Here is a 144,179-nt window from a genome sequence, read left to right as displayed (position 1 = left end):
CCAAATGAAAGAACAAGAGAACTCTATGAAAGATGGGAAAAATAAAATGCAGCTAAGCAAATTTTCAGAGGTAGAGTTCAGAACCACGATATTGAAAAAGGTCAACAGCATGAGTAAAGACATCAGCACCATGAGTAAAGATATAGAAACATTGAAAACCAACCAAGTGGAAATAAAGAATGATATAGCACAAATAAAGAACACATTGGAAGGACTAACCAGCAGAGTAGAGGAAGCTGAGGACGATCTGTGAATTAGAAGACAGGGTAGAAACAAATCAACCAATGAGAAAACCAAAAGGAGAAAACACTTAAGTAACAGAAAGACAGCTTAAGAAAACTGCAGGACAACTGGAAACTCAATAACATTCGCATCATTGGAGTCCCCGAAGAGGAAGAAAATGGGCAAGGCTTAGAGAATATATTTGCAGAAATAGTGACAAAATAATTTCCTAACTTGGTGAAGGAAGATGGCATTCAAGTTCAAGCAGCACAGAGAGCCTCAAGTAAGAAGAACCCAAACAAGCCCACACCAAGACACATAGTAATTAAAAATGCCCAAAATTAAAGACAAAGAGAGAATCCTAAAGGCAGCAAGAGATAACCAACAGGTTATCTACAAAGGAAAACCCATAAGGCTCTAGAAGTGGGGTAACTGGGTCAAATGGCAGTTCAATTTTTAATTTTTTGAGGTAACACCACACTGTTTTTCAAAGTGGCTGCACCAGTCTGCATTCCCACCAGCAATGTACTGGAGTCCCCTTGTCTCCACACCCTCGCCAACACTTTTGTTTGATGATTTGTTAATGGTGGCCATTCTGACAGGTGTGAGGTGATACCTCATTTTTATTTTAATTTGCATCTCTCTGATGATTAGTAATGTTGAGCATTGCTTCATATGTCTCTTAACCATTTGTATGACAAGTTTGGAGAGGTGTCTATTTAGTTCCTCTGCCCATTTTTAAAAATTTTTTTCCCTGTTTGTTTGTTTTTGTCTTCCTTCTGTTGAGTTGTATGAGCACTCCGTATATATTGCAAATTAACCACTTACCTGATATGTCATTGGTAGTTATGCTCTCCCATACAGTGGGTTGCCTTTCCATTTGATGATTGTATCTTTTGCTGTATAGAAGCTTTTGAGTTTGATGTAGTCCCATGTGTTCATTTTCTCCTTTGTTTCTGTTGCCTTAGTTGACATATCAGTAAAAATTCTGCTGCATATGATGTCTGAAATTATGTTACCTACATTTTCTCCTAGGATTTTTATGGATTCATGGGTCACATTTAAGTGTTTTATCCATTTTGAGTTTATTCTTGTGTATGGTGTAAGTTGATGGTCTAGTTTCATTTTTTTTTTTTTTTACATGTAGCTGTCCAATTTTCCCAACACCATTTATTACAGAGAGTTTCTTTACTCCACTATATGTTTTTGCCACCTTTGTCAAATATTAATTGGGTCAATTGCCTTGGGTTTATTTCTGGGTTCTCTGTTCTGTTCCACTGGTCTATATGCCTGTACCAGGCTGTTTTGAATACAGTGGCTTTGTAGTATAAACTGAAATCTGATAATGTGATCCCTCCAACTTTGATCTTCTTTTTCAAGATTGCTGTGGCTATTCAAGGTCATTTTGGTCCATATGAACTTTTGAAGTATTTGTTCTATTTCTGTGAAGTACGTCATTGGTATTTTGAAGGGAATTGCATTGAATGTATAGATTGCTTTGAGTAGTATGGACATTTTAATGATGTTAATTCTTCCAATCCATGAACAGGGTATGTGCTTCCACTTTTTTATATCTTCCTCTATTTCTTTTTTCAATGACCTGTAGTTTTCTGCGAATAGGTTCTTTATTTCTTAGGTTAAGTCTATGCCTAGGTATCTTAATTTATTTGCCACGATGGTAAAATAGATTTTTTTTTTTTTTACTTTCTCTTTCTGTTAGTTCATCATTGGTGTGTAAGAATTCCATCGATTTCTTGACATTAATTTTGTATCCTGCTACATTGCCAAATTCATTTATTGGTCTAGTAAATTTTTGATGGAGTCTTTGGGGTTTTCTATATAGTATCATGTCAACTGCGAATAATGACAGTTTAACTTTCTCCTTTCAAATTTGGATTACTTTTATTTTTTTCTTCCTGTCTGATTGTTGTGGCTAAGACTTCCAGTACTGTGTTGAATAAGAATGGTGAAAGTGGGCATCCTTGTCTTGTTCCAGTTCTTAAGAAAAACACTTAGTTTTTGCCCATTGAGTATGATCTTGGCAGTAGGTCTTTCACATATGGCCTTTATTATGATGGGATATGACCCCTCTTTTCCCAGATTGTTGAGCATTTGTATCAGAAATGGGTGCTGGATTTTGTCAAATGTTTTTTCAGCATCTATTGACATGATCTTATGATTTTTATCTTTCATTTTTTTATGTGGTGTATCACAATTATCGATATGTGAATATTGTACCAGCCTTGCATCCCTGGGATGAATCCCACTTGGTCGTGGTGAATAATTTTTATGATGTTTTGATGGCTTCGATTTGCTGGTATTTTGTTCAGTATTTTGGCACCCAGATTCATCATAGATAAGGCCTGTAGTTTTGTTTGTAGTGTCTTTTTCAGGTTTTTGAATTAGAATTATGCTGGCCTCATTAAATGAGTTTGGAAGTCTTCCTTCTTCTTGAATTTTTTGAAGTAGTTTAAGGAGAATAGATATTAGTTCTTCTTTGAATTTTTGGTAAAATACCCCCCATGAAGCTGTCTGGGCCTGGGCTTTTGTTTGCTGGTAGAGTCTTGATTACATCTTCAATTTCTTTTCTTGTTATTGATCTGTTCAAATTTTCTATCTCTTCCCATTTCAGTTTTTGGAGACTATGTGTATCTAGAAATTTGTCCATTTCCCTTAGACTGTGAATTTGTTGCTACATAATTGTTCATAATATTTTTTTAACAATCCTTTGTATTTCTGTGGTGTCAGTTATTATTTCTTCTCTTTCATTTCTGTTTTTTTTTGTTTGTTTGTTTTTTGTTTGTTTTGGGGTTGTCTCTCTGTGTTTCATGGGGAGTCTAGCTAAGGGTCCATCAATCTTGTTTATCTTTTCAAAGAACCAACTCTTTGTTTCATTGATCCTTTGAATTGTATTTTTGGTCTCTATGTCATTTATTTCTGCTCTTATCTTTACTATTTCCTCCCTTCTGCTTGCTCTGGGTTTTTCTGTTGTTGTTGTTTGCGTTCTAATTCTTTAAGTTCTGAGGTTAGATAGTTAATTGGAAATTTTTCTTGTTTCTTGACGTAGGCCTGTTCTTCTATGAACTTTCCTTTTAGAACTGCTTTTTCTGCATCCCAAAGATTTTGTGTTGTTGTGTGTTCATTTTCATTGGTTTACAGGAATTTTTTAATTTCTTCCTTTGTTTCCATAGTAACCCATTCATTATTCAATAAGATGCTATTTAGCCTCCATATTTTCAAATGTCTTTCCATGTTCTTGTTGAAACTGATTTCTAGTTTCATGCCATTGTGATCTGAGAAGATGCTTGATAAGATTTCAATCTTCTTGAACTTGTAGAGACTTAGTTTGTGACTTATCATGTGGTCTATCTCTGCGAATGTTTCGTGTACTTGAGAAGAATGTGAATTCTGCAGTTTTGTGGTGTAATTCTCTGTAGAAATCTATGAAATCCATATGTTCTAGTGCTTCATTGAGAGTCTGTGTTTCCTTGTCAATTTTTTGACTATATAATCTATCCAGTGATGGCAGCATGGTGTTGAAGTCCACTTCTAAGATTATATTGCTGTCAATTTCTACTTTGAAGTCCTCCAGAAGATTTTTAATATATGTTGGTGCTCCTATGGTGGATGTTTATATGTTTATCAAGGTTATATCTTCCTGTTGGATAGATCTTTTCAGTATTACGTAGTGTCCTTCTTTGTCTCTAGTTTTGGTCTTTATTTTGAAATCCACTTTATCAGATATGAGTATTGCTACCCCAGGTGTTTTTTGCTTGAAAGATTTTTTTGTATCCCTTCAGTTTCAACCTATGTGAGTTTTTTGTTGTGAGGTGGGTCTCTTGTAAACAACATATATATGAATCATGCTTTGTTATCCAGTCATCTACTCTGTGTCTTTTTATCAGAGCATTCAAACCTTTCACATTTAAGGTGATAATTGATATGTACTTATTTATTGTCATTTTTGTATAGTGTGGTTATATTCTTTTCCTGTTTCTTCTTCTTTTTTTTTATTTTTTTTTATTTTTTTTAATTTTTTTTATGCTTTGCCTGAATTCTTTTTTTTTTTTTTTTTTATTATTTATTTATTTATTTATTTATTTTTTTGTTACAGATATTTTACCTTTTTACCCCATTGGCACCCCCCACCCCACCTCCCCTCCACCCTGTCCCCGGCTTAGTTGTCCATGTCCATTGGTCATGCATACATGCATATAAGTTCTGTGGTTTATCTCTTCCCACCCCCCCACCCCCCATCCCCTCTTCTGAGGGATGTCAGTCTGTGCCCTACTTCCATGTGTCTGGGTCTACTGTATTCCTCAGACTGTTATGTTCATTATATTTCGTATATAAGTGAGATCATGTGGTATTTGTCTTTTTCTGCTTGGCTTCTTTCACTTAGGATAATACTTTCCAGGTCCCTCCATGTCGTCTCAAAGGATAAGAGATCTTTCTTTCTTCCCGCTGCATAGTACTCCATTGTGTATATGTACCACAGCTTTTTGATCCATTCGTCTACTGGTGGACACTTGGGCTGTTTCCAGATCTTAGCTATTGTAAATAGTGCTGCTATGAACATGGGGGTACATATATTCTTCCTGATTGGTGTTTCAGGCTTCTTAGGGTATATTCCCAGCAGTGGGATCACTGGGTCAAATGGAAGTTCAATTTTTAATTTTTTGAGGTAGCACCATATTGTTTTCCATAGCGGCTGCACCAGTCTGCATTCCCACCAGCAGTGTATTAGAGTTCCCTTTTCTCTACACCCTCGCCAACACTTGTTGTTTGATGATTTGTTGATGGCGGCCATTCTGACAGGTGTGAGGTGATACCTCATTGTTGTTTTAGTTTGCATCTCTCTGATGATTAGTGATGTTGAGCATTTCTTCATATGTCTCTTGGCCATTTGTATGTCCTGTTTGGAGAGGTGTCTATTCAGCTCCTCCACCCATTTTTTAATTGGGTTCTTTGTCTTCCTTTTGTGGAGTTGTATGAGCTCTCTGTATATATTGGAAATTAACCCCTTATCTGATACATCATTGGCAATGATGTTCTCCCATACAGTGGGTTGCCTTTCCATTTTGATGATCGTTTCTTTTGCTGTGCAGAAGCTTTTTAGTTTGATGTAGTCCCATGTGTTCATTTTCTCCTTTATTTCTGCTGCCTTAGGTGATGTATCAGTGAAAATTCTGCTCCGTATGATGTACGAAATTTTGTTGCCTACATTTTCTTCTAGAATTTTTATGGATTCACGGGTCACATTTAAGTCTTTTATCCATTTTGAGTTTATTTTTGTGTATGGTGTAAGTTGATGGTCGAGTTTCATTTTTTTGCATGTAGCTGTCCAATTTTCCCAACACCATTTATTAAAGAGGCTGTCTTTACTCCACTGTATGCTCTTGCCACCTTTGTCAAATATTAATTGAGCGTATTGCCTTGGGTCCATTTCTGGGTTTTCAGTTCTGTTCCACTGGTCTATATGCCTGTTCTTGTGCCAGTACCAGGCTGTTTTGGTTACAGTCGCTTTGTAGTATAACCTGATATCTGGTAATGTGATCCCTCCAACTTTGTTCTTCTTTTTCAAGATTGCTGTGGCTATTCGGGGTCTTTTTTGGTTCCATAAGAACTTTTGAAGTATTTGTTCTAGTTCTATGAAATATGTCGTTGGTATTTTGATGGGGATTGCATTGAATCTATAGATTGCTTTGGGTAGTATGGACATTTTAATTATGTTAATTCTTCCAATCCATGAACAGGGTATGTTCTTCCACTTTTTTATATCTTCCTCTATTTCTTTTTTCAATGACCTGTAGTTTTCTGCAAATAGGTCCTTTACTTCTTTGGTTAAGTTTATTCCTAGGTATCGTAATTTTTTTTGGAGCGATGGTAAATGGGATTGTTTTTTCAGTTTCTCTTTCTGTGAGTTCATCATTGATGTACAAGAATACTGTCGATTTCTTGACGTTAATTTTGTATCCTGCTACTTTGCCAAATTCATTTATTAAGTCTAATAGATTTTTGATGGAGTCTTTAGGGTTTTCTATGTACAATATCATGTCATCTGCAAATAATGACAGTTTCACTTCCTCCTTTCCAATTTCGATCCCTTTTATTTTTTCTTCATGTCTGATTGCTGTGGCTAAGACTTCCAGTACAATGTTAAACAAGAGTGGCGAAAGTGGACATCCCTGTCTTGTTCCTGTTCTTAATGGAAATGTTTTTAGTTTCTGTCCATTGAGTATGATGTTGGCTGTAGGTCTTTCATATATGGCTTTTATTATGTCGAGATATGATCCCTCTATTCCTACATTGTTGAGCGTTTTTATCAGAAATGGATGCTGGATTTTGTCGAATGCTTTTTCAGCATCTATTGATATGATCATGTGGTTTTTATTCTTCATTTTGTTTATGTGGTGTATCACGTTTATTGATTTGCGAATATTGTACCAGCCTTGCATCCCTGGAATGAATCCCACTTGGTCATGGTGAATAATTTTTTTGATGTATTTCTGGATCCGATTTGCTAGTATTTTGTTCAGGATTTTGGCGTCTATGTTCATCAGGGATATTGGCCTGTAGTTTTCTTTCTTCGTAGTGTCTTTTTTCTGGTTTTGGAATTAGAATTATGCTGGCCTCATAGAACGTGTTTGGAAGTCTTCCTTCTTCTTGAATTTTTTGAAATAGTTTGAGGAGAATGGGTGTTAGTTCTTTTTTGAATGTTCGGTAAAACTCCCCCGTGAAACCATCTGGGCCTGGGCTTTTGTTTTCTGGGAGAGTCTTGATTACCTCTTCAATTTCCTTAGTTGTTATTGGTCTGTTCAAGTTTTCTATCTCTTCCGGGAATAGTTTTCGGAGACTGTGTGTTTCTAGAAATTTGTCCATTTCGCTGAGATTGTCGAATTTGTTGCCATATAGTTGTTCATAGTAGTTATTAACGATCTTTTGCATTTCCGTGGTGTTGGTTGTTACTTCTCCTCTTTCATTTCTGATTTTGTGTATTTGGGTTCTCTCTCTTTGTTTCTTGGTGAGTCTAGCTAAGGGTCCATCTATCTTGTTTATCTTTTCGAAAAACCAGCTCTTTGTTTCATTGATCCTTTGAATTGTTTTTTTGGTCTCTATGTCATTTATTTCTGCTCTGATCTTTACTATTTCCTTCCTTCTACTTGCTCTGGGGTTTTCTTTTTGTTTGCTTTCTAATTCTTTAAGTTGTGAGGTTAGACAGTCAATTAGAAATTTTTCTTGTTTTTTGAGGTAGGCCTGTAGTGCTATGAACTTCCCTCTCAGAACTGCTTTCCCTGCATCCCATAGATTTTGTGTTGTTGTGTATTCATTTTCATTGGTTTCCAGGAAGTTTTTAATTTCTTCCTTGATCTCCTCGGTGACCCATTCATTGTTTAATAACATGCTATTTAGCCTCCATGTGTTGAAATGTCTTTGCATGTTCTTTGTGCAATTGATTTCTAGTTTCATGCCATTGTGATCTGAGAAGATGCTTGATATGATCTCAATCTTCTTGAACTTGTAGAGATTTAGTTTGTGTCCTATCATCTGGTCTATCTTTGAGAATGTCCCATGTGCACTTGAGAAGAATGTGTATTCTGTAGTTTTGGGGTGTAATTCTCTGTAGATATCTATTAAATCCATTTGGTCTAGTGCTTCATTTAGAGTCTCTGTTTCCTTGCTAATTTTTTGCCTAGAGGATCTATCCAGTGCTGTCAACGGGGTGTTGAAGTCCCCTGCTATGATTGTATTGTTGTCGCTTTCTCCTTGGAAGTCCTCCAGAAGATTTTAAATATATTTTGGTGCTCCTATATTGGGTGCATATATGTTTATCAAGGTTATATCTTCCTGTTGGATAGATCCTTTCAATATTATGTAGTGGCCGTCTTTGTCTCTAGTTATGGTCTTCATTTTGAAATCTATTTTATCAGATATGAGAATTGCAACCCCAGCTTTTTTTTGCTTTCCATTTGCTTGGAAAATTTTTTTCCATCCCTTCACTTTCAACCTATGTGAGTCTTTTGTTGAGAGGTGGGTCTCTTGTTAACAACATATGGATGAGTCATGCTTTCTTATCCAATCAGCTACTCTGTGTCTCTTTATGGGAGCATTCAATCCATTTATGTTTAATGTGATAATTGATATGTACTTATTTATTGCCATTTTTGTTTAGTGGGGTTCTATTTTTCTTCCCATTTCTACTGCTAATTACAGCAGTCCTTTTAACATTTCTTTCAGTGCTGGTTTGGTGCTAATGTATTCCCTTAGCTTTTTTTTTCTGGGAAGCTCTTTATTTGATCTTCTATTTTGAACGATAGCCTTGCTGGGTAGAGTAGTCTTGGATTCAGATTCTTGTTTTTCATGACTTTGATTACTTCATGCCATTCTCTTCTGGCCTGTAGTGTTTCTTGTGAGAAGTCAGCTGAGAGCCTTATGGGGTTCCCTTTGTAGGTAACCTGTTGCTTATCTCTTGCTGCTTTTAGGATTCTCTCTTTGTCTTTAATTTGTGGCATTTTAATTACTATGTGTCTTGGTGTGGGCCTGTTTGGGTTCTTCTTACTTGGGACTCTCTGTGCTTCTTGAACTTGAATGCCTTCCTCCTTCACCAAATTAGGGAAGTTTTCTCTCACTATTTTTTTGAATATATTCTCTATCCCTTGCTCCTTTTCTTCTTCTTCGGGGACTCCTATGATGCGAATATTATTACGTTTCCAGTTGTCCCATAGTTCTCTTAAGCTGTCTTCCTGTTTTTTAATAGTTTTTTCCTTTTGTTTTTCTGATTGGTTGATTTTTTCTACCCTGTCTTCTAATTCACTGATCCGGTCCTCAGCTTCCCCTACTCTGCTTTTTAAACCTTCCAATGTGTTTTTCATTTCGGATATGTCATTTTTTATCTCTTCTTGTTGGTTTTTAATTTCCATTTGGCTTATTTTCAGTGTCTCTATGTCCTTACTCATGCTGTTCAGCTTCCTCAAGATCATGGCTCTGAATTCTAGCTCTGTTAACATGCCTAATTGCTCCACATTGATCTCATCTTCGGTGGAGGTGTCTTGCTCTTTCATTTGGCTTCTGTTTCTGTGTTTCACCATTTTGGCTATCACTGTGGGCTTTGGAGCCTGTCAAGTTCTCCCTGTGGGTGTTGGTGTTCTGCTGTTTGTGGGTCCCTCTCCTGTGTTTAGATGAGCGAGGGAGGACCCACGTTGAACACCACTGTCAAGTCTTACTTTCCTGGTTAAAGTTGCCAGCCCAGGAAAGGTACTGTTATCCTCTAGCTTTTTGCCTGGAGGCTAGCAGTCTAGGTTACTTGATGAGTTTTGGGTTGTCAGTTGATTGAAAAACTCCCTCTGGTGCTCAGCCAAGGGGCTTTCACGAGGGTGGGGCAGATGCTGGTTGTTAGTGAGCCTCAATTAACACTTCAATGGCCCACAGGGTGGGGTTGGATCTCCGAGGGAGGGGCTGCTGCCTCTCCCCAGAGCCCTGGGAAGGAGCAATGTGGCCACCGTCCTGAGTAGCTGCACTCAGCCAAAGCTCTGAGCGCCCTCCAAACCCCGAGTGTCCCGACACAGTTCCAGTCCAGTCTGCCCTCCCTCCGCCGGAGCCCAAGGTGAGTGGCTGTGGCTGTTTCAGCCTCTGTCCTGGCTGCGCTGTGGAGCCGCCTGGGAGTGTAACCCGCGGGCGCCGCTTACAGCTAAGGCTGCTGCCGAGCTGCCGACCGTGGGCTCCCAGCCCTGTCTCGCGCCTTCGCAATCCTACCGCGATGAAGTCAGTGTCCCGCGTTGTATGGTCCTCGCAAGCTGCTTTTCTGTTGGTTTTTCCCGTCGATTTGTCTGTGTTGTAGTTGTAATTCCAGTTTGGTTCTGGGAGATGGTCTGTGTAGCTCCGTTCACTCCGCCGCCATTTTTCGGTCTCTGTTTCTTCTTCTAATTACAGCAGTCCTTTTTGCATATCTTGCAGTGCTGCTTTGGTGTTAATATATTCCCTTAGCCTTCTTTTTGTCTGGGAAGCTCTTTATTTGACCTTGTATTTTGAATAGTAGCCTTGCTGGGTAGAGTAGTGTTGGATTGAGATCCTTGTTTTTCATGACCTTGATTACTTCATGCCACTCCCTTCTGGTCTGTACTGTTTCTGTTGAGAAGTCAGCTGAGAGTCTTATGGGGTTTCCTTTGTAGGTCACTTGTTCCTTAACTTTTGCTGCCTTTAGAATTCTCTCTTTGTCTTTAATTTTTGGCATTTTCATTACTATTTATCTTGGTGTGGACCTGTTTGGGTTCTTCTTACTTGGGGCTATCTGTGCTTCTTGAAATTGAATATCTTCATCCTTCACCAAGTTAGGACTGTTTTTTGTTACTATTTCTTCAAATATATTCTCCAACCTTGGCCACTTTCTTCCACTTAAGGGACTCCTATGATGCAAATGTTATTACGCTTCCAGTTGTCCCACAGTTCTTTTTAGCTGTCTTCCTGTTTTTGACGTGTTTTTTTCCTTTTGGTTTTCTGATATGTTGATTTTTTCTACCCTGTCCTCTAATTCACTGGTCCGGTCCTCAGCTTCTTCTACTCTGCTCATTAGTCCTTCCAATGTGTTCTTTATTTTTGCTATGTCATTCTTCATTTCCACTTGGTTGGTTTTCAATGTTTCTATATCTACTCATTGTGCTGATGACCTTACTCATGCTGTTGAACTATGTTAATACTGTGGCTCTGAACTCTATCTCTGATAATTTCCTTAACTGCATTTCATTTATCTCATCTTCAATAGAGTTCTCTTGTTCTTTCATTTGGGATTCTTTTCTTTGTTTTACCATTTTGGCTATCTCAGTGGGTTTAGGAGCCTGCCAAATTTTCCCTGTGGGTGTTGTTGTTCTTCTGTTTGTGGCTCCCTCTACTGGATTTGGATGAGCCTGGGTGAGCCCACCTTAACCACTAATATCAGGTCTTTCTTCCCAGGGTAGATTTGCAATGCCAGGAAAGGTTCGGTTATCCTCTAGCTTTTTCCTGGATTCTAGTAGTGTCATTTACTCAGTGCCTTGGAATGTTTCCCTGGTGTTCTGCCTAAGGATTTTCAGAGAATGGGATTGATGCTGGTTGTTAATGAGCCTCAATTTGCATTTCTTTGTCTCACCTGGGAAACACTGAATCTCCAGGGGCTGGCAGGGCTGCTGCTTTTCTCCTCAACTCGGGTAAGGAGCCCATTGGCCACGTTCCTTTGTTCCCACAACTGAGCAAGAACTCTGGATGCCCTACAAATACTTGTTGTCCCCACAGAGTTCCAGCACTGTCTGCCTTCCCCATAGTAACCCCAACATTGTGGAGTGGGCTTAGTCTTTATTCCCCAAGCTTGCTGGTCACAGCTAAGTCTACTGCTGTCCGTGGGTTCCTAGTCCGCCACCCTCTCATGCCTCTGCAGTTCCTACCAATGTCCCTGGTTATATTGTCCTGTCCTGCTGCTTTTCTGTTGCTTTTTTTTTTTTTTTTTTTTTTTTTAAGATTTGTCTTTATTTTAGTTGTAATTCCCATTTGGTCCTGAGAGATTCTCTGTGTAGCTTCCATTCACTCCGCCTCCATTTTCACATCCTCTAAGCCTATCTTGTTCACAGCTGGATTGCACAGGCCTCTCTGGTGCCCCCACCCCCTGCAGGTCCCAGGATCACACAATCCCTTTGGGGACCTGTCTCTATGACTGTGTTATGGGTTCAGGGTCACACAGGCCTCTCTGATTCTTCAGCACCCTGCAGGTATTGTGGCTACCTGGATAGTGCAGTCCCTGCTTGGTCGTGCAGGCCTCTCTGGTGCTTCAGCACTCCACAGGTCCTTCGGGTAACTAGATCACACAGTTCCTGCTGGGTCACACAGGCCTCTCTCATGCTTCAGTACCCCACAAGTTCCATGGGTAATTGGATTTCACAGTCCCTGCTGGGTTGCACAGGCCTCTCTGGTGCCCAAGTACACTGCAGTTCCTGTGAGTGGCCAGCTGGATTGCACAAGTGCCCTGGGGCTCCAGCTTCTTACTGCTCTTCTGGGCTACTGGGTTGCACAGGCTTCTATGGTGCCCCAGCACCCCACAGGACCCATGAGAAGCTGGATTGCACCAGTCCCTCTAAGGGCTTCATCTTCCTACTGCTTTTGTGAGCTGCTGGACCGTACAGGCCTCTGTGGAGCCCCAGGTCCCATCTCTGTTTGCTAGGGAGTGCTGCTTCCCCTTGGGGCTCAACTCTGGCTTAGCATTTGCTGTAGTTTTGGGGGATGGGTCTCAGCTGTTGATCTGTGCTTCTTTTGCCAGGGGATGGATGTCTGCTCCCCAGCCTCTGTTGCTGGGATATATCTTGACTCTGATCGAGCTGCTAATATGGGCGATGGTGCTGGGCTCCCGGCTCTTTGTGGCTTCTGCAACCGGCACCTTGGGAACTTCACTTCTGTGCATTGCTCTGTGTTGACAGAGTGTCCACTGGTCCACTGGTGCCAGGTGTGCTGGTGGGCTCATGTTGCTGGGCTCTAGATGCTCCCACTGCCTCCTTCCAGGGAGGACCCTGGATCTTCCAAAATGGTTGTACCTCCCCATGACCCAGGGAGAAGGGCCCTGAAGAGCCACTTACTGTGGTAGCTGGCTGTTCCCGTCCACAGCACAGGAACCTTCTGCTCCATATCTCTGCACTGCACAAGTTTGGTCATCAACCTTCATGTCCACTCACACTATCCCACATTAGCTCACTCTCTTACACATTCACCCTCGCACGGGTCCTCCCCTCCACCATCTTCCTTACTTTCTCTAAATACAGAATCTTAAAGGCAGCAAAAGAAAAGCAACAGGTAACCTACAAAGAAGCCCCCATTATGCTATCAGCTGATTTATTGACGGAAACACTACAGGCCAGAAGGGAAAGGCATGAAATATTCAAGACAATGAAAAACAAGTATCTGAATCCAAGACTACTCTATCTAGCAAGGCTATCATTCAAAATAGAAATTGAAATAAAGAGTTTCTCAGTCAAAAAAAAAAAAAAAAAAAAAAAAGGAATGGTTAAGGAATATATTAGCACCAAACCAGCACTGCAAGAAATGTTAAAGGACTGCTGTAATAAGCAGAAGAAATAGGGAGACAAACATAACAATAATAAATCAAAATTGCAATATATAAGTACATATAAATAATAACCTTAAATGTAAATGAATTAAATGCTCCAAACAAAAGACACAGAGTACCTGCATGGATAGAAAACTATGACTCATATATATGTTGTTTACAAAAGACCCACCTCACAACTAAAGACTCACATAAGCTGAAAGTGAAGGGAAGGAAATGTATTTCCAAACTAATGGAAAGAACGAAAAAAAAAAAGCTGGAGTAGCAATACTCATATCAGAATAAAATAGACTTCAAAATTAAGTCTATAATTAGAGACTAAGAAAGCCACTACATAATATCGAAAGGACCCATCCAATTGGAGGATATAACCTTGAGAAACATATATGCACCCAATATAAGAGCCCGAAAATATATCAAAAATACTTCTGGAGGACTTCAAAGGGAAATCGACAATAGTGCAATTATAGCAGGGGACTTCAACACCTCTCTGACAACATTGGATAGATCTTCTAGATAATAAAATTAAAAAGGAAAGAAACTCTAAATGATGCACTAAATCAAATGGATTTAATAGGTATCTACAGAGAATTATACCCAAAAGTCCAGAATTTACATTATTCTCAAGTGCACATGGGACAGTCTCAAAGATAGACTAACTATTAGGACAAAAAGAAAGTCTCTACAAGTTCAAGCAGATTGAAATCATATCAAGCATCTTCTCAGATCACAATGGCATGAAACTACAAATTAATTTCAATAAAAACACTCAAAAAACATTCAAACACATGGAGGCTAAACAGCATGTTATTAAACAATGAATGGGTTACCAAGGAGATCAAGGGAGAAATTAAAAACTTCCTGGAAATCAATAAAAATGAACACACAACTACACAAAATTTATGGGACATAGCAAAAGCAGTCCTGAGTGGGAAGTTCATAGTACTTCAGGCCTACCACAAAAAACAAAAAACAAAAAAAGTTTCTTATTGATTTTCTAACCTTTAAAGAACTAGAAAGTAAACTAAAAGAAAAACCCAAAATAATTAGAAGAAAAGAAATAGTAAAGAGCAGAGATGAAATAAATGATATAGACTAAAAATAAACAAACAAAAAAATTCAAAAGATCAATTAAACAAATAACTTATTCATTGAAAAGATAAACAAGATTTATGAACCCTTAGCCATACTCACCAAGAAACAAAGAGAGTGAACCCAAATTAAAAAAATCATAAATGGAAGAAGAGAAATAACAACTGACACCACCGAAATACAAAGGATTGTTAGCAAATACTAATAATCTATACAAAATGGACAAATTTCTAAAATCACAAAGTTTCCCAAAACTGAACAGAGTAGAGAGAGAGAACTTGAACAGACCAATCACAACTAAGGAAATTGAAGATGTAATCAATAAATTCCCAATAAACACAAGCCAGAGCCTGTATGGCTTCAGGGGGAGTTTTAACAAGATTTCAAGGAGGAACTAACACCCATTCTTCATGAACTATTTAAAAATTTCGAGAAGAAGGAAGATATCCAAACTCTTTTTATGAGGCCAGTTCCAAAACCAGATAAAGACACTACAAAGAAAGAAAACTAGAGGCCAATATCCCTGATGAACATCAATGCCAAAATCCTTAACAAAATATTAGCAAATCGGATCCTGCAATACATTAAAAAAAATTATTCACCAGGACCAACTGGGATTCATCCCAGGTATGTAAGGCTGGTACAATATTCACAAGTCAATAAATGTGATATACCACATAAACAAAATAAAATATAAAAACCATGTGATCATATCAATAGATGCTAAAGAGGCATTTAACAAAATTCAGCACCCATTTCTTATAAAAAGGCTCAGTAATATGGGAATAAAGGAATCATATCTCAACATAAGAAAGGGTTATATGAAAAACGTACAGCCAACATCATAATCAATGGGCAAAAACTAAAAGCATTTCCCTGAAGAATAGGAACAGGTCAGGGATATCCAATTTACCACTCTTATTTAACATAGTAGTGGTCTTATCCATAGGAACCAGACAAGTAGAAAAAATAAAAGGGATCCAAGTTGGTAAGGAAGAGTTGAAACAGTAATTATTCACCAATTACATGATATTGTACATAGAAAACCCTAACAACTACATAAAAAAATCTATTGGATTTAATAAACGATTTTGGCAAAGTAGCAGGATACAAAATTAACATCCCGAAATTGATGGCATTTTTATACACCAATAATGAACACTCAGGATGGGAAACAAAACAATAACAACAACAACAAAAACCAATCTCGTTTACCATTGCAACAGCAGCAGCAAAAATACCGAGGGATAAACTTAACCAAAGAGGTTAAAGATCTGTTCTCAGAAAACTACAGGACACTGAAAAAATAAATATAGGAAGATACAAAAAAGTGGAAACATATACCATGTTCATGGTTCAGAAATATCAACATCATTAAAATATCTATACTACCCAAAGGAATCTACAGATTCAATGCAATCCCTCTTAAAATAGCAACAGCATATTTCACAGATCTAGAACAAATATTCCAAAAGTTTATATGAAACCATAAAAGACCCCAAATAGCCACACAATTTTGAAAACGAAGAACAAATTGAGAGGGGATCAACATACCAGAGATCAAGTTATAGTACAAAGCCATCATAAGCAAAATAGCCTGGTAGTGACATAAGAACAGACATATAGATCAGTGGAACAGAACAGTGAACCCAGATATCGACCCAAGACAATATGCACAATTAATATTCAACAAAGGAGGCAAGAGCATACAATGGAGAAAGATTATCTCTTCAATAATGGTGTTACAAAACTGAACAGCTATATGCAAAAATATGAAACTAGACCACCAACATACACCATGCGCAAGAATAAGCTCAAAATGGATAAAAGCCTTAAACATAACTCATGAAAGCATAAAAATTCTCAATGATAATATAGGCAGAAAAACCTCAGACATCATATGTAGCAGAATTTTCACTAATATGTCGCCTAGGTCAAGAGAAAGAAAGGAAAACATTAATACAGGGGCCTACATCATACTAAAAAGCTTCTGCATGGCAAAAGAAACCAGCATCAAAATGAAAAGGGAACCTACTAACTGGGAAAACATATTTGCCAACAATATATCAGATAAGGGGTTAATATTCAAAATATATAGTTTACTCACACAACTCAACAAAAGGAAGACAAACAATCCGATTTAAAAAATGGGTAGAGGACCTGAATAGACACTTTTCCAAACAGGACATACAAATGGCCATAATATATATGAAAAAAAAAATGCTCAATATCTCTAATCATCAGATAGATGCAAATTTAAATGACTATGAGACATAATCTCACACCTGCCAGAATGGCTGCCATCAACAAATCCTCAAACGACCAATGCTGGCAAGAATGTTGAGAAAAGAGTACTCTAGTACACTGCTGGTGTGAATGCAGGCTGGTGCAGACACTATGGAAAACAATATGGTGTTTCCTCAAAAAATTTAAAATGGAACTGGTATTTGACCCACTTCTTGGAAAATATACTATGAAGCATAAAATACCAATCAGGAAGAATATATGCACTGCTGTGTTCATAGCAGCACTATTTACAATAGCTAAGATCTAGAAATAGCCTAAGTGTCCATCAGTAGATAAGTGGATGGAAAAGCTGTCATACATATACACAATGGAGTACTATGCAGCTCAAAGAAAGACAGATCTCTTATCTTTTGAGACGACATGGAGGGACCTGAAGAGTATTATGATAAGAGAAATAAGCCAGTCAAAGACAGTCAAGTACCACATGATCTCACTTATTTGTGGGACATAATGAACAAATAAGCTGTCAACCAAAAGAGATCCAGAATCATGGAAGTAGGGGACGGACTGACAAACCTCAGAGGGATGGGGGTGGGGGGTGGGAGGAGATGAAGAGATAAATCAAAGAACTTTTATGCATATATACACAACCAATCAACAGGGACATTAGGCTGGGAAAGGCAGTACGTGGGTGAGAGAAGGAAAGTGGGGTCAATGGGCAAACAAGGGGGGGCATCTGTAATACTTTCAGCAATAAATAAAGACATATTTTCATCTCTGTACTTTCATCTCCTAGTAAAGGGCTTGACATGTAATGAAAGTAACAACCATGGTAATAACAAATAGCTTGGGTAGTGTTTTATATGTTCTAAGTATGTTGCATGTATTATTTGCCCCTCATAAAAAAAAAAAAAACATATGCAATTGGTACTGTTACTACCTCAGTCTTTCCAATAAGGAAACTAAAACATGGAGAAGTTAAATTACATGCACCATGTGGTCAAACTGCAAGAAATGGAGCAAATATTTGCACCTTGGAAGTCTGATTCCATAGCCTGGGCCCTTAACTACTACCACACTATACTTCCTAAATGTTGATTTTATAATAGTTCTTACCTGAGTGAGGAAGCCTGAACTCCTCTCAAGTAAAATACATAAGGATTTCCAAAACAAAGAGATCCACACTGGTATGTATAGATCACTCATACTAATATGTTAGATTTCTATAGTTCTCCATAAATGTTAATGATCAAGTGTGATGATTAGGTGTCTTCCATATCATGGAGCCAAGGGATAAGGTAAAAGAAAGGAGGCATTGGTTTTACATTCTAGGCTCACAATGGGCAGTTGAAATACTTCAATATAGGAAAGAACAAGTATCTCATTTGCCCATCAAAGTAGTGTGGCTGAATATCAAGTTCTGCTTTAGAAACAAAATCTGTGCCCTGGCTGGTTTCTCTCAGCGATTAGAGTGTCAGCCCACGGAACAGAAAGTACCGGGTTTGGTTCCCGCTAAGGGCACGTACCTCTGATGCGGTTTGCCTCCGACCCTGGTTGGGGTCGTGTGGGTGCAACCACTCAATGTGTCTCTCTCACATCAATGTTTCTCTCTCTCTCTCTTCCTCCCTGTCTTCCTCTCTTTCTCCCTTCCTCTCTTCTTCCCTCTCTCCCTTCCCTCTCTATCTGAAGATAAAGGCAAAAATGTCCTCAGGTGAGGATACGGAAAAATAAATAAATAGAAACAAAATCTGAGCTGAAGATACAGTAGGTGAAGGAAAATATGAAGCATTTGTAAAGAAGAAAGAAAAAAAGTATAAGACATTATTTACTTTAGGTCGATTTAATTTTGGAAGTTTCCAGTCCAAAGAGCTGTCCAGAACATAACTAGAATTAGCATAATTTGTATCAAGGCTAGACTTGAAATCTTCAGGGTACTGAAATATGCTGACAATGATATAACAGACTTTTAATGGGTTGAAACATTTCTCCCATTTTGCACCATTAGTTTCTCAATGATTTGTAACTACTTGTCTGCAAAATAATAAACCAGGAGAACTGATACTAGTTAAGAATTTTTAATGCTAAATCTTTCACATTATTTCTAAGCTTGAGCAAACTTTGATATTTTAATAAATAAGAAGTACATATTTGAATAGAGAGAGATGCTATCTTTAACTACTGGAGCTATTGTATGAAAAAAGTTATTTTAATCACTCTAGATAAGAAGTTTGAAAGCTGTCCTTAAAATTTAAGAAACATGCATTGTTTACCTGCAAGTACCAGACACTGATAGAGCTAGCAAGACATGAGCCTAGCACAAAGCCCTCCATATAGAAAACACCCAATAAATGCCAGCCATTATCTGCTTGTATCAACGCTCTCTTTTCTGCCAGAACTTTTTCAAAACTATAGGTGATTCAGAGTAAAATGTGAAGAGTTTTCAGTACATTTCCATCATCTCCATATATCACATACACATCCAATATTATGCAACCTTATGGTTGCCTAATTGCTACCCAGAGTGCTCTAATGCACTCTGGTATCACTCTTATAAACAGTGCCTTATGCTCTGCACATTTTTTCATGTCTCCATTAAACTTGACCTCTTTGGTTATCCATTCCTATGCAACCTGCCATCACCTAACCGGACCCTTGGGAAGAAATCTGACAGATTAAGAGCCCCCCACCCGTGTTTTATACAATGAATACTTCTTTTTTTTTTTTTTTTTTTAACTGAGAATTTATGGAGATACAAAGACATTTTTTTCCTGATACTGGAATTTTAGATATAATGGGAAAAAATGCAGCAAAGTGAAAGCAAAATAGTTTTCTACTGTTATTCTCACAAAGAACATCCATTTCCACTGTCACCCATGAATGAGAATGTCTTAATGAAAGTCCTGAAGTCCAGTAGATAGGTTCCAGCACACTATTAGAGAAAAAAAAATCTGATATTGAATATATTGAAGAGGGTACAAGGAACAGTTTTACTTAATGTCACTCCTCCCCCAGGGTGGATGAAAGAGAGTATATAATGTAATATTATTTAGCCATAAAAATAAGAAAAGTTTATGGTGAATCATCATGCTAAGTGAAGTAAGCCAGAGAAGTATAACTACTGTATGTTCTCACTTTTATATGAATATAAAAATAAAAAGTTAAGTCAAACTCATAGAAACACAGTAGAATGGTGGTTGCCAGGGTTGGGGGTGGGAAAAAAGGACAGATGTTTGTCATAGGGTACACACTTGCACCTATAATATTAATAAGTCTGGGTATCTAATGTACATCATGGTTACTATAGTTAATAATACTGAATTACATAGTTGAAACTTGTTGAGAGATCTTAAGCATTCTTACCACACATACAACATTATATAGGGTGATGGATGTGAGGTGATGGTTGCGTTAATTCATTTGATTGTGCTATTCATTTCACAATTTATACAAATGTCAGATCATCACATTGTACACTTTAAATATATAAAATTGTATTTTTTAATTACATCTCAATAAAGCTCAGGAAAAATGGGATTGATGAATGAGATATTGCAGGGAAACTTTTACCATCTATGCAAAATGCCTAACATTTTACCTTAAACACAATTTTTAGTGTAAATGAGTTTTCAATGTGTGTTAACGTAAGGCATTTAACTTTTCTCAATTAGTGTGGTAAATAGTATAACTTGTCTACATACTTCTGCCTACTCTATGCTTTAAAAGTCTATAAGACCAAGTCAGAGCATATAGCTTATGTTATCAAGAGGAAGGGATATATACTATTCTGTCACATAAAAACCTTTAATTAGTAAGTCTGTACCAATACTTTCACTATAACACAATGATAAGTTCAGTTTGATATAGAGGAAGAAATACTGATCTGTTACACATGTTTCTCCCTCTTGCTAATACTTTTTCTGTAATATGAAGGATCTGCATTAGGGTAATTCTAAATCTTCTTGCTCCAATATTTTACTAAATATCTAAAGATTATACTGCCAAAATTTCAATGAACAAATGTGCTCACATATAAGGTTAATTAAGCTTTTGCAAAAATTTAGAAATGGGAGATGATGGAGTTTAAATTCCTCTACCCAAATATATTATGTATTTAAATAGGAGATGCTAGAAGACAGAAATATGTTTAAAATCCAAAGAAATATATATATATATATATAAAATTATAGCAAATATGTGTTTGTGAATGTGTGTGTGCATACACTAAAAAAACAGAGCACTCAAATTTGACCTCCAGGTAGCTTTTGTCAATCTGTAAAGCCAGTTTCATACAAGTCAAGCACCACAGAATATACAATGTGTGATTTGGGAGTATTTTTTCTATAGAAAACACTTCACAATTACTTCATACTATTTAAATGTTATATGCATGTGCCTTTGCAGGATAAAATATTTGGAGTAGCTCTTCAATTTTGATATTAAAAATCCCTACATCATTAGGAAACAGAGACCTGAGAATACGTACACATTGACTAGGAATAAAGCTCAGAGAGGCAGGAAACAGCTTCTTTTATGATTTTTGAATAATTAATGTTTTAATACTTGTGATATACACATAGAGGCTCATTGGATATACCATACATTATTAAGCAGAGTTGGTAGAAGTTCATAATTTTTTCTATAAGGAAAAATTGGGTTTGGGCAATGAAAATAATAAAAGAAAATAAAAAAGTGACATTTCTATAAAAAGTTATTTTAATCAAGAGCAATATATTTTAAGTTCTCATTTTCAAAGTATTGTTTGGAAAGTGGGAAGGAAAATAAAAAAGCTATAGCCACCTGAGACCAAATTATCCAAGTGCATTATTATCTAAACTGTGACACAAATATGTTGCCTGATAGAAAGACTGTTTAAATATCTTTCCTTGACCACATCAACTCTTTAAATTGATTAAATTTAAATTGATACACTCAAAGGGTATGTTAAAAAAATGACAATGGCCAAAAAATATAGGGGGGAGCACTTCATGAAGTATATGATTATCTGACTACTATGCTGTACGCTCAAAACTAATACAACATAATATTTAATATTAACTGTAATTCAAAAGTAAAGTTTTAAAAATGTTTAAAAAATAGACAATGGGCAAACATTAATTTCCTGGTCTCTTCTATACCTTTCTTTTGGTGTCAAATACATAAATCAACAAGAGGCCCTTTAATGAATGAAGGAGTTGAAAGATCTTCTGTGAATAGTTACTGCTAGTGATAGAAAACCCAAAAAAGTATCCCTATTTCCACTGTAAATAACACTTTCAGTGGGTATGTGAACAGAAAAATCACATGTGCTGAATACATCCTCTTACTCTCCTGGACAGGATTGGATATACACTAATTCAGTCTTATTCTTTGGATTCTCTTTTCCTAAACTCTGTACAAAACTACATCACCAAAGTTTTACAACACTATATGTCATAACTTGATGGATATTTATATTTTAGTCCCCTTGATGAGGACATTGGCTAAAATCAAGTTCCGGGAAAACCCCAGGCAAAATTATACTTAAAATGCATCTCACATGCTGGAAGATTTCTGCATATGACCGATCTAATCTATTTCATGTTGATCCTCAGTGAAGGTTTGATGAAAGATTTCTTTGACCTTCTCTCATAATTTCAGGGCTACACCCTAATTAGAGTGTGTAGCTCCCATCTGTAATAATTGATCAGCCAGTCAACATTAGCAGGTGCTTTGAGCTATGTATTAAATGATGAAGATTAATTTTTACTCATAATCTGTCATAGTCTTTGATCAAGTTCCTCCAGACAGGTGGCTGTGGTTACAGAATTACTGACCCTATAGGAAAGTGCAGCTAGCCTTCTCTTATGGCAGGTGTCCAAAAATTCATCATCAGAAAACTTAAACAGACTACAATAAAATTGTTGACTTAGATTTTACAGATTATTAGACCTTAAATTTGGAAGACCTGAACACTGAAATGAATATATGTACAACTGGCAGAACAATATTATTCATCTACTGTATCTGTGCTTCCACCTATGGACCTAAGGTACCAACAGAAGCAGAACAGTTTATTCATTTATTAGGAAATCTATATTAATTCAGTTCCATAAGCACTGTTGACACAGGTTAGCTATATCAACTCTTTAGAACCATTACTACCCAAAAATATTGCCAAAATTTAATCTATTTTATTCACTCATTAAGCATCAATTTTTAAATATAGCATCTACTATGTACCAATAATAATGTTAAGTATTAGACCTATGGGATGAGTGAGGAAAACAAAAGGTGCCTACACTTTAGTTGCACACAATGTAGTTGGGCTAATAATTCAATTACAAATGTTGCAACATAATAAAGTTAAGTTAGAGTATGTAAAGTGTGATGGGTAATGATAAAAAATGGCCACTATTAGAGCATAAAACATGTCTTTCAATGAAAAAGAGTCTAAAATGACATCTGAATAATGTTACATTTGATGTGGAAAATACATTTATTTGAAGGAATTGACTGGACACTTCAGTCAGCTTAACAATCAGACATAGTCAGAGGATTCATTCAGTCCCTTTGGAGAAGACAGTCCAGAGAAGCAGCATAGTTGAATGAAAAGAGGAATGGCATGTGAGACTAAATACTTCAGTTCAAATGCTAGATGCTTTACATTTGTATTATGTCCAAACCTCAAAACTAGTTCACAAGAGGTATATTTCTATTCTTATTTTACCATGTGTTTTAATGAGGCACTTTAACACTCACTCTAACCCTCTGTATCTTCTATAATCAGGAGATAATATTTATATGGCTAGAAATTACTAAATGTAATGTTTCAGTCTCACTGAAGATGACATTTTTGTTTCCCTCTTAAAATAATTCTAATATTCAGGATTTTATTATTGAATTAAGTAATTTAATTTGTTAAAGATGTTTCTCCTTTTCTCCCCATGAATTTCCCTCTCCTCCTACCTCCCCGCACTGTCCCCAGCTTTGTAGTCCATGTCCATGGTTCATGCAAACATAATAAATTCTGTGCTTCACCTCTCCCTCAACACATCCTCATCTGGGGATTGTCAGTATGTACCCCAATTCCACATATCTGACACTACCCCATTCCTCAGACTGTTATGTTCATTGTATCCCACAAATAAGTGAGATCATATAATACTTGTCATTTTCTATTTGGCTTGTTTCGATTAGCATAACACTTTCCAGGTCGCTCTATGTCGTCTGAAAGGATAGGAGTTCTTTCTTTCTTACAGCTGCATAGTATTCCATTGTGTATAGGTACCACTGCTTTTATATCCATTCATCTACTGATGGACATTTGGGTTGTTTCCAGATCTTAGCTATTGTAAAAAGTGCTGGTACAAACATGGGGGTACATACATTCTTTCTGATTGGTGTTTCAGGCTTCTTAGGGTATATTCCTAGAAGTGGGATCACTGGGTCAAAAGGAAGTTCAATTTTTAATTTTCTGAGGTAACACCATATTGTTTTCCATAGTGGCTGCACCAGTCTGCATTCCCACCAGCAGTGTATTAGAGTCCTCTTTTCTCCACACCCTCGCCAACACTTGTTTGATGATTTGTTGATGGCGGCCATTCTGACAGGTGTGAGGTGATACCTCATTGTTGTTTTAATTTGCATCTATCTCATGATTAGTGATGTTGAACATTTCTTAATGTCTCTTAGCCATTTGTATGTCTTGTTTGGAGAGGTGTTTATTTCGTTCCTCTGCCCATTTTTTAATTGGGTTCTTAGTTTTCCTTTGGGGAGTTGTATGAGCACTCTCTCTATATATATATTTATTGGAAATTAACCCTTTATCTGATATATCATTGGCAATTATGCTCTCCCATATAGTGGGTAGCCTTTCCATTTTGATGATTGTATCTTGCTGTGCAGAAACTTTTGAGTTTGATGTAGTCCCATGTGTTCATTTTCTCCTTTGTTTCTGTTCCCTTTGGTGATGTATCAGTGAAAATCCTCCTGCATATGATGTCTGTAATTTTGTTGCTTATATTTTTGTCTAGAATTTTTATGGATTCATAAGTCACATTTAAGTCTTTTATCCATTTTGAGTTTAATCTTGTGTATGGTGTAAGTTGATGATCTAGTTTTATTTTATTTTATTTTTGGCATATAGCTGTCCAATTTTCCCAACACCATTTATTCAAGAGGCTGTCTTTACTTCAGTGTATGCTCATGCCACATTTGTCAAATATTAATTGAGCATATTGCCTTGGGTCCATTTCTGGGTTCTCTGTTCTGTTCCACTGGTCTATATGCCTGTTCATGTGCCAGTACCAGGCTGTTTTGATTACAGTGGCTTTGTAGTATAACCTGAAACCTGGCAATGTGATCCCTCCTACTTTATTTTTCTTTTTCAAGATTTCTGTGGCTAGTTGAAGTCTTTTTTGGTTCCACATGAACTTTTGAAGTATTTGTGACAGTTCTGTGAAGGATGTCATTGGTATTTTGATGGGGATCGCATTGAATCTATAGCTTGTTTTGGGTAGTATGGACATTTTAATGATGTTAATTCTTCCAGTCTATGAATAAGGACCTGTAGTTTTCTGCAAATAGGTCCTTTATTATTTTCGTTAAGTTTATTTCTAGGTATCTAAATTTTTTTGCCACAATGGTAAATGGGATTGTTTTCTTAGTTTCTCTATCAGTGAGTTCATCATTGGTGTATAAGAATGCCATCAATTTTTTGACGTTAATTTTGTATTGTGCTACTTTGCCAAATACATTTATTAAGTCTAGTGAATTTTTGATGGAGTCTTTTGGATTTTCTACATATAGTATCATGTCATTTGTGAATAATGACAGGTTCACTTTCTTTTTTCCTATTTCAAACCCTTTTATTGTTTCTTCCTGTCTGATTGCTGTGGGTAAGACTTCCAGTACTATGTTAAATAGGAGAGGTGAAAGTGGGCATCCTTGTCTTTTTCCTGTTCTTAAGGAAAATGCTATTAAATGTTGCCCATTGAAAATTATGTTGGCTGTAGATCTTTCATATATCACGTTTATTATATCGAGATATGATCCCTCTATTCCCATATTGCTGAACATTTTTATCAGAAATGGATGCTGCATTTTCTCGAAGGCTTTTTCAACATGTATTGACATGATCATGTGGTTTTTATTCTTCATTTTATTTATGTGGTGTATCACGTTGGTTGATTTGCGAGTATTGTACCAGCCTTGCATCCCTGGGATGAATCCCACTTGGTCATGGTGAATAATTTTTTTGGTGTATTGGTGAATCAGATTTGCTGGTATTTTGTTAAGGATTTTGGCATCTATGTTCATCAGGGATATTGGACTGCAGTTTCCTTTCTTTGTAGTGTCTTTTTCTGGCTTTGTAATTAGAATTATGCTGGACTCATGAACGAGTTTGTAAGTCATTCTTCTTGAATTTTTTTGAAATAGTTTTAGGAGAATGGTTGTTAGTTCTTTTTGAATGTTTGGTAAAACTACCCCATAAAGCCATCCGGGCCTGGGCTTTTGTTTGCTGGGAGAGTCTTGATTACAACTTCAATTTTCTTATTTGCTATTGGTCTGTTGAAGTTTTTTTATCTCTTTCCGGTCTAGTTTTGGGAGAATATATGTTTCTAGAAATTTGTCCATTTTGCTTAGATTGTCAAATTTGTTGCCATGTATTTGTTCGTAGTAGTTGTTAACGATCTTTTGTATTACTGTGGTGTCAGTTGTTACTTCTCTTTCATTTTTGATTTTGTGTATTTGGGTTCTCTCTCTTTGTTTCTTGGTGAGTCTAGCTAAGGGTCCATCAATCTTGTTTATCTTTTGAAAAAAAAAAAAAAAAAACAAAACACAGCTCTTTGTTTCATTGATCCTTTGAATTGTTTTTTTTGAGTCTATGTCATTTATTTCTGCTCTGATCTTTACTATTTTCTTCCTTCTACTTGCTCTGGGTTTTCATTTTGTTATCTTTCTAGTTCTTTAAGTTGTGAGGTTAGATAGTCTATTAGAAATTTTTCTTGTTTCTTGAGGTAGGCCTTTACTGTTATGAACTTCCCTCTCAGAACTGCTTCCACTGCATCCCATAGATTTTGTGTTGTGTGCTTATTTTCATTGGTTTCCAGGAAGTTTTTAATTTGTTCCTTGATCTCCTTGGTAATTCATTAATTATTTAATAACATGCTATTTAGCTATCATGTGTTCAAATGCCTTTGCATGTTCTTGTTGCAATTACTTTCTAGTTTTATGCCAGTGATCTGAGAAGATGCTTGATATGATTTCAATCCTCTTGAACTTGTGCAGACTTAGATTGTGTCCAAACATGTGGTCTATATTTGAGAATGTCCCATGTACACTTGAGAAGAATGTGTATTCTGTATTTTTGGGGTGTAATTCTCTGTAGATATCTATTAAATCCATTTGGTTTAGTGCTTCATTTATAATCTCTGTTTCGTTGCTAATTTTTAGTCTAGAGGATCTATCCAGTGATGTCAGCAGGGCGTTGAAGTCCCCTACTATGATTGTATTGCTATCGATTTCTCCTTTGAAGTCTTCCAGAAGATTTTTAATATTTTTGGGGGCTCCTATATTGGGTGCATATATGTTTATCAAGGTTATATCTTCCTGTTGGATAGATACTTTCAATATTATGTAGTGGCCTTCTTTGTCTCTAGTTATCACCTTCATTTTGAAATCTATTTTATCAGATATGAGTATTGAAACCCCAGCTTTTTTTTTCCTTTCTGTTTGCTTGGAAGATATTTTTCCATCCCTTCACTTTCAACCTATGTGAGTCTTTTGTTGTGAGGTGGGTCTCTTCTAAACAACATGTAGATGAGTCATGCTTTCTTATCCATTCAGCTACTCTGTGTCTTTTTATCAGAGCAGTCAATATATTTATATTTAAGGTGATTATTGATATGTACTTCTTTATTACCATTTTTGTTTATTGCGGTTATGTTTTTCTTCCCATTTCTCCTGGTAATTACAGCAGTCCTTTTAACATTTCTTGCAGTGCTGGTTTGGATCTAATGTATTCCCTTAGCCTCTTTTTTTTGTTTGTTGTTTGTTTGTTTGTTTGCCTGGGAAGCTCCTTATTTGACCTAGTTTTAATGATTGCTTTGCTGGGTAGAGTAGTCTTAGATTGAGTTCCTTGTTTTTCATGACCGTGATTTTCTCATGTCATTCCCTTCTGGCCTGTAGTGTTTCTGTTGAGAAGTCAGCTGAGAGCCCTATGGGATTTCCTTTGTAGGTAACCTGTTGCTTATGTCTTGCTGGCTTTAAAATTCTCTCTTTGTCTTTAATTTTTGGCATTTTGATTACTATGGGTCTTATTGTAGGCCTGTTTTGGTTCTTCTTACTTGGGGCTCTCTGTGCTTCTTGAACTTGAATGCCTTATTTCTTCACCAAATTATGGAAGTTTTCTGTCACTATTTCTTTGAATATATTCTCTAACCCTTGCTCATTGTCTTCTTCTTCAGGTATTTCTATGATGCGAATATTATTATAATTTCCATTCTCCCACAGTTCTCTTAAGCTGTCCTTCTGTTTTTTAATTGTTTTTTCCTTTTGCTTTTCTGATTGGTTGATTTTTTTTTCAACCCTGTCTTCTAATTCACTAATCCAGTCCTCAGCTTCCTCTACTCTGCTGGTTAGTCCTTCCAATGTGTTCTTTATTTCTCATATGTCATTCTTCATTTCTTCTTGGTGGTTCTTAATTTTCAACTGGTGAATTTCAACATTTCTGTGTCTTTATGCATGGTGCTCATGTCCTTACACATGCTGTTGAGCTTCCTCAAGATCATGGCTCTGGATTTTAGTTCTGTTAATTTGCTTAACTGCACCTCATTTATCTCCTCTTCGGTAGACGTCTCTTGTTATTTCATTAGGCATTTTTTTCTTTGTTTCACCATTTTGGCTATCTCAGTGGGCTTTGGAGCCTGCCAAATTTTCCTTGTAAGTGTCGGTGTTCTGCTGTTTGTGGCACCCTCTACTGGGTTTGGAGGAGCGTGGGAGGACCCATGTTAAACACCACTCTCAAGACTTACCTTCCTGGGCAGAGTTATAAGCCCAGGAATGGTTATTTATTCTCATGCTTTGTGCCTGGAGCCTATTAGTCACAGTTACTTGAATGAAAAACTCCCTCAGGTGTTCAGAGTAAGGACATTTCTTGAGCGTGGGGCAGATGCTGGTTGTCAGTGAGCCTCAATTTGCATTTCAATGGCCGCCAGGTTGTGTTGAATCTCCAAGGGAGGGGCTGCTGCCTATCCCCAGATCCCTGGGAAGGAGTGAGATGACCACTGTCCTGCATGGCTACAACTCAGCAAAAGCTCTGAGTGCACTCCAAATCCCGTGTGTTCCCACATAGTTCCAGTCCAGTCTGTCCTCCCTCTGCTGGAGCCCAGGGTGAGTGGCTGTGGCTATTTTAGCGTCTGTCCCGGCTCTGTGCTATGGAGCCACTTGGGCGTATACCCACGAGGGTGCTGCTCACAGCTAAGGCTGATCCTGTCTGTGGGCTCCCAGCCCCCCTCTGGTGCTTCTGTAATCCTACCAGGATTGACTCAGTGTCCCTGGTTATATGGTCCTCCAAGATGCTTTTCTGTTGCTTTTTTTCTGATAATTTGTCTTTATTTTCATTGTAATTCCAGTTTGGTCCTGGGAGATGGTCTGTGTAGCTTCCATTCACTCCGCCGCCATTTTGGAATCTTCTATTCAGGATTTATAAACATATATTGTAACCCCAAAACATGAATATTTTAAATTCATGTGTACATCACTTAGTTCTTTAGCTAGCATTAACTAAAATTTCACTACTACTAGTAGTAGTAGTAGCAGTAGTAACTGTGGTAGCAGTAAAAATGTAAGCAGCAATTTAAATTAACAGGCAGATTAACCTGATTGAGGTGTAGTTCAAAGGCTAGTGTATAAATATAAATGATCTTTCAAAATTGATTCCATCATAATGGCATTATTATGTTTACTTATTTTTTAGAACTTTCCAACATAATTTATCACCATCATTCCAAATAGTTATTTACTGATACAATAATATCGATATTTGTCAGGCAAGGACAGAAACAAAATAGCCACATTCTGTTTTTCACAACACATAACTATGTTTAATGCCAAAAGCATGGAAGTAAAAGAAATGCTCTCATTGAAAATTCTAGTTTTAATGTGTCATTTGAAAAATTATCTTAGGTCAATATTATACACTGCCTGGTAGACTAATGCCCCAAATGATGATTGAGAGGCAATCTATAACAGATGTGCAAATAATTTGTTATTGGCGAGTGTCTGGTGGGGATAAGTTGACAGTTATAATTTGAAAATTATAAGTTGGTTCATTGATTGATAGCACCTACCAACCAATGTACTTGAATTTATATTTTCTGGTTTTTAAAATTAGTTGCAGAGTTTTAATGGTGGAATACTAAGTTTGAAAAATGACAGAAATTTTCTTGCTTTTGCAACTGAATAATCATTTGCTTGTTAATATTTAGGAAAATATCAACTTAGTCTTGTGAGCATAAACTCACTTGAGAAGTTAAATTAAATCTATATCCATCTCAGGAGGTAATTTTCTTTTAATTTTATATTATAGTACAGTAATAATTGACTCTCCACATGTAAAATTTAGTATACTGCCATTTACTTTGCATCCTGATAAATGTAAATCTGTTAGTGTAATCACATAAGGAATGTTTAAAGGTGAAATCAGTGGTAAGTAGGCTGTGAGAAGATTAAATTTTTATTGCATTTTGGATGAGCTTCTTGCTTGTTTGATTATGTTTAATAGCTACCTGAAATATGTACATTATAATGGGAGTCACTGGTGAGTGGTCCTAAAAATTCCAACTGATGTATTTGAAGCAACATTTTGAGAGGTAAAGCAGGAGTTGAGATATCCAAATGAGATGTTAGTATGTGAAGGGGGAAGGAGGCTAAAGCAACTGAAATAGTCACAGGCTGAGCTTGAAAAAGACTAAATTTTAGTCCAGATTACAGTTATCACATGTTTGATATCACATATCAAATGGCTTTATTCATTGGTTAAATGATAAACTTTGATTAGATGACATCTAATTAAACTTCAGTAATTATATTCTATATTTTATTGCTAGAAATGTGTGTGTGTGTGTGTGTGTGTGTCTGTGTGTGTCTGTGTGTGTGTGTGGTGGCCCATATTTTCTAATGGCGAGAAATAGAAAATCATGTACATAGTAATTTAAGGCTCCATGAACTGACAGAGATATTAATTTTTCTATCTAGGAAACATATTTTCCCAGATAGTAAAATTAATAATATAAAGAGATCTTAACAGAAACCAGAATTTAGAAGATAGAAAGAACTACAGACCCCAAAAGAGAAGAAACATATAATTTTTTTATGTGAAATATACTCTCTGGGGCTATAGATAGATAGAGATAGAGATTGAGATATAGTGTTTTTGTGTTATTATTTTTTCACAATATGATGGAAACCACATAAAATTTGGAAACAAGAATCTAGATTTATTTCTTGTTACACTAGAGCTCAGGCAAGTAAATGGTCTTTTTTTTTTCCTTTTTGTAAAAGGGGAACGTCAAACTATATAATTTGTATAAATACTGTATAGCCAAGCTTAAAAGATATCAGACTCAAAAACTTATTCTATATCATAGTCTAACCTGTTACAATCATCCTTGCATAATTACAAAGTAGATGGTTATTGCAACAACTCATGCACCATTCTGGCATTAACACCAATTTTGAACTATGTGTATATTTGCTTGTGTGCAGAATGTAAATACTTTTCTGATTCAGAGTAAAATACACATAAATTAGAATAATAGCTTTCCCATTATAAGTGAATATAAAGACATACAAAAATGCATTCTTAAAAATATGCTTTCTTAAAATGATTTGAAGGCTACATCTTAATGCATTTAAACATTTCAAATCTATGATTATTTTTAAGAAAATATCTTTTTAAAATTTAGCCAAAGAATTCTGGGAAAGTTTGTGCAGTGTTAGCATAGTTTTGGATCACCCCACAAATATAGAAATAAAAGAGATTAACTGAGAAATATAGCAAACATTAACTATATCAAAAACTGATAGTGTATCCCTTTAAAATAAAACACACTTAGAAATAAGTCAAGAAGTAGAACTAGATTGATTGGTATTATTAAATATGAGGAAGTAGTGATAGTAAAGAAATTAAACTTTTGATGGCTCTAAGAACGAGAACAATGAAAATTGAATTGACAACAGCTACTCACCCTCAAAATGAAAGGTTATCACCAGGCATGACAAGATTGATAGCAAGTGAAAAACAGCATCTAAATCTGGGAGGAAACTGTACAGGCTCTAGATAACCCAGGAGTACAAAGGGAATATGTAAAAGTCTGAGGGTGAGGGGTACTCTCTGACTGGGAATTCAAAATAAACCAATCAAATATTAGCTTTCCCCACATGGAGGAGAAAGTACTTGGAGCATACCTAATCTGTACAGGTCATAGAAACTCTGGTAAAAGTAAACTGAAGTTGAAATCAATATGAGGGAAATAAGCAGAGAAGGCATATTGTAAGGTATCTTAGTTTGTTTGAGCTGCTTTAACAAGATACCGCAGACTGGCTACCTTATAAGTAACAGAAATCTATTTCTCACAGTTCTGGAGGTGAGAAAGTTCTAGATCAGACACCAGCATGGTCAAGTGAGGAATTGCTTCAGGATAACAGACAATTTTACTCGGTGATCCCACTTCTAGGAATATACCTTAAGAATCCTGAAACACTAATCAGAAAAAATATATGTACACCTATGTTCATAGCAAAACTATATTTATAATTCCTAAGATCTGGAAACAGCCCAAGTGTCCATCAATAGATGAGTGGATAAAAAAAAGCTGTGGTACAGATACACAATGGAATACTATGGAGCTGTAACAAAGAAAGATCTCTTATCTTTTGAGACGCCATGGAGGGACCTGGACAGTGTTATGCTAAGAAAAATAACCCAGTCAGAGAAAGACAAGTCTCACATGATCTCACTTATTTGTGGAATATAATAGACAAAATAAGCTGATGAACAAAATAGATCCAGAGACATAGAAGTAGGATTCAGACCGACAAAACTCAGAGGTGTGGGGGGGGTGGGGGTGGGTAAAGATAAATCAAAGAACTTATGTATATAAGCATAACCAATGGACACAGAAAACAATGCTATGGGAGGGCAGGAATGGAAGGAGGGTGAGTTGGCACAGATAATCTATAAAAATCATGTGACATAATTAAAAGTACAGAATTTCATGTGTTGCTGCTTTCTATTGCACAGCTGTTCGACTTTGCTAAAGATCTGCAGAGAGAAATTTATGATGACCTTCAGGCCTTGCATCCAGATGACCCTCTCACTAGGGACTATGTGGCACCACGAGAATCACAGATCCACTCACAGCCAGGAGAAGAGCAGCCTGCAACAAAACAAGCCAGAGCAGTAGATGTGGGCTGGAAGGAGGAGCGGTACTGTGCTGTGTATGAAGAGGAAGTGAAGACTCTCTCTACAGAGGCCATGTGGAAGTGTTACATCAACTTTTGCTTGGAAAAGTTTGCTAAGACAACAAATAGTCAGTCCCTCAGAGGAAAGAGGCTGGAAAGAACCATGACTGCATTCAGGAAGGCACATGAACTCAGACTTCTACCAGAATTCCTATACAAGCAGTGAATTGAGTTGTTGCTGCATCATGACTTCCTTAAGGAAGCTCTGCAGGTGGCAGTAGCTGAGATCTAATTGTTTAGAGACTCTGTGATGATGTGACAGATGAAGCTGCAGGCGCTGATTGAGTCAAAGAGCTCTGACATAGCCAGGCTTTTTGAAGGAGGCTTTGTGTCCCTGAAACCCCAGGTTTGTCTGCCATTGTGGATTTCTTAGGCAGAGTAGAGTGAAGGAGCCAACAGCCAGGAAGACACTGAAGCCATCTATAAGAAAGCTATCTTTGCTGTCACAGGTACTGACTCAGTCACTCTGAAGGAAAAGTACCTGGATTGGGCATATCGAAGCGGTGGCTACAAAAAGGCCAGAATTTTGTTTAAGTTTATAGGAAAGCCATCCACTTTCAGAAAAATAATTCAATTTGAAAAGGAGCAAGAATCCTGAAAGATGGCAAACTTAAGAGAATATTATGAGACGGCTTTGAGACCGTTTGGATCTGGAGATTCTGATCTTTGGAAGAATTACATCAAAGGAGAATTACCCCCATGGTAGACCTGAGAATTGTGGACAGATATATTGGCGAACCATGAAAATGTTACAGGGACACTCAGCAGAGGAGTTTGTAACTAAACATGATATGCATCAAGCTGGCCATTTGTAAAAAGAGGAAGACCACAGCCAACCTTGTGAAATAGTATTGTAAGCCCTCTGGGCAGGTTTGTGTTACAAATTCTCTGCAATTTACAGACAAGATTTTGTGACATGTTTTAATTTTGTTCCTGTGTTAATCTTAAACTCCAGAAAAGAGAACTGCTGTTTAGTGGCCAGAGAATACTTGTTGAGGCTGGATCCACTATAGGTCCTTAATGTTTCCAAAATATTTGGAAATCATACAACTGAGTTTCTTTTATTACCCTGGTCAGGGATAAATATCTCTAATCTAGTCATAGGGGCTAGTTGAAATGGAATGGAAAGTACATTTCTATTTGTTTATTTTCTCCTTATTATAAAAGTATAAATGGTATGCAGCTGTTGTAGAAAATATGGTGAGAATAGAATAATGAAAATAAAATAAAAGCATCCTGTAATTAAAAAAAAAAAAACACCTTGCTATATAGCTATAGAAGCAAGAGAATGTGTTATTAATAGTCTGTAGGGCAGATATACAAATCAATGCAACACAATGGAGAACACAGAAATAGACTCTTACATATACCTCCAGCTGATTTTTTACTAAGTTACAAAAGAAAATCAATGGAGAAAACATAGTCTTTTAAACAAATGCTGCTGGAGCAATTACATATTCAGAGACAAAATAATAATAATAATGAACTAAAAATCTCACATTATCCAAATTACTATAAATTGTTTATGGATTTAAATATAAAGTATAAAACATTAATGATAATTTATAAAAAATATTTTGCATCTAAGTTTAGATGATGAGTTCTGAGATATGATACCAAAAGCATAATCTATAAAAATAGCAAATGATAAGCTTAACTTTATAAAAATTAAAAATGTTTTCTTTGGAAAATGTTGTGTTAACAGGATAAAAAGATGAGCTATGCATTTGGGGGAAACAACTGCAAACCATATATCCAACAAAAGACTTGTAAGTAGATCCAGAATATATAAAAAATTCTCAAAACTCAACAATAAAACAACCAAAAAGATACAATAATAAGATGTGCAAAAGATATGAAGAGACATTTCAGCAAAGAGAATATATGAATGGCAAATAAGCATATAAAATAATGGTCAACATCACCTATTAGAACAGATGAAATAAAACCAAAGCAAATAAAAAAATAATACAATACCAAATGCTTGTAAGGATACAGAAAAATGATCATGGAGCAAGTGGAACTCTCAAACATTGCTAGTGAATAGAATACCATAAATACTTCAGAATAAAAATTGGCATGTTCTAAAAAAGTTAAATAATCAACTACCTTGGACTCAGTAATTCTACTCCAAGAGAAATAATAAAAAAATATATATATTTATACAAAATAGGATGTTTACAATGATGTTCAAAGCAGCCTTATTCTTAATAGTCAAAAATTAGAAACAACCCAAGTGTACATTAACAGAAGAATGTATAACAGAATAGTGAATATTATTCAGGAATTAAAAGCAATGAACTACTGATATCACACAACATGAATTAATATCTAAAATATGTTGAGTACAAAAAGCCAGATACAATGGAGCATAAAATGTATGATTACATTTATATAAAATTTGAAGGCAAACTAAACTTAATCTATGGTAGAAAAAAAAATTCAAACCGTGGTTGCCCATGAGTGGGGCTTTTTTTTTTTAATCCTCACCTGAGGACACATTTCTATTGATTTTCAGATAGAGTAGGAGGGAGGGAGAGAGAGAGAGAAACATCCATGTGAGAGAGACACACTGATTGGTTGCCTCCTGCAGGACCCCAACCAGGGCCAGGGATTGAACCACAACCAAGGTACATGCCCTTGACCAGAATTAAACCCACAGCCCTTTGGTCCTCAGGCCGACGCTCTAACCACTGTGCCAAACAGGCCAGTGCTGGGACCTTTTAATATTAAAAAGACACAAGGGAACCTTCAAGATAATGGAAATGTTCATTATCTTGTTTTGGTTGATAACTACGTGAGTTAATATTATCAAATAATATAAAAATATGAACTGTGTAATTAGGACCTATGCATTTTAATGTATCAAGTGTAAAACATAATAATAAAAAGTAACAGGGAATAAAGGCTGGAGAATATGGTTGTACTGCAATGTTTATTTTAAACAAATAGATTAAAATTAAAATTATTAAAAACAAAAAAAGTGATAGGAAAAATATTGGTTCAAAGTAATTGCCCAAACATCCCCACTCATGGGCAACCACGGTTTGAATTTTTTTTTTCTACCATAGATTAAGTTTAGTAATTCAATAATATACTTTAAAAAAAAAAATTAGATAAAAGAAAAGCAGGACATGAACTTTTTATATAGTATGTTCATAAATATTTTAGAAACAAGCAAAGAAAACATACAAAAAATAACTGAAAGGAAATATGTCAAAATATTAACAAGGGATTGGACCATGGGTGTCTTTTCCTGTCTCCTTTTCTGTGAATTCAAATTACTTTTGATGAATATATATTATTGTAAACATTAAAATTGCTTTTTAAAAACTATTTCAAAAGAAAAATAGATACATTAAACAGGTTTCTGTATAAGAGTTTTCATATGACTTAATTTATAAGTCAAAAACCAAACACCCAAGAAATACCTAACAACCATTTGTCAGATCATCTATTCTGATTTTTTTCTTAACTGGTTTACTAAATGACCAGGACTTAATAAATAACATTGTAAGAAGAAACAAACTTTATTATTTTGCTTTTATTGGCCTTTAAAATCTTCTCTGGGATTATTTTCTTCACTCCTGGCTGAAAACTCACACATATCCCAGAGTCGTCGTTGTTCTCTTAGATCATAAGCAAACATTCCCTTTGTTTTAATACTATGGGTCTAATTCAATACAATAGTCACATTATTTCAATTCAGTCCAGTGTAATAGTTAAATTCTAATTTAATTTAGTGTGATGCTCTTCTCCCAGGTGAGGCCTGATTTAAACGAGAAGCCTGGATTGGGGAGGGTGAGCACAGATCTTTTCTGTTTTCTAATTCACCATCTCCTTGCTGACTGTCCAAGATTTCTTTTTCCTATAAAATTTTACTGAGGAAGAAACATAAGGTACAGAGAAGTGGTAAACTAGCATGTATGTCCTCTGAATATGGAGAGTGTAATATTGGTTCTTTCACATGTAAGACTCTTTTTGGAGGTTTTTTATTAGGGACCTCTTATTGTACATATTTTAATTAGAAAATGCCTCTACTTTAACTAACTTCTTTTTTTTTTTATCCTCACCTGAGGACATTTTTCTATTTTTTGTTCAGGTAAAGTGGGAGGGAGAGAGAGGAACAGAGAGAGAGAGAGAAACATCGATGTGAAAGGAACACATTGAGTGGCTGCCACCCGCACAACCGACCAGGGCCGGGGACAAACTGCAACCAAGGTACGCGCCCTTAGCGGGAACCGAACCCGGGTCTCTCAGGACCGCAGGCCTACGCTCTAACCGCTGAGCCAAACCGTCCAGGGCTACTTTAACTAACTCCTAAAAATCTTCCCTTCTCTATCTGATGAGCTATGGGTTCCCTGCAGTATTGGAATCAGTTCATTTCAACATGGTCCCTTTCACAACTCACCAGACTAATTTTCTTTAAAGAGGTCCATATTTGATTTTTAAAAATCATGCACTTTTGCCACACTTTGAGCGAAAGTTCAGCCTGCTGCCAAGAGAGCCCTCTTCCTTGTTTTATTGCCTTAGGCCAATGGTACTAGTTTTTCTCTTTTAGACTTCTCAGGCAGATGTCAGTCCTGTGTTTTATAAACTTCATGAACACTTTTCAAACTTTCCCAGGGCTACCATTGAAGCTACTCTCTAACTTTCTTAAAACTTAAGAGTCCTCCTCTGTTCCATTCCATGGTAGATCACGCACAAGGCAATGTAATTCTCTCTAACGGTAGATTAATTTTCCTATTTCCATAGAAAGTCTTCAATACTATTCAAGTAGATGAATACATAATGTTGACATAAATTGTTTAATAACCCCATAGCATGTATTGAACGGGACATCTGGTTCTAGAGCAACCACATCTAGTCAAGAAAGTTGTCCTGTACATAGACACCTAGTGGAGAGATAGTTTGTTTACCATGCCTGTGCTAAACTCCCACGTTGGGTTAATGCCAGTTCCTCTATGCTGACATAGCATAGTTTGCATTCTTCTTATTATGACACTAGCATAGCACCATTTTTGGTTTTATTTTGTTCTCCTCCTCAGTAGATAGTGAGCCATTTGATAATAGAGTCTGTCATATAGCCTGACAATGCTTTGCACTTTATTAGATGATCAGTAAGTGTTTGCAAAACAAATGAATAAACTTACCTTTGCCTTATAATTTAATGAGAAAACAGGCTTCAGTGCCCTGTTTTAATCTTTCATCTGGTTTTGGATTACAGTAAAACCTCGATATAATGAACTAATTCGGGCAAGGGGGTGTCCATTAAAGCCGAAATTCTGTTATATAATAAAGTACGTTTTCTGAACATGTATGTTAAAAATTTAACAAATTGGTTTACCTGTTTTTACTTATGTGGACACATTTGTATAATTAATATTAAGTATGTATAAAAAGTTTAATTTCACAGAAAAGTTTTCTACATGTATTACAGTAAATTTACATTTATACTGAGTAAGTCTAGTAAATGCATGCATTCACTAGGCAGCACAAGTAAACAAATGCACATGCTGGGGCATTGCTTAGCACATGTAGGAAAATCAGCCAGCATGTGTTAAAACTGCTGCAGAAAGTCATACCACGTGACAACAGAAACAATAACTGTGAACCATATTAACTTACACATATGACATACAGAAATCCAAAGTCCATTAAATCAAGGTCTGCAAAATTAAGGTTCTACTGTACTGCTTCACTGTTTGAGGTCTCCTATAGATTGATAATATAGCAAGGACTTTCAACATTGGAAATTAAAGCCTCAGAGTGGAAGGCATACACATTCATTGAGCTCATTTTTTTTTTAAAGCAGAACAAATATATATTTTATATTGGTCATAATCATTGCATTAAGGGATTCTTTAAAATGATTTCCAGAGTTAATTAAAATTGTTTCCTATCTAGGTTATTAATTGGTTTATATACCATTTTCTTAGTGAGCAACTTCAGGAGAAACTCAGCAGCCAAATAGTGAATAAAGTATCGTACATTAGGCAAAAATGTGTAAATGTTCTAAAGTGAATAAACTGATGGTAAATGCAATTGAAAAGGAACATTTTAACAATGAAAAATTTTAAGAGTTCAGAGACCCTTTCTAGATTTCATGATTTGCTGAGCACAGATTGCTGCATTAAAGCCTAGCCCTAACAAAAAATAGATTATTTCCTTCTCAATATGTAAGTTTCACATAATCAAAGTTTAATATATTTGTAGTGATACATGATAGAGATTACAAAATTGATCTTGTATATAAATTTTATATTTTAATGGTCCTATAAAAGGACATAAACATAATGCTTAAAAATATTATTATCCACCTGTAAATGACATACTATAAAGACTACTTTGAAAATGTTTTCATTTTGATAAGTATTTTGCAATAAGAGTTTGATTAAATTTGAACAGTTTTAACAATTTTTTGTTATCAGAGGGCAGTAAAATAATCATACATCACTACCACATCACCATGACAAAATAATATTACATATAGTTTTTACAAAATGAAACATTTCAAGATAAATGTATTTCCATAGGCATACTATTGTCTTTTCACATTTTAGCAACAAAGATTAATCAAATGATTTCTGAGTTCTCATAAAATAAATACAGCTACCAAAAATTTGAATATTTACACTATCATCAGAAAACCATACAGATAAACAAGGGAAACTAAATTATCCATAACCCATGTCTACAACTTAACTAAGGTGGGGAGACTAGTAAACATTTTAAAGTATTCATAAGTGTAAATTAATCGTGCTAAACCATCAACCATATCCAGAGCCCAAGCCAGAATAGAATATCAGATAGACTATGGAAAAAAGAGAAAGAAACAAGGAACTAAAAGAGTAAAATCCATAATAATGTCCCTTCTGGAAAAAGATGGATCTTCTCTGAGAGAGAAAATGATTAGAAAAGTATGAAAACTAATGGATCAGAGAACTGGATAGTGGTAAATTTCAAGAAATGCTCATGGAAGCGTGCAGAGCCAGAAATGGCAGTCCTCGGAAGACATCGCTTCTAACAGAAAAAGAGGCAACTTGGAAGTGGGTTACATTCTTTGGATATTTGGTAGATAGAGGAGAAAATGAAACAGGGAGGATGAGTGAACAAAGGTAGGATATTTAAGGATCCTAGAAAAACAAAAGTGAATCAAAAAAATCAAGCTCTGCCATTTGCATATAAATGTGACATTGATTAAATAAAACACTTCATTTAACATTAGAAACCTAGTACATTATCTAAATGCCTTCAACTTATCAAATGTTGCTGGTTCCAAAGAAAATAAATATTTAAAACAGAAAACACAAGTATATACATATAAAACTAGTCTAAAAAATAATGAGAATCAAATTATTTCAGTTAATACAAATTATCTAGAAAAAAAACAAAACATGAAACACTGAAAACCTATGAGCATTCTAATGTGTATTTAATATTCAGAAATACTTTTCAGATATGAAATAAAAACTCTAATAAGAAATTCAAAAGCTCAGTCACAAACAAAAATAAATGAAAGGTGATTTACCTCGGGAATGAAATTGAATAAAAAAGAAGACTAAGAAGTGAAGATTATTTTACAAGGTACCTAAGGGAGAATAGATTTCAATAAATATGTAATAAGAAAAATAAATAAATAAAAATGATCAAGGTCATGATATTTATTAAGTAAGAACTTCTCCCATGAATAAGTCACAGAGGAGTAAATTAAAGCAGAAATACTTTGCTAGAGGGTACATGAAGTGAGGAAGGGAGTACCTGAGGGTTCCCTGTTTTCACTATTTTCTGCATAAGAGTTTGCACAGTTGGTACTTTCATAGGAAAAATTAGAGTCTTTCTGACATGGTGCATAAGATTTAATTTGTAGCAAACATGAATTTTGGAAAGAGAAATAAGGGAACCAAGAAGGCAAAGATCCAAAGAGTGGTTCTTTAAATCATACCGCCTAATATCTCTGGCTGATGCTGCAGCCACAAATGTGTGGAACATACTTAAAGCAGCTCAGCTAAGAACAAATAAAAGAACTTATGTGCTAAGTAAGAAACAGAGTTTTCAATTTGAACCCAACAAATTTAATTTCCCGCCAAAATGAAACACTCATTAGAGGGGGTAAAAAGTCTCCAGAATATAGCATTCATAATATTTTAGATATAATTCAAAATAATACCAGAAATTAACCCCTTATCTAATATATCATTGTTTATGATGTTCTCCCATACAGTGGGGTGCCTTTCCATTTAGATGACTATTCCTTTTGCTGTGCAGAAGCTTTTGAGTTTAATGTAGTCCCATGTGTTCATTTTCTCCTTTGTTTCTGTTGCCTTAGGTGATGTATCAGTGAAAATTCTGCTGCGTATGATGTCCAAAATTTTGTTGCCTACATTTTCTTCTAGAATTTTTATGGATTCACGGGTCAAATTTAAGTCTTTTATCCATTTTGAGTTTATTCTTCTGTAGGGTATAACTTGATGATCTAGTTTAATTTTTTTTGCATGTAGCTGTCCATTATTCCCAACACCATTTATTAAAGAGGATGTCTTTACTTCACTGTATGCTCTTGCCACCTTTGTCAAATATTAATTGAGCATATTGCCTTGGGTCCATTTCTGGGTTCTCAGTTCTGTTCCACTGGTTTATATGCCTGTTCTTGTGCCAGTACCAGGCTGTTTTGATTACAGTCGCTTTGTAGTATAACCTGATATCTGGTATTGTGATCCCACCTACTTTGTCCTTCTTTTCCAAGATTGCTGTGGCTATTCGGGGACTTTTTTGGTTTCATATTAACTTTTGAAGTATTTGTTCTAGTTCTGTGAAGTATGCCGTTGGTATTTTGATGGGGATTGCATTGAATCTATAGATTGCTTTGGGTGGTATGGAGATTTTAACGATGTTAATTCTTCCAACCCATGAACAAGGTATGTGCTTCCACTTTTTTATATCTTCCTCTATTTCTTTTCTCAATGTCCTGTAGTTTTCTGCAAATAGGTCCTTTACTTCTGAGACTACATGGAGGGAACTGGAAAGTATTATCCTAAGTGAAATAAGCCAAGCAGAAAAAGACAAATACCACATGATCTCACTTATATATGAAATATAATGAACATAACAGTCTGAGGAATACAGTAGACCCTGAAACATGGAAGTAGGGCACAGACTGACATCCCTCAAAAGAGGGAGTGGGGGGGCGGGAAGAGATAAACCACAGAACTTATATGCATATATGCATAACCAATGGACATGGACAACAAAGCTGGGGATGGGGTGGGGGGGATGGGGAGGGAGGATGCCAAAGGGGTAAAAAAGGAGAAACATCTGTAACCAAAAAAATAAAAATATTATAATATCAGATAAGGAGAACTAGGAAAAGGTGATTCCTTTTTAAGCAAAATAAATAAATTAATTAATAAGTGGCACAAACCCAATGATGGAATTAGTAAAGATTTTAAACCAGCTATTATAAGTATCCTCAACAATGTAATACTTCATACTCATAAATAATGAAAAGTTAGTAAATCTTAACAGATAAATGGAAATAAAAATAGAAATTTTAGATGTGAAAAAACTATTAGAGATTACAAGTCATATTCACTGAATATACATATAAGGAGAATATACATGACATAAGAAAGAATCTGTGAACTTGAACACAGATCAATAAAAATCACATAATCTGAATAACGGGGGAGAGATTTTTTAAATTAAAACAAGAGAATGAGAAGATAAACCACAGATTGAGAGCAAATATTTAATTAAATACATCTGATAAAGAACTGTTATCCACACTATACCCAAAACTCTTAAAACGCAACAATAAAATGAAACAACCCAAATACAAAATGGGCCAAAGACCATAACAGACACCTTACCAAATAAGATGTACACATGGAAACTGGGCACAAGAAAAGATGCTCTGCATCACATGTCATCAGGAAAATGCAAATTAAATAATAATAAGATACTAATACAATTCTATTAAAATGGCAAAAATCTAAAATACTGATAATGGCAAATGCTGGTGACAGTGTGGAGCAACAGAAACTCTCATTTATGGCTGATGGAATGCAAAGTCTTATAACCACTTTGGAAAACATGTTGGCAGTTTCTTAAAAAAACTAAACCCTTACCATACAGTCCAGCAATTGCATTCCTTAGTATTTACACAAAGGAGTCTAAAACTTATGTTCACACAAAAACCTGAACATGGACATTTATAGCAGCTTTATTTATAATTTCCCAAATTTGGAAGTATCTAAGGTGTCTTTCAACAGATGAATGAATAAACAAATTGTGGCCCATCCAGATAATGGAAAATTAGTCAGTGCTAAAAATAAATAAACTACCAAGCCATGAAAATTTATAAAGGAAAATTAAATGCACATTATTAAGTGAAAGAAGCCAATCTGAAAGGCTACAATATTTGTAATTCTAAATATGTGACATTCTAGAAGAAGTAAAATTACAGAGAAAATAAAAAGCTCAGCCCAGGCGGTATAGCTTAATGGTTGAGTGTCAACCCATGCACCAAGACGTCACAGGTTCAATTCTCAGTCACAGCACATGCCCGGGTTGTGGGCTGGATCCCCAGTGAGGAGAAGGCAGGAGGCAGCCAATTGATGCTCTCTCTCATTGATGTCTCTATCTCTCTCCCTTCTCCTTCCTCTAAAATCAATTAAGAAAAATTATTTTTTAAAATAGATCAGGGTTTCAGGAAGAGGGAAGCAAGTTGACTAGGCAAAGCATAGAGCATTTTTATGGTGATAAAAATATTCTGTATGGTACTATATTGGTGCATACATGTGGTTATACATGTGTGCAAACCCAGGGAATCTAATACCAACAGTGAACACTGAAGTAATCAATGGACTTTGAATGATAATAACTTGTCAATGTAGGGTCATTGATTGTAACAAATATACCACTCTGAGTTGGGATGTTGGTAGGTAGTGCATTGTTTTTTTGTTTGTTCGTTTGTTTGTTTTTTTAAAGTCTGTATATTATGATTTACACAAAGTAAATGCACATTTACTTTAAAAATATATAGACTTTAAAAAAGTCTATATATACAGACTTTAATATAATATACAGACTTTAAAAAAATTTTAAAATCTTAATAACCTTTCTCCTTGTGCAGAGATACCACTCCCTGGCCTGGTAAATTCTTATAGATAGTAAAAGGCTCAATCAGGAGCAGGCCTTTGCTATGAAAACTAACCAATCCAGAGCCATACCTCTTTTATCTGGACTATACAGTAAAGGAGGCAACATTGCTCTGTGTTAATCATCCCAGGGCCAGGTTCAGGGAAATGAGGGGCCATCTCTATGGCTTAGAACCTTCCAAAGGAATATTATATAAAATGTACAAGAGAACCCATACAATTAATATTTGTCTACTATTTATCCCTGGCTAGTTTAGCTTAGTGGTAGAGCAACAGCCTGTGGACTAATGAGTCACCAGTTCAATTCTGATTAAGGGCATGTCCCTGGTCCTGGTCAGGGTTGTGTGGGAGGCAACCAGTCGATGTGTCCCTCTCACATTGATGTTTCTCTCTCTCTCCCTTTCCCTCTCTCTCCCTCACACTCTATTTGAAGTTAAACAGAAAACTATCTTCAGGTGAGGAGTAAAAAAATAATAATAACAATTGTCTGCTATTCAATTAATAGTTGACTACTCATCAGGAAGTAAGAATACCAGAAGAGAATGAAATATCTTTAAAATGCTGAATAAAAAAAAAAAATGCAAACCTTCCATCCATATTTTCTTTTTCCAATGAAAATATCCTTCATGAATGAAGGGAAAATAAAGACATTTGTTAAATAATAAAAGAAAAAAAGAAAAAGAATATGCTCCCATCAGGCACATATTACAAGAAGTAGTAAAGGAAATATTCAGTCAGAAAGAAGTTGATACAAGATGGAAACTTGGATCCTCAAAATGGAATAAATCACTAGAAATGAAAAATAAATTAAAAAGCCCTGGCGGCTTTGGCTCAGTGTTTAGAGCGTGGGTCTGCAGTCCAGAGAGACCCAAGTTCAATCCTCACTAAGGACACGTACCTCGGTTGCAGTTTGTCCCCAGCTCTGGTTGGGTCGTGCGGGTGGCAACCACTTGATGTGTCCCTTTCACATCAATGTTTCTCTCTCTCTCTCTCTCTCTCTCTCTCTCTCTCTCTCTCTCTCTCTCTTCCTCACTCTCCCTCCCACTATATATGAACAAAAAAAAAAAAAGGAAAAATGTCCTCGGGTGAGGATAAATAAACAAATAATAAGATAATTTTCCCTTAAACTCCTTCAAACTACATAAGAATGTTTAATGTACCCCATTTGTTTACTTTTTCCTTTGTCTCCCTTGGCCTAGGTAATGTATCGGTGAAAATTCTGCTATATAAGATGTCTGAGATTTTGCTGCCTACATATTTATCTAGAATTTTCATGGTTTCACAAATTACATTTAAATCTTTTATCCATTTGAAATTTATTCTTGTGTATGGTATAAGTTGGTGGTCTGGATTCATTTTTTTGCATGTACCTGTCTGATTTTCCCAACCATTTACTGAAGAGGCTGTCTTTACTCCACTGTATGCTCTTGCCTCCTTTGTCAACTATTAATTGAGCACAATGGCTTGGGTCAATTTCTGGGTTCCCTGTTCTGTTCCACTGATCTACGTGCCTGTACTTATGCCAGCCTGTTTTGATGACAGTAGTTTTGTAGTATAATTTGATATTTAGTATTGTGATCCCTCCAACATTTTTATTCTTTCTCAAAAGCTTCTGAACAGCAAAATAAACCAGAATCAAAATGAAAAGGAAACCAACTGTATAGGAGAACATATTTTCCAATGATATATCGGATAAGGAGTTAATTTCCAAAATATATAAAGTACTCATACAACTGAACAAAAAGAAAACAGTCCAAATAAAAAATGGGCAGAGGACTACATAATATTGAAAGGATCTATCCAACAGTAAAATATAACCTTGGTAAACATATATGCACCAAATATAGGAGCACCAAAATATATTAAAAATCTTCTGGAGGACTTCAAAGGAGAAATCAATAGCAATACAATCATAGAAGACTTCAACACCACACTGACATCACTGGCAAGATCCTCTAGACAAAAAATTAGCAAGGAAACAGAGACTCTAGATGAAGCACTAGACCAAATGGATTTAATAGATATCTACAGAGAATTACACCCCAAAACTACAGAATTCACATTCTTCTAAAGTGCACATGGGACAGTCTCAAAGACAGACCACATGTTAGGACACAAACTAAATTGCTACAAGTTCAAGAAGATTGAAGTCATATCAAGCATCTTCTCAGATCACAATGGCATGAAACTAGAAATCATTACAACAACAACATGCAAAGATATTTGAACACATGGAAGCTAAATAGCATGTTATTAAACAAAGAATGGGTTACCGAGGTGATCAAGGAAGAAATTAAAAACTTCCTCGAAATCAATGAAAATGAAGACACAACAACACAAAATCTATGAGATGCAGCGAAAGCATTTCTGAGAGGGAAGTTCATAGCACTACAGGCCTACCTCAAAAAAAAAACAAGAAAAATCTCTAATAGATTATTTAACCTCACAACTTAAAGAACTACAGAGCAAACAAAAAGAAAACCCCAGAGCAAGTAGAAGGAAGGAAATAGTAAAGATCAGAGCAGAAATAAACAACATAGAGACCAAAAAAACAATTCAAAGGATCAATGAAACAAATAACTGGTTTTTCAAAAAGATAAACAAGATTGATGGACCCTTAGCTAGACTCACCAAGAAACAAACAGAGAGAACCCAAATACACAAAATCAGAAATGAAGGAGAAGTAACAATTGACACCACAGAAATACAAAAGATCGTTAACAATTATGATGAACAATTGTATGGCAACAAATTCGACAATCTAAGCAAAATGGAAAAAATTCTAGAAACACAGAGTCTCCCAAAACTGGACAAGGAAGTGATAGAAAACTTGAACAGACCAATAACAACAGAAGAAATTGAAGATGTAATCAAGACTCTCCCAGCAAACAAAAGCCCAGGCCCGGATGGCTTCACGGGGGACTTTCACCGAACATTCAAAAAGGAACTAACACCCATTCTCCTAAAATTACTTCAAAAAATTCAAGAAGAAGGAATACTTCCAAACTAGTTTTATGAAGTCAGTGTAGTTTTAATTCCAAAACCAGAAAAAGATACTACAAAGAAAGAAAATTGCAGGCCAATATCCCTGATGAACATAGATGCCAAAATCCTGAACAAAATATTAGCAAATACACCAAAAATATTATCAACCATGACCAAGTGGGATTTATCCCAGGGATGCAAGACTGGTACAATATTCAAAAATCAATACACGTGATACACCACAAAAATAAAATGAAGAATAAAAACCACATGATCATTTCAATAGATGCTGAAACAGCATTCAACAAAATCCATCATCCATTTCTGATAAAAACACTCAGCAATGTGGGAATGGAGGGCTCTTATCGGGACATAATAAAGGCCCTATATGAAAAACCAACAACCAACATCATACTCAATGGGCAAAAATTAAAAGCATTTCCCTTAAAAACAGGAACAAGGCAAAGATGCCCACTTTCACTACTCTTATTTAACATAGTACTGGAAGTCTTAACCACAGCAATCAGACAGGAAGAAAAAATAAAAAGGATCCAAATTGGAAAGGAGGAAGTGAAACTGTCATTATTTGCAGATGACATGATACTATACGAAGAAAACCCCAAAGACTCCATCAAAAATTTACTAGACTTAATAATTGAATTTGGAAAAGTAGCAGGATATAAAATTAATGTCAAGAAATCGATGGCATTTTTAGACACCAATGATGAACTAACAGAAAGAGAAACTGAAAAAACAATCCCAGTTACCATTGTGGCAAAAAAAAAAAAAAAATTAAGATACCTAGGAATACACTTAACCAAAGAAATAAAGGACCTATTCACAGAAAACTACAGGTCATTGAAAAAAGAAATAGAGTAAGATATAAAAAAATGGAAGCACATACCCTGTTCATGGATTGGAAGAATTAACATCATTAAAATGTCCATACAACCCAAAGCAATTTATAGATTCAATGCAATCCCCATCAAAATACCAATGACATACTTCACAGAGCTAGAACAAATACGTCAAAAGATCATATGGAACTAAAAAAGACCTCAAATAGCCACAGCATTTTTGAAAAAGAAGAACAAAGTTGGAGGGATCACATTACCAGATGTCAGGTTATACTACAAAGCCACTGTAATCAAAAGAGCCTGGTACTGGCACAAGAACAGGCATATAGACCAGTGAAACAGAACAGAGAACCCAGAAATGAATCCAAGGCTATGTGCTCCATTAATATTTGACAAAGGTTGCAAGAGCATACAGTGGAGTAAGGACATCCTCTTTAATAAATGGTGTTGGAAAAATTGGACAGCTACATGCAAAAAAAATGAAACTAGACCATCAACTTACACCCTACACAAGAATAAACTCAAAATGGATAAAAGAATTAAATGTGACTCATAAATCCATAAAAATCCTAAACGAAAATGTAGGCAACAAAATTGCAGACATCATACGCAGCAGAATTTTCACTGATACATCACCTAAGGCAACAGCAACAAAGGAGAAAATGAACACATGGGACTACATCAAACTCAAAAGCTTCTACACAGTGAAAGATAAAATCATCAAAATGGAAAGGCTACCCACTGTATGGGAGACCATAATTGCCAATGATATATCAGATAAGGGGTTAATTTCCAATATATATAGAGTGCTCATACAACTGAACAGAAGGAAGACAAAGAACCCAATTAAAAAATGGGCAGAGGATTAGACATCTCTCTAAACAAGACATACAAATGTCAAAGAGACATGAAAAAATGCTCAATGTCAATAATCATCAGAGAGATGCAAATTAAAACAACTATGAGGTATCAATTCACATCTGTCAGAATGGCCACCATCAACAAATCATCAAACAACAAGTGTTGGCGAGGGTGTGGAGAAAAGGGGACTCTCGTGCACTGCTGGTGGAGATGCAGACTGGTGCAGCCACTATGGAAAACAATATGGTGTTACCTCAAAAAATTAGAAATTGAACTGCCATTTGACCCAGTGATCCCACTTCTAGGAATATACCCTAAGAAGCCCAAAACACCAAACAGAAAGACTATGTGTACCCCCATGTTTGTACCAGCACTATTTACAATAGCTAAGATCTGGAAACAGCCCAAGTGTTTATTAGTAGACAAACGGATAAAAAGCTGAGGTACATATACACAATGGAGTACTACACAGCTGTAAGAAAGAAAGATCTCTTATCCTTTGAGATGACATGGAGTGACCTGGAAATTATTATCCTAAGCGAAACAAGCCAAACAGAGAAAGACAAGTATCACATGATCTCACTTATTTGTGGAATATAATGAACATAACACTCTGAGGAATGGGGTAGTCCCAGAGATGTGGAAGTGGGGTACAGACTGACAATCTCCAGAAGAAGGGGTGGTGGGGGAGAGATAAACCACAGAACTTATATGCATGTATGCATCAACATTGATTATGGACAACAAAGCTGGGGACAGGGTGAGAAGAGAGGAGGAGGGGGCAATCACTGGGGGAAAATGGAGAAACATTTGTAACAAAAATAAATAAATTAATTAATAAAAAGAATTTCAGAAGAGGAGAAAATTATCAACTTATCACTGAGGGGTGTCAGGGGTTTATGGAAAAGTTTGCTTTGTTAATTAAAGCAGGCTCATACTATTTATAAAAAAACTGTGTGTCTAGTTTTTAAATTTTATAATATTTTTATGACACCAGTAAATGTGGATGTACTTCCTCTGTTTAATAAATTCTGTGCTTTTACATTTATATCCCTTTACCACTTGCCACCACCACATACACACCCCACACATTGTAGTTGAAATTTAAATGTCTGGATGTACCCACAGGGTAACAAGTGATGAGGGATGATTGACAAGGGAATTGAACAGATGTGTTTTACTTTTTGCTATTATTTTGATTGATATTTTAAGGACAAGTTTGAATACTTGTATAATAAATTGTATTTCACAAACAATACCTTCCCTTTTCCCAGATCATTGTTATTCCAACAGGGAGAGCATGGGAAATCTGGGGACTGAGGAAAGGAAGTGGCAGAGTATATTGTTTATGGAACAAAGAGTTACAGAACTTGAGGCTAATTGTCTTGGATCCTAAATGCCTGATCATTCAGAAATCTTTTGGCCAAATGCAATAGAAAACTGAACTTAATCTGCTTTAAGCATAAAGGCAACTTATTATGTAAAATAATTGGGAAGACCAGGGGAGATGTCATTTTCAGGCAAGGCCACATCCAGGTGTCTAAACACTAACTTTAGAAGTATTTTTCTCTTTGTCTCTTGCCTCTACTTTTCTCTAGCTGGGCTTATTTTCAGGCATGAAAATGGCACTGGCAGCCCCAAGCTAATATCCTATTGAGTTAGGAACCTCAGTAGAGAGAAAGCATTTCATCCCCTCAAATTGTAGCAAAAGTAAAAGAGCCAGTTCTCTGTAGCCTGACTTCAGCCATGTCCCTCTGAAGCATCACTGGTTCCAGACCCAAGGGCTGTGATAGAAGTGGTTCTCAACCAGTGGGTCACAACACCTTTGGGGGTCGAACGACCCTTTCACAGGGGTCACCTAAGACATGACAGTTGCAAAATTACAGTTATGAAGTGGCAACAAAAATAATTTTATAGTTGGGGGTCACCACAACATGAAGAACTGTATTAAAGAGTCGCAGCAGCCCTGGCCAGTTTTGCTCAGCGGTTAGAGCATTGGGCTTTGGTCCAGAGAGATCCGGGTTCGGTTCCCGCTAAGGGCATGCACCTCAGTTGCAGTTTGTCCCCAGCCCTGGTTGAATCATGTGCGTGGCAACTACTCAATGTGTCCCTTTCACATTGATGTTTCTCTCTCTCTCTCCCTCTTCCTCTCTCTCCTTTCCACTCTATCTGAACAAAAAATGAAAAAAAATGTCCTCGGGTGAGAATTAAAAAAAAAAAAAGAGTTGTGGCATTAGGAAGGTTGAGAACCACTGCTCTAGAGCATCTTCCTCTGAGAATAAGAAGGAGCAAAAGTTTAAAGGAAATGCTCAAGGCTGTTATTAGAAGACGAGGAAATGGGTTACAGAAAGGAAAACACAGCAGAAAAGCCATGCTAAGTGGTTTACGGATGTGAGGAACGGGAGTATGAAGTCTTTTTTAAACCTTAGCATGAGAGAGAAATTAAAGCATCCAGCTAATGACATACAACTAAAATATGGGGAAATAACTGGCTGCCTGCATACATGACAAAAATGACCTCGGAGATTATAGTAGATGACGATTTAATTATGAAAGAACATTGCTCTGTTTAAGAGAATAGGAAACATTCCATATTGCAAGATATAAATGCATAATCCCAAAGTAGCTAATTTGCTGAGAAGGAGATCCTTCCCTATTGGAAGAGTAAGAAGAAGAAATGTTCCCATTGTGTATGCAGAGGACCAGAGACCTTTTTTTCTTTAAATTAATCAGAATGTGTTCTATTTGCCCATGAAAAACATCTTATCTTCCCATAAATTTGTGTGTGTTTTTTTCTGGTTCTATCTCCTGCTTATTCATTCTCCTCTTCCAGTCCTTTATAGATTCACTAAGGTGGCATTATTGTAGCTAAATAATGCAGAGGCTTTTTAAGGGAGTATATGCTTCCATTTGTCATCTTCCTTATTTGACTGTTTTGGAGCTTATGTTTCTATCATCTTGGTTTCAATTTCAAATGCTTTCTTCTCTGTTTCTTAATGTTTGTTTCAGCACTGGTGGCAGCTTAGTTATAGGGGGCTAAGAATTGGGTGTCACTCTCGTAAGTGAGTGTGCTAGAAACAAGTCTGAAAGATTAAAAGAAACCACACACACAACTGTAGAATGAAATTTGGTCTCGACCACTGCCTCCCCATCTCTCCATCATGGCCATCACCTACTACCTCATATAATGATGGCTTAAGAATTGGCATATTTTTCTACTCATTGTAGTTTATAATGCATAAAATATTATTCATTACCTAAATTAATTATAGGGAAATAACTACACCATGCTCACAAATTTTTATTCTTCATTACCATAATTTTCTTTCTAGATACCTGTTGTGAAGATAATATGGGATTAAATGACATGTGATTTAAGATTCCTTTCAACCTTTTAAACACTGAAATTCTGATGTAATTATGATTCTATAAATTCAAATGAAAACTTAGCTTCACTTGATCCCTCAGTGAAAACCTACAACAGCCTTCTTGCCACTCCTCAAGTGTTACTGTTTTTTATTTTTAATTTGTTTTTAAATACAAATGATGTTTGCTCTAGCATCATGAATAATTAAAAAGAAAATAAATTTGTCAAAATAAATGAACAAAATTTGAAAAATAAAATAAAATGTTTATATCAATTATAAGTAATAAAATATTTCATATGTTTCATACTAAAATAAAATTCAAATACAAATACAAATAATATGTAATACCTGACATTGTCCAGAGTTCACTTCAAATATCTTAATGTTTGGTGGATGCTGTTTATTGGCAATTCCACATCAAAAAATAATACTGTGAAATTAAGAGATTACTATATAAATTGACTATAAATTGACCTTGATTCACCTTCCTTTAGCTAATATGTTCATCTCTCAGGCATATTCTATAAGATATGCCCCCAATTACTATGTACGAGCTTTTGTTTCCAAGTTGAAAAAAAAAATATGACCCTGGTTACACTTTGTTCCACACATCATTTTTCCTTTTTTTTCTGACCTAAAGTGGAAATTTTGTTTGAGATTAACTCCCTTGTAAATGAAAGATAATATGTTATTATCATAAAGTCACTGATCCAAAACTCCTAAGGATTCAGCCATAGAGATGGTAAGTAAAATGTGTATTACTTAATATACTCCTGTTTTCCCTGTGTATTTCAAGGTACTTCTAAACAATTGCAATAATATTTAACACCCTTATTAAGAACCATTTACTCGCCCTGGCCGGTTTGGCTCAGCGGTTAGAGCGTCGGCCTGCAGTAGAGAGAGACCTGGGTTCGGTTTCCGCTAAGGGCATGTACCTTGGTTGCAGTTTGTCCCCGGCCCTGGTCGGTTGTGCGGGTGGCAGCCACTCGATTTGTCCCTTCACATCGATGTTTCTCTCTCTCTCTGTTCCTCTCTCTCCCTCTCACTCTACCTGAACAAAAAATGGAAAAATGTCCTCGGGTGAGGATAAAAAAAAAAAAAAAAAAGAACCATTTACTCTTTATTTCACTGTGAGTTTAAAACAAGTTTAAAAGAAATACTATGCATGAAAAAGTCCCAAAAAGCCAGTACTGAAAGATTAACTTTGGTGATCCAGAGATACTATAGAATATTAAGTCAGAACAATAACCAAAGGCATGTCTCTAAATTCTACTATATTCTGCTAATATACCTGAAATTAAATCAAATAAATTATCCTTTATCTGATATTAATATTATTTTAGTAAACTTTATCTTTTTTTAATTAATTTATTTTTGTTACAAATGTTTCTCCTTTATACCCCAATGACCCCCTCCTACCTATTCTGCCCCGGCACCTGTCCCCTGCATTGTTCTCTATGTCCATGGTTAGGCATACATTCATATAAGTTTTGTGCTTTATTTTTTCCCTCCCCTCCTCCCCCACCACCTCTTCTGAGGTTTGTCAGTCTGTACCCTGCTACCATGTCTCTAAGTCTATTTTGTTCCTCAGTTTGTTTTGTTCATTATATACCACGGAATAAGTGATATCATGTGATATATATATTTCCCTAATTGGCTTGTTTCACTGAGCATAATGTTCTCTAGGTCCCTCCATATTGTCTCCAAGGATAAGATATCTTTCTTTCTTAAAGCTGCATAGTATTCCATTGTGTATATGTACCACAGCTTTTTTATCCACTCATCTATTGATGGACACTTGGGAAGTTTTCAGATCCTAGCAATTGTAAATAGTGCTGCTATGAACATTGGGGTACATATATTCTTTCCGATTGTTGTTTCAGGCTTCATAGGGTATATTCCTAGAAGTGGGATCACTAGGTCAAATGGCAGTTCAATATTTAATTTTTTGAGATTATGCCATACTAAGAAAGATATAAAAAAGTGCAAGAATATACCTTGTTCATGGATTGGAAGAATTAACATCATTAAAATGTCCATACTACTCAAAGCAATCTATATTCAATGCAATCCCCATCAAAATACCAATGACATATTTCACAGAACAAGAAAAAATACTTCAAAAGTTCATATGGAACCAAAAAAAAAAAAAACCCAATAGCCACAGCAACCTTGAACAAGATGAACAAAGTAGGAGGAATAACAATACCGGATATCAGGTTATAATACAAAGCCATTGTAATAGAAATAGCCTGATACTGGCACAAGAACAGCCATATAGATCAATGAAACAGAACATAGAACCCGGAAATTGATCCAAGACATTATGCTCAATTAATATTTGACAAAGGTGGCAAGAGCATACAGTGAAGTAAAGACAGCCTCTTTAATAAATAGTGTTAGGAAAATTGGACAGCTACATGCAAAAAACTGAAACTAGACCATCAGCTTACACCATGCACAAAAATAAACTCAAAATGGATAAAAGACTTAAATGTAACTCATGAATCCATAAAAATCTTAAAAGAAAATGTAGGCAACAAAATTTTACACATTATATGCAGCAGAATTTTCACTGATACATCACCTAAGGCAACAGAAACAAAGGAAAAATAAACACATGGGACTACATCAAACTAAAAAGCTTCTGCACAGTGAAAGAAACAACCACCAAAATGGAAAGGGAACCCACTGTAAGGGAGAGCATAATTGCCAATAATACATCAGATAAGGGGTTAATTTTCAAAATATATAGAGTGCTCATACAACTCAACAAAAGGAAGATAAAGAACCCAATTACAAAATGGGCAGAGGACCTAAATAGATGCCTCTCGAAACAGGACATACAAATGGTCAAGAGACATATGAAAAAATGCTCAACGTAATCATCAGAAATATTCAAATTAAAACAACTATGAGGTATCACCTCACACATGTCAGAATGGCCGCCATCAACAAATCATCAAACAAGTGTTGGTGAGGGTGTGGAGTAAAGGGGACACTAGTACACTGCTGGTGGGAATGCAGACTGGTGCAGCCACTATGAAAAACACTATGGTGTTACCTCAAAAAATTAAAAATTGAACTTTCATTTGTCCCAGTGATCCCATTTCTAGGAATATATCCTAAGAAGACTAAAATACCAATCAGAAAGAATATATGTACCCTCATGTTCATAGCAGCACTGTTTACAATCATTAATATCTGGAAATAGTCCAAGTGTCCATCAATAGATGACTGGCTAAAAAAGCTGTGGTACATATATACAATGGAATACTATGCAGCTGTGAGAAAGAAAGATTTCTTATCCTGTGAGACAACATGCAGGGACCTCGAGAGTATCTTGCTAAGCGAAATAAGCTAATCAGAGAAAAAGAAATGCCACATGATCTTACTTATTTGTGGAATATAATGAAGAAGGGGGACTGATGAAAAAAATAGACACAGAGACATAGAAAGGAGTATGGTTCAGGCTGTCATACCTCAGGGTAAGGGGGCGGGGGGCATGGAGGAGATGAATGGAAGAACTTATATGCATATATGCATAACCAATGACATAGACAACAATGCAGGGGGATGAGGGGCAGGATGGAGAGGAGGGTGTCTAGGGAGGAAAAAGGAGAAACATCTGTAACAAAAATAAATTAATAAAAATAGAAAAAAATAATAAAACAGAATACATTAGACCTGGTGGCTTATAAATAACATAATTTATTTTTCATAGTTCTAGAGGAAGTCCAAAATCATGTCACTAGGAGATTTGGGTCTGCTGGTTAATAGATAGCCATTTCCTTTTGGGTCCTCAAAGAGCAGAAAGGGAGAGAGAGTTCTTTTGGGTCTCTTATTTTGTTTTATTTTATTTTTGTGAATCCTCACCTCCAGGATATTTTTCCATCGATTTTAGATAGAGTGGAAGGGAGGGAAGAATTTTGAGAGGGAGGGAGAGAGAAACATCAATGTAAGAGAGACATGTCAATTGGATGCCTCTCACATGTGCCCCGACTGGTACCAGGGATCAAACCTGCAACTCTGCTTCCATTGACCAGGAATCAGTGAGCCTTCAGTGCTCCAGATGATGCTCCAACCACTGAACCACACTAACCAAGGTGTGTCTCTTTTATAAAGGCATTGATCCCATTCATGAAGGCTCTTTCATCATGACTTATTTACCTTCCAAATGGTCCATTTCTTAATATCATCATATTAGAAGTTAGGACTTCAACATATAAATATTCAGTCTGTGACAAGGATCTTTTAATGATAACATCAACTGAAATATTAAAGATAGACGATTTGTAGCATTTCTACCACTTCTATCAATGACAAATTGCTTTTTATGGGGGAGGATTACTTCTGAGAAAACTAGAACATTTGGATTATATGTAAACATCTGTTTCAATGCACTGAGATCTAAACCAAGATGATATGCACTTGTGAGGTCAAAATCTGTAAGAGAAGGAAAACCAAGAGGGTGGCACTGACTGACATGGCATCACTTTTCACCTGAAAGCATTTGTATTTTTACAAGCAGTAACCGAGATACTTTACAGGTAGAGAGCTATATGCAGTATCTAAGATCTGGAGGGAAAAAAAATGTGAGTGTGTAACCTGGCAAAGAGGAAAAACCCTAGCAAATGAGGCTTTAATGTGGGCCCCTGATGTGTTCTGTGTTAAGAGTAAAGGGGAACTTGAAATAAATAAACCAGCCCTCACAAAATTTAAAGCCTTCTATAAATCAGATAAGTCCATGACTATAATAAAATAATAAGCCCTTAGCACAATTTCATGCCTAAAACAAAATAAAATTGTTCCTGGAGCAAAACAATATCTAGAGCCTCAAACAGTCTCAACTATTTTTTCATACACAATAATGAGCACTCAATTAAATAGAATAGAGTTTGCAAAAAATTAAAAAATGACTAAAAACAAGAAAAGTAGACCTTATAAACAAACCTATGCAAAATATAGATATTATCATTTTTAGACATGCACCTTAAAAAACTACTGATTAACAATTTAATAAATTCAATGACAAGATGATGAATTTAGCAGAAAACTGGAAACTGAAACAAACAAACAGAACAACAAATAGGAATTCTAAAATTAGAAAATGTAATAATTTAAAATAAGATTGGATGGGTTTAATAGTATATTAGAGATGAATGGAGAAGAAACAAATTTAAATATGTGTGACAATTGAGGAGAAACTATACTGAAGCACTGAAAGACAAATAACAGAAAATAGCATTAAAAAACATATGGAACATGACAAATTCTGACATAGAATTGACATCATCACAGAAGGAAACTGACCAGAAAATGAAGCAGAAGCCATTGCAGAGACAATGCTTAAGAATTGTCTAAAATTGAGAGGTTATACTAAGCTACAGTTTCAAGATATGCCAACCCAGGCTCATCATAGTGAAGATGCTGAAACCCGAAGATGTGTTTAATTGTAAAAGCAGCCAGAAGGAAGGAAAGCATATATTACCTTTACATTTTGGGTCACTTTGCCCTAAAGATATTTCCCTTGAAAATACCTAAATTGAATTCCTTCTCTAGGATCCACATTTAGTCCATGTAAAACATGGGAGCACACACGGATCTATACAAAGCCAATCTCTGAAGGCACAAGCTATTTCCAAACAGCTGTGTGTTTTTGTTCTCCTACCATATATGTATCAGTCTTTCACCTTTAGATTTTTCAATAAATACATATTAATCTCCTGGGAAACCGCAATTATTTGGCTTGGTGCAGTGAGCATACCTCCCACTGTCATGGGACGGCTTTGGAGAGTTAGCTAAAGCCTAAAGCATTTAGTCATTTTTGGCCATGGTGAAGAGTGTGTGTATATGTCCTAGTGCAACTGGCAGCTATGAAGTGTGTTATGAAAGAAATGACAAAATAAAGATTGCACTTTAAAAATATCAATATGGCCCAGGCAGTGTGGCTCAGAGATTGAATGTCATCCCATGGACTGAGAGGTCCTGGATTGATTCCCACTCAGGGCACATGCTCGGGTTGTGGGACAAATCCCCAATGGGGGCATGCAGAAGGCAGCCAATTGTTATTTCTCTCTCACATCAATGTTCGTATCTCTCTCTTCCTCCCTCTATCTCTAAAAAAAAAATCAATAAAAACATATTTGAAAAAAATAATAAAATAAAATAAAAATATGGTGTTACCTCAAAAAATTAAAACTGTACTGCCATTTGACCCAGTGATCCCACTTCTAGGAATATACCCTAAGAAGCCTGAAACACCAATCAGAAAGAATATATGTACCCCCATGTTTGTAGCAGCACTATTTACAATAGCTAAAATCTGGAAACAGCCCAAGTGTCCATCAATAGATGAATGGATAAAAAAGCAGTGGTACATAAACACAATGGAGTACTATGCAGCTGTAAGAAAGAAAGGTCTCTTATCCTTTGAGACAACATGGAGGGACCTGGAAAGTATTATCCTAAGCTAAACAAGCCAAAGAGAGAAAGACAAGTATCACATGATCTCACTTATTTGTGGAATATAATGAACATAGCAGTCTGAGGAATGGGGTAGTCCCAGATATGTGGAAGTGGGATGCAGACTGACAATCCCCAGAAGAGGGGGTGGTGGAGGAGAGATAAACCACAGAATTTATATGCATGTATGCATGAACAGTGGACATGGACAACAAAGCTGGGGACAGGATGGGGAGGGGGAAAATAAGTGGGGGAAAAATGAGAAATATATATAACAAAAATAAATTAATTAATTAATAAAAATAAAATAAAATGTTTTCTAAAAGGGAAAAATTTATATCAGAAATAATGTAATATAAAAATAAGATTATTTGGGGTAGTAGAAGGAAAACTACTTAGCAGACTACTGAAATACTCCAAACTAGAGACTATGGTGGCTTGGGCTTGAATTTTTATTATAAATATAGAAATTAGTAAACAGATTACAAAAATATTTTGAATGATTCTCTTCAAGATGAGCAACGCTCCATTCCTATCTGCTACTCTAACCTATCTGTTGCTTTTCATATCAGTATATTCTAGCATTTTGTATTTTTGCTTTTATTATATAGAATTCATGATTTCTTATACCATATAAGAAAATATAAAGTATTCTGTGAAATACTAAAATTGAATTTTCTAGTAGTTTACATTTGAGTTTTCTCTTTAACATTTTCTTCAGCCTTTGTTTGTTTTTTTTTTGTTTTTTTTTTTTATATGGTTCTTTTCTCTTTGTCCATCCATTAAAGAGGCAATATTTATACAGCTATGGTATATGGTAATTAAAAACATTCGTTAATATTTTGGCTTTCCTAACACTTTACCTTCCATGAAACCCTTTCATAGATACACCGAATGCAGATAAGCTGAGTCTCTGCTATACTTCAGGGGCCTCTTCTCCTATATCCTTTTATTGGCTTTCTGATATTTGGATGCAAAATAGTTGCTGAAATAAAAGATAGTTGGTCACTATGATTGCACTTAGTTCTGTTCACAAATCTACTTTTCTCAACACTAACATCATAGGATGGCTCTCCAGCCACTGCTAGAGTTGGGCAATGGGTTTTCTTTTTTTTTTTTAATTAATTAATTTATTTTTGTTACAGATGTTTCTCCTTTTTCCCCCACTGATTCCCCCTCCCCGTCCCTCCAAACTCTGTCCCCAGCTTTGTTGTCCATGTCCATTGTTCATGCATACATGCATATAAGTTCTGTGGTTTATCTCTCCCCCCCACCCCCCTTCTGGGGATTGTCAGTCTGTACCCCACTTCCACATCTCTGGAACATAACAGTCTGAGGAATGGGGCAATGAGTTTTCATTTGGCCAAGAAAATAAAATGTCACTTATAGGGGAAACTTTTAAAAACTCTTATGTGATTCACTGCCTTCTCTTTCCAGTGCTCTAGTGATAAGGGAAGCTCAGGCCTAGATGAAGCCTCTCTCAACCTAGTCCCTAAGTAACAATGAGGAATAGAGCCAACTTTACCCCTCCCAACCTTCTTTGGACTTTTAGCATGTTACAAACTTTTGCTGTCCTAAGCCTACTTTAGGGTTGTTTGTTAATGTGTCCAAGTCTAGTCTATGCTTATGCAGATACCAGTTTATGTCAACCTCTCATTACCAGCAGAGTCTCCCTCTCAAATAATTGAGTCTGGACATTTAACACTGATAGCAATCAAGAATTCACTGTCTTTTGAAGTAGTGTTCTTTACTATTAAGCAGTAAAAATTATTAAAATATTTATTTGGTTTGAACCAAAATTTCTCTTGCTGTAACTTCTACTCAAAAGCTAATTTACATACTGGTCTTAATTAACAAACAGACACTTGTCTAAATTTCTTCAGTGATATTCTGAAACAGAATTTATAACCTGCTTCAGTAAGTGTTCTGTTGAAAGAGTTTAAATCCCAAACAACATCGCATTGAATGTAAATTAAACAATGCTCTTGAGCAGCAAATTCAATTGGTTCCATGATATGGGTTTTAGGGAAGCCCACATAATGTAAACAGTGCTGCAAGTGACTGATAAACTTGTAAACTCAACTAATAACCTACCTTGGTGATAGCCAGTGGGGAAAATTAGAGTAATATGAATAAGCATATCACATTCAAATTCCTTGATTCTATTATCTGAGCAGAACTGGAAATTTTTTCAAAGAATTAATGACATTTGGCTCCAGAAATAGTAATATAGTATATGCTTTTAAATGTACTCCAGAGTTCCTAATTAATAGACTGTTAAGTCTATTTTACAACTGGTACGAAGAAATAAACACTTACCCAGTACAATTTATTTTTTATTTTTATTTTTTTGGCTTCTTTTTTTTATCCTTACCTGAGGACATTTTTTTTTTAATTTTTTGTTCAGATAGAGTGGGAGGGAGAGAGAGAGAGAAACATTGATGTGAAAGGAACACATCGAGTGGCTGCCACCTATACAACCAACCAGGGCCGGGGACAAACTGCAACCGAGGTACATGCCCTTAGCGGGAACCAAACCCAGTGTCTGGACCACAGGCTGACACTCTAACTGCTGAGCCAAACCGGCCAGGGCTAAAAATATTTTTTTTATTATTAATTTATTTTTAATTGCCTAACTTATTTTATTAAAATCACAAATCATAAGTAACATACACAATGTTCCTTTCACCATTTAAGTAAGATACTTTGATTTTATTTAAATATTCTCATGTTTTCAAGGTAAAGTATCTGAGAATGAGGCATACAGTGGTGGCCAAAAGTAGGTTTACAGTTGTGAGGATACAAAACACAGTAAAAATATATTTTTAAAAGGCACTAGACAATTGACATTTTTCCCAAGGGCCATGCACATTTTTGGGCTTATAGTATTATGTATTACTACTGAACATCAATGCAAATTTTTGAAAATGCACAATGGAATAAAAGAAAGAATATAATATGGTGTTCAAAACTAAAACATGCAAAGGAACAAGAATTATATAAGAATAATTATCTAGAAATCAAATAGCTAAATTAAAGCAAGATCCCATTTCTCATCTATGACATTGGTAATTTTTTTACTAAAAATGTACATTATTTATGAGTTTGGGAAATGCACCCTTTTATTCACTTCTAGTAGTAGTGCAAAGTAGCATACTTTTATTCTGTTTATTTATTTGGTGATTAATGAAAAGAAACACACTTCATAATAAATGGGTAATTAAAGCAAACATGGCCCAATGAAGATTAAAAAAATTAAAAAAAAAAAAAAAAACTAATGTCTCAGGTGACTCAAGGGATGAATGTCTTAGTTACCACCAACACTGGACAAGAAAATTGTACTTATGTAAGTGTTGGTCACTGGTGAGAGAAAACTAAAATGTATAATGGAGAAGGGGTAAATATTAATTTCATCCCAGAATCAATAACCAGCAGAGACTAGCTTCTTCCACTGAACTTTCTATATTAAAACTTTTACACAGATTGTGAGTGGCCACCAAATTCAAAACTACTTTAATTTAATGGAAAGCATAATAGCATCATGCACTTCTTGTGTATCCCACTCGAATCATCTCAACATCAACTCTGAATCCAGCAAGTGGTGGACAGTTTTGTATAGGTTTCATCTTATTTTACACTGACTGCCTGTGAGGGTCCCACATTTTTCTTCATTTATGGCCCTACAACTTCTCTGATGCTGTCATATGAGTCACCTATGGGGGCACCCTCAGCACTTGTATATGTGTTATCAAGAAGTGTGCAGGAGTTAATACCCCAGGGGACAACCCTAAAACAAAAGAGGATGAGAGTCAATGAATAAGAGCTATTGTTTTTAATTCTCCAGCAGAATTAAAAAAAAAAAAAAACTGAATATGTTTTATTGATTTTTTTGAGAGAGGGAGAGAGAGATAGATGGAAAGATCAATGTGAGAGAGAAATATGGATTGACTGCCTCCTGACTGCCCCCTACTGGGAATCTAGCCAGCAACCAGGGCATGTGCCCTGACTGGGAATTGAATTTGGAACTCTCAATCCATGGGATGTTGCTCAAGCCGCTGAACCACACAAGCTGGATTACCACAGAGATTAAGGAAGAAATTAAAAACTTCCTGGAAACCAAAGAAAATAAACACAACAACACAAAATCTATGGCATGCAGAGAAAGCAGTTCTGAGAGGGAAGTTCATAACACTGCAGGCCTACCTCAAGAAACAAGAAAAATTTCTAATGGACTATCTAACCTCACAACTTAAAGGACTAGAAAGCAAACAAAAAGAAAACCCAAGAGCAAGTAGAAGGAAGGATAGTAAAGGTCAGAGAAGAAATAAATGACATGGAGACCAAAAAAAAAACAATTCAAAAGATCAGTGAAACAAAGAGCTGGTTCTTTGAAAAGATAAGCAAGATTGATGGAACCTTAGCTAGACTCACCAGGAGAACAAAGAGAGAGAACCCAAATACACAAAATCAGAAATGAGAGAGGAGAAATAATAACTGACACCGCAGAAATACAATGAATTGTTAACAAATATTATGAACAATTATACGGCAAGAAATTCGACAATCTAAGTGAAATGGACCAATTTCTCGAAACACATAGTCTCCTAAAACTGAACCAGGAAGAGATAGAAAACTTGAACAGATCAATAACAACAGGACACATTGAAGATGTAATCAAGACTCTCCCAGAAGACAAAAGCCCAGGCCTTGACGGCTTCATGGGGCAATTTTACCAAACATTCAAAGAAGAACTAATGCCCATTCTCCTCAAACTATTTCAAAAAATTCAAGAAGAAGGAAGTCTTCCAAACACATTTTATGAGGCCAGCATAATTCTAATTATAAAACCAAGAAAAGATACTACAAACAAGAAAACTACAGGCCAATATCCCTCATGTACTTAGATGCCACAATACTGAAAAAAATACTAGCAAATCAAATACAGTAATACATCAAAAAATTATTTACCATGACCAAGTGGGATTCATCCCAAGGATGCAAGACTGGTACAATATTTGCAAATCAATAAATGTGATACACCACGTGCAGAAAAGGAAATATAAAAACCATGTAATCATATCAATAGACACTGAAAAAGCATTTGACAAAATCCAGCAATGATTTCTGATAAAAACGCTCAGCAATCTGGGAATAGAAGGATCATATTTTGACTTAATAAAGGCCATATGTGAAAGACCTACAGCAAACATCATAATCAATGGGCAAAAATTAAAAACATTTCCCTTAAAAACAAGAACAAGACAAGGATGCTCACTTTTGCCAGTCTTATTTAACATAGTTCTAGAAATCTTTGCCACAACAATCAGACAGAAAGAAAAAATAAAAGGGATCCAAATTGGAAAGAAGGAAGTGAAACTGTCATTATTTGCACATGACATAATACTAAATGTAGAAAACCCCAAAGACCCCCATCAAAAATTCACTAGACTTAATAAATGAATTTGGCAAAGTAGCAGGATACAAAATTAATGTCAAGAAATTGATGGCATTCTGATACACCAATGGTGAACTCACAGAAAGAGAAACTAAAAAAAATTCCATTTACCATTGTGGCAAAAAAATTAAGATACCTAGGAATAAACTTAACCAAAGAAATAAAGGACCTATTCGCAGTAAACTAACCAAACTAACCATTGAAAAAGAAATAGAGAAAAATTTAAAAAAGTGGAAGCATATACCTTGCTCATGGATTGGAAGAATTAACATCATTAAAATATCTGTATTACCCAAAGCAATCTATAGATTCAATGCAATCCCCATCAAAATACCAATGACATATTTCACAGAACTAGAACAAATACTTCAAAAGTTCCTATGGAACCAAAAAAGACCTCGAATAGCCACACCAATCTTGAAAAAGAAGAACAAAGTTGGAAGAATCACATTACCAGATATCAGGTTATACTACAAAGCTACTGTAATCAAAATAGCCTGGTACTGGCACAAGAACAGGCATTAGACCAGTAGAACAGAACAGAGAACCCAGAAATGGACCCAAGGCAATATGCTCAATTCATATTTGACAAAGGTGGCAAGAGCATGCAATGGAGTAAAGACAGCCTCTTTAAAAAATGATGTTGGGAAAATTGAACAGCTACATGCAAAAAAACCTGAAACTAGACCATCAACTTACACCATATACAAGAATAAAGTCAAAATGGTAAAGGACTGAAATGTGACTCATAAATTGATAAAAATCCTAGAAGAAACTGTACGCAACAAAATTTCAGACATTATACGCAGCAGAATTTTCACTGATACATCACCTAAGGCAACAGAAACAAAGGAAAAAATGAACACATGGGACGACTTCAAACTAAAAAGCTTCTGCACAGCAAAAGAAACAATCGTCAAAATGGAAAGGCAACCCACTATATGAGAGAGCATAATTACCAATGAAATATCAGATAAGGGGTTAATTTCTAATATATAGAGAGTGCTCATACAACTGAACAGAAGGAAGACAAAGAACCCAATTAAAAAATGGGCAGAGGAAGTAGACACCTTTCCAAACAGGATATACAAATGGCTAAAGGCATATGAAGAAATGCTCAGCATCACTAATCAGCAGAGAGATGCAAATTAAAACAACAATGAGGTATCACCTCACACCTGTCAGAATGGCCGCCATCAGTAAATCATCAAACAACAAGTGTTGGTGAGGATGTGGAGAAAAAGGGACTTTAATACACTGCTGATGGGAATGCAGACTAGTGCAGCCACTATGGAAAACAATATGGTATTACCTCAAAAAATTAAAAATTGAACTTGCATTTGACCCAGTGATTCCACTTCTAGGAATATAGCCTAAGAAGCCTGAAACACCAATTAAAAAGAATATATATACCCCCATGTTCGTAGCAGCACTATTTACAATAGCTATGATCTGAAAACAGCCCAAATGTCTATCACTATACGAATGGATAAAAAAAGCAGTGGTACATATACACAATGGAGCACTATGCAGCTGTAAGAAAGAAAGAACTCTTATCCTTTGAGACGACATGGAGGGACCTGGAAAATGTTATGCTAAGCGAAACAAGCCAAATAGAAAATGACAAGTATTATATGATCTCACTTATTTGTGGAATATAACAAATATAACAGTCTCAGTAATGGGGTAGTCCCAGAGACAGGGAAGTGGGGTACAGATTGACAATCCCCAGAAGAGGGAGTGGTGGGGGAGAGATAAACCACAGAACTTATATGCATGTATGCATGAACAATGAACATGGACAACAAAGCTGGGGACAGGACATGAGGGAGGGGAGGGGATATCAGTGGCAGAAAAAAGGAGAAACATTTGTAACAAAAATAAAATAATTATTGAAAAAATATCCTGGTACATTTATACAATGGAATAATATGTGGCCATAAAAAGGGAAGGAATTCTTACTGTTTGTGACAGCAAAAATGGGCCTAGAGATTATTATGCTAAGTGAAATAAGCCAGTCAGAAATAAACAAATGCCACATGATCTCACTCATATGTAGAATCTTATGAATAAAATAAAGTGACAAATAAAATAGAAACAGACGCATGGATAGATAGAACAGACTAAAACCTGTTAGAGGGGAGGGGGAAGTGAGAGACTAGATGAAAGAAGGTGAAGGGATTAGCCGAAGAAAGTATAGACATAACACATAGACACGGACAACAGTGTGGTGATGGCCAGAGAAAAGTGGTGGCAGGTGCTGGATGGATGTGGGCAAAGAAGGGGAAAACAAAGTTTAAAAAAATGCTGAAAAAAGCAAGACACCCAAGCTTTCAATATAAGTTACACAGAGACATTTATTTTCAAGAAATTTGAAAAGATAATCAGACAAAGAGAAAACTTCCTTCTAATTTATCAGTTGCAATATCTTATGGAACAAAAATATTTAATATGTAAATAGGGGTTTGGTTAATCTAAATTTCAAATTTCTGAAGGTGAGATAAGAGTAATTTCATTGTAGATTTGGTGTTCCCCATCAGGCCTCCCATTCCCCACCAGGCTCTGAGGTCCTGGTGCTGGACTCTGAGACCCTGTGTGTGATTCTGTGACTTGGCTCTGGAACCTCTTACAAGAATTGGGCCTTCTCCCTGTGCCTAGTCGCCTTCCCTGCCGTGACCATTCAGCGGGGTAGCCTGGGGCTGGAGAGGCAGAGGAAGCTGTGCCTGGTGGAGACCTAGAGGTGCATGGTGGCGCCCGCAGCAGCCTGCCTCCCTCTCATGCTCTGGGCTTATGAGGTGACTCTACCCTGAATTTTTCAGCTACAGAATGTGTAATACTTTTAAGGGTTAGCAATGATGAATAAACTGGAATTAAAGAAAGACAAGATGCTGGAGGTTCGTTTTATGGGAGATGATGATGTTTTTAAATACATTCTTGATAGAGGAGGAGGAACTAAATTAAAAAGGGAGCGACCTCAACTTTTGCTCAACAACAACAAAAAAAAGTAATAAAGAAGCCGGAATATGATTTGGAGGAAAATAGCCAGAAAATCGTAAAAGATAAGAACTATGTGGAAGTTTTAGGACGAGATGTTCAAGAATCTCTGAAAAATGGCTCTGCTATTGTTTGTGGGAATGAAGTTTATTCTTTTAAGAATAGAAAACACCCTGAAAAGATGGCTAAATTAGCTTCAGAACTAGCAAAAACACCAACAAAATATGTCATTAAATTCAAAGAATGATCCAGAAATTATAATAAACATTCCTCATTGTAGCAAGGGAGGGACATTCAACTTCAGATGGAGTCCAGATGAAGAACAACGATAGCAGTTAATTTCTGTCAACAGAATCTTTTTTTTTTTTTTTTATCCTCACCTGAGGATATTTTTCCATTTTTTGTACAGATAGAGTGGGAGGGAGAGAAAGGAAGGGAGAGACAGACAGAAACATCGACGTGAAGGGACACATCGAGTGGCTGCCACCCGCACGACCAACCAGGGCCGGGGACAAACTGCAACCGAAGTACGTGCCCTTAGCGGGAACCGAACCCGGGTCTCTCCGGACCGCAGGCCGACGCTCCAACCGCTGAGCCAAACTGGCCAGGGCTCAACAGAATCTTATGGTCTAAGGAAAACTAATAGTCTCAAGACCTCATTCTGACAGCGAAAGTGAATATTCTACTTCCAAATCAGAGGATGATGAAGGGGTTGAACAAGAATATGAAGAAGACACTAATAAAGTCATATCGAGCCCAAAGATTCAAGCTCAGAACAGACAAATTTCAACTCCTGTTTGCAAAGAAATATCTTCTAAGAAAATGAAAAGAGATAGAACAAGTGACTTAGTAGAATGGTATTTTGAAGCTCACAGCAGTTCAAAAGTTTTAACCTCTGATAGAACACTGCAGAAACTAAAGAGAGCTAAACTGGACCAGCAAACTTTGCATAACTTATTAAGCAAGGTTTCTCCTTCCTTTTCTGCTGAACTTAAACAACTAAATCAACAATATGAACAATTATTTGATAAATGGATGTTTTAGTTACACCTGGGGTTCAATATTGGGCTTTATGGTTTGGGTTCAGAGAGAGATTTACTAGAAAGTTTTTGAGCCACCATGCTGCAAGATTCCATGCATGTTGTCATCAATGGTTTCTTTCCTGGAATCAGTGTGAAATCAATCCTGAATTCTATAACAGAAGTCCTTTATTATATGGGTACTTTCTGCAATGTACTGGATCAGCTAGACTGGATAATAAACAAATTTGAAGAAGATTCTTCTTTAGAACTCTTTCTTATTATCCACAATTTGGATAGCCAAATGTGGAGAGGAGACAAAAGCCTGCAAATTTATTGGACAGTTGTCATCTTTATGTAATGTATGTCTTATAGCATCTATTGATCACCTCAATGCTCCTCTCATGTGGGATCATGTAAAGCAAAGTCTATATAACTGGCACTGGTACGAAACTACTACATATAGTCCTTATACTGAGAAAACCTCCTATGAGCATTCTCTTCTGGTTAAACAGTCTGGATTACTACCACTTAGTTCCGTAATTCATGTCTTTTGAAACCTTACCCCTAATTCAAGGGGGATTTTCAGGCAACTATTAAAGTATCAGCTGGATAACCAGGATAACACTTCTTACATTAAACTTGCTTTTCAAGATTTTTACCAGTAATGTCGGGAGGCATTCCTTGTCAACTGTGATCTGACACTTCGGGCCCAGTTAACTGAATTTAGGGACCACAAGCTTATAAAAACCCAAAATGGAACTGATGGAGTGGAATGTTTATTAATTACTATTGACAATGAAACATTGACTGAGTTCCTGGAAAAGGAAGAAGAGTCTTTTTTTAAAAATTTATTTATTTATTTTTATTACAGATGTTTTTCTTTTTTCTCCCACTGAATCTCCCCTCCCCCTCCATCCCCACCCTGTCCCCAGCCTTGTTGTCCATGTCCATTGATTATGCATACATGCATATAATTTCTGTGGTTTATCTCTCCCCTACCACACCCTCTTTGAGGAATTTTCTGTCTGTACCCCACTTCCAATGTCTCTGGGACTACCCCATTCCTCAGCCTATTATGTTGATTATATTCCACAAATAAGTGAGATCATATGATACATTTCTTTCTATGTTTGGCTTATTTCACTTAGGATAATACTTTCTAGGTCCCTCTATGTAGTCTCAAAGGATAAGAGATCTTTCTTTCTTACAGGTGCATAGTACTCCAATGTGTATATGTACCACTGCTTTTTTATCCATTCGTCTACTGATGGACATTTGGGTTGCTTCCAGATCTTAGCCATTGTAAATAGTGCTGCTACAAACATGGGGGTACATATATTCTTTCTGATTGGTGTTTCAGGCTTCTTAGGGTATATTTCTAGAAGGGGGATCACAGGGTCAAACATCAGTACAATTTTTAATTTTTTGAGGTAACACCATATTGTTTTCCATAGTGGCTGCACAAGTCTGTATTCCCACCAGCAGTGCACTAGAGTCCCCTTTTCTCCACACCCTTGCCAACACTTGTTGTTTGATGATATGTTGATGGTGGCCATTCTGACAGGTGTGAGGTGATAACTCGTTGTTTTAATTTGAATCTCTTTGATGATTAGTGATGTTGAGCATTTCTTCATATGTCTCTTAGCCATTTGTATGTCCTGTTTGGAGAGGTGTCTATTTACTTCCTCTACCCATTTTTTTAGAATTGGGTTCTTTGTCTTCCTTTTGTTGAGTTGTATGCGTACTCTATATATTTGGGAAATTAGTCCCTTATCTGATATATCATTGGCAATTATTCTCTCCCATACAGTGGGTTGCCTTTCCATTTTGATGGTTGTTTTTTTTTTTTTGCTGTGCAGAAGATTTTTAGTTGGATGTAGTCCCATGTGATCATTTTTTCCTTTGTTTCTGTTGCCTTAGGTGATGTATCAGTAAAAATTCTGCTGCTTATGATGTCCAAAATTTTGATGCCTACATTTTCTTCTAGAATTTTTATGGATTCACAGGTCACATTTAAGTCTTTTATCCACTTTGAGTTTACCTTTGTGTATGGTGTAAGTTGATGGTCTAGTTTCATTTTTTTGCATGTAGCTGTCCAATTTTCCCAATACCATTTGTTAAAGAGGCTGTATTTATTTATTTATTTATTTATTTATTTATTTATTTATTTATTTTTGTTACAGATGTTTCTCCTTTTATCCCACTTATTTGCCACACCCCCTCCCCCCTGCCCTGTCCCCAGCTTTGTTGTCCATGTCCATTATTCATGCATACATGTATATAAGTTTTGTGGTTTATGTCTCGCCCACCACCTCTTCTTCTGGGGATTGTCAGTCTGTACCCCACTTCCATGTCCCTGGGACTACCCCATTCCTCAGACTGTTATGTTCATTATATTTCATAAATCAGTGAGATCATATGATACTTGTCTTTCTCTATTTGGCTTGTTTCACTTAGACCAATACTTTCCAGGTTCCTCTATGTAGTCTCAAAGGATAAGAGATATTTCTTTTTTACAGCTGTTTAGTAGTCCGTTGTGTATATGTACCATGGCTTTTTGATCCATTCTTTTACTGATGGACACTTGGGCTGTTTCCAGATCTTAGCTATTGTAAATAGTGCTGCTATGAACATGGGGGTACATATATTCTTTCTAATTGGTGTTTCAGGCTTCTTAGGGTATATTCCTAGAAGTGGGATCACTGGGTAAAATGGAAGTTCAATTTTTAATTTTTTGAGGGAACACCATATTGTTTTCCACAGTGGCTGCACCAGTCTGCATTCCCACCAGTAGTGCACTAGATTCCCCTTTTCTCCACACCCTCGCCAACACTTGCTGTTTGATGATTTGTTGATGGCAGCCATTCTGACAGGTGTGAGGTGATACCTCAATGTTGTTTTAATTTGCATCTCAAAGAGACTGTCTTTACTCCACTGTATGCTCTTGCATCTTTTGTCAAATATTAATTGAGAAAAATGTCGGCGGAGTGAATGGAGCTACACAAACCATCTCCCAGGACCAAACTGGATTTACAACAAAAATAAACGCAAATCTTCAGGAAGGGGCAACCAAAAGACACCTTGGAGGACCACATAACCAGGGACACTAACTCAATCCTGGTAGGCTTGCGAGGACATGAGAGGGGGCCAGGAGCTCACGGTCCGCAGGGGTCTGGGCGGGGACCAGGGGGCTCGGCCTGAAGTTGCTGCTACAGCCTCAGTTGCGACCCCACATGTGTCCTGCGAACTCTTCTGCCTGCTAAGCACTCGGCTGGTGCCACACGGACTGGCGTGGACTAGCTGCGACCAGGGGACTGGGTGGGACTCTGCTACCGAGGCTGAGTCCTGCAAACTCTGCGTGCTAAGCACTCAGCTGCTGCTGCATGAACTCACGGGGACCAGGGGACTCTGCTGGAAGCTTCTGCCACCTTGGCAGTGTCCCGCTACCTTGGCTCAGTCCCGGGGTTTCTGCTCAGTGCAATGCCCTCGGCTGGTGCCACAGCACTGGCCGCTCTTGGCTGGAAGCAGCACCCTGGGGTTAAAAGTCCCAGGCGGCTCCAGGACGCAGAGTCTAGACTGAGGCTAAATTGGCAGCAGCCACTCACCTTGGGCTCCAGCAAATGGAAGGCAGACTGGACTGAAACTGTCTGGGGACAATCGGGTTTTGGAGGGTGCTAAGAGCTTTCTTTCGCTGAGTGCAGCCACACAGGTCTGTGGTCATTTTACTCCTTCCCAGGGCCCTGGGGAGAGGTGGAGGCCTGCCCCACAGAGATTCAACCCACCTGGTGGCCATTGAAATGCTAATTGAGGCCCATTAACAACCAGCAGCTTGCCCACCCTCGGGAAATCCTTTTACACTGAGCACCTGAAGGAGATTTTCAGGCAACTCAGAAACAAAGAGTCTTCAGGTGACCTCTACTAGTAGTCTCCAGGAAAAAAAAGTTAGAGGATAACTACCATTCCCTGGGCTAGCAACACTAACCAGAACAGCTAAGACTTGATGGTGGTGTTTAAAGAGGGTCCTCCCTGGCTCATCCAAACCAAGGAGAGGGAGCCACAAACAGCAGAACACCAACACACACAGGGGAAATTTGGCACATTCCAAAGCCCACTGTGATAGCCAAAATGGTGAAAAACAGAAACAAAAGCCAAATGGAAGAAAAAGAGACCTATATGGAAGATAAGATAAATGAGGTGCAGTTAAGCAAGTTAACAGAACTAGAATTTAGTGGCCATAATGTTGAGGAAGCTCAACAGCATGTTTAAGGATATGAGCACCATGAGTAAAGACAAAGAAATGTTGAAAATCAACGAGTTGGAAATTACAAACCAACAGGAAGAAATGAAGAATGACATATCAGAAAAGAAAAACACATTGGAAGGTCTAAAAAACAGAGTTGGGGAAGCTGAGGACAGGATCAGTGAATTAGAGGAAAGGCTAGAAAAAATCAAACAATGAGAAAACCAAAAGGAAATAACGATTAAAAAACAAAAAGACAGCTTAAGAGAACTGTGGGACAACTGGAAACGTAATAATATTCACATCATAGGAGATCCCGAAGAAGAAGAAAATGAGCAAGGGTTAGAAAATATATTCCAAGAAATAGTGACAGAAAACTTCCCTAATTTGGTGAAGGAAGAAGGCATTCAAGTTCAAGAAGCACAGAGACTCCCAAGTAAGAAGAACCCAAAAAGGCCCACACCAAGACACATAGTAATCAAACTGCCCCAAATAAAAGACAAACAGAGAATCCTAAAAGCAGCAAGAGATAAGCAACAGGTTACCTGCAAAGGAAACCACATAAGGCTCTCAGATGACTTCTCACTAGAAACACTACAGGCCAGAAGGGAATGGCATGAAGTAATCAAGGTCATGAAAAACAAGGATCTGAATCCAAGACTACTTTACCCAGCAAGGCTATCATTCAAAATAGAAGGTCAAATAAAGAGCTTCCCAGACAAAAAAAAAAAGGCTAAGGGAATACAATAGCACCAAATCAGCACTGCAAAAGATGTTAAAAGGACTGCTGCAATTGCCAGGAAAAATGGAAAGAAAAATAGAACCACACTAAACAAAAATGGCAATAAATAAGTACATATCAATAATCACCTTAAATGTAAATGGACTGAATGCTCCCATAAACAGACATAGAGCAGGTGATTGAATAAGAAAGCATGACTCATCTATATGTTGTTTACAAGAAGCCCACCTCACAACAAAAGACTAACATACATTGAAAGTGAAGGGATGGAAAAAAATCTTCCAAGCAAACAGAAAAGAAAAAAAAGCTGGGGTAGCAATACTCATATCTGATAAAATAGATTTCAGAATGAAGGCCATAATTAGAGACAAAGAAGGCCACTACATAATATAGAAAGGATCTATCCAACAGGAAGACATGACCTTGATAAACATATATGCACCCAATATAGGAGCATCAAAATATATTGAAAAACTTCTGGAGGACTTCAAAGGGGAAATCGATAGCAATAAAATCATAGCACGAGACTTCAACACCCCCCTGACATCACTGGATACATCCTCCAGACAAAAAATTAGCAAGAAAACAGAGACTCTAAATGAAACACTAGACCAAGTGGATTTAATAGATATCTACAGAGAACTACACCCCAAAACTACAGAATACACATTCTTCTCAAGTGCACATGGGACATTCTCAAAGATAGAACACATTAAGGGCACAAACTAAGTCTCTACAAGTTCAAGAAGATTGAAACCATATCAAGCATCTTCTCAGATCACAGTGGCATGCAACTAGAAATTAATTGCAAGAAGAACATACAAAGACATTCGAACACATGGAAGCTAAATAGCATGTTATTAAGCAATGAATGGGTCACTGAGGAAATCAAGGAAGAAATCAAAAACTTCCCAGAAACCAATGAAAATGAACACACAACAACACAAAATCTATGGGATGCAGCGAAAGCAGGTCTGAGAGGGAAGTTCATATCACTACAGGCCTACCTCAAAAAAGAAGAAATATCTCTAATAGACTATCTAACCTCACAACTTAAAGAACTAGAGAGCAAACAAAAAGAAAACCCCAGAGCAAGTAGAAGGAGGAAATAGAAAAGATCAGAGCAGAAATAAATGACATAGAGACAAAAAAAAAAAAAAAAAAAAAAAAAAAAAACAATTCAAAGAATCAATAAAACAAAGAACTGATTTTTCAAAAAGATAAACAAGATTGATGGACTCTTAGCTAGACACACCAAGAAACAAAGAGAGAGAACCTAAATACACAAAATCAGAATCGAAAGAGGAGAGATAACAACTGACACCACAGAAATACAAAAGATCATTAACAACTACTATGGACAATTATATGGCAACAAATTTGACAATCTAAGCTAAATGGACAAACTTCTAGAAACACATTGTCTCCGAAAATTGGATCAGGAAGATATAGAAAACTTGAACAGACCAATAACAACAGAAGAAATTGAAGATGTAATCAAAATTATCCCAGCAAACAAAAGCCTAGGCCCGGATGGCTTCAAAGAGGAGTTTTACCGAACATTCAAAGAAGAACTAATCCCCATTCTCCTCAAACTATTTCAAAAAATTCAAGAAGGAATACTTCCAAATTCGTTTTATGAAGCCAGCGTAATTTTAATTCCAAAACCAGAAAAGGACACAACAAAGAAAGAAAACTACAGGCCAATGTCCCTGATGAACAGAGATGCCAAAATCCATAACAAAATACAATCAAATCAGATCCAGCAATAAACCAAAAAAATTATCTACCATGACCAAGTGGGATTCATCCCAGGGATGCAAGGCTGGTACAAGGTTCCCAAATCCATAAATGTGATACACCAAATAAATAAAATGAAGAATAAAAACCTCATGATAATATCAATAGACGTTGAAAAAGCCTTCGACAAAATCCTGCATCCATTTCTGATAAAAACGCTTGGCAGTGTGGGAATAGAGGGATCATATCTCAACATAATAAAGGCCATAAATGAAAGACCTACAGCCAACATCATGCTCAATGGGCAAAAATTAAAGCATTTCCCTTAAGAACAGGAATAAGGCAAGGATGCCCACTTTTGCCACTCTTATTTAACATAATACTGGAAGTCTTAGCCACAGCAATCAGACAGGAAGAAAAAAATAAAAGGGATCCAAATTGGAAAGGAGGAAGTGAAATTGTCATTATTTGCAGATGACATGATACTATACATAAAAAACCCCAAAGACTCCATCAAAAGTTTACTAGACTTAATAAATGAATTTGACAAAGTAGCAGGATACAAAATTAACGTCAAGAAATGGATGGCATTCTTATACACCAATGATGAACTCACAGAAACAGAAACTAAGAAAACAATCCCATTTCCCGTTGTGGTAAAAAAAAAATAAGATACCTAGGAATAAAGTTAATCAACGAAATGAAGGACCTATTTGCAGAAAATTACACGTCATTGAAAAAAGAAATAGAGGAAGATATTAAAAAGTGGAAGCACATACCCTGTTCATGGATTGGGAGATTTAACATCATTAAAATGTCTATATTACCCAAAGCAATCTATAGATTCAATGCAATCCCCATCAAAATACCAATGACATACTTCACAGAATTAGAACAATTATTCCAAAAGTTCATATGGAACCAAAAAAGGCCTCGAAGAGCCACAGCAATCTTGAAAAGGAAGAACAAAGTTGGAGGGATCACAATACCATATTTGAGGTTATAGTACAAAGCTACTGTAATCAAAACAGACTGGTACTGACACGAGAAGAGGCATGGAGACCAGTGGAACAGAACAGAGAACCCAGAAATGGACCCAAGCCAATATGCTCTATTAATATTTGACAAAGGTGGCAATAGCATACAGTGGAGTAAGGACAGCCTCTTTAATAAATGGTGCTGGGAAAATTGGACAGCTACTTGCAGAAAAATGAAACTAGACCATCAACTTAAACCCTACACGGGAATAAACTCAAAATGGATATAAGACTTAAATGTAACTCATGAATCCATAAAAATCCTAGAAGAGACTCTAGGCAACAAAATTTCAGACATCATACGCAACAGAATTTTTACTGACACATCACCTAAGGCAATAGAAACAAAGGAGAAAATGAACACATTGGAGTACATCAAACTCAAAAGCTTCTACACAGCGAAAGATACAATCATCAAAACGGAAAGGCCACTGTATAGGAGAGCATAATTGCCAATGATATATCAGATAAGGTGTTAATTTCCAATACATATAGAGTACTAATGCAACTCCACAAAAGGAAGACTACTAATCCAATTAAAATGAGCAGAGGAACTAAATAGACACCTCTCCAAACAGGACATACAAATGGCTAAGAAACATATGAAGAAATGCTCATCATCACTAATCATCAGAGAGATGCAAATTAAAACAACAATGAGGTATCACCTCACACCTGTCAGAATGGCCGCCATCAACAAATCATCAATCAACAAGTGCTGGCGAGGGTGTGGAGAAAAGGGGACTCTAGTGCACTGCTGGTGGGAATGCAGACTGGTGCAGCCACTGTGGAAAACAATATGGTGTTACCACAAAAAATTAAAAATTGAACTTCCATTTTACCCAGTGATCCCCCTTCTAGGAATATACCCTAAGAAGCCTAAAACACCAATCAGAAATAATATGTGTACCCCCATATTTGTAGCAGCACTATTTACAATAGCTAAGATCTGGAAACAGCCCAAGTGTCCATCAGTAGACGAATGGATAAAAAAGCAGTGGTACATATACACAGTGGAGTACTACACAGCTGTTAGAAAGAAAGATCTCTTATCCTTTGAGACTACTTGGAGGGACCTGGAAAGTATCATCTTACGTGCAATAAGCCATACAGAGAAAGACAAGTTTCATATGATCTCACTTATTTGTGGAATATAATGAACATAACAGTCTGAGGAGGGGGGTAGTCCCAGAGATGCGGAAGTGGGGTACAGACTGACAATCCCTTAAAGAGGGGGATGGTGGGGGAGAGATAAACCACAGAACTTATATGGATGTATGCATGAATAGTGGACATGGACAACAAACTGGGGACAGGGCAGGGAGGGAGGGGGAGGGAGGATCAGTGGGGGAAAAAGGAGAAACATCTGTAAGAAAAAATTAATGGATAAAAAAAAATATTATTTGAGCATAGTGCCTTGGGTCCATTTTTGTGTTCCCTCTTCTGTTCCACTGGTCTATATGAGTGTTCTTGAGCCAGTACCAGGCTGATTTGATTACAGTGGCTTTGTAGTATAACCTAATATCTGGTATTGTGATCCCACCTACTTTGTCCTTTTTTAACATTCATGTAGGTATTCGGGGTATTTTTTGGTTCCATATCAACTTTTGTAGTATTTGTTCTAGTGTTCTAGTTCTGTGAAATATGTCGTTGGGATTTTAACAGGGATTGCATTGAATCTATAGATTGCTTTGGGTAATATGGACATATTAATGATGTTAATTCTTCCAATCCTTGAACAAAGTATGTACTTCCACCTTTTTATATCTTCCTCTATTTCTTTATTCAATATCCTGTTGTTTTCTGCAAATAGGTCCTTAACTTCTTTGGTTAAGTTTATTCCTACATATTTTAATTTTTTTGCTGTGATGGTAAGTGGGATTGTTTTTTTTCAGTTTTTCTTTCTGTGAGTTCATCATTGGTGTATAAGAAAGTCATCGATTTCTTGATGTTAATTTTGTATTCTGCTACTTTCTCAAATTCATTTATTAAGTCAAGTAGATTTTTGATCGAGTGTTTCAGGTTTTCTACGTATAATATCATGGCATCTGCAAGTAATGACTGTTTCACTTCCTCCTTTCAAATTCGGATGCATCTTTTTTTTCCCTGTCTGATTGCTGTGGCTAAGACTTCCAGATCTATGTTAAATAAAATTGGCGAAAGTGAGCATCCCTGTCTTGTTCCTGTTCTTAAGGGAAATGCTTTTATTTTTTGCCCATTGAGTATGATGTTGGCTGTAGGTCTTTCATGTATGGCCTTTATTATGTCAAGATATGATCCCTCTATTTCCACATTGCTGAGCATTTTTATCACAAATGGATGCTGGATTTTGTCGAATGCTGTTTCATCATGTATTGATATGACAATGTGGTTTTTATCCTTCATTTTGTTTATGTGGTGTATCACATTTATTTATTTGCGAATACTGCACCAGCCTTGCATTCCTGGAATGAATCCCACTTGGTCATGGTGAAAAAAATTTTTGGTGTATTTCTGGATTCAATTTGCTACTATTTTCTGCAGGATTTTGGCATTTATGTTCATCAAGGATACTGGCCTGTAGTTTTCTTTCCTCTTAGTATCTTTTTCTGGTTTGGGAATTAGAATTATGCTGGCCTCATAAAACGAGTTTGAAAGTCTTCCATCTTCTTGAATTTTCTGAAATAGTTTGAGGAGAAAGGGTGTTAGTTCTTCCTTGAATGTTTGGTGAAATTTCCCAATGAAGCCGTCTGGGCCTGTGCTTTCGTTTGATGAGTCTTGATTATATCTTCAATTTCTTCTGTTGCTATTGGTCTGTTCAAGCTCTCTATCTCCTTCCAGTTCAGTTTTTGGAGACTATATGTTTCTAGAAATTGATCCATTTAGCTTAGATTGTTGAATTTGTTGCCATATAATTGTTCATAATATTTTTTAACAATCCGTTGTGTTTCTGTAGTGTCAGTTATTTTTCTCCTCTTTCACTTCTGATTTTGTGTATTTGAGTTCTCTCTCTTTTTTTCTTGGTGAGTCTAACTAACGGTCCATCCATCTTGTTTATCTTTTTAAAGAACAAGCTCTTTGTTTCATTGATCTTTTGAATTGTTTTTTTTTATTTCCATGTCATTTATTTCTGCTCTGATCTTTACTATGTTCTTCCTTGTTCTTGCTCTGGGGTTTTCTTTTGTTTCCTTTCTAGTTCTTTAAGTTGTGAGGTTAGGTATTCTGTTAGAAGTTTTTCTTGCTTCTTGAGGTACGCCTGTAGTAATATGAACATCCCTCTCAAAACTGCTTTTGCTGCAACATACATTTTGTGCTCTTGTGTCTTCATTTTCATTAGTTTCCATCAAGTTTTTAATTTCTTCCTTGATCTACATGGTAATGAATTCATTGCTCAATATCATGCTATTTAGCCTCCATGTTTTTAAATGTCTTTGCATGTTCTTGTTGCAGTTGATTTCTATTTCCATGCAATTGTGATCTGAGAAGATGCTTGATATGATTTCAATCTTCTTGAATTTGTAGAAACTTTGTGTCCTAACATGTTGTCTGTCTTTGAGCATGTCCCATGTGCACTTGAGAGGAATATGAATTCTGCAGTTTTGGGGTATAGTTCTCTGTAGATATCTATTAAATCCATTTGATCTAGTATCATTTAGAGTCTGTGTTTCCTTTTTAATTTTTTTGTTTAGATCTATCCAGTGATGTCAGCGGGGTGTTGAAGTCCCCTACTATGATTTTAATTCAGTCAATTTCTCCTTTGACGTCCTCCAATGTATTTTTATACATGTTGGTGCTCTCATATTGGGTGCATGTATTTTTACCAAGGTTATATCTTTGTATTGTATAGATTCTTTCAATATTACATAGTGGCTTTCTTTGTCGCTAGTTATGGTCTTCATTTTGAAATCTACTCTATTGGATATGAGTATTGTTACTCCAGCTTTTTTTTTTTTTCTTTTTGTTTGCTTGAAATATTTTTTCCATCCCTTCACTTTCAACTTATGTGAGTCTTTTGTTGAGAGGTGGGTCTCTTGTAAACAAATATATATATGAGTCATGCTTTCTTACCTAGTCAGCTACTCTGTGTCTTTTTATCGGAGCATTCAAACCATTCCCATTTAAGGTGATAATTGATATGTACTTATGTATTGCCATTTTTGTTTAGTGTGGTTCTACTTTTCTTCCTATTTATTCTACTCATTACAGCAGTTCTTTTAGCATATCTTGCAGTGCTGGTTTGTTGTTAATATATTCCCTTAGTTTTTTTTTTTGTTGTTGTTTTTGTTTTTTTGTTTTGGTCTGGAAAGCTCTTTATTTGACCTTCTATTTTGAATGGAAGAGTAGATAGAGTAGTTATACTCTTGCTGGATAGAGTAGTTATGAATTGAGATCCTTGTTTTTCATGACCTTGATTACTTCATGCCACTCCCCTCTGGCCTGTAGTGTTTCTGTTGAGACATCAGCTGAGAGTCTTATGGAGTTTTCTTTGTAGGTCTCCTGTTGCTTATCTCTTGCTGCCTTTAGGATTTTCTCTTTGTCTTTAATTTGTGGCATTTTAATTACTATGTGTCTTGGTGTGGGCTTGTTTGGGTCTTCTTTCTTGGGGCTCTCTGTGCTTCTTGAACTTGAATGCCTTCTTCCTTTACCAAGTTAGGAAAGTTTTCTGTCACTATTTTTTCAAATATATTCTCTAACCCTTGCCAATTTTTTTTCCTCTTTGGGGACTCCTATGATGCGAATGTTATTACATTTCCAGTTGTCCCACAGTTCTATTAAGCTAACTTCTTGTTTTTAAATCATTTTTTCCTTTTGGTTTCTTGATTTGTTGACTTTTTTCTACCCTATCCTCTAATTCACTGATCCAGTCATCAGCTTCTTCTACTCTGCTTTAGACCTTCTAATGTGTTATTTATTTCTGATATGTCATTCTTCATATCTTCTTGGTGGTTTCTAATTTCCACGTGGTTGATTTTCAACAATTTTATGTCTTTACTCATTGTACTCTTGTCCTTACACATGTTGTTGAGCTTCCTCAAGATCATGGCTCTGAATTCTAGTTCTGTTAACTTGCTTAACTGCTCCACATTTATCTCATCTTTGGTAGAGGTCTCTTGTTTTTTCATTTGGCTTTTGTTTCTGTGTTTCACCATTTTGGCTATCACAGTGGGATTTGGAACCTGCCAAATTTTTCCTGTGGGCATTGGTGTTCTGCTGTTTGTGGCTCTATCTATTGGATTCGGATAAGCCTGGGTTTGCCCATGTTAAATACCACTCTCAAGTCTTACTTTCCTGGGTAGATTTGCAAGCCCAGGAAAGGTTCAGTTATCCTCTAGTTTTTTCTTGGTGGCTAGTAGTCTCAGTTACTCAGTGCCTTGGAATGTAGCCCTGGTGTTCTGCCTAAGAGGATTTCCAGAGGATGTGATAGATGCTGGTTGTTAATGAGCCTCCATTTGCATTTCTTTGCCTCACCTGAGAGAGGCTGAATCTCTCAGTGAGGAGCTGCTGCTTTTACCCACAATTCTGGGAAGGAGCACACTGATCACCATCCTTTGTGGCAGCAACTCAACAAAAACTCTGAGTGCCCTCCAAATTCCAGGTGTCCCCACAGAGTCCCAGCCCAGTCTGCCCTCCCTATGCTTTAGCCAACAGGTCAGAGGTTGTGGTTATTTTAGTGCTCTGTCCTGGCTTTCTGGGCTGTGGAGCAGGCTTGGTCTTTATTCCCCAGAAGCACTGCGCACAGATAAGACTGTTGCTATCAGTGGGCTCCTAACCGGCCACCCTGTCATGCCTCAACAGATCCTTCTTGTGTCCCTGGTTGTATGGTCTTGTCCTGCTTCTCTTATGTTGCTTTTTTCTGAGGATTTGTCTTTATTTTAGTTGTATTCCTGTTTGGTCCTTGGAGATAGTCTGCATGGCTTCTATTCACCCTACCTCCTTTTTCATATCCTCTATGCCTATCTTGTTTGCAGCTGGGTCACCCAGGCTTTTTTGGTGCCATTGCACCCTGCAGGTCCCATGGGAAACTGGATTGCACAGTCCTTCTGGAGACCGGGCTCTCTGCCTATGTTATGTGCTGCTGGGTTGCACTCTCTGGTGCTTCAGTACCACACAGGCCCCATGGGAAACTAGATCGTGCAGTCCCTGATGGGTGGCACATGCCTCTCTGGTGCTTAAGCATCCCACAGGCCCTTTGGGTAACTAGATACCACATTCCCTGTTGGGTTACACGGTCCTCTCTGGTGCTTCAGCACCCCGCAGGTCCCACGGGAAACTGGATCGCACAGTCCCAGCTGGGTGGCGCTGGCCTCTCTGGTGACCCTGCACCCTTCAGTTCCCGTGGGTGGGCAGCTGGATTGCACCAGTCTCTCCGAGTTTGGGATTCCCACTGCACTTGTGAGCTACTGGACTGCACAGGCCTAAGTGGAGTCCCAGGTCCAGCCGCTGGCAGCTGGGGAGTGCTGCTGCCCCGTGGGGCTCAACTCCTGCTCAGCTTTTGCTGTAGATTTTGGGGATGGGTTTGATCTGCTTGTCTGTACTTCTGTTGCCTGGGGATAAATTTCTGCTCCCCAGCCTCTGTTGCTGGGGGTATATCTTGACTCTGATCGGGCGGCTACTATGGGGGATGGTGCTGGGCCCTGGGCTGTCTGAGGCTTCTGTGACAAGCACCTTGGGAGCTCCGCTACGGTGCACTGATCTTTTTTGGTTGTCCACTGGTCTGATGGTGCCAGGTGTTCTGGTGGGCTCAGGTTGCTGGGCCCTAGCCACTCCCACTGCTTCCTCCCAGGGAAGACCTGGGATCTTCCAAAATGGTGGGACCTCCCAGCAGCACAGGTAGAAGCGCCCTGAAGGGCCATTTACCATGGTAGCTGGCTACTATGTCCACTGCACCGGAACCTTCTGGTCCATTTCTCTTCACTGCTCGGGTTTGGTCGTCTGCCTTCGCATCTACTCATACTCTCACATACTCTCTCACACACTCACCCTTCCTCCAGTCCTCCTCACTGCCATCTTTTTATTCCTTCCTCTCTCTAAGAAATCAATAAAAAATATATTTTATAAAAAATTGAAAAGTTCTAATTCTCTTCACATTGGAAATATCCTAAGTATCAACATAGATTATACAAGGATATTCTACATATAAGTGAGATCATATGATACTTGTCTTCTCTGTTTGCCTTGTCTCGCTTAGGATAACACTTTCCAAGTCCCTCCATGTCATCTCAAAGAATAGGAGCTCTTTCTTTCTTACAGCTGCATAGTACTCCATTGTGAATTTGTACCACAGCTTTGTTTTAATCCATTCATCTACTGATGGATATTTGGGCTGTTTCCAGATCTTAGCTATTGTAAATAGTGCTGCTATGAACATAGGGGTACAAATAGTTTTTTTTTTTTTTATAATTGGTATTAATAGTCTGAAGAACAGGGTAGTCCCAGAGACGTGGAAGTAGGGTACAGACTGACAATCCCCAGAAGAGAGGGTGGGGAAGAGATTAACCACAGAACTTATATGCATGTATGCATAAACAATGGACATGGACAACAAAGCTGGGAACAGGGTGGGGATGGAAGGAAAGGAGGAAATGGTGGAAAAAGGAAAACCATCTGTAACAAAAATAAATAAACAAATAAATACCATTAAAGAGAAAAAATCAATAAGAACATATTTTTCTTTTAATTGCAAGGTTCTAATTCTCTTCACATTGGAAATATCCAGAGTATCAAACATACATTATACAAGGAAACTCCAAATATACAGAAAGTACGATATCCATTATACCAGTGGAAACCCAATCCAAATGATATAAATATAAAATAAATTTAAGGAGGATTCAAAGATGTGTGCAGAGTAGGTGGAAGCTACACTCACCTGTTTCCAGAGCAAAACCAGATATATAGTTAAATTATAGAGCAATCAACCTAAATAACCAAGAGAAGACTAGCAGAACTGAAATGTTATGGCCAAAAATTTATAGAAGAAGCTACATTAAGACTGGTAATAAAGGTGGAGATGTGGAAAGGGCTGGCTCCCACACAACTGTATGGCAACTGAGACTCCAGAGGAATATCTTGACAAAACTCACTCCCCCCAGGAACATGGTGTCTCAATGCCATGCAGGGAACCCCAACCCAGAGCAACAGAGACAAGAAGAGGAGCCTGCATTGCATTTGCTGGTAAAATTCAGTGGGTATTCAGTCTGTCTGGGAGATTGAGGAACCACTTTTCCCGATATTAGACTGGAAAGTACACTATCTGGTCCTCCAACTACTGGTGACCACACTCTAAAATGTTCAGGTCCTACAGAGAGATATGCTGGCTACACCCAGTAGGGACAGTTGGGGAGCTCTTTTTCTGGAGATCTTGCCAGAAATGCTGTGACTGAACTTTGTATCATTGAAAATGGGCTCATTCTTCTCTACCTTGAGCATACCGATGGTGTACCCACACCTATTGATTCACTTTGCATGTCCCTAAATTCTCTGTGGCCCAGCACTACAGTGTTAAGTTTTGCAGGAGGATCAGAGAGTGGGGCAGAGCTGGGACTTTTGGAGATATCTCCCAGAAAGCTTTTGTTTTGGAATCAAAACAATGGGTAGGTGCTGGGTTTTGTGGTTACATGAGGAATGGGGTGGCACTCCTATCTGCCCTGTGAGCTCCACCCACATTATCGGGGGAAGGGAAAGAAGTGTCAGGTTTGCTGGCACCACTCCAAACAGGAGACCCTTTGCATCTGCACTCTGAAGTCCCAGAGACCCTGTCCTACTAAGCTCAGCTTAGCAGGGAGAATGAGGTGCTGCTTGGAGCTGGGACATCCAGTTTTCAGTACCATTGGAGGCTATTTTCTGAGCTTGGCGGAAATACTTAGCCCATCCTATAAGCTAAGCTGCCTCCATTCCCAATGGAAGATTTCTCATCTGTCCTCCTGACCCCAGTGTCTCTGCCCTGCTGAGCTTGATCCTGCAGTGGTGATGGCCGGCTACATCCAGCCTGAACTTGTGGTGTGCTCCTCTTTGGGGGGAGCTACCATTGGCGAATCTGGCAGAGACTGTGTGGTTTGGTTCTGGAGCAAGGGTCATTTTCTTCTCATTGAGTGCCTGACCATACAGACCCCACGTAAGAGACCCACTAGCCCCATACTTCTGATACTAGTCTCCTCATTCTACCAGGATCACAATCTGTGGAAGGTTTTGTGGGTCCCAGCCAGCCTGGGCCCACTCAACAGTCTTTCTTTGGAAAGCTCTGGAGGAAGACCAGGCAACTTCAGGCCAATGCAAAGTAGTTGACAGGTAGAGGCAAAACTCAGTGAGCCTTGGGCCTTTTATAGATCTTCCCCCAGCTCTAAGATGGAGGAAGTTTACCCTTGTACACAGATTGGCTCCTCCCATGCACAACCAGTCTCAATAGACACAGCCACATACAGTGAATAGCATGGAAATTACAGACAGGTAGCCCAAGGCCAGTAACATGCAAAAATCTGAGATCAACCTGTACCTGAACACATTCCAAGTGGACTCAGAACCAAAACAACCAGTGGGGGGCTTCAGACCACACCAAAGTTGGACCCAACTATCCACACAAGTATCACACCCAAAAGGGTATTTCAGCAGGCACAAAACCTTGCTAGGAACAACTCTGCCTTGAGAAACAGCCTCTGCAAAGAAATTTATACATGTTGATTGAGGTTTATCCTTATATTCTGCCAACAGGAAGGGTTGACTATACCCATGAAAAGACCAATATCTTTCAAAACATAACCACAACAGGAGGGTGCACACAACCCCCAATAAACATTCCTGAACCACTGAACTCAGGTAATCTGGAAGATTTTACCACTGAGCCCAACAAGATACCTATGTCATAAGGCCATGATAACAAGTTGGGGGGGGGGCATAGAAGATATACCTAATACACTGTGACAAAATGAAGAGACAAAGAAATATGCCCCAAGTGAAAGAAAAAGAGAAATCCTCCAAGAACTATTAAATGAAAAGGAAGAAACCAAGATACCAGATGCAGAGCTAAAAACCATGGTTATAATAATGCTCAAAGACCTTAGTGGGGGTAAATAAAGCAGAGGATCAATTCAGGGATTTAGAGAAAAAGATTATGGTAAGCACCCAAGCAGAGCATCAAAGAAAAAGTAAAGGAGTTCATTACCACCAAACCAGTATTGCAAGAAATGTTAAAGAGCCTGCTGGAAGAAGAATGAAGAAGAAGAAGGAAGATGAAGGAGGAGAAGGAGGGGAAGGTGAAGAAGAAGGAGAAGAAATACAGAGAGAGGAACAATAGGCATAAAGAATAAAATTATAAATAGCTACCTGTGAATAATATGAACCATATATAGTCTGTCTAAAAGAGACCCACCTCAGAACAAAAGATACAAACAGACTGAAAGTCAATGGATGGCTCAGCCAATGTGCCTCAGTGAATTGAGCATTATCCCATGGTCTAAGAAAAACTGATTCGATTCCCAGTCAGAACATCTGCCTGGAATGTGGGTTCAATCCCCAGTAGAGTGCGTGCAGGAGGCAGCTGATTGATGGTTCTCTCTCACATTGATGTTTCTATCTGTCTCTCCCTTACTTTCTCTCTAAAAAATAATTTAAAAAACTATTTATAAAAAGGGAAGAAAGTGAATAGATGGACAAAAATATTCCAGGCAAATGGAAAGAATATAAAAGTTGGCATAGCAATACTTATATCAGACAAAATAGTCTTCAAAACAAAGGCCATTATAAGAATAAAAGAAGGTCACTACTTAATATTAAAGGGATCAATCCAGCAAAGGGCTATAACCTTTGAAAAAATATATATGTATCTCCAACATAGGAGTACCTCAATATATAAAGAATATCTAGGTAGACATTAAGGGAGAGGGCAACAACAATATAATTGTAGAAGATTTTAACACCCCCACTGACATCACTGGACAGATCTTCCAGACAAAAAATTGAAAAGGCAATAACAACCTGAAACAACACAATAGGTCAGATAGATTTAATTGATATTTATAGAACATTTCAACCCAAAGCAGCATAATATACATTCTTTACAAATGTACATGAAACATTCTCAAAAATATACCACATGTTAAGACAAAGAATAAGTTTTAATAAATTCAAAAAGATTTAAATCATATCAAGCATCATTTCTGACAATGGTATAAAACTAGAAATCAATTACAGGAAAAAAATAGAAAAATTGTCAAACATATGGAAACTAAATAACATGTTATAAAATAATGAATGGGTTAACAATGAGATCAATGAAGAAATCTATTTATCTGAAAACAAATAAAAATAAACACACAACAAACCAAAATCTTTGGGACACCATGAAAGCAGTCCTGTAGAAAGGAGTTAATAGCATTAAAGCCCAACCTCAAGAAGCAAGAAAAATCTCAAACAAAACAACTAACCATATACCTAAAAGAACTAGAAAAAGAACAATAGGAAAAGCCCAGAGTATGTAGAAGGAAGAAAATAATAAAGAGAAACAAGAGTGAAAACCCTTTAACCAGACTCATCAAGAAAAGTGAAAAGAGAGAGGACCCAAACAAATGAAAACAGAAATGAAAGAAAAACAACAAACACCACAGATATACAAAGGATTATAAGAAAATACTATGTGAAACTATATGCCAACAAATTGGACAACCTAGGAAAAAATGAATAAAATTCTAGATACATATAATCTTCCAAAACTGAGGCAGGAAGAATTGGAAAACCTGAATACACCAATTACAACTAATGAAACAGAAAAAGTAATAAAAAAAAACTCCCAGCCAAGAAAAGTTCTGGACCAGATGGCTTCACAGGTGAATTTTACCAAATATTCAATAAAATAATACCTATCATTCTGAAACTATTCCAAAAATTTAAAGAGGAGAGAACACATCCCAACTCTTTTTTTACAAGACCAGCATTATCCTAAACCCAAACCATATAAAGACGCTGCAAAGATAGAAACTTATAGGCCAAAATACCTGATAAACATATATGTAAAAATACTCAATAAAATATTAGCAACTGGGATTCAGGAATACATTTAAAATATTATGTGCTATGATTGAATGGGATTTAGTTCAGGGATGTGAGGCTGGTACAATATTTGCAAATCAATAAGTGTGATATATCACATAAATAAAATGAGAAATGAAAATCATATGATGATATCAATAGATACAGAAAAGACATTTCATAAAATCTAGCACTTATTTTTGATAAAAACTCTCAGTAAAGTGGGAATAGAGGAAAAATACCTCAACATAATAAAGGCCATATATGACAAATCCACAGCCAAAAATCATACTCAATGGGAAAAACTAAAACCATTTCCCTTAAGAACAGGAACAAGACATCACTCTTACTCAACATAGAACTAGAAGTACTAACCACAGCAATTAGATAAGAAGAAATAAAGGCATCAAAATTGGAAAGAAAAAAGTAAAACTGTCATTATTTGCAGATGACATAATATTATATATAGAAAACCCTAAAGACTCAACCAAAAAAAAAACTACTAGATCTAATAAATGAATTCAGCAAAGTAGCAGTATACAAAGTTAATATTCAGAATTGGTGAATATTACCAATAATGTTCATACCAATAATGAACTATCAGAAAAAGAAATTAAGAAAACATTCTCATTTACTATCACAACAGCAATAAAAAATAAAGAACATAAGAAGAAATTTAAACAAGAGGTAAAAGACCTGTACTCAGAAAATTACAGGATACTAAAGAGAGAAACTGAAGAAGATACAAATAACTGGAAGCATATACTGTGTTCATGGATAAGAAAAATAAACATCATTAAAATGTCCACACTACCCAAATGATCTACAGAGTCAATTAAATTCCTATTAAAGTAACAAAGGTATATCTCACAAATAAAGAACAAATATTTCAAAAAATGTATATGGAATCACAAAAAAAAACAGAAAAGCCTCAGCAATCTTGATGAAAAAAAAAAAAAAAAAAGTTGGAGGTATCACACTACCTAATAACAAACTATAATACAAGGCCATAGTAAACAAAACAGTATGGTATTGGCATAAGAACAGGTGTGCAGAGCAATGGAACAGAAGAGAGAGCCCAGAAATAAACTTATGACTTTATGATCAATTAATATTTGACAAAGGAAGCAAGAACATGCAATGGGGTAAAGAAAGTCTCTTTAACAAATGATGTTAGGAAAATTGGATAGATACATGCAAAAAATGAAACTAGATCACCAATTTACACTATACACAAGAAATAGCTCAAACTATATATAAAAAAGAGTTAAATGTACTTGGTAAAGCCATAAAAATCCTATAAAAACATAACCAGCAAAATTTCAGACATCTCTCATAGAAATATTTTTGCCAATATATTTCCTTGGGCAAGGGAAATAAAAACAAATAATAAATAAATGGGAAGAAAAAAATGGTGGCAGAGTGAATGGATGCTACAGAGACTGTATCCCAAGACCAAATTGGAATTACAACTAAAATAAAGACAAATCATTGGGAAAAACAAACTGAAGAGCAGCTGGAGAGAGGACCACACATTGACCCTGGTAGAAGCTGCAGAGGCATGAAAGGGCTGGCTGGGTGCCCACAGGCAGCAGCTAAAGGCTATCTTAAGCTGTGAGAAGTTCCTTCTGAAAAGTCAAGTGTTAAAACCCCAAGCCACTTCCCCAGCACAAAGTGGTGGAACATAGAAAGGTATCCATGCTACACTTGACTGAGGAAAACACCAGAGCAGAGATTTTGTAGGGCATGGAGAGGCGCTGGGAACACTGACACTTTCCTGGAGGGAAGTGCACTAAATTACAGCGACAGCCACTCACCTTGGGCTCTGGCAGAGGGAGGACACTAGACTGGAACTGTGTAAAGAGAATCAGGGGTTCATGGTAGTGGGGAGAGAGCTGGGAAAGAGGCCACCAGGAGTTTTATGCTGAATCACTCCCTCAGATAGTAGCCATCTTGCTCAAATAGCCCCTTCCCAGAGCACTGGGAAGAAGCAATGTCTCCTTCCTCAGAAATTTAACACCACCAGGCTAGAGACTTCCAGCAAGCAAAGAGTAAAAAAAACCACACACACACACACACACACACAAAAACAGCTCAGAAAAACTTGAAATTTGGGCTGGGCTTTCAGTATTGGGGGCCCTGTCTCTGAGGACTGAGTTGTAAAGGCTGAGGCCTGGGTTCTTAGGCTGAGCCCCACATCCAGGGCTTCAGTACCCATCTCTGTCAAGTAGCCAACTCAGAGCGTCTTTAGCCTGAGGTAGAAGCAGCTGCCTCTCCCTCAGGAACTTAAGACCACATTGTGGCACTGGCAACTGAGCTGCAAAGGCAGAGGCCTGGACCTGTGTGCTAAGCCAATAACCTACACTGCAAAAACCACTTTATTAACAAGTCAATGTTATACCAGGAGAAAGCAATGGCCACACCCACTGGAAATCCTCTTACCATGTCCACTTGAGGGATTTTTTTTTCAGCTGAAGGCTAAAACCTGAGCCTCATTAAGTAACTGAGACTAGTAGCCTACAGGCAAAACAAACAAACAAACAAAAAAACAACAGTAGGATAATTAAATTTTTGCTTGACCTGTGAATAATACCAAAGAAAGTAAGACTGGACATTGGTATGTAACAAGGGCCCTCCCACATTCATTCAAACACAGTAGAGAGAGCCACCATCAGTGAAACAATGACACTCACAAGGAAAAATTGGCAGGCTCCAAAACCCAATGAGACAGCAAAAATGGTTACACAAAGAAACAAATCACAAATAAAAGAAAAAGGGAATTCTATAAAAGAAGGGGTAAATGAAATGGAATTAAACAAGTTATCAGAGGGAGAGTTCAGAGTAATGATCATGAGGAAGCTCAACAACACGAGTAGAGAGTTCAAGAGCATGAGTAAAGATATAGAAACAACCAAAATAAAACAATTGCAAATTTAAAAAAAAAATCACCAAGCAGAAGTGGAAAATGACATAGCAGAATAAAAGAATATATTGGAAAGAATAAACAGCAGAATAGAGAAAGTTGACGACTGGATTAGTAAATTAAAAGATAGGGTAGAAAAAAATCACCCATCAGAGAACCAAAAAGAAATAGAAACAACAACAACAACAATTACAAACAGGAGGACAGAGATTCCAAAATGTCAGTGGAGTGAATGGAAGCTACACAGATCATCTCCCAGGATCAAAATGGAATTACAACTAAAATAAGCACAAATCATCAGGAAAAAGCAACAGAAAATCAGGTGGAAAGGACACATATAATCGGGGTGGGGGGGAGGACACTGAATCGAAACTGGTAGGTCTGCAGAGGTGTGCAAGCTGGGAGCCGACAAACAGCAGCTGTTCTAGCTGTGAGCAGTTCCTTTAGGGTTAAAATCCAAAGCTGTCTCCATAGTGCAGAGGGCCAGGACATAGCACTAGATTAGATACAGCCACTCACCATAGGCTCTGGGAGAGGGAGGACAGAATGGAATGGAACTGTGTGGGGACTCTAGGGATTTGGAGGGTGCTGAGATTTTTGTTGAGTTGTGGAAAGTGGCCATCTTGCTTGAGGAGCCACTTTCCAGAACCCTAGGGAGAAGCAGCAGCCCCTCCCTCAGAGATTAAATCTCACACAGCTGGACCAGAGAAATGCAAATTGAGGCTTATTAATAACCAGCATCTCCTCCACACTCTGGAAATCCTCTTATGCTGAACACCTGAGGGAGTTTTTTATTCAACTGAGGGCTCAACAAGTAACCGAGACTAATAGCCTCCAGACAAAGAGCTCAACAAGTAACTGAGACTAATAGCCTCCAGACAAAGAGCTAGAGGATAACTGAAACTTTCCTGGGCTTCCAAATCTACTCAGGAAAGTATTACTTGACAGCCGTGTTCAACATGGGTCCTCCAACACTCATCCAATCCCAGTAGAAGAAGCCACAGACAGCAGAACACTAAAACCCACAGGAAAAATGTGGCAGGCTCCAAAACCCACTGAGATAGCCAGAATAGTGAAACAAAGAAACAAATTTCAAATGAACAAACAAGAAACCTCTACTGAAGATGAGACAAATAAAATGCAGCTAAGCAAGTTATCAGAGGTAGAGTTTATAGCCATATCTTGAGGAAGCTCAACAACATCAGTAAGGAGCTCAACACCATGAGTAAAGTTATAGAAACATTAAAAATCAACAAAGTGACAATAAAGAATGACATAGCAGGAATAAAGAACACATTGGAAGGACTGTACAGCAAAGTAGAGGAAGATACAGAATACCTGATTAGATAAGAAAGCATGACTCATGTATATGTTGTTTACAAGAGATCCACCTTACAATGAAAGACTCAAAGAGGTTGAAAGTAAAGGGATGAAAAAAAATCTTCCAAGCAAATGGAAAGGAAAATGAAGCTGGGGTAACAATACTCATATCTGATAAAATAGATTTCAAAAAGTAGGCAATAACTAGAGTAAAAGAAGGCCATCACATATTATTGGAAGGATTTCTCCAACAGAAAGATATAACCTTGGTAAACATACGCACCCAATATAAGAGTACCAAAATATATTCAAAATCTTCTGGACTACTTCAAATTAGAACATGACAGCAATACAATTATAGCAGGAAACTTCAAAACCCTGCTGACATCACTGGATATATCCTCTAGAAAAAATATTAATAAGGAAACAGAAACTGTAAATGATACACTGGATCAAATGGATTTAATAAATATCTATAGAAAATTACACTCCAAAATTGCAGAATTTATATTCTTCTCAAGTACACATGGGACATTCTCAAATATAGAACATATGGGAGGACATGAACAAAGTCTCTACAAGTACAAGTATAAGAAGATTAAAATCATATCAAGCATCTTCTCAGATCACAATGGCATAAAACTAGAAATCAATTACAACAAAAATATGGAAAGACATTTGAACACAGGGAGGCTAAATAGCATGTTATTAAACAATAAATGAGATACCAAGATCAAGGAAGAAATTAGAAACTTCCTGAAAGCCAATGAAAATGAACACACAACAATGCAAAATCTATGGGATACAGAAAAAGGAGTTCTGAGAAGGAAGTTCATAGCACTACAGGCCAACCTGAAGAAACAACAACAAAAAATTCTAGTAGATTATCTAACCACACAACTTAAAGAACTAGAAAGCAAACAAAAAGAAAACCCCAGAACAAGTAGAAGTAAATAAATAGTAAAGATCAGAGAAGAAATAAATGACATGGAAATAAAAAAAATTTTCAAAAGACCAATGAAACAAAGAGCTGGTTCTTTGAAAACATAAACAAGATTGATGAACCCTTAGCTAGACTAACCAAGAAACAAAGAGAGAGACCCCAAATACACAAACACAGAAAATAAAGAGAAGTAATAACTGACACTAAAAAAATACAAAGGATCATGTAAAACCACTATGAAAAATTATATGGCAAAAAATGGGACAATTTAAGAGAAATGGACCAGGAAAGATAGAAAACTTGAACAGGTGAATAACAACAAAGGAAATTGAAGAAGTAATCAAGAAACTGCCAGCAAACAAAAGCCCAGGCCCAGATAGCTTCACATGGGAGTTTTATTGAACATTCAAAGATAATACCCATTTTCCTCAAACTATTCTAAAAAATTCAAGAAGTTGGAACACTTCCAAACTCATTTTACGAGGCTAGCATAAACCTAATTCCAAAACCAGATAAAAACACTACAAACAAAGAAAACTACAGGCCAATATCCTTGATGGACACAAATGTCAAAATTCTTAACAAAATATTAGGAAATTGAATCCAGCAATACATCAAAAAAATTATTCATCATGACCAACTGGGTTTCATCCCAGGCATGAAAGGATGGTACAATATTTGCAAATCAATAAATGTGATACACCACATACACAAAAGGAAAGATAAAAACCATATGATCATGTCAATAGATGCTGAAAAAGCATTAGACAAAATCCAGCACCCATTTCTGGTAAAAACGCTCAACAATGTGGGAATAGAGGGATCATATCTCAACATAATAAAGGCCATATATGAAAAACCTACAGCCAACATCATACTCAATGGGCAAAAACTGAAACATTCCCCTTAAGAACAGGAACAAGACAGGGATGCTCACTTTCATCACTGTTATTCAACCTAGTATTGGAAGTCTTAGCCACAGCAATTAGATATGAAGAAAAAACTAAAGAGGATACAAATTGGAAAGGAGGAAGTGAAACTGTCATTATTTGCAGATGATATAATACTATACGTAGAAAATCCTAAAGACTCCATCAAAAATATATTAGACTTAATAAATGAATTTGGCAAAGTAGCAGGATACAAAATTAACATCAAGAAATCGACAGCATTCTTATACAAAAATGATGAACTCACAGAAAGGTAAACTAAAAAGGCAACCCCATTTACTATCACAACAAAGAAATAAGATACCTAGGAATGAACTTAATCAAAGAAGTAAAGACCTCTTCACAGAAAATTACAGTTCATTGAAAAAAAAAAAAAAAAAACAGAGGAAGATATAAAAAGTGGAAGCACATACCTTGTTCATGGTTTGGAAGAATTAACATCATTAAAACGTCCATACTACCCAAAGCACTCTAAAGATTCAATGCAATCCCCATCAAAATACCAACAGTATACTTCACAGAACTAGAACAAATACTTCAGGTTTGTAATTAACAAAAAAGACCCCGAATAACCATAGCAATCTTGAAAAAGAAGAACGAAGTTGGAGGGATCACATTACCAGATTTCAGGTTATACTACAAAGCCACTGTAATCAAAACAGCCTGGTACTGGCACAAGAACAGGCAGATAGATCAATGGAATAGAATTGAGAACCCAGAAATAGACCCAAGGCAATATGCTCAATTAATATTTGACAAAGGTGGCAAGAGCATACAGTGGAGGAAAGACAGGCTGTTTAATAAATGGTATTGGGAAAATTGCACAGGTCTGCTCAAAAAAATGAAACTAGACCATCAACTTATACCATACACAAGAATAAACTCAAAATGGAAAAAAAGGCTTAAGTGTGACTCAGGAATCCATTAAAATCCTAGAAGAAAATGTAGGCAGCAAAATTTCAGACATCGTACACAGCAGAATTTTCACTGATACATCACTTAAGGTGACAGAAACAAAGGAGAAAATAAACACATGGTAATACATCAAACTCAAAAGCTTCTGCACAGCGAAAGAAACAACCATCAAAATGGAAAGGCAACCCTCGCTATGGGAGAGCTTAATGGCCAACGATATATCAAATATGGGGTTAAATTCCAAACTATATCGAGTGCTCATACAACTTATCAATGGAAAGAGAAAGAACCCAATTAAAAAATGGGTAGAGGAACTAAATAAACACCTTTCCAAACAGGACATACAAATGACTAAGGGACATATGAAGAAATGCTCAACATCACTAATCACCAGAGAGATGCAAATTAAAACAATGAGGTATCATCTCACACCTGTTGGAATGGCCGCCATCAACAAATCATCAGTCAACAAGTGCTGGCGAGGGTGTGGAGAAAAGGGGACTCTAGTGCACTGCTGGTGGGAATGCAGACTGGTGCAGCCACTACAGAAAACAATATGGTGTTACCTCAAAAAATTAAAAATTGAACTGATGTTTGACCCAGTGATCCCACTTCTAGGAATATACCCTAAGAAGCCTGAAACACCAATCAGAAAGAATGTATGTACTCCCATGTTTGTACCAGCACTATTTACAATAGCTAAAATCTGGAAACAGCCCAAATGTCCATCAGTAGACGAATGGATAAAAAAGCTGTGGTACATATACACAATGGAGTACTACGCAGCTGTAAGAAAGAAAGATCTCGTACCCTTTGATACTACATGGAGGGACCTGGAAAGTATCCTAAGCGAAACAAGCCAAACAGAGAAAGACAAGTATCATATGATCTCACTTATTTGTGGAATGTAATGAACATACCAGTCTGAGGAATGGAGTAGTCCCAGAGACGTAGAAGTGGAGTACAGACTGACAATCCCCAGAAGAGCGGGGGGTGGGGAAAGATAAACTACAGAACTTATATGCATGTATGCATGAACAATGGACATGGACATCAAAGCTGGGGACAGGGCAGGGAAGGAGGGGGAGGGAAGAACCAGTGGGAGAAAAAGGAGAAACATCTGTAACAAAAATAAAGAAATTAATTAATAAAAACAAAATAGGAACAAAAACAAACAAACAAACACAAAACAGACTCAGTGATAACAAGGATTTAGAAAGAAATAATGTAATCTTAAAACCACGACCCGCACTGGCTGATATGGTTCAGTGGATAGAGCATGGGCCTGTGCACTAAAGCATGTCGGGTTCAATTCCAGGTCAAGGACAAGTCCCTGCAAGTACCTGGGTTGCAGGTTCGGGCATATACAGGAGGCAACCAATTGATATGTCTGTCTCACATCAATGTTTCTCTCCCCCCCTCACTCTAAATTGGAGTAGGGAAAGAAGAAAATGAACAAAACCATGGCAAAAGAGGAAAATGGCAAACAAATGTAAAACTAATGGTAACTCTATGTTTTTATTTTAAATTGAATAAGAATAAGAGCAATTGAACTTCATTACAAAAATAAGAAAGCGCTAATAATACAGATAAATAAAGCAAACTTTCTAAAAATGTTAAGGATGCCACTGAAGGCTTTGCACAATTGGCAAGCATTACATAATTGATATGTAACATTATTTTTAGGTACCTCTATGAAATACTTTGTAGTATAATACTGAGTTAAAATACTCAGTAAATCTAGTACTATGTTAATTTTCTAGGTATCTAAAGGTTATAAAATTTTACTATTGATTTATTTAAAAGCATACTTTAGATATACATAAACATAAAAGCATGTGAAATTCCATTACATTTATCTATAAGAACTGGGAAAAAAAAGATTTCAGTATGTATCAACTCTTGGTTCATCAGTAATCCCAGGAAACTAAACAGGAGGTTACCAACTAATTTTTTAAAAATAAATATAATGAGTTGACATTGGTTAATATAAGTATATAGGTTTCAAGTGTGCAATTCTATAATATAGCATCTGTATATTGCATTGTGTGTTTATCACCAAAAGTCAAATCTCTTTCCATCACCCTATATCGGAGCCTCTTTAATGTAACTGTTGTAGGATGATTCTTGCCCTTTGGATACACAATCTTTCTCCAAACAGTATATAATAAAGTTGATTAATTTTCTGTTGCTTGAATTTTAGCCACCTTTCAGTTCTGAATCCTGGGAATTGTTCCCAGGTTATCCTGATGTAAGTTTAAAGGCTTCCCCATTGCTTCAACAATATACATATAATATTGTGATTTACCATCTACCAGGTGAGTATGCACATTAATTAGGTGTGAGTTCTACCATGTTAGCTATCAAAGATCATCATTATTTCTAAATCATTGGCAAATAAACAATACCTTATTATTGCCATCATGTAGAATACAGTGATACCTCGGTTCTCGAACATAATTCGTTCCAGGAGGACGGTCGAGAACCAAATTGTTCGAGAACCGAAGCAATGAAACCCAATAGGAAATAATGGAAACTGGATTAATGCGTTCCAAGCCCCAGAAAATGCCTATTTACTGGCCTAATTTGTATATAATATGTAGAAAAAACATAAGTCTCAACAAGAAATAAAAGTGTACAGTATGTCTAAGGGTTAAATTCAGTGTAAAGCGTGACTCTCTCCACAAATCGTGATTCTCTCCACAAAGCGTGACTCTCTCTCTGCACTCACACTGATGACGCAAGCAAGGCGCGCTGGGCCGAATGAACGCCATTCGGCTCAACTCGGCTCATCTCAGAAGTTCGAGTTCCAAATATTTGTTCGGATTCCAAGACAAAAGTTTCTCGAATCTCCTGGTTGAATACCGATTTGGTCGAAATACGAGGCGTTCGAGAACCGAGGTATCACTGTAATAAAAATGTTTGTATTTCATAAATATATTTTAATATTTATAAGTTGTTTAAATTTTCTACCCAGAACCCAGATTGGCAAATATTTTCATGTGTTCACAGTTCTAGTTATAACAATAGTTTTTAAGTAGCTACCACTGACAACATAAATATAAACACAGATCTATCTAATGAATATGTTTATCATTCTGCTATGTTCTAGTAATTAGGTGGCTAAAAATTATATGTCAAGATTACACATACAATTATTTCAAAGGAAAAGATCTCAAAATATATAATATAAATAAAAAATAACATACTGTAAAAATAACCTAATTTTTTATAAGCATGTCTATTCTATAAACTGAGGTTTACCTGTGTAATTATGTATTTCAAATTAGATTATGAATAGTCTTAGAATTTCTTGAATTGTGGTAGATTATATGATGCCACAGGACAAACTTATACATTTTTATGAAGAATATTTTTATTTAATTTTACTCATGAAAAACATTTTCTATATAAACATGCATAAATATGTTGAGGAATAGAATTCAAAATGTGCTCAACTTTTTCAAGATAAAACAGTAAGACCACTATGCTTTCAGATGTGGTTTCTGAATATACCCAAGGTGTCCAGGGTATACTTTAGCACCATATTTAATTAATTTCTAAGAGGACACAATGTCTTTGGTTCATTTTTAGTTTCCAATGTTAAATCCACGATTAGATAATATGCTATTTATCTTAGTATCTCCTGCAGTATATAGCTCATGTTTGCATTTGATAGATACTCAGAAAGTATTTGACACCTATAATTAATGATTTACTAATAACAGTCAAACTAATTTTTATAAATAAATCTTCTTTATAGGCACATCCGTGGTACAGGCTAATTTTTTACCTCAGTACCCTTTGTATTGCCATTTGTACCATAGCATTGCATTGACTCTGCAAAATGCTCCATGATGATTTACATAATGTATTGTACTCATCATCAAACTAAAAGACCAGATATATATATATTTTTTAATTTTAGAGACAGAGGAAGAGAGAGAGATAGAAACATAGATTAGACAGAGGGAGGAGGAGGTGGGTATCAGTGGGGGAAAAAGGAGGAACATCAGTAACAAAAATAAATTAATTAATTTAAAAATAAATAAATAAAAACTAGGATTATGGATTGCAAATAAATAAATAATATAATAAAATGCATAAGGTAGCAGTATAAAAATATGCATCTTCGTATATTGAAATTGATCTGTTCACCACACTTATGAACTAAGGGATTTTTTTCAGCAATGTTTTATAGTCTTCATTGTACATGTCTTGTAACTTTTTCAAAAAAATTTTATATGTTTTAATTAATTTTTTTAGAGAGAGAGGAAAGGAGAGATATATAGAAACATTGATGTGAAAGACACATCAATTGGTTGCCTCCCGCATGCCCCCCACTGGAGAACTGACCAGGAACTGAACAGGTACCTCTCAGAGCATAGGACGACGCTCATTCCACTGAGCCACACCAGCTGGGCATAATTTTTTAAAGTTTATTTTTTAATAGAATTATATGCTATGTTTGATGCTATTGGAAATGAAATTATTTTAATTTCGGCAGGTCATTGCTAGTGTATAGAAATATTAATAATTGAGATTTATATATTCTGCAAATTTGCTGTTTGTTAATTAGCTCCAATCGTTTTTTGAAGAATTACTCAGTTTTTTATATGTAATGTCATCTGTGTATAGATAGTTTTACTTCTGCATTTCCAATTTAGATAACTTTTATTTCTTTTTCTTGCCTAACTTCACTGGCTAGAACTTCTAGTACCATCTTGAATAGAAATAGTAAAAGTGGGCATCCTTGTCTTGTTTCTGACTTCAAGGGGGAAACTTTCAGCCTTTTGCCCTTAGTATGCAGGCTGTGGGCTTTTGTCATGTTGAGGGTGTTCCATTCTAGTCTTATTTTTTTTAAAACCCTCACCCAAGGATATATATATATTTTTTTTTTCTTTTCTTATTTCTTTTTAGAGAGAGTGAGGAAAGGAGAGAGAGACATTGATGTGAAACATCAATTGGTTGCCTCCCGTTATGTGCCCTAACAGGGGGTAAAACCCACAACCCAGCCCGGCTGGTGTGGCTCAGTGGTTGAGCATCGACCCAGGCACCAAGAGGTTACCAGTTTGAACCATTTTTTTTTTATTAGAAATAATATAAAATAATTTATTCCAGACCCCCGAATGATTCTCTGTTTTAACCTTTCCTGCATAAAATGCATATCTAATGTACTGTTTAATCTATATACACTTTAACAAAAAAAGACATTAAATGTAAATAAAAATTTAACAAAAAATAAAATATACAGTAAAATATAAAAAGTTATGTAGACATTAGAACTAGCCTTTAACATTGAGAGTTATTGATGACTTAATATGGAGAGGAGGGATGTTGGGACAGAAGGATTTTATTGTTTGGAAGGGAAGTCCCCTTTCATAAAAACATCAGGTGTCTGTTCTTCTGGGGTTCTTTCTCTCTTTTGTCTCTTTGCTACACTAGAATTGTTTCTGGCTCACTGGGCCTCTGTCTCACTAAATGCCTACCCAATGACGTTCGTTTTCATCTGTGTGTCATTGTTATTTAAATTGACGATAGACTTTTTATTTTATTTTTCATTGTTGAAAGTATTACAGATGTCACCCTTTTTTCCCCATTGACCCTCTCCTTTCTGCCCCCATCCTCCCCCCACCACTTTCCCCAGCCTAGTGTCTGCATTGATTGTTTGTGCATATACGCATATAAGTTATTTGGTTTATCTCTTCCCAACCCTCCCACCTTCCATCCATCTGAGATTTATCAGTCTGTTCCTTACTTCCATGATTTTGGATCTCTTCTGGTCAATAGCTTATTTTGTTCATTATTTTCCACAAATAAGTGAGATCATGTGGTATTGCCTTTATCTGACTGGCTTATTTTGCTTTGCATAATACTTTCCAGGTCCCTCTATGTCATCTCAAAGGGTAAGAAATCTCTCTTTCTTACAGCTGCATAGTATTCCATTGTGTAAATATACCACATTTTTAAAAATATTTTTTCTTTACTGATTTTAAAGAGAGAGGAAGAGAAAGGGAAAGAGATAGAAACATTGGTGGGAGAGAACAGCAATTGGCCACCTCCTACATGCCCCTCACTGGGGATTAAGCCCACAACTTGGGCATAAACCCTGACTAGAATCGAACCAGAGACCTCTTGGTGCATTGGTTGATGTTCAACCACTGAGCCACACTGGACAGAAAACCTCAGCTTTTTCATCCACTTATCTACTTATGGTCACTGGGGCTGTTTCCAGATCTAAGCACTTGTAAATAGTGTGACTATGAACATGGGGCACTTATATTATTTTTGATTGGTGTATCAGGCTTCTTAGGATATATTCCCAGAAGTGGAATCACAGGGTCCACTGGCAGTTCCATTTTTAACTTTTTGAGGAAGCACCAAATTGTTTCCATAGTAGCTGTACCAGTCTGCATTCCCACCAGCAGCATACTAGAGTAGCCTTTTCTCCACAGCCTCATCAGCATTTGTTGTTGGAGGATTTGTTAATGGCCACCATTCTGGCAGGTGTGAAGTGATATCTCATAATCATTTTAATTTGCATTTCTCTGTTGATTAGTGATATTGAGCATTTTTCATATGTCTCTTGGCCATTTGTATATCCTGTTTCGAGAAGTGTCTATTCAGGTCTTCTGCCCTTTTCTTAATTGGATTGTCTGTCTTCCTTTCATTGAGTTGTATGAGTACTCTATATATTTTGGATACTAACCAAGTTGGAAAGGAGGAAGTGAAACTTTCATTATTCACTGCTGACATGATATTATACATAAAAAGTGCTAAAGACTCCACTAAAAATCTACTATATTTAATTAATGAATTTGGCAAAAGAATAGAATTCAAATTACCATCCAGAAATCAATGGCATTCTTATACATCAATAACACATACTCAGAGAGGGAAATAAACAAACAAACAAAAGCAATCCCATTTACCATTACAACAACAACAACAACAACAACAACAACAACAACAAAATACCTAGGAATAAACTTAACCAATGAGTTAAAAGACCTGATTTCAGAAAACTACAGGACTTTGAAAAAAGAAATAGGAAAGATATTAAAAAGTGGAAACATGTACCATGTTTATGGATCAGAAAATTCAATGCCATTAAAATGTTCATACTACCTAAAACAATCTACAGATTCAATCCAATCCGTATTAAAGTACCAACGGCATATTTCACAGATCTAGAACAAATATGCCAAAAGTTTATATGGAACCATAGAAGACCCTGAATAGCCACAGCAACTTTGAAAATGAACAATGTAGGAAGGATCACAATACCAGACATCAAGTTATACTACAAAGCCATCATAAGCAAAACAGCCTGATACTGTCACAAGAATAGAAATATAGATCAATGGAACAGAACAGAGAATCCAGATATAGGCCCAAGACAGTACACACAATCAATATTAGACAAAGGAGGCAAGAGACTGCAATGGAAAAAAGACAGACTCTTCAATAAATGGTGCTGGGAAAATTTGACAGCTATATGCAAAAAAAAAAAAAAAAATGAAACTACAGTCAGCCATTATTTTTCATGGTTAATCAGTTCCAGACTTTACTGCAATAAATGAATTTCCATGAAGTAGGATTCTTTATTTACTATACAGTCATCCCTTACCAGTTAGCACTTCAACTTTTACAGCTTCACTCTATTGTAGTTTTTCCAAATATAGTACAGTATTTTAAAAAATTGTGATATAGTGAATCCACAAAGGTTGAAGCACAAAGTGGTGAGGAACGATTGTAGACCACCAACTTACACCATACACAAGAATAAACTCAAAATGGATAAAACACTTAAAAGTGACCCATGACTCATGAAACTGTAAAAATTCTAGAAGAAAATTTAGGTGATGTTCCCACTTCTAGGAATATACCCTAAGAAGCACGAAACACCAATCAGAAAGAATATATGTACCCACATGTTCATAGCAACACTATTTACAATAGCTAAGATCTGGAAACAGCCCAAATGTCCATCAGTATATGAATGGATAAAAAAGCAGTGGTACATATACACAACGGAGTACTATGCAGCTGTAAGAAAGAAAGATCTCTTATCCTTTGAGATGACATGGAGGGACCTGAAAAGTATTATCCTAAGCAAAACAAACCAAACAGAGAAAGACAAGTATCATCTGATCTCACTTATTTGGGAAATATAATGAACATAACAGTCTGAGGAATGGGGTAGTCCCAGAGATGTGAAAGTGGGGAAGACTGACAATCCCCAGAAGAGTGGGTGGTGGGTGGTGGGGGAGAAATATACCACAGAACTTATATGCATGTATGCATGAACAATGGACATGGACAACAAAGCTGGGGACAGGGTGGGGAGGGATGGAGTGGGGGGAATCAGTGGGGGGGAAAGGAGACACATCTGTAACAAAAATAAATTAATTAAAAAAAAGAAAATTTAGGCAAAAAAATCTCAGACATCATAGGTAATGAAATTCTCATTGATACATCACCTAGGGCAAGAGAAAAAAAGAAAACAAATAATAAACGGAATTACGTCAAACTTAAAAGCTTCTGCTCGGCAAAGGAAACCAGCATCAAATGAAAAAGGAACCCACTCTCTGGGAGAAAACATTTGCCAATGATGCATTGAATAAAGGGTTAATATTCAAAATATGTAGAGTACTCATAAAACTTGCCAGAGTTTTAACATTTACCTAAAGTGAAACACTGCATTGTCATTGAACAAGTTTATCACAATATTTGCTACTTCCTTGTCATGGTGATATTTCTCAATATTCACAGCACAATTTCCTGAGACATTAACAACAGGAGGTTTAGTGGTAAACTGACTCATGCATTCTCTCCTTTGTCTGTCACCTGAGAAAGCTTGACTCATCATACAGGTATCTGCATGAAAGGGTGAAGAACTGAAGTTTTGTTCCACAATGGAGACATTTTCCCATGAGCAACTTGGTCAAGAACCAAATTGTTCTAAATGGGCAACCTGCAAGAACCGAGATTTGACTGTACCTGCTTTCCATCATTGTAGATTCAATTTGACTGCTTTAGAATTTCTCATAAATTATTAAGTAATTAATGTTTTGTGCAAGGCTTCCGTTGTTCAGTATAAAGATTTTATATTTATAAAGGTTGTCATGTGTATCAGTAGCTTGTTCTTTTTTACTTATGAGTATCATACTATTTTATAGATATAAAAATTTGTTTACCATTCATCTACTGATTAACATTTGGATAAAGTCCAGTTTTGAGCTATTATGAATAGAGCTTCTATGTTAAAAAAAAAAATCTTTGTGGGGAATATATGTTTTTATTCTTTAGGCAAATAACGGAGTGAAATTGCCAGGTAAGATAATAACTAAAAGTTAATCTTTGTAAGAAATTGACAGACAATTTTTTCAGAATAATGGTACCATTTTACATATCTATCACCAGTGTAGAAAGGTTTCAAGTAATTGACACTTTTGCCAACACTTGCTATTGTCTTTTAATTGTATTCTTTCTACTAAATGCATTATTGTATTATATTGTGATTTAAACTTGCATTTTCCTTGTAACTAATAATGTGATACCTATTTTCATGTGCTTTCTAATCATTTGTATATCTTCTTTGGTGAACTGTTCAAATTCTCTGGCCATTATGGTTTTGTTTCCTCTTCTCATTTAGTTGTAAGGATGCTTCATAAATGTTAAATACAAGTCTTTTATTGAATAAAATTTGCTGAAATTCTTATGCAATACCACATTGTCTTCTATACTGCAGCTCTACATTAAAATATTTATATATTAATGAATGAAGAGTAATTCTAAATTGTTTTCAAAATTGTTTTTGAAACTCTAGGTCCTTTAACTTTCCATATGGTTTTGGAAGCAACGAGTCAATTTCTAACAATAACAAAAACAAACAAATAAAAAAAAGAGCTTGCTTGGATTTTGACTTATTTGCTTGAATCTATAGATCAATTTGAGGAGCATTATCATCTCAGCATTATCATATCAGCTATATTTATATTTACATAATTTTAAATATAAATATGTAAATATAAATACATACACATCCATTTATTGAAGTCCTCTTTCATTTACTGAATCAGTGCCTTGTAATTTTCACTACACAAGTCTTTTCAATATTTTGTAGAATTCATTCTTATTCTGTTTTTGAGGTTATTGAAAATTTATATTTTCCAATTTTTTGTTGTTAGTTTAGATAAGCAGAATATAGTTTTTGTAGATTTTTATCTGGCAAGTCTTTTTAACTTTTCTAAGCCCTTCTTGCCTTACCTTTTTTTATTAATTTAAAATTTTTTTTGTTGGTTTGTTTTTTAATAATTTAATTTTGTTACAGATGTTACTCTTTGTTTCCGCCCATTGACATCCTCCTCCCCATAAATTTCAAAATGTTTAAAATTATAAATAAGAATGGATAGTTGAGCCATGGCTGGTTTGGCTCAGCAGTTAAAGTGTTGGCCTGTGGTCTAGAGAGACATGGGTTCAGATCCTGCTAAGGGCATGTACCTTGATAGCAGTTGGCCCCGGCCCCGGTTGGGGTCCTGTGAGTGGCAGACAGTCGATGTGTCCCTCTAACATGGATGTTTCTTTCTCTCTCTTCCGCCCTATTTCCCTCTCACTAATAAAAAAAAGAGAGAGAGAGAGAGAGAGAGAGAGAGAGAAAATTAATACTTGATGTAGTTACTAGAATTTTATAAAATTAATTAATTAATTTATTTTTGTTACAGATGTTTCTCCTTCTCCCCCCACTGATTCCCCCCTCCACATCCCTCCCCACCCTGTTCCCAGCTTTGTTGTCCATGTCCATTGTTCACGCATACATGCATATAAGTTCTGTGGTTTATCTCTCCCCCACCAACCCCTCTTCTGGGAATTGTAAGTCTGTACCCCACTTCCACGTCTCTGGGACTACTCCATTCCTTAGACTGTTATGTTCATTATATTCCACAAATAAATACCATAATGTAATATTTGTCTTCTCTGTGTGGCTTTTTTTCACTTAGGATAATACTCTCCAGGTCCCTCCATGTTATCTCAATGGAAGAGAGATCTTTCTTTCTTACAGCTGCATAGTACTTTATTGTATATATGTACCATGGCTTTTTTATCCATTTGTCTACTGATGGGCATTTGGGCTCTTTCCAGATCATAACTATTGTAAATAGTGCTGCTATGAACATGGAAATACATATATTCTTTCTGATTGGTGTTTCAGGCTTCTTAGGGTATATTCCTAGAAGTGGGATTACTGGGTCAAATGGAAGTTCAATTTTTAACTTTTTGAGGTAACACCATATTGTTTTCCATAGTGGCTGCACCAGCCTGCATTTCCACCAGCAGTGGACTAGAGTCCCCTTTTCTCCACACCCTCGCCAACACTTGTTATTTGATGATTTTTTGATGGTAGCCATTCTGATAGGAGGGAGGTGATACCTCATTGTTATTTTAATTAGTGCTGTTGAGAATTTCTTCATATGCCTCTTAGCCATCTATACGTCCTATTTGGAGAGATATCTATTTAGATCCTCTGCCCATTTTTTAATTGGGTTCTTTGTCTTCTTTTTTTTTTTTTTGAGCTGTATGAGCACTCTCAATATTTTTTTTTTTTTTCTTTATTTCTTTTTATCCTCACCCGAGGACATTTTTCCATCCTTTGTTCAGGTAGAGTGGGAGGGAGAGAGAGGAAGAGAGAGAGAGAGAAACATCGACGTGAAGGGACACATCGAGTGGCTGCCACCCGCACAACCGACCAGGGCCGGGGACAAACTGCAACCGAGGTACATGCCCTTAGCGGGAACCGAACCCGGGTCTCTCCGGACCACAGGCGGGCGCTCTAACCGCTGAGCCAAACCGGCCAGGGCTGTATGAGCACTCTCTATATATTGGAACTTAACCCCTTATCTGATGTATCATTGGCAATTATACTCTCCCTTAGAGTGGGTTGCCTTTCTATTTTGGTGGTTGTTTTTTGTTTTTTGTTTTTTTCTCTGCAGAAAATTTGATTTCGATGTAGTCCCATGTGTTCATTTTCTCCTTTGTTTCTATTGCCTTAGGTGATGTATCAGTGAAAATTTTGCTGCGCATCATGTCTGAAATTTTGTTGCTGACATTTTCTTCTAGGATTTTTATGGATTCATGAGTCACATTTAAGTCTTTTAACCATTTTGAGTTTATTCTTGTGTATGGAGTAGGCTGATTGTCTAGTTTCATTTTTTGGCATGTAGCTGTCCAATTTTTCCAACACAATTTATTAAACAAGCTGTCTTTACTCCACTGTATGCTCTTGCCAACTTTGTCAAATGTTAATTGAGCATATTGTCTTGGGTCCATTTCTGGGTTCTCTATTCTGATCCATTGATCTATCTGCCTGTTCTTGTGCCAGTACCAGGCTGGTTTGATTACAGTGGCTTTGTATAACCTAAAATTTGGTGATGTGATCCCTCCAACTTAATTCTTTTTTTTTTAATTATTATTTTTTTATCCTCACCCGAGGACATTTTTCCATTTTTGTTTAGGTAGAGTGGGAGGGAGAGAGAGGAACAGAGAGAGAGAGAGAAACATCGACGTGAACGGAACACATCGAGTGGCTGCCACCCGCACAACCCAACCAGGGCCGGGGACAAACTGCAACTGAGGTATGTGCCCTTAGCAGGAACCGAACCTGGGTCTCTCAGGACCGCAGGCCGACGCTCTAACCGCTGAGCCAAACCGGCCAGGGCAGAGAGAATCTTTTATTTATTTATTTATTTTTATCCTCACCCGAGGAAGACATTTTTTGTTCAGGTAGAGTGGGAGGGAGAGAGAGAGGAAGAGAGAGAGAGAGAGAGAGAGAGAGAGAGAGAGAGAGAGAAACATCAATGTGAAAGGGACACATCGAGTGGCTGCCACCCGCACAACCGACCAGGGCCGGGGACAAACTGCAACCGAGGTACATGCCCTTAGCGGGAACCGAACCCGGGTCTCTCCGGACCACAGGCGGGCGCTCTAACCGCTGAGCCAAACCGGCCAGGGCTGTATGAGCACTCTCTATATATTGGAACTTAACCCCTTATCTGATGTATCATTGGCAATTATACTCTCCCTTAGAGTGGGTTGCCTTTCTATTTTGGTGGTTGTTTTTTGTTTTTTGTTTTTTTCTCTGCAGAAAATTTGATTTCGATGTAGTCCCATGTGTTCATTTTCTCCTTTGTTTCTATTGCCTTAGGTGATGTATCAGTGAAAATTTTGCTGCGCATCATGTCTGAAATTTTGTTGCTGACATTTTCTTCTAGGATTTTTATGGATTCATGAGTCACATTTAAGTCTTTTAACCATTTTGAGTTTATTCTTGTGTATGGAGTAGGCTGATTGTCTAGTTTCATTTTTTGGCATGTAGCTGTCCAATTTTTCCAACACAATTTATTAAACAAGCTGTCTTTACTCCACTGTATGCTCTTGCCAACTTTGTCAAATGTTAATTGAGCATATTGTCTTGGGTCCATTTCTGGGTTCTCTATTCTGATCCATTGATCTATCTGCCTGTTCTTGTGCCAGTACCAGGCTGGTTTGATTACAGTGGCTTTGTATAACCTAAAATTTGGTGATGTGATCCCTCCAACTTAATTCTTTTTTTTTTAATTATTATTTTTTTATCCTCACCCGAGGACATTTTTCCATTTTTTGTTTAGGTAGAGTGGGAGGGAGAGAGAGGAACAGAGAGAGAGAGAGAAACATCGACGTGAACGGAACACATCGAGTGGCTGCCACCCGCACAACCCAACCAGGGCCGGGGACAAACTGCAACTGAGGTATGTGCCCTTAGCAGGAACCGAACCTGGGTCTCTCAGGACCGCAGGCCGACGCTCTAACCGCTGAGCCAAACCGGCCAGGGCAGAGAGAATCTTTTATTTATTTATTTATTTTTATCCTCACCCGAGGAAGACATTTTTTGTTCAGGTAGAGTGGGAGGGAGAGAGAGAGGAAGAGAGAGAGAGAGAGAGAGAGAGAGAGAAACATCAATGTGAAAGGGACACATCGAGTGGCTGCCACCCGCACGACTGACCAGGGCCGGGGACAAACTGCAACCAAGGTACATGCCCTTAGCGGGAACCGAACCCGGGTCTCTTGGGACCACAGGCTGATGCTCTAACCGCTGAGCCAAACCGGCTAGGGCCGTCCAACTTAATTCTTTTGCAAGATTGCTGTGGCTATTTGGGGTCTTTTTTGGTTCCATATGAACTTCTAAAGTATTCGTTCTAGTTGTGTGAAGTATGTCATTGGTATTTTGATGAGGATTGCATTGAATTTTAGATTGCTTTGGGTAGTATAGACATTTTAATGATTTTAATTCTTCCGATCCATGAACAATGAATGTGCTTTCAATTTTTTATATTTTTCTCTATTTTTTTTTTCAATGACCTGTGAATAGAAACTTTTCTGTGAATAGAATCTTTATTTCTTTGGTGAAGTTTATTCCTAGGTATATTATTATTTTTTTGCTGCGATCATAAATGGGAATTTTTTAATTTCTCTTTCTGTGAGTTCATAGTTGCTGTATATGAATGCCATTGATTTCTTGATGTTAGTTTTGTATCCTGCTAGTTTGCCAAATTTATTTACTAAGTCTCATAGATTTTTGATGGAATCTTTGGGGTTTTCTATATATAATATCATTTCATCTGCAAATAATGACAGTTTCACTTCCTCCTTTCCAATTTGGATCCCTTTTATTTGTTCTTCCTGTCTGATTGCTGTGGCTAAGACTTCCAGTACTATGTTAAATAAGAGTGGCAAAAGTGGGCATTCTTGTATTGTTCCTGTTCTTAAGAAAAATGTTTTTAATTCTTGCCTATTGAGTATGACGTTGGCTGTAGGTCTTTCATATATGGCCTTTATTATGTCGAGATAAGATCTCTCTATTCACAGATTGCTAAGCGTATTTATCAGAAATAAGTGCTGGATATTGTCGAATGCTTTTACAGCATCTATTGATAATATCATATAATTTTTTACCTTTCATTTTGTTTATGTAGTGTATGACATTTATTGATTTGTAAATATTGCATCAGCCTAGTATCCCTGGGATGAATCACACTTGGTCATGGTGAATAATTTTTTTTTATGTATTGCTGGATTTTATTTGCTAGTATTTTGTTCAGGATTTTGGCATCTATGTTCATCAGAGATATTGGTCTGTAGGTTTATTTCTTTGTAGTGTCTTTTTCTGGTTTTGGAATTAGAATTATGCCGGCCTCATAAAACAATTTTGGAAGTCTTCCTTCTTCTTAAATTTTTGAAATAGTTTGATGAGAATGGGTATTCGTTCTTATTTGAATGTTTGGTAAAATCTCCCCACGAAGCAGTCCGGGCCTGGGGTTTTGTTTGCTTGGAGAGTCTGGATTACATCTTCAATTTCTTTTGTTGTTATTGGTATGTTCAAGTTTTTTCTATCTCTTCCCGGTTCAGTTTTGGGAGACTATGTGCTTCTAGAAATTTGTCCATTTTGCTTAGATTTTAGAATTTGATGCCGTATAATTATTCATAATGTTTGTTAACAATCCTATGTATTTCTGTGGTGTCAGTTATTATTTCTCCTCTTTCATTTTTGATTTTGTGTATTTGGTTTCTCCCTCTGTTTCTTAGTGAGTCTAGCTAACAGTCCATCAATCTTATTTATCTTTTCAAAGAACCAGCTCTTTGTTTCATTGATCCTTTGAATGGATTTTTTGGTCTCCATGTCATTTTTTTCTGATCTGATCTTTACTATTTTCTTTCTTCTTCTTACTCTGAGGTTTTCTTTTTGTTTGCTTTCTAGTTCTTTAAGTTATGAAGTTACATAGTCTGTTAGAGATTTTTCTAGTTTCTTGTGGTAGGCCTGTAGTGCTATGAACTTCCCTCTCAGAACTGCTTTCGCTGCATCCCATAGATTTTGCTTGTTGTGTGTTCATTTTCATTGGTTTCCAGGAAGTTTTTAATTTCTTCCTTGATCTCCATGGTAACTCATTCATTGTTCATTAACATGCTTATTTAGCCTCAATGTTTTTCCATGTCTTTAGATGTTCTTGTTGCATTTGATTTCTAGTTTCATTCCATTGTGATCTGAGATGATGCTTGTTAAGATTTCAATCTTCTTGAACTAATAGAATCTTAGTTTGTGCCCTACCATGTGGTCTAATCTTGAGAATGTCCCATGTGAACTTGAGAAGAATGTGAATTGTGCAGTTTGGGGGCATACTTCTCTGTGGATATCTATTAAATCCACTTGATCTAGAGCTTAATTTAGAGTCTGTGTTTCCCTGATAATTTTTTGTCTAGATGATCTATCCAATGATATCAGCTAGGTGTTGAAGTTCGCTGCTATGATTGTATTCCTGTTTATTTCTTTTTTGAAAACCTCCAGACGATTTTTAATATATGTTGGTGCTCCTATGTTGGGTGCATATATGTTTACCAAGGTTATATATTCCTATTGGATAGATCCTTTCAATATTATGTAGTGGTCTTCTTTGTCTCCAGTTATGGTCTTCATTTTGAAATCTACTTGATTGGATATGAGTATTGCTACCCCAGCTTTTTTTTCCTTTCTGTTTGCTTGAACATTTTTTTTCTATCCCTTCACTTTCAATCTCTCTGAGTCTTTTGTGGTTAGGTGGGACTTTTTAAAATGACATATAGATGAGTCATGTTTTCTTATCCAGTCAGTTACTCTGCGTCTTTTTATGGGAGCAATCAAACCATTCCCATTTATGGTGATAATTGATATGTACTTATCTATCGCCATTTTTGTTTATTGTGGTTCTATTTTTCTTCCTATTTCTTCTACTAATTACAGCAGTCATTTTAGCAAACTTGTAGTGGTGGTTTGGTGTTAATATATCCCTTAGCTTTCTTTTTGTCTGGGAAGCTCTTTATTTGACCTTCTATTTTAAATGATAGCTTTGCTGGATAGAGTATTCTTGGATTCAGATTCTTGTTTTTCATGACCTTGTTTACTTCATGCCACTTCCTTCAAGACTGTAGTGTTTTGTTTTGTTTTTTTAGAAGTTCGCTGAGAGCTTTATGGAGTTTCCTTTGTAAGTAACCAGTTGCTTATCTCTTGCTGCTTTTAGAATTCTCTCTTTGTCTTTAGTTTTTGGCATTTTAATTACTATTTGTATTGGTGTGGGCCTGTTTGGTTTCTTCTGACTTGGGGCTCTCTGTGCTTCTTGAACTTGAATGCCTTCTTCCTTCACCAAGTTAAGAAATTTTTCTGTCACTGTTTCTTCAAATATATTTTCTAACCCTTGCCCATTTTCTTCCTCTTCAGGGACTCCTATGATGCAAATGTTATTACGTTTCCAGTTGTCCCACAGTTCGCTTAAGCTGTCTTCCTGTTTTTTAATTGTTTTTTTTTCCTTTTGGTTTTCTGATTTGTTGATTTTTTCCTACCCTGTTTTCTAATTCACTGAACCAGTCCTCAGCTTCCTCTACTGTGCTGATTTGTCCTTCCAATGTGTTCTTTATTTCTGCTATGTCATTCCTCATTTCCATTTGCATGGTTTTTAATGTTTCTGTGTCTTTACTTATGGTGCTGTGGTCCTTACTCATGCTATTGAGCTTCCTCAAGATCATGGCTCTGAACTGTAACTCTGATAATTTGCTTAATTGCATTTCATTGATCTCATCTTTGATCGAGTTCTCCTGTTCTTTCATTTGGGATTTGTTACTTTGTTTCACCATTTTGGCTATCTCAGTGGGCTATGGAGCCTGCCAAATTTTTCCTGTGGTTGTTGGTTTTCTGCTGTTTGTGGCTCCCTCTACTAGGTTTGGATGAGTTTGGGTGGACTCACTTTAAATGCCACTGTCAAATCTCACTTTTTTGGTTAAATTTGCAAGCCCAGGAAAGGTTCAGTTATCCTCTAGCTTTTTCCTGGAATCTACTAGTCTCAGTTACTCAATGCCTTGTAATGTAGTCCTGTTGTCCTGCCTATGAGGATTTCCACAAGATGGGATACATGGTGGTTTTTAATTAGCCTCAATTTGCATTTATTTTCCTCACCTGGGAAAGCCTGAATCCCCTTGGGGTGTGGCTACTGCTTTTCCCCACAGTACTGGGAAGGAGCACACTGGCCATCGTCCTCTGTGGCTGTAACTCAGCAAAAACTCTGAGTGCCCACCAAATCCCGGTTTTCCCCACAGAATTCCAGCCAACTCTACTTATTTCTTCAGTAGCCCCAACGTGAGTGGCTGTGGCTATTTTTGCACTCTGTTTCGGCTCTCTGCACTGTGGATTGGGCCTGGTCTTAATTCCCCAAGGGCGCTGCTCAAAGCTAAGATTACTGCTGTCTTTGGGCTTCCAACCCACCATCCTGTTGAGCCTCTGCAGATCCTACCAGTATCCCTGCTTACATGGTCCTGTCCTGTTGCTTTTCTTTTTCTTTTTTTTCTGAGAATTTGTCTTTGTTCTAGTTGAAGTTTCTGTTTGGTCCTGGAAGATCGTCTGTATAGCTTCCATTCATTGCACCTCCACTTTCACATCCTCTATGCCTATCTTGTGTGCAGCTGGGATGCACCGGCCTCTCTGGTGCCCCCGCACCCTGCAGGTCCTGCGGTTAACTGGATTGCACAGCCCCTTTGGGGATCCAGCTCTATGCCTATGTTATGGACTGCTGGGTTGTGCAGGCCTCTCTGGTGCTTCAGCACCCCACAGGTCTTGTAAGTAATTGGTTTTGCCGTACCTTTGGAAGAGGATAATAGTAGTAGTTATGTATTCACTCTTTAGTACAAGAACTCATAGATCAAAATAATGTAGTAAATATCAATTTATAACATTATTTGAGTCTGCATAGTCATTTTACTTTAGGTTTTGAAAACCACAGAAATTCTCTTAAATATCTTTATATAAAGATTCAGAAATCTCTAAAACTTTGGCTGCAATGTGTAATAGAGAAACATAGTATTCATTTTAACAACTATCAAGTGTTCTTGCAATTATAAAATGTAAAAACAATTTTCCACTGACTAGCCTTGAAGTCTAGAAAATGAAAAATGTTTCTCAAGAAAACTTCCAAGATAACTGATCTGGATTAGAATACATGCACATAATTTGTACCCCAAACCAACACTCCATTCAAAAACACCTTTTAGCCCAGCTGGTGACACTCAGTGTTTGAGCATCAACCCATGGACCAAGAGGTCTCCAGTTGAATTCCCATTTAGGGCACATGTCTGTGGTGTGGACTTGATTTTCATTAGGGAGTGTTCAGGAGTCAGCCAATTGACGTTTCTCTCTCATCTACAGTCCCCTCTCTCTCTTTCCCCCCTTTCTCTTCCTCTCTCCTTAAAAAATATCAATAAAACATATTTTTTAAAAGAGAGTTAAAAATTATTTAAAACCTCTATGATCCAAAATATGTTATTAGCCCTATTCTTCCAAATCAAAATTATATTTAAAATATATAAATAGCCTAAAGTAAGCAGAAACAGATAAGTAGAACCATATGTGATTTCCTAATAGGTTTATGATTAATGAGAAACTAAAGATAAGGTAATACTTTCAATATATTTTGATCCTAAAATAACTTTGAGGGATTCTCTGGCCAGTGTGGTTCAGTTGGTTGGAATGTTATTTTATACACCAAAAGGGGATGGGTTTGATTCTGGATGAGGGCACATACACAGATTACAGGTTCAATCCCCAGTTGGGGCATGTATGGGAGGCAACCAATCAGTTTCTCTCTCACACTGATATGTTTGTTTTTTTTTCTCTCTCTCTAAATTTTATTTGATCAGATCCAAACTCCAAAAATGATTGCTGTTGGCACATCAGTTGGAAGGGTTTACTCAGGTAAACCCCTGATCAGCTGCAAGGACTGGCTCTGCCCACTGACCACTGTCCTCTAACTACCTTGCAGGATCAGCTATTTAGGGGCCAACCACACAGAGCAAGACTTACTTCAGCAGGACTCTTGTACCCATTGAGTCCACTCATTGAGTTTGTCACTTGTGGAGGTGATTGAGAGGTGGTGTTTTAATGTGGTCTGAAGCTGTCCACTGGGTGTTCTAGCTCTGGAGCAAGGTCAGCTACAGCCTGTGTTCTATTCAGAGCCACCTGGCATAAGCTACAAAATGATCTGCAAATGATTTCTTCTTGTGCTGGGCTTAGAAGAGCCCAGGAAAAAACAAGTTGTGAACCAAGGCTGGCTCCTTCTAGTGCCAGGCCTGGAGCTACTTAACAAAAGTTATGGAGCTCGCTGAGACCAGATGCTGCTTGTTTGAGAGATTTTAAGGGATTCTAAAGCAGAATACAAGACAGGACAATCCAATGGTAAAGCTTTTGAAAACAGCTTGGATGGGCCCGAAAGTTGGATGTGGCAGGGCCTCTGGAAATCATCAGGGTGGGGCAAACAGTATGAGCAAGGTTTCTGGAGTCCCAAATATCTGGGTGTTCTGCTGCCCCAGGGAAGGGCTCACCAAAGGAAAAACAGCCTCTGCTAGCATGTCTGTCCAGGAGAAAGCTGTCTCTCCAGCCCTGCTCCCAAGGCCAAACAGCTCAATTCTTCCCTGTATGTCTCTGGCACCCCTCGAGTTGCCTCTCCTCTGAGCTTAGAGAAAGCAAGTCTGAGTAAGTCCATGTGTTGGCCCTTTAAGAGTAACTGCCTGGGGCTCTTGCAGCTGCACTCTCTCTGACTGGTTTTTCCAGTCAGAACTTATAGGGGCTTCTCTTCCTGGCACTGGTACTCTGAACAGGGTGCCTGGTATGGTGAGTTCCCCTCACTCCTCATGGAGGACCTTCCCAGTCTAGGTGTCTCTCTTGATTTTTATGCATCACAAGTGGGTGTGGGACCAGCCATTTGAGCCTCTGCTCCTCCTACCAGTCTCAATATGGCTGTTTGCTGCTGCTTTAATTTCATAATTAAAGTAGGACGTCTATTCAGTTTGATTTTAGGAGGTTCTGAATGATGGTTGTATTGTAGTTTAGTTGCAATTTTATGTGGTTGTGGAAGGAGGTGGTACCTCTTTTACCTACATCACCATTATGACCGGAAGTCAGTATGAGCATTTTAATGATGTTACTTCTTCCTATTCATGAACATAATATATGCTTTTATTTATCTGCATGCTCTTCAATTTCTTTCTTCAGTGTCTTATAATTTTCCAAGTATATAAGTCTTTTAGTTATTTGGTTAAATTTATTCCTTCTTTTTAATCCAATTATAAATGAAGTTATTTTTTTTTTTACTTTTTCTTTTTGATAATTCATTTTTGATGTAAAAAATGCAAACAAGTTCTGAATATTTATTTTGTATTCTGCTACTTTACTATATTTATCAATTAGTCCTAGTAGTTTCTTGGTGAAATTTTTAGCATTCTTTATATACAATAAAATGACAATTCCAGATAATTATAGTTTTACTTCTTTCTTTCCCATTTGGATGCATTTTATTTCTTCTTGTTTGATTGCTGTGGCTAGGACTGGTAGTAATTGGTCAAGTAATTGGTCAAGTAAGAGTGAAGAATGTGAACGTTCGTATCTTGTACTTTATTGGAAACTCTTAGATGTTTCCTGTTGAGTATGATGTTGGCTGTTGATTTGTCATATATGACCTTTATTACATTGAGACATATCCCCTCTATTCTCTCTTTGCTGAGAGTTTTATCATAAATAGGTGGTGGATATTATCAAGTCCTTTTTCTGTATTTATTAATATGATTTTTATCCTTTATTTTTTTATGTGGAGTATCACATTTATTCATTTGTGTGCTGACATGTTTATAACCCCATAATTGATGATTGGTAATTTATTGTGCTAACTTGTTTAGTCACTGTGTGTCCTCTAACTGAACCTGTTTTGTAAAGAATGTAATCAACAGAATAGAGATCAAAATAACCTCAGTAAATTGGAATACTCCCTGGACCAGGAAAGGTCAGGAAATGTCTAATATATGACCAAGAAAGGTAAGGTTCCCATATGAGCCAGGTTAGCCATTAGAAGGAAGGAAATAATAAAGATCAGAGCAGAAATAAATGACATAGAGAACAACAACAACAAAAAAAAAACAATTCAAAGGATCAATGAAACAAAGAGCTGGTTTTACGAAAAGATAAACAAGATTGATGGACCCTTAGCTAGACTCACCAAGAAACAAAGAGAGAGAACACAAATACACAAAATCAGAAATGAAAGATAAGTAACAAGTGACATCAAATAAATAAAAAGGATAGTTAACAAATACTATGAACAATTATATGGCAACAAATTTGACAATCTAAGAGAAATGGACAAATTCCTAAAAGCACATAATGTCCCAAAATTGAACCGGGAAGAGCTAGAAAACTTGAACAGATCAATAACAACTAAAGGAATTGAAGATATAATCAAGATTCTCCCAGAAAACAAAAGCCCAGGCTGGGATGGCTTCACTAGGGAGCTTTACCAAACATTCAAGAAGAACTAGCACCCATTCTCCTCAAACTATTTTAAAAATTCAAGAAGAAGTAAGACTTCCAAACTCGATTTATAAGGCCAGAATAATTCTAATTCAAAACCAGAAAAAAAAAAAAAAAAGCCACTAGAAACAAAGAAAAGCACAGGCCCATACTACTGCTGAACATAGCTGCCAAAATCCTGAATAAAATACTAACGAATCGGATTCAGCAATACGTCAAAAAAATTATTCACCATGACCAAGAGAGATTTATCCCAGGGATGCAAGGCTGGTAAAATACTCACGAATCAATAAGTGTGAGACACCACATATCCAGCACCCATTTCTGATAAAAATGCTCAGCAATCTGGGTATAGCGGGATCATATCTCAACATAATAAAGGCCATATATGAAAGACCTACAGCCAACATCATAGTCAATGGGCAAAAATTAAAAGCATTTCCCTTAAGAACAAGAACAAGGCAAGGATGCCCACTTTCACCACTCTTATTTAACATAGTATTGGAAGTCTTTGACACAGCAATCAGACAGGAGGAAAAAATAAAAGGGAAATGGGAAAGGAGGATGTGAAACTGTCATTATTCGCAGATGACATGATACTATATGTAGAAAACCCCGAAGACTCCATCAAAATTTACTAGACTTAATACATCAATTTGGCAAAGTAGCAGTATACAAAATTAACATCAAGAAATCAATGGCATTCTAATACACCAATGATGAACTCACAGAAAGAGAAACTAAAAAATAAAAATCCAATTTACCATCACAGCAAGAAAATTAAGATACCTCGGAATAAACTTAACCAAAGAAGTAAAGGACCTATTGGCAGAAAACTACAGGACATTCAATAAAGAAATAGAGAAAGATATAAAAAATTGGAAGCACATACCTTGTTCATGGATTGAAATAATTAACATCATTAAAATGTTTATATTATCCAAAGCAATCTATAGATTCAATGCAATCTCCATCAAAATACCAATGATATATTTCACAGAAGTAGAACAAATACTTCAAAAGTTTAAATGGAACCAAAAGGACCCCAAATAGCCACTACAATCTTGAAAAAAGGGACAAAGTAGGTGAGATTATAATATCGGATATCAGCTTATACTACAAAGCTACTGTAATTAAAACAACCTGGTACTGACACAAGAACAGGCATATAGACCAGTGGAACAGAACAGAGAACTCAGAAATGAACCAAGACATTATGCTCAATTAATATTTCACAAAGGAGGCAAGAGCATACAATTGAGTAAAGACAGTCTCTTTAATAAATCGTGATGCAAAAATTGGACAGCTACATGCAAAATAATAAAGTTAGACCATCAACTTATACCATACACAAGAATAAACTCAAAATGGATAAATGACTTAAATGTGACCCGTGAATCCTTAAAAATCCTAGAAGAAAATATAGGCAACAAAATTTCAGACATCATATGCAGCATAATTTTCACTGATACATCACCTAAGGCAACAGAAACAAAGGAGAAATGAACACATGGGACTACATCAAACTCAAAAGCTTCTGCACAGCAAAAGAAACGACCACCAAAAACTCTATGGGAGAGCATAATTGCCAATGATATATCAGATAAGGGGTTAATTTCCAATATATATAGAGTGCTCATACAACTCAACAAAACGAAGACAAAGAACCCAATTAAAAAATGGACAGAGAAACTAAATAGACACCTCTCTAAGCAAGACATACAAATGGCTAAGAGACATATGAAGAAATGCTCAACATCACTAATCAGCAGAGAGATGCAAATTAAAACAACAATGAGGTATCACTGCACACCTGTCAGAATAGCCACCATCAACAGATTATCAAACAAGTGTTTTCAAGGTTGTGGAGAAAAGGGGACTCTAGTACACTGTTGTTGGGAATGCAGACTGTTGCAGCCACTATGGAAAACACTATGGTGTTACCTCAAAAAATAAATAATTGAATTGCTCTTTGATTCAGTGATCCCACTTGTTGGAAAAACCCTAAAATGCCTGAAACACCAATCAGAAAAAAATGTATATACCCCCATTTTTATAACAGCACTATTTACAATAGCTAAAATCTTGAAACAGCCCAAGTGTTCATCAGTAGATGGGTGGATAAAAAAGCACTGATACATATACACTATAGAATGCTATATAGCTGTAAGAAAGAAAGAAATCTTATCATTTGAGACAGTGTGGAGGGACCTGGAGAGTATTATCCTAAGCGAAACAAGCCAGTCAGAGAAAAACAAATACCACATGATTTCACTTATTTGTGTAATATAAGAAAAAAGGTGAACTGATGAACAAAATAGACCCAGAGACATCGAAAGGAGTATAGTTCAGACTGACAAACCTCAGTGGAGGGGGTTTGTGGGGATGGATGAGATGAACCAAAATATTTATATGCAGGTATGCATAACCAATGGACATAAACAAGAATGCTGGAGAGTTGGGGTGCATGATGGGGAGGAGGGTGTCTTGGGGGGGGGAATGAGAAACATCTGTAACAAAAATAAATTAATAAAAATTGAAAGAAAGAAGCCAACCAATGCTTTGAAAGACAATCTGCCAAAACACAGTAAGAAACAGACAGTATGAATGGGTCTATACCTACTAATGGAATTGAGTCAATAATTAATATTTTTTCAAAACATAAAACACCCAGCCTAGATGGGTACACTGGTGAATTCTACCAAATATTTAAGAAAGGAATTTTACCAATTCTCTGCAGTCTGTTTTAGGAGGACAGGAAATATGTTCAAACTCATTTTATAACACAAGCATTACCCTAATAACAAAACTAGGCAAAACCATTACAAGAAGACAAAACCACAAACCAAGATTTCTCGTGACCACAGATGCAAACTTTCTCAAAATATTATCAAATTGAATACAATATATAAAAATAATTGTATATTATAATTATGTGAATTTATCCCAGGTATGCAAACTGTTTTAACACTAAAAATAATCAATTAATGTAAGCCATCATATCAACAGACTAAAGAAGAAAAATCAAATGATCATATCAAAAATATCATTTGAAAAAATCTAACACTCATTAACAATAAAAACACTCAAGCAACTAGAAATAGAGGGGGACTTTATCAATATGGTATTTTAAAAAAACACTCCTACCAATAAGCCACAGCTAACATCATACTTAATTGTAAGAAATTAAAATCTTTTCCCCTAAAATCAGAAAGAAAACAAAAATGCCCCTTTTCTCCACTTCTTTTGAACATCATACTAGAAGTTATATCTAATGATATAAGACAGAACAAGAAAATTAAAGGTATACTATTTTGGAAGAAAACAATAAAACTTTTTATTTATAGCTGACAACCTGGGACTTGCATCTGAAGTGGGGGGAAGTCTGTGAAACTAAGCCCTTAACTTGTGGAATCTGCCACTAAATCCAAGCAGGTAATGTCAGAATTGAATTGAATTGTAAGGTGCCCAAGCTATTGTTAGAGAGTAAAAGAAGTGGTATTGAAAAAGACACCACGCAAATGGTGTTGAAAGTGTTGTAATTAAAAACACTATAAAATTGCCCTGGCCAGTTTGCCTCAGCGGTTAGAGCATAGGCCTGTGAACCAGAGAGTCCTGGGTTCAGTTCCCACTAAAGGCATGTACTTCAGTGCAGTTTTTCCCTGCCCCACTTGGGGTCATGTGGGTGTTTCTTTCTCTATTACCCTCTCTCTGCCTCCTAGTCTATCAGAAGCTAAAATGCAAAAATGTCCTTGAATGAGGATTGAAAAAAAAAAAATACAAAATCCAAGCAAGTTGATTTTCAAGTTTATGTGAAGTGTCAAAAGACCCAGAATTGATAACACTATATTGAAAAAAAAAAATTGCAGAACTGACACTACATGACTACTCCAAGACTTCTATAAAACTATAGTAATCAAGAGAGTATGGTATTGGCAAAAGAACAGATATATAGGTAAATAGAACAGAGTAGAGAGCCTAGAAATAGACCTAAATAAATACGGCCAACTAATTTTTGACAAATAAGGGAAGTCAATACAATAAAGCAATAATTGTCTGAACAAGTGATGCAGGCACAAATGAACATTCACATGCAAAAAAAAAAAAAAAAAAAGAGCCTAGGACACAGATTTTATAAACTTAAAAATTAACTGAAGGTACATCATAGATCTAAATGTAAAATGCAAAATTATAAAACTTGTAGAACATAAAGTAGGAAAAATCCTACATAACCTTGAGTATAATAACAATTTTTAGATATGTTTTTATTGATTTTTTTAGGGAGAGAGAGAAACATCAATGGGAGATAGAAACATTGATCAGCTGCCTTCTGCACACCTACCCCTGGGGATTGAGCCTATAACCCCGGTATGTGCCCTGACATGGTATCAAACTGGGATCTCTCAGTTCATGAGACAATGCTCAATCCACTGAGCTACACTGACCAGGCTGACTAACTTTTTAGATACACCACCAAAGGCATGAACCTTGAAAAAAATTGGCTTCATTAAAATTAAAACCTTCTGCTCTGTGAACAACACTGTGTAGAATGAGAACCCAAGCCACAGACTGGAAAAATATTTGTAAAAAACATATCCCCAAAAGGACTGTTGTCCAAAATACACAAAGAACTCTTAAAACTATGCAATAAGAAAACAACCCAATTAAAAAATGGGCAAAATACCTGGACAGACACCTATCCAAACAAGATATAGAAATGGCAAAAAATATTCATTTCTTCAACATCATATATAATTAGGTAAAATGATCAATGTCATATATTATTAGGAAATTGCAAATTAAAACAATGAGTTACAACTACTCAACTATTACAATGGCCAAAATGCACAATACTAACACCACCAAATGCTGGTAAGGATGTGGAGCAACAAGAATTCCCATTAATTACTGGTGGAAAGGCAAAATGTACAGTCACTTTGGAAGACAGTTTGGCAGCTTCGTAGCCAACTAAACATACTCTTACCATATGACCCAGCAATGTTATTTCTTGGAATTTACCCAAAAGACCTAAATATTTATATCCACATAAAAAGTACACATGAATATTTATAGCAGCTTTATTCATAACTGCCAGAACTTGAAAGCAACCAAGATGTCCTTTATTAGGTGAATGGAAAAATTAACTACTATATTCAGTTAATGGAATATTACTCAACTTAATTGATAAAAGTAAATGAGTTATCAAGCCACAAAAAGACATAGAGGGACATTAAAATGCATATTACCAAATGAAAATAGCGAGTCTGAGAAAGCAACACACTGTAAGATCCCAACTAGATGGCATTCTACAAAAGGCAAAGCCATAGAGATAGTGAAAGGATCGGTAATAGCCAGGGGTTACTGGAGAGAGAGCAATAAATAGGCAGAGCACAAAGGATTTTTAGGGCAGTGCAATCACTCTGTATGATACTATAATGGTAGATGGATGCCATTAAACATTTACCAAAACTCATAGATGTACATCACCAGGAGTAAACCCTAAGGTAAACTATGAACTTTGTGTAACAATAATGTGTCAATATAGTTTCACAAATTGTAACAAATGTACATCTCTGGTGCAGGATTTTGATAATGGAATAGCCTGCACATATAAGGGTGTATAGAAATCTATACTTTCTGCTCTTCTGCTCAATTTTGCTGTGAATCTAAAACTGTTGTAAAAATAAAGTTTTGTAAAGATAGCTAGTATTTGTAATAATAGATACACAACTCTGTAAATATACTAAAAGCCATCAAATTGTTTTTTAAATGTATCAGTTTTATGGTATGTGTATTTTTATTATTTTCCTATTGATGCGGTAACACATTTCCATAACCTGGGTGGTTAAAAACAACACAAATTTATTAACTTACAATTCTGGATGTTAGAAGTCTGAAATAATTTCACTTGCCAAAATAATGTGTTGGCAGGGCTGTGCTCCCTCCAAAGGGTCTAGGGAAGAATTTGTCCCTTGCTTCTTTCAATTTCTGGTGACTGTCAGCATTCCTTGGCTTGTGTTCACATTACTCTAATTTCTGTTTCAGTGGTTACAATTGTCTTTTCCTCTTTCTCAGTCACAAAACATTCCTTTGCTTCCTTCTTATTAGGGCATTTATGATTGCATTTAAGTTCTTCCTACATGATCCAGAACAATCTGAATAATAATGTGTAGTTTACTGAACTAAAAATACGAGAAAATTGAGCAAGAATATTGCATACTTTTTATTTATTAATTTATTTATTAAAACTAATCTTAACTGTCCTGGCCGGTTTGGCTCAGTGGTTAGAGTGTCCGCCTGTGATCCAGAGAGACCCGGGTTCGGTTCCCGCTAAGGGCATGTGACTCAGTTGCAGTTTGTCCCCGGCCCTGGTTGGTCATGCGGGTGGCAGCCACTCGATGTGTCCCTTTCACATCGATGTTTCTCTCTCTCTCTCTCTCTGTTCCTCTCTCTCCCTCCCACTCTATCTGAACAAAAAATGGAAAAATGTCCTCAGGTGAGGATAAAAAAAAAAAAAAAAAAAGAAAAAAAAAGCTAATCTTTACTGTTGAATGTATTACAGATGTTTTCCCTTTTTTTTCTCCATTGACCCCTTCCTCTGCAATCCCGCCCCCCTCCTGCCTTCCCCACACTATTGTCAGTGTCCACTGGTTATGCATATATGCATAGAAGTTCTTTGGCTTTCTAATTCTGTCCTCCCTCCCCTTCCCTTTGAGGTTCATTAGTCTAACTAATAATTTGTACTTAATTTTTTCATCTTTTTCACCCATACTCCCTACCTCCCTTTCATATGGCAAGCAATAAAAAGTTCTCTGTATCTATGAGTCTGTGTCTGTTCTGCTTGCTCATTTTGCTTGTAGATTCAATTGTTGATAGATATGTATTTATTGCCATTTTATTGTTCATATTTTTGTTCTTCTTCTCCTTCAAGAAGACCCTTCAACGTTTCATTTAATACTGGTTTGGTGGTGATGAACTTTTTTAGCTTTTTTGTCTAGGAAACTATATGACCATCAATTCTAAATGATAGCTTTGCAGGATAGAGTAATCTTGGTTGTAGGTTATTGCTTTTAATCACCTTGAATATCGCTTGCCACTACTTTCTGGCCTGCAAAGTTTATTTTGAGAAATCAGCTGACAGTCTTATGGGAGCTCCTTTGTAGGTTACAAACTGCTTTTCTTTTGCTGCTTTTAAGATTCTCTTGTTGTCTTTAACCTTTGGCATTTCGATTATGATGGGTCTTGGGGTTTGAACTCTTTGGGTTCATTTTGTTTGGGACTCTCTGTGCTCCCTGGACTTGTATGTCTGTTTCCTTCATTAAGTTAAAGAAATTTTCTGTCATTGTTTCAAATAGGTTTTTAATTTCTTGCTCTCTCTCTCTCTCTCTCTCTCTTCCTTCTGGAACCACCATGATGTGAATGTTGGCACACTTGAGGTTGTCCCAGAGGCTCCTTACACTATGCTCATTTTTCTGGATTCTTTTTTCTCGTTCTAATTGGGTGTTTTTTGCTTTCTTATATTCCAAATCAATGGTTTGCTCCTTGGTTTTACCTACTCTACTATTGATTCCCTGTAAATTATTCTTTATTTCAGTTAGTGCATCCTTCATTTATGACTGGCCTTTTTTTTTTTTATCCTCACCTCAGGACAATTTTGCATTACATTTAGATAGAGTGGGAAGGAGAGAGAGAGGAAGAGAGAGAAACATTGATGTGAGAAAGACACAGGACCTGGTTGCCACCCACACAACCCCAACCAGGGCTGGGGACAAACTTCAACCAGGTTACATGCCCTTAGCAGTAACCAAACCCAGTCTCTCTGGTCCCTGGGCTGACACTCTAACCCCTGAGCCAAACTAGTCAGGGCCTGACTGGTCTTTTTTTTATGTTGTTGATGTTCTCACTAAGTTCCATGGAGGTTTTCTTAAGTTCCTTGAATGTCTCACCAAGTTTCTTGAGCAACCTTATAACCGTGTTTTGAACTCTGCATCTGATTGGATGCTTATCTCCATTTTGTTTAATTATTTCCTGGAGTTTTGTTCTTTAGTTTCATTTGGGAAATGTTTCTTTGTCTTCTTATTTTGGCTGCTTCCCTGTGATTGTTTCTATGTATGGTAGAGCTGCTATGTCTCCTAGGCTTCATAGGGTGGCCTATGGTTGTAGGTGTCCTTTAGGATCCAGTGGCATAGCCTTCCTGATCACCCCAGCTGGACCCTCGATGTGCACCCCTAGTGTAGACTGTACACCCTTCTGTTGTAATTGAGCTTGATTGCTGTTAGCACATCAGTGGGAGGGATTACAGTTGTCCCTCACCACTTTACTCTTTGAGTGTTGAGGCTTCACTCTATCATGGTTTTTTTCAAATATATTCATTAAAAAGTTGATTGAGACAGTGAAAATAATACAGCACACGCTTGGTAGCCTGAGTCAATTATACACCCCTGTATTAAAATTAAAATTACTGTACATATTGACTGCAGGTCCATGTATTCAAGCACCCCAGGAATCCTTCAATGACAGATGCAACCACTAGAGTCTGGAATGAATTAACCATGATAAAGGAGGGACGACTATACTCAGGTTGATCAGCTGCAAGGACTGGCTGTGCCCACTGCTCACTGGCCTCTGACTACCTTGGAGGATCAGCTGTGTAAGGGCCCATCCCACACAGCAAAACCTACTTGATCAAGGCTCTGGTACCCACTGAGTCTGCTCATTGTGTGTGTCACTTGTGGAGGTGGTTGGGTGGTGGTGTTTCAATGTGGTTTGAAGATGTCCACTGGGTGTGCTGGTTCTGGGGAAAGGTCAGCCACTCCCTGTGTTCTATCTGAGGCAACACAGCTAAGCTACAAAATAATCTGCAGATGGCTACTTCTTGTGCTTGGCTTTGAGATGCCCAGGAAAAACCAAGTTGTGATTTAAGTTTGGCTGCTTCTAGTACCAGGCCTGGGGCCGCTTAATGACAGGTATGGGGCTCATTGAGACTAGATGCTTCTTATTTGAGAGATTTTAAGAAACCCTGAAGCAGGATCCAAGACAGGACAATCCTATGGTAAAGTCTTGGAAACAGCTTGGATGGACCTGAAAGTTGGGTGGGGCAGGGCCTCAGAGAATCACCAGTGTGGGGCAAACAGTGTGAGCAAGGTTTCTGGAGTCCCAGATATGTGGGTGGTCTGCCTGCCCAGGGAAGGGCTCACCAAAATAACAACAGCCTCTGCCAGCATGTCTGTCCAGGAGAAAGCTGCCTTTTCAGCCCTGGTCCCAAGGCCAAACAGCTCAGTTCTTCCCTGTATGTCTTTGGAGCCCCTCAAGCTGCCTCCCCTCCAAGCTTAGAGGGAGCAAGTCCAAATAATTCTGTGTGCAAGACCTTGAAGAAGAACTGCCTGGGGCTCCAGCAGCTACAGCCTCCTTCTGCCTCAATTCCCACTGTTTTATTCAGCCAGAAGTTATGGGGACTTCTCTTCCTGGCACTGGAACTTCAAGGTGAGTGCCGGGTGTGAGACGGAAACCCCTCACTCCTCAGGGAGAACCTTTCCAGCAGAAGTGTCCTTTTTGATTTTTAACCTCCACATGTGGATATGGGACCAGCCCATCCTTGCCTTTGCCCATCCTACAAGTCTCAGTGTGACTGCCTCTTTAATTTTGTAGTTGTAGGACTTCCATTCAGCTTGATTTCAGGTGGTTCTGAATGATGGTTGTTCTGTAGTTTAGTTGTAATTTTGATGTGGTAATGGGAGAAGGCAAGTACAGCATTCACCATGCTGCCATCTTGACCGAAAGTGCTATTGCATAATTTTTAAAACTGCTAAATTATTACTACATGTGTTAACATTAAAATGACTTTTTGCTCAAATTTCAAACCTATATGGTTTTCAGAAGATGCATTATAAGAAACATGTTCTTAAAACAAAATTACCCAAAGCAAATTTATATCACTGTGAAGGACAAACACATGCTATGTGAACATACAGTAAAAATTTTTTCCATTAAGCAAGGAAGGAGATATATATCAGCCAGAGTTAACCATTATATTGTATAGGTAACCATTGCATTGTGCAAACTAAAACTGTTTATCCCTCAGGTGTAATAGCTAACCAATTGTATAGTTAATTCATCCCTCAGGCTTAAGGGCTAGCCCACTATATAGTTAATTCATCCCTCAGGCATAATGGCTAACTTCAAATAACTGCTTCTGTACATGCTTGTTTGCTTGCAAACCTTTAGCCCAAATTCTTAACTAGGGCTAAGACAACTATATAAGCAGCCCTCACCTTGAGCTCCGGGCTGCTCTCTCCTCTGCATAGAATGGAACAGTCACTGCGCAGCTAATAAAGCTCTTTTAATTTGAACACAGTTCAAAGTTTGAGTCTGGTGTGTCTCCTTGGTCTACAACATCACAAATAAAAATGAGATAATCAGTACCTCTGAACTGCAACAAAATATGTGTTTTTATATAAAACAATGATTTGATTTGTTTGGACATAGAGATTATTTTAACTAAAATATTTTAACAGGGGTCTCGGAAAAATGGCGACAGAGTGAATGGAAGCTACACAGACCATCTCCCAGGACCAAACTGGATTTACAACGAAAATAAAGACAAATCATCAGGAAGGGGAAACTGAAAGAAATAACCAGGGACAATGACTCAATCCTGGTAGGCTTGCAAGGATGCGAGAGGGGGCCGGGAGCCCACGGTCCACAGTGGCGTGGGCTGACACCAGCGGACTCGGTGGGGACCAGGGGACTCAGCGGGAAGCTGCAACATTGCCTGGGTCCTGTGGCCTCGGCTGGGTGCTACGTCCTCGGATGGGTCCTGCAAATTTGTCTGGGTGCTACGCCATCGGCTGGTGCCTCAGCCTCGGCTGCCCTTGGCTGGGAGCAGCACCCTGGGGTTAAAAGTCCCAGGCAGGTCCACGACGTAGAGTCCAGACAGAGGCTAAATTGGCAACAGCCACTCACCTTGGGCTCTGGCAGAGAGAAGGCAGACTGGACGGGAACTGTGTGGGGACACTCGAGATTTGGAGGGTGCTCAGGGTTTTGCTGAGTGCAGCCACTCAGGACTGTAGTCATCTTACTCCTTCCCAGGGCCCTGGAGAGAGGTGGCGGCCCCTCCCTCGGAGATTCAACACCACCTGGTGGCCATTGAAATGCTAATTGAGGCCCATTATCAACCAGCATCTACCCCACCCTTGGGAAATCCTCTTACACTGAGCACCTGAGGGAGTTTCTCAGGCAACTCAGAAACCAAGGTCCTTCAGGTGACCTCTACTAATAGCCTCCAGGCAAAAAAAGCTAGAGGACAACTACCATTCCCTGGGCTAGCAACTCTAACCAGGAAAGTTAAGATTTGACAGTGGTGTTTAAAGTGGGTCCTCCCTGCCTCATCCAAACCCAGGAGAGGGAGCCAAAAAAAGCAAAACACCAACACCCAAGGGGAAAATTTGTCAGACTCCAAAGACCACTGTGATAGCCAAAATGGTGAAACAAAAAGAAAAGCCAAGGAAAGAACAAGAGACTTCCAACAAAGATGAGATAAATGAAATGCAGTTAAGCAAGTTAACAGAACTAGAATTCAAAGCCATGATCTTGAGGAAGTTCAAGATTAAGGGTAAGGATATAGAGATACTGAAAATAAGCCAATGGGAAATTAAAAACCACCAAGAAAAGATGAAAAATGACATATCAGACATGAAAAACACATTGGAAGGTCTAAAAAGCAGAGTAAAGGAAGCTGAGGAACGGACCAGTGAATTAGAAGACAGGGTAGAAAAATCAACCAATCAGAAAAAAAAAAATTTAAAAACAGGAAGACAGCATAAGAGAAATGTGGGACAACTGGAAACGTAATAATATTCGCATCATTGGAGTCCCCCAAAAAGAAGAAAAAGAGCAAGGGTTAGATAATATATTTAAAGAAATAGTGACAGAAAGCTTTCCTAATTTGGTGAAGGAAGAAGGCATTCAAGTTCAGGAAGCACAAAGAGCCCCAAGTAAAAAGAACCCAAACAGGCCCACACCAAGACACATAGTAATCAAAATGCCAAAAATTAAAGACAAAGAGAGAATCCTAAAAGCAGCAAGAGATAAGCAATAGGTTACCTACAAAGGAAATCCCATAAGGCTCTCAGCTGACTTTTTACAAGAAACACTACAGGCCAGAAGGGAATGGCATGAAGTAATCTAGATCATGAAAAACAAGGATCTGAATCCAAGACTACTCTACCCAGCATGGGAATCATTCAAAATAGAAGGTCAAATAAAGAGCTTCCCAGACAAAAAAAAAAACAAAAAAACAAAAAACAACTAAGGGAATATATTAGCACCAAACCAGCACTACAAGAAATGTTAAAAGGACTGCTGTAATTAGCAGGAGAAATGGAAGGAAGAATAGAAACCACAATAAACAGAAATGGCAATAAATAAGTACATATCAATAATCACATTAAATGTAAATGCATTGAATGTTCCCATAAAAAGATAGAGTAGCTGATTAGATAAGAAAGCATGACTCATCTATATGAATATAACAAGAGACCCACCTCACAACAAAAGGCTCACATAGATTGGAGTGAAGGGATGGAAAAAAATCTTCCAAGCAAATGGAAAAAAAAAAAAAAAAGCTGGGGTAGCAATACTCATACCTGATAAAATAGATTTCGTAATGAAAGCCATAACTATAGACAAAGAAAGCCACTACATAATATTGAAAGGATCTATCCAACAGGAAGGTATAACTTTGAGAAACATATATGCACCCAATAGAGGAGCACCAACATATATAAATAATCTTCTGGAGGACTTCAAAGGAGAAATCAACAGCAATACAACCAGAGCAGGAGACTTCAACACCCCGTTGACATCACTGGAAAGATCCTCTAGACAAAAAATTAGCAAGGAAACAGACACTCTAAATGAAGCACTAGACCAAAGGATTTAATATCTATCTACAGATAATTACACCCCAAAACTACAGAATCCAATTTCATCTTAAGTGCCCCTGGGACATTCTCAAACATAGACCACAGGTAAGGGCACAAACTAAGTCTCTACAAGTTCAAGAAGACTGACATCATAACAAGCATTTTCTCAGATCACAATGGCATGAAACTAGAAATCAATTGCAAGAAGAACATACAAAGATTTGAACACATGGAAGCTAAATAGCATGTTATTAAACAATGAATGGGTTACCAAGGAGATCAAGGAAGAAATTAAAAATGTCCTGGAAACCAATGAAAATGAAGACATAACAACATAAAATCTATGGGATGCAGCAAAAGCAGTTCTGAGAGGGAAGTTCATAGCACTACAGGCCTACCTCAAAAAACAAGAAAAATCTCTAATAGACTATCTAACCTCACAACTTAAAGAACTAGAGAGGAAACAAAAAGAAAACCCCAGAGCAAGTAGAAGGAAGGAAATAGTAAAGATCAGAGCAGAAATAAAGGACATAGAGACCAAAAAAAAGGATTCAAAGGAACAATGAAACAAAGAGCTGGTTTTTCAAAAAGAAAAAGAAGATTGATGGACCCTTAGCTAGACTCACCAAGAAACAAAGAGAGAGAACTCAAATGCACAAAATCAGAAATGAAAGAGGAGAAGTAATAACTGACACCACAGAAATACAGAAGATCATTAACAACTACTATGAACAATTATATGGCAACAAATTTGACAATCTAAGCGAAATGGACAAATTTCTAGAAACACATAGTCTCCCAAAACTGGACCAGGAAGAGATAGAAAACTTTAACAGACCAATAACAAGAGAAGAAATTGAAGATGTCATCAAGACTCTTACAGCAAACAAAAGCCCAGGCCCGGATGGTTTAATGGGGGAGTTTTACTGAACATTCAAAGAAGAACAAACACCCATTCTCCTCAAACTATTTCAAAAAAATTCAAGAAGATGGAAGACTTACAAACTCATTTTATGAAGCCAGCATAATTCTAATTCCTAAACCAGCCCTGGCCAGATTGGCTCAGCGGTTAGAGCGTCGGCCTGCGGTCCTGAGAGACCCGGGTTCGGTTCCCGCTAAGGGCGCGTACCTTGGTTGCAGTTTGTCCCCGGCCCTGGTGGGTTGTGCGGGTGGCAGCCACTCGATGTGTTCCTTTCACATCGATGTTTCTCTCTCTCTCTCTGTTCCTCTCTCTCCCTCCCACTCTACCTGAGCAAAGAATGGAAAAATGTCCTCGGGTGAGGATTAAAAAAAAAAAAAAAAAAACAGAAGAAGACACACAAAGACGAAACTACAGGCCAACATCCCTGATGAACATAGACGCCAAAAACCTGAACAGAATACTAGCAAATCGGATCCAACAATACATCAAAATATTATTCACTATGACCAAGTAGGATGAAAGGCTGGTACAATATTCACAAATCAATAAATATGATACACCACATAAATAAAATGAAGAATAAAAACCACATGATCATATCAATAGATGCCTAAAAAGCCTTCGACAAAATCCAGCATCCATTTCTGATAAAAACGCTCAGCAATGTGAGAATAGAGGGATCATTTAATATGATTATTGATATATATTTGTTTATTGCCATTTTTGTTTAGTGTGGTTATATTTTTTCTTCCTATTTCTCCTGCAAATTACAGCAGTCCTTTGAACATTTCTTGCAGTGCTGGTTTGGTGTTAATATATTCCCTTAGCCTTTTTTGTCTGGGAGCTCTTTATTTAACCTTCTATTTTGAATGATAGCCTTGCTGGGTAGAGTAGTCTTGGATGCAGATCCTTGTTTTTTATGACCTTGATTACTTCATGCCACTTCCTTCTGGCTGTAGTGTTTCTGTTGAGAAATCATTTGAAAGCCTTATGGGGTTTCCTTTGTAGGTAACCTGTGGTTACCTACAGGTTTATTAGTATTCTCTCTTTGTCTTTAATTTTTGGCATTTTAATTACTATGTGTCTTGATGTGGGGCTGTTTGGGTTCTTCTTACTTTGTATGCTCTGTGCTTCTTGAACTTGAATGCCTTCTTCCTTCACCAAGTTAGGAAACTGTTCGGTCACTTTGTCTTCAAATATATTTTTTAACACTTGCCCATTTTCTTCCTCTTCTGGGACTCCTATGATGCAAATGTTATTACATTTTCAGTTGTCCCACTTTTCTCTTCAGCTATACTCCCGTTTTTTAATTGCTATTTCCTTTTGATTTTCTGATTGGTTCATTTTTTCTACCTTGTTCTCTAATTCACTGATCGAGTCCTCATCTTTCTCTACTCTGCTGGTTAGTCCTTCCAATGTGTTCTTTATTTCTGCTATGTCATTCTTCATTTCCACTTGGTTCGTTTTCAGTGTTGCTATATCTTTACTCATGGTGCTGATGTCCTTACTCATGCTTTTGAGATTCCTCAAGGTCATGCCTCTGATAATTTGCTTAGCTGCATTTCATTTATCTCATCTTCCATAGAGTACTCTTGTTTTTCATTTGGGATTTTTTTTCCCCACCATTTTGGCTATCTCAGTGGGTTTTGGAGCCTGCCAAATTTTCTCAGTGGGTGTTGGTGTTCTGTTGTTTGTGGCTCTTTCTACTGGGTTTTGATGAGCCTGGGTGGGCCCATATTAAACATCACTGTCAATTCTTTCTTTCTTGGGTAGATTTGCAAGCCCAGGAAAAGTTCAGTTATCCTCTAGTTTTTTCCTGGAGGCTAGTAGTCTCAGTTATTCAGTGCCTTCGAATGTAGCCCTGGTTTTTTGCATAAGATAATTTCCAGAGGGTGGGATAGATGCTGGTTGTTAATGGGCCTAAATTTGCATTTCTTTCCCTCACCTGGGAAAAGGTGAATCTCTGAGTGTGGGGCTGCTGCTTTTATCCACAATTCTGGGAAGGAGCACACTGGCCACTGTCCTTTGTGGCCGCAACTCAGGAAAAACTGAGTGCCCTCCAAATCCCAGTTTTTCCCACATAGTTCCAGCCCACTCTTCCCTCCCTCTATTGTAGCCCCCCGGTGAGTGGCTGTGGCTATTTTAGTTCTCTGTCCCGGCTCTCTGTGCTGTGGAGTGGGCTTTGTCTTTATTCCCCAAGGGCGCTGCTCACAGTTAAGACTGCTGCTGTCTATCTGTGGGCTCCCAGCCCGCCAACCTCTGGCGCCTCCACAGGTTCTACCAGTGTCCCTGGTAATATGGTACTGTCTTGTTGCTTTTTTGAAAGGAACTGTCTTTATTGTAGTTTTAATTCCCTTTAGGTCCTGGAAGATCATCTGTGTGGCTTTCATTCACTCCACCTCCATTTTCACATCCTCTAAGTCTATCTTGTGCGCAGCTGGGTTGCACAGGCCTCTCTGGTGCCTGTGAACCTTGCAGACCACCGGGTAACTGGATCACACAATCCCACTGGGAACTGGGTGCTATGCCCATGTTATGGGCTGCTGGGTAGCACAGGTCTCTCTGGTGCTTCAGCACCCCAGAGGTCCCATGGGTAAGTGAATGGCACAGTCTCTGTTGGGTCACTCAGGCCTCTCTTGTGCTTCAGCACCCTGCAGGTCTAGTGCGTAACTAGATCACACCGTCCCTGCTGGGTCACACGTGTCTCTCTTGTGCTTGAGCACCCCGCAGGTCCCACGGGTAACTGGATGTCACAGTCCCTGCTGGGTTGCTCAGGTCTCTCTAGTGTCCCCGCACCCTGCAGGTCCTGGCAGCAAGCAGCTAGATTGCACCAGTCCCTTTGGGACTCTGGTTTCCCACCACTCTTGTGAGCTGCCAGGTTTATAGACTTCTATGGTGCCCCAGGTTCCGCTGCTGGTGGCTGGAGAGTGCTGCTGCCCTATGGGGCTCAACTCCTGCTTGGCTTTTGCTGTAGTTTTTGGGGATGGGTCTCAGCTGTTGTCTGTGTTTCTATTGCCTGTGGATGGATGTCTGCTTTCCAGCCTGTTACTGGGGCTTTATCTCAACTCTGATCAGGCTGCTATTATGGGGGATTGTGCTGGGCTCCGGGCTGTCTGTGGCTTCTGCGACTAGCACCTTGAGAACTCCATACTGTGCACTGGTCTGTGTTGACACAGAGTGTCCACTGGTCCGATGGTGCCAGGTGCACTGGTGGGCTCAGGTTGCTGGGCCCTATCTGCTCCCACTAAGTCCTCCCAAGGAAGACCTTGGATCTTCCAAAATGGTGGGACCTCCCCGTTGGGAAGGGAGAATACCCTGAAGAGCTGCCTGCTACGGTAGCTGGCTGCTCTGTCTACAGCACAGGAAATTTCTGCTCTGCGTTTCTGCACTGCAGGAGTTTGGTCATCTACCATCATGTCCACTCACACTCTCTCACACACTAGCTCACTCTCTCACAAGCTCACCCTCCCTCCAGTCCTGCCTGCCACCATCTTCTGACTTTTCTTTCTTTATTGATCTCTGTTCTTTCTTAATTGGTGTAGACAACATTTTTAACATGTTCCCACAAGATTCCTATTTTGTGTTCATTCAGTTAAATACTATCAACTGCTACTAAGGGACTTTCCAGGTGGAATTAAGATCACTAATCAACTAATCTTAAGTAGAGAGAGTACCCTAGATTATCCAGGTGGGCCCAGTAAAATCACAGGGACCCTGAAGAAAGCAAAGAGGAAAATAAGATACAGGCAACATAGATGCCTCAGAAGAGATTAGGTAGAAAAAGAGTCAAACATATTTTAATCATGATGGTAGAGGAAGTAAGTCAGTATTTTAGAAAAAGCAAGCACTCAGGAGATAACCAGGCCCTTTAGCTTAACCAGACCTTTTTTTGCTGCCTGCTTCTATAAACTGCTTACTGCTCTAGCATATAAAGAATGTCTACCTAGCCCACTATAAAGCTAGGCAAACCCTACAACTTGGGGCCCTACAATTTGGTGACTGCCTCCTCTGGGTCTGCATATGTGAATAAAGGAAGCTCTTTGTTTCCTCTGGTGTTAGGTCTGAGTCTTTTCCATAACAATGAGAGGGCCTCAATCTCTTGTTGCTGGAAGAGCCAGAACGTGTGGGAGGCCTCAAGAATCTGAGAACAGCTGCCAACCATGGGCTAGCAAGAAAATGAGGACCTCATTTCCATACTGCATGGAATTGAATTCAGCCAGCAGCCTGAATGAACCTGGTAGGTCCTCCCTTGAGTCCCCAGAGAGGACTACAGCATGGCCGACACCTCTTTCAGCCTTGTGAATCCCTTAAACAAAGGGACCACCTCAGACATGCTATACCTGGACTTCAAACCAACAGAAGTGTGAGATAATAAATTTGTTTTAAGGCCTTAAATTTGTGGCACTGTGGCAATAGGAGAAAATTAATAGTGCTGGGAATTCTGCAGTGAGGAAGAGACACAGTTAGCCCCCACTATATATTCCATGTACTCTCCTTCTCCTCTACTCCCTCTGCTTACTCTGAACCCTCCAAAAAGCAGAAACATTCTTAATTGTTTCATGCAGTTATAATCTAGAACTAGTGCCTGTATTAGTCAGGGTTCTCCTAAGAAACAGGCCTATATACAGATACATAAATGAGGAGATTTATTATAGGAATGGGCTCACGTGGTTATGGAGGCTGAGAAAGCCCATGATCTGCAGTTTGCAAGCTGGAAGCCAGGAGTGCTGGTGATGTAATTCAGTCCAAATCCAAAGTCTGAAAACTGGGTGGTTGATGGTATAAATCACAATTGGTCTAAAAGCCCAAGCACCAGGATCACTGATGTTCTAGGGCAGTAGGGAATATACATTTCAGTTTAGTGAGAGTAAGTTTGCCCTATCTCCATCATTTTGTTCTATTTAGGCCCTCAAGAGATTGGGTGTGAGGTTGATCTTCTTTACTCAGTCTACTGCAAACACATGGGGAGATTTTTTTTAATGCTAACGCCTAAGTAGCACCCAGACCAATTAAATCAGAAACCCTGCTATCAGTATCTTTAAATCACCCCAAGTAAGCCAATATACTGCCAAATTTGAGAACGACTGGACTAGTATTGAGTCCCCATATTTCCATTTATTAAAATCAATAAATGGAAGATCCACTTCAAATGCAACATCTCCCATGAAGCAGGTCCCTCAAATCCTTAAGAGTGTTGTATCTCACATGTCACTACTGATATTTATTCTGGGGCATATTTTACTGCTTATTTTCTTAAAACAACACAGCTTTGTTATCACACAGTTTCAAAAAGTCTCAAATATTATCACCCTAATCCAAAACACTTGCACCCTTTGCCGAGTCTAAGATTTTCCAAAGTAATTTATCTTATCTACTTCTCTACCTCTCACCCAAGTAATCCATACTTTACCTACCAAACAGAATTATTATTTCACCATGCAAATTTGATTATGGTATTACCTTCCTTTAACAGAAAAAAACAAAAAACGTTGTTTGATTTACCATGGTCTATAGATCCCTGCATGATTCATTTTTCTCTCCTTGTCCACCATTCCACAGGCACAGTAGCCTCTTTTTAGATGAAGTTCTTTGTTTACGATCTCACATGGCAAATAACACGGTGTCAGTTGGGGCTGCATTTATACCATGAAGTGTGAGTTCTCTTCCAAGCTCATTCTGGTTGATTGCCATAATCAAATTCCTTGTGGTTGAAGGACTAAGGTCTCTATTTTCTGGTTGGCTATCAACCAGAATTCACACTCAGCAATTAGGAGCAGCTCACAGATATTTCCCATGTGAATCTCCCCATTTTCAAATAAGCAGCAGTGTGTTCAATTCCCATGTGCTTTGAATCTCTGACTTCTACTGCTATCTGGGGAAAATTCATTCCTTTTAAAAGGACTCATGTAACAAGGTCAGGATCACCTGGATAATACCACTATTTTACAGTCATTTAATTTGTAAACTTAATTATATTTGCAATTTTATTTTTTGCCATGTAACATAATCAGGAGACTAACACCAAGGGGAGAAGCTTATGGGGCCATCTTAGAATTCTTCCTACCACACTTTGTATTACATATGAAGGCATACTTTAAAGATATTGCAGGTTTGGTTCCAGACAACCACACAAAGTAAGTATTGAAATAAGCAAGTCATAATATTTTTGCTACTGGAGGGTCTCACCTTCAATTTGTAAAAAATGCAACATCTGTGAAGCCAATAATGTGAAAAACAATAAAATGAGGTAAGCCTGTGTTTGTATATATTTTTTTCTTTTGGAAGCTGTTTAAGAGCAAAACCCAAAGCATATATCTCCTTTTCTTTTCCCTACTCTTCCACAATACACAATTTCGTACAATTCTACAAACAAAAAAGTTGTTCAATAAATACTTATTGACTAAACTAAAGGCAAATTATGGTCAACCTGCTAACTTGAAATTTTTACACATATGATTCTCAAAATAATCATTACCCCAAATTATACCTTGTGGCCGATTGTCTAAAATTTGCAATCCAAAAAATTTAGTTGTCAAGTATGATAGCCAAAGTAAAAAATGGTGATATGGCTCCATTGGTGATCTAATTTAGTAAACATGTTCTTTGAGGAGAGCTATTTTTCAACTATTGTCTTATGAAAATAAATGACAAAAAACTCCTAGGCTACCATTCATTTTGTCAAAGTGCATGCACTAACTCGATGCATTTACAAGATTATCAGCTATCTGTTTTTCTCAAATACATGTAATGAATGACTTTTATACATACTTGCATTGCACACTTCAAGGACACGTTTTTATAATCATGTGCTGTAGCATAAATTTACTTGCTTTAAACTACTACACTAGTAACATAAGCTTGACATTTTAAAATCTGGGAATATCAAACTTCTAAAAGGATCAACATTTCAAAAGGCGAATACTTCAGAATGAGGATGCCCTTATTTATCATTATCTTTTTACTCTCTGGGGAAATTTTTTCTGCTTGCTTAAAAATCTGCATATATTTGGGAATTTTTATGGCACATGACAATTAATACTATCAAGGGGTAACCCCCACACCTATTTGTGTACAGTGGAATTTTTTTAAAACTTTAAATAGTAGTTTCTTATAAGTAGCCTGATCTTCTACAACCTGGAAATGAAAGTAAGTGGAGGCATTTTCCCACAGTTGGTGTAATGCTACAAATTGGAATCACTGCTCTTGTGCCCATGACATTGCTTTGCTACTTGGTAACCTTCATAGGTAAAGCCATATAAGTTAATGAACTTTTTTATTTAAGCATTTAATTGAAAAACAGAACCACTGTTTGCATAGTATATTTTATTTAACCTAGGTGCTTTCAGTAAAAATGCACAAACATGAGAAAGAATTCTCTGCTAGTAAGCATAAACCAGACATATTTATTTTATGCATTATAAAATGGTTTTGTTGAGTCATGGTGTGTAACTAGAATTGATATTATCTGAGTTTGGCTATATTCACAAAATGTGTAATTTCCACAATGTGAATACTCTGAGGATTGGCTTTTAAGAAATTATAAAAAAAATCCAAAACCAGTTTTTCCTCTCAGTGATTTTTAAATCTCAAATTAACATTCTCTTATCATTTGGCTTCATGTTTTATCACCCACCCTCACCTGCTTGCACTGAGTATTGCTTCTCAGCCCTGTTTTGATTTCACAGCTCAGCTTTTAATTCTGCCTACTTCCACCCTGTAATCAGAAGAAAAATATCTATTTCTAATTTTAAATGGCTATATATTGTCACACCTTTTTATCCAATAAGATAATAAGGCTGAAGTGAAAGCTGGCATTTTCATTTAAAGTCACAGAAGTATTTATTCGGTATTATAGGTGTGAATTTTTATAGTGTCTGCCTCAATTCCTTTGTCTTTCTGGATTTTTTGTACATTAAATAATTCACCAATAGGCAGACTAGTGGTACTGGCTTGGAAAGCATTTTGTTTTATAAAGAATTGTAACAATGTGCTCAGGCCTATATTGTAACACAATCTCATATAGGCATTAATCTCATCTATTTCCAACAACCTCATTAAGTAGATATTACATTAGTATGTGCACTTAAAAAATAGAAAACTGAAAATAGGGGAAAGAGTTGGAAATTTGTGTAGATCACATAGCCAGTAATAATAAAACTGAAATTTGAACCCAGGCAGTCCACCTTCAAACCTAGCACTACTACTATACATTACTGACTCCTCATTTTGAGAAGTCAAATTCTTATGAACATGCAGATAACTGTTTCCCCATAGTTAGGTGCTGAAACTTTAAAATTTTTTTTTCCTTCATTGATTTTTGAGACAGAGGAAGTGAGAGGGAGAGAGAGATAGAAACATTGATGAGAGAGAACATAAATTGGCCACCTTCTGCATGCCCCCTGCTGGGGATTTGGCCCACAATCCAGGCATGTGTCTTGACTGGGAATTGAACTGGCAACCTCTTGGTGCATGAGTTGAAGCTCAATCCCTGAGCTACACCAGCCATACTGAAACCTTTTGTTTACCTAAATGTATACTTTGCCTCTGTAGTTTCTTTTTTTAAATGAGCATATTACAAATACTGAGAAACAGAAACCTTGCATAATTTAGTTATAGTTGGGATTAAGACAATAATAATCCAACCATTACCAGCTAAAATTTAACAACCTGGAATTTTAATATAAACATATCATCAATAAGAATTTATAACATTTAGCCCTGGCCAGTTTGGCTCAGTGGTTGAAGCGTCGGCCTGCGGACCAGAGAGTTTCAGGTTTGGTTCCCGATAGGGGCACATACCAAAAAAAAAAAAAAAAAAAAAATTCATAATATTTAATGGGAATGATAACATTATATAAGTTCATTGTTAATAAGAGCAATGTCCACTGGTAGTCATTCCCTTGAGTTCACAATTTCAAAAACAGCTTTCTTGAAACCTGCACAAAGTAGAGGTGTTACTCTATGAACTATAATTGCTATTCCAATTTGAACATCTTAGTAGTATATATAATCCTTAAAGTTGCTATTATTTTACTTTTTCAAAATAAACTTTTATGTATATATATATAAACTTTTATATATATATATATAAACTTTTATATATATATATATATATATATATAATCTTATTAATTTATCATTGCATTTCCTGATATTTGTTATGTTTAAGCTCCTGCAGGAATACAGGAAATACCTTCATCAGGCATCCTTATAATACCTGAAGTTTCCTTAACAATTCACTACCTTCACCTCATTGCTAATCATAATTATAGCTGTGCTCCTGTCACAGGCAGCTGTGAGAGAATCAGAATGTTGAAAGCTAATTAATTTGCAGCTGGTCAAAGCTTGTTTACCAGTTCAGATAAAATTTATGAACTTATACAAATCAAAGGAATTCTAAGCAATTTATTATGAGATCTAAACAAAAATAAAAGATTTAAGTGAATATAAATCAATACACAATTTTAAATGAAATGAAAAATCTTTCCTGGTGGACATATAAAACACTGGGCATCATGTAACCTCTATAAAGCAGAAAATAGCTAAAATGTCTTGATAGTGCCAACAGATTAAATTAGAGAAGATGAGCGGAATGTTGGGTCTCAAAAATTTCAGAAGGCTGGAGATATAGGAGCCACAAAATTCTAAGAGTTTCAAAGTCTTTGATTAAATTTAACTTTTTATTTTTTGCTTTGCCAACATAAAGATGGGAGTCTGTATAAATATACAGAATTTCAGAATAGGATTTCTCAAATATTAAATCTCCTACTTTAATGGCAGTTATTAACTTAATTGAGTCAATAATAGTGGCAGAAGTAAAACTAGATCCCATTACATTCAGCTAAGTAGCCAATTGATAATAGTATTGCATCTCTTATGTGCATAATAGTCATCCCTTGTTTAATATGGTTAATCCGTTCCAGACTCTAGTGGTTGTACCTGGCATTGATGGATTCCTGGGGTGCTCAACTACATAGGCCTAGAGTCCGTACGTACAGTAATTTTGATTTTAATTGTAATACTGGGGTGTATAATTGACTCAAGACAACTGAGTGTGCACTGTATTATTTTCACTGTCTCGATCAATATTTAAATAAATATATTTGAAAAAAAACATGATAGAATGAAGCCGCGAAAGTTGAAGCGCAAAGTGGCAAGGGATGACTGTATATCTTAAATTTTTCAAATGTATACAACTGGAATCTTCAGAGAGTGTTTTATTATCTGCTGCCAAGTTATTAGTTGCATATTAGGTAACTAAAATGCATTTTCATGCCACAATGACGGTATTGTTCCCATGCAGTTTGACTACCAGAAACTGACTGTAGGAAGAGAAAGATCTGAGACATGTCATTTGGGAAGGACAATAGGACCACTAACAGGCAAATATGACTTATCCTTCCAAATGCAATGATTAAAATCATTGGACATATATGACAAATAAAAACAGAAACTACTGAAAAAGGGTTTGGAGATAGTCTAACCCAACTCCATTTTAGAAATATGAAAAACAGAGAAAGGGGATAAAACTTTCTCTCACCTGTAATAGTTATAATCTTCATGTCAAGGATATCTTTCCCATATTTTTCTAAGAAGTAATGTTTTCAGCCTCAAAATATCAATGAGTATTTTGTTATTGCCAGTCGGGTGTTCTCTGAGATATAATAATTTCTAGCAGTGGGTTATTCATTTAGCCAAACATCAAAAGAAATTTTTAAGATTGTTATAATATGATTAAGTCATGATTAATTATACAACTTTATGAGTCCCATACATTTAAGGTGCATGATTTTAAACAAATGCACTTTGAAAAAAACAATACTGTATACCTAGCAGATAAAATATATAATCTGCTGTTTTTTACTATTTCAAAGCTGTGGTTTTTTTATAAATATAGAGCTATTTAACTGATCTTGAGTTTGTGCTTACAGGAGGAGCAGAAGAAATCACTTAAGAGATGGTTGCAAATATTGTATGCTATTAACACATGGTCTGTTATCAAACTAAAAAGACAAATGAGACAGATTGAGATCATTCATGCCACATTTAACTTAGGGCTAAGCACTTTGAAAAGTATCTATTTCCAAGGTAAAGGTCAGTCATTATTGAAAATAATATTATTGGTATGACCGCATGCTTATTTCTAATTTGCTGATCAAACATTTAAAAAGAGAATTGGAGTGATAAAAATAAATTCATGTTTTTGTTTAGTATATGAATTTTAAAACATGACCATCTTTACAGTGCTAGATTCTGTCAGTTATGTCACATTTACCTTGATTGCTAGAGTAAAATCAGGCATAACCCATGGACACCGACAATAGGGTGGTGAAGGCCGGGTATGGGGTGGGAGCTGGATGGAGGTGGGGTAATGGGGAGATATGGGAGACATCTGTAATACTCACAACAATAAAGATAATTTTTTTATAGAAGATGAACTGAAGAAAGTCATGTAAATAAACTGCTATAACAAGTAATACATCAAATAATGGTAATAAATTGAATAAGAGAACTAAAATATATCTATAGAAATTAACATAACAACAGAAGTCTTTTATAATGGAGTGTTTTTGATTGTGGAATATTAAGTTACTATTCAAAATATTAGCTGCCTCTCCTTACAGTCTCTCCTATGAGCTCCTCAGTATGGGGTGAGGTATTAAATATAGATGTGAGCAGAAGTATATATATCTTCTATCTCTTTCTCCTACCACAGGAATAACAGTATTCCAGAAAAAGAATTTCCCTTTAGCCTAGATCTTGAAGTAAAGAGCGTGTATTGCAGAATTTCAGCTAACCTGAAACCAAAATGTAATGTATATATATAAAAAATAAATAAATGTCTGAGGTCCACAAACTAGTGACGGTCTTTGTTACTGCAGCATAACATAGTCTAATCAATTGCTATACTTTGTAAAAGCCATTTTAATGGAGTGAGTAATCTTTTTTAAATGTTCAAATGTATATTTATTGTTAAATATATTACAGGTGTCCTTCCTTGTTCCTCCCTTGACCCCTTTCCCCACTCCTACCCCACTCCTGCCTTCACCACACTATTGTCTTTGTTTACTGGTTATGCATATATGCATATACATTCTTTGGTTTCTGTCTTCCTACCCCACACCTCACCTTCCCTTTGGGGTTCTTCAACCTAACAACCAAGTTGTACTTCTTAATCCTGTCACCTTTTTCACCCATCCTCCCAAATTCCCTCCCATCTGGCAACCAACAAACAGTTCTCTGTATCTGAGAGTCTGTTTATGTTCTGCTTGCTCATTTTGTTTGTAGATTCAATTGTTTATAGATATATATTTATTGCCATTTTATTGTTCATAATTTTTATCTTCTTCTTCTTCAAGAATACCTGTCAATATTTCATACAATACTGGTTTTTAGCTTTTTCTTATTTGGAAAACTCTTTATATGTCTGTCGATTCTAAGTGATAGCTTTGCAGAATAGAGTAATCTTGGTTGTAGGTCACTGCTTTCTATCATTTTAAATATTTCTTGCCACTCCCTCTGGCCTGCAAAGTTTCTTTTGAGAAACTGGCTGACAGTCGTATGGGAGCTCCTTTGTAGGTAATGAACTGCTTTTCTATTGCTGCTTTAAGATTCTCTCTTTGCCATTAACATTTTGCATTTTGATGATGATGTCTCTTAGTGTGGACCTTTTTTGGGTTCATCTTGTTTGGGACTCTCTGTGTTTCCTGGACTTGTATGTCTAGTTCTTTCACCAAGTTAGGAAAGTTTTCTGTCATTATATTTTTAAATATGTTTTCTATTTCTTGCTCTCTCTCTTCTC

The 144,179-nt window shown here is 37.0% G+C and overlaps 2 pseudogenes; both read left to right on the top strand.

Annotated features, from left to right (window-relative positions):
• Positions 1 to 32,796: 32,796 nt before the first annotated feature.
• LOC118635279 lies at positions 32,797 to 33,963 on the top strand (annotated as a pseudogene).
• A 33,187-nt stretch (positions 33,964 to 67,150) lies between these two features.
• LOC118635278 lies at positions 67,151 to 137,027 on the top strand (annotated as a pseudogene).
• The last annotated feature ends 7,152 nt before the right edge of the window (positions 137,028 to 144,179 follow it).

Source organism: Molossus molossus, unplaced genomic scaffold (assembly GCF_014108415.1).
Source record: "Molossus molossus isolate mMolMol1 unplaced genomic scaffold, mMolMol1.p scaffold_m16_p_2, whole genome shotgun sequence".
NCBI classification, from domain to species: Eukaryota; Metazoa; Chordata; class Mammalia; order Chiroptera; family Molossidae; genus Molossus; species Molossus molossus.
Note: the sequence above shows the minus strand (reverse complement) of the source record. Positions and strands in the feature narration are given on the sequence as shown.